The following is a 144179-nucleotide window of genomic DNA, read 5'->3' on the forward strand; positions in this document are numbered from 1 at the left end:
AAGAGTGAGCCTTTGTTGGGCTCAAGGAGAAAATAGCATGCAAATGGGTGGCTGTTGAAGGCTTATGGCAGTGGGCGTGGGTGCATCAAGTGGCAGTTGGAGTGTATCAGGTGATTGGGCCTGGGTCCGTGGGCTTAGAGGAGGGAGGCAGCTGGGTGAGAGGCAGCTGAGGTAATGGGCCAGGCGGGCTGGGCCGAAGGGCCTGGGCTGCTTGAAAGTGGCATTCTTGTTGATGAGGGAAAACTTGATGCTGCTGAATAGAGAGAAACCAGCTGGAACAGGTGGCGTGGGATGAGGCTATTGAAGATGCACGGAAAAGGCTGGCTTTGGAAAATGCTAGGCGTGATGCTTTGTGGTGCAGCTGGAGAGGTGGAGTCAACGTGGGAAGGCAGGGGCTGCTGGAAGAGACGGGCTGGTGCATCAAGAGGCAACTAGGCTGAATGGGCTGGGCTGCTTTGGTGGAGAAGCTGCTGGAGGCTGTGGAGCGGATTGGGCCTTGGCTGAATGGAGGATGGGTGGCATTGGCCATTTGCCACTTTTCTTCCTTTCTTTCTTAAAAATGCCACACTTTTCTTCATTCTTTTTCTTACTTTTCAAAGCCAAAATTGCAATAACTTCCCTACCAAATAAATTATAAACTAAATTAAAATTAAATATTTTCATTAATAAAATATATCATATAACTTTCATGAAAATATTAATTAAAATTTAATTTACATAACATTTATTTTCAATAAAATCATATTTTTAGCATTCAAACTAACAATACTAATTTTAAATAATTAAATTACAACATAACACAATAAAATATCTATAAAAACATATAAAAATCTAGAAAATTACAATAAGACTAATAAATACAAAATTACTTAGAAAAACTTAATAAATCAATTAAAAACTCAAGAATTAAGCAACAATTAGCACATAAAAAGTGGTAAAATAACTCTATTTTGTAGAGTTATCAGCCTTCCTACAGGGGTTTTCTCAACGGGGACGCTGACAACCGTATCTCTGATGTGATCAGGGATTACCCATTCATCCTCATTCCCAACAGGGTAAATAGTATCTTTATAAGTGTCCTTCAATGCCTCGATTCTATAGTAAGGGGAGCACAATGAGTAAATGTTTATACTTCTTTTTCTGGCTGCAGCAAAAGCATGTACACAGGGTATCTCAATGGTTTGGAACATGCCACAAGAGCATGATTTTGTGGCCAAGTTCACCTCGCCATCACCATTACCATCGACCACGAGAAATTCGTGATGACCAAGGACTTGGACATCCAAAAAAATTGCTTTATCACCTATTTGCTTCAAATCCTTTTCCATCTCAGGTGATAACATAGTTGTTGCTGTTGCAGCTCTTTCACGTCTATCTGCAAACCAAGACTGAAGAGAGAATCTTATGAATTCAAGAAAAGTGGCGACTGGAAAGCTCCATGCCTCATTGGTTTTATTGTTAAAGCTTTCTGCGTAGTTACTCGTCATGATATTGTATCAGTTACCAGGAAAATAAGCGCTACTCCACCTTTCAAAGCCAATTCCCTCTAGATATTGAGCAATGGGCGGATCAATTACCTTAATCTTGTCAAAGAACTTGTGAAATTCCGTTCTTCGAAATGCATACGTTGCACACCCCATGATGTCTTACACGTGGTCAATTTTGAATTTTGCCACAACATTCATATAGATATGGTGGTAACATGCACCGTGATACGCATCTGGGAACACAAGCTCCAAAGCATGATTAATGCTTTTATGCCTGTCCGATACAAAAGCAAGGTTCTCAACGTCCCCTATGGCTTCCTTCAATTTTCTCATGAAATAAGTCCAAGAGTTATGGTTCTCACTGTCCACCAATGCAAACGCAATTGGAAACAACTGGTTGTTTGCATCCAACGCAACAGCACAGAGCATGTGGCCACCATACTTATTCTTCAAGAATGTGCTATCCACACAAATTACAGGACGACAGTACTGGAAACCATGCCTAGAAACACCAAGGGAAAAGAAGCAATACAAGAAACGACCATCTTCTGCTACAAATCAGTAATTGTACCTGGGTTCTTATGCTCCAACTGACACAGGTATCTAGGTAACTTGGAGTATGATTCCTCATGTGTCCCTCTGACATACATAAGAGCCTTTTCTCTGCATCTCCACGCCTTTTCATAGCTCATTTCGACCCCAAAATGGTGCTTCATGTCCTACCTTATGTTGTTTGCCATGTACCGAGTACCATCGCTAGCAAATTTCCTCTTGATTAGGTGCCCAACAACCCACGGTGATGCTTGACGGTGGTCCTTATCTAGAATTTCTTGTGAGCAAGTGTGTACTTCGTTGTATACAGTAATCTCGAACATTTCAGATTGCATTTTTTTCTTACACCTCAATCTCCAACCACAATCAGGATCCTTGCAGGTAATGTACCACACATCAGTCCCATATTTCTTCACCATAAACTCAAAATTATTCTTCATCGCAAATATGGATGCTTTGGTTTTCAATTCAAGCTTGTTCTGAAAGAACTTCCCAAGGTGCAATTCTCCTGAAGCTTTGCTGGTTGAGGAATGACGTTGATGTGAGGCCTCTATATCCTCTTTGGTGAACATGGGAGCACTCCATGTTCTACGATCTTCACCTAAGTCCAATGGAGAACTCCATCTAAAACTATCATCGGTTCTACTTGGACCTGGGCGACTACTGCTGGTCCCAGGTGTTTGTCGATCTTCTATTCTGCGATCCTCATCTACCATAACATCTGAACTCTGTGTTGGAAAATCTGCCCTAATATTTGGCCCACCAAGATCTGTTGCATCAGCAACAGGATCGTCATTGACATAAGGATCGTAGCCATAGGGATCGTACTCCGCCGTCTCATGCACATATGGCAGATCTCTAACTGGTATATCACCATAGACTATAATTTATCTCGGGAACACATGTTCCAACGTCCCCTTGAGTTACTTTGAAACCATGACATGGAGGAGAAATGTTCTCTTCAAATCGAACTTCTTTATTAACACTGGCAGAAGCTGATGCATTTCTTATACCTCCCTTCTTAATCAATGTCACACATAGAGGAATGAGCTTCTCTACAGATTTCGATGCTAACCCAATGAATGCATGCACATGCCTATCATTTTTTATAACGGTAGGTTTGACAGATTGTGATATGCATGTGTACGGGACCTCATTTTTCAAGTCATGCACACATTTATCCACTTCAAGCTCATACGTCACACCCTTCTCCACGGGCAGTTGCTCATACGTCAAGCAATTGCTCATGCGTCACACCCTTCTCCACGGGCAGAACTTGATTTTCAGCATCCCTGAAAATCCAATCCCTATTTTCGAGTTCCCAAACACCATTGAATGCAACAAATACGAAAACAGGCGAATCTGCAACAAAAAAACAAAAAAAAAAGGTCAAAAAATTAAACTATAACATAAAACAACAAAATGTCGATTTCTATCGAGGTCAACCCATCGAGGCCCATCGATTCCAATCGAGGCAATACTACATAATTAAGTTTTATGCCTCTATCGAGGCTCATCGAGGCATATCGAGGTAGCCATTTCCCCTTAAGTGAGGATGTTATCGAGACCCGTTGAGTCTCATCAAGGCATATCAAGGTAGCCATTTCCCCTTATGTGAGGATGTTATCGAGACCCATCGAGGCTCATCGAGGGATATCGAGGTATACAAATAATATAATACATGAGGATTTATCGAGGTCCATCGAGGACCATAGAGTCCTATCGAGGCAGACAAAAAACCCAGAAAAAAACCAAGAAATGAACGAAAATTCATTCCGTCAGTGAAAAATTACAATAAAACATGAAGGCATACATAGATCTGTTCGAAATAGAAAAAACAATGTTGATAAACAAGTTTCCTCACTACATATAACAAATATATACTTACCCATACATTTTTTATCCAAAATCTAAAAAAGATTCACAACTTGCCGAAATAAGCTTGAAAATTTGTATAGATTAAGCAGCCTTATTATTTTTTTTTTGTTTACAAGAGCTTCAGAGATTGAGAGGGAAAACGTGAGAGATCGAGAGGGAGAAGACAATGGGAGAAAAATAGAGAAATTTATGATAGGGGCATTATTGGTAATCCAAAGAATACTAAAATAAAAATGTGAGGTTTTTTTTCGGTTGGTATAATTTTATCATGTAGTGTCACTTAATGCATTAAAAGTCAAATTTCCCATCATTATTATAAAATGTCACAATGCATTAAGTACTAGCATTGAATTATTCGCCTAGAAATAAAGCAAACCTTTTTTTTTCTTTAATGGGGCTCACAAATATTGATCATTGTCATCTTGAATTAGTTGAGCTGCCTTAATATTATTATATATATATTATTTCTATTCCAAAAGTGCCATCTCATTAGGTTTGATTAAAAATAAAATGTTTAGTAATTAAATGGTGTTAAACTTAAAGTGGATATAACGAGCGATTAAGACTGTTATTTTCTCCCAGAGGGAAGCCAAAGCCTTAGGCTGTGACATGGTCTTTACTCGGCATCTTTTGCTGGGTTTGATCGCTGAGGACGGTGGAAATGGCTTTCTTGGATCAGGCATCACCATGGACCAGGCCCGTAATTCCGTTCGCACTATCTGGCTTCACCAAATTCTTCTGCCATCAGATCCCAGTTTCAATTCTTCTGTTCAAATCCCCTTTTCCATTAGCACCAAACGCGTTCTTGAGGCTGCCGTTGACTATTCTAGGGCGAGGGGTCACAATTTCATTGCCCCCTGAGCACATCGCCATCGCCCTGTTTACTTCCGATGATGGCAGCGCTGCTCGGATCCTCCAGAGATTTCTTGGTAGACTAGATCTATGGTGATTTCTCATTGGTATTCGAACTATGGGAGATCGCAGATGTGTGAAATTCTGTAAATTGGTAAGGTTTGGTGTCGATTTATCATTTTATTAGATATATTATTTTGTTTTCTTGCTACTTGAGTTCAATGTTATCAATTTTGACTTATCATATCTTTCATAGAATTGATTGTAATCAGTTTTAACATAATTGTTTGTAATTTTTTTCTAATAGTAAATGACATTTATTTTATAACATTTATTACTTTTTTTAATATTAATTCATTTTTTCTACCGAGGAATTTTAATTCAATAGTTGAAATTTTCCATTTATTACAATTAATATGGTTAACTATTTGAGAGATTTTTCCAATTTTAGTTGAAAACCTATAATATGGAAATTAAATGAATTTTATAATTAAAATTTTAATTACTCCTTTATATTAATTAAATGGTAAAATATCATTAAAATTATTTTAACCTATTAATATTTTATTACAATATTTTATTTTTATATTTGGAAGTTAAATTGTATTTTATAATTAACTTAATATTGTTTTATCATTTTTATTTTTAAGAGTGATTATTTTATAATTATGTTTTCTGTAGTTTCTTTATTTCAATTATATAGGTACGATACACAAGAATCATAGTTTTTCTCTTGGATATTGTTAAAGCCAAAAGGTATGTACCTCCTTAAGTCCTAAATTGAGTCTATGCTATCTCTCACATATTTTGTGCCTCTTAGGCTTGTTTTTTGTGTCTGTTTGTAGGCTTTCTTATGTCTATTTGTAGGCTTGTTTTTTGTGCCTGTTTGTAGGCTTGTTGTGCATTGATTGCAGGCTGGATGAATTGGTAGTCAACACACAAGATGGACTATTATAAAACTGTAATGAGGTTGCTAGTGGCTTCCTTCAATTCACTTTGGGTCAAAAGGAATTTTAGCTATCTTAATTGATTATTTTTAATTATTGAATGTGGATGTTTTGTTACTTGATTACTCTCAAACTCACTAGACAAAATTAATGAGGTCTAACCAAAGAGTAGCCTTTGATTAGACCCCTAAACTTAAAAACTAATTTTATTTCTAAAATTTGAATTGAGGGAAAACCAAAGGATGTAATTTTGGCTTGATTTCCTATATTTTAAAAGATTTTCTTTTATTTTACTTTTAAGAAGTTACTTATATTTGTTGGTTTATGTTGCAGGTTTGCGTATCAACTTTTCTATGCTCAAGATTTGATATTCTTCTTGCGGCACTTTCTTTGATTTTTTTTCAATTAATTTTGGTTTAAAACAATAGTTCAACCTAATAAATTATCTGGGTATTAGTCATTTTGATATGAAAATTCTTTTGTCTAATTTCCAAGAGTATCTTTGCATACTCTTTGGCTAAACAATGAGTTTTGTTAGCTAGAGGAAATCCCTCCCCCAAGTTGTACTACCTATATTATGTAATCTAAATAAAATAAATTTATTCCCAAAAAAAAAAAACTTAAAGTGGATATAGAGTCTATCACTTTCCAAATACAAAAAAGAAATGTCAAACTCAACCCTCCACAATGTCAACGATCTTATTGTTTTGCTTTCTTTTTCGAAAGGGACAAGCTACGTAACTTGAAGTAAATAAAAACTATTATCTAATTACTTGACTAAATTATCCACCATACAACTTGATTTTTCATATTTACTTTATTTTATTGTAGTTAAGTATATAGCTAATATAAATTTGTTTTTTTATTGTAATTTGTCGTTTAAACATGCTACAATACAAATGTACAACATATATTTAATTAGTAGTGAAGAAAACATGCCTTGATTAATGACACGTGTGGAGTGATCTTAATAGACTACATAACTTAAGGAAAACTAGCCTTTTATTGAAATGTATAAATGGACCATTAAATAAATAAATAAATAATCACGACCTAGTATAAATATTGCGACATAGACTAGGACTGAGCATAAAATCCAAAAAATAAAAAAAATCGTATACACCGACCTTTCGAACACCGAAAAAATCGAAACCGATTAAATCGAACACCGAAAAAACTGCCAACGGCGCAAACCGCTACTGTTCGGTCGGTTTGAAAATTTTGTCTGGATCGACCGGCGGAACCGAAACCGACCGAACAATATAATATATAATAATATAATATTATATAATTATTAATTATTAAAATTATTAAATAAAAATAAAAAAATATATGAAATTATGTTCTATATATTTATGTTTTAAAAATGCACAAAAATGGATTCTAACAATCCAAAAATTTTAGTTTTTTAACTAAAACTTTTAAATTTAAAAAAAATAAGAAATTCGGTCCAAACCGCGGTCCAAAACGGTCGGTTTTTTCTTTTAACTGGTTTGGTCGGTCGGTTTTTGGATTGCACCAATCTGGACCGAAAATCAAATTCTAGATTTTATGTTATGAAAAAACCGCTAAAACCGACCGATGCTCACCCCTAACATAGAGAGAGTGTGATTTTACAAATTTAAAAATCTTCTCACCACATCTTAAAAATCACATGTCTAAAATCTAAAATTTAGAAAAGTCAAAGAGAAAAGGTTCATATTTGTTGAATACATAATATTCTAATTGATATCTAACCAATTAAACAAACACACCTATTTAATCATAAATATTTATGTGATTTTTTATAAAATTAATTATCAATTCCAACTAAAAACTATAACAAATATGAATTGTTTTTTTTTTTTTGTAGTTACGTGTTAATATAATAATATAACAAATCGCACCATATTTTCTCCAAACAAAATGTTCTAATTTAGAATCAATAGTTAATGAAGAATATGGTTTTGTTATTATCCTAGTTGTAATAGTACTATATGTATTTCACCAAATTCAAGGAATAGATTACAAAAGAAAGGACCAATTTGATGCATTTCATATACAATTTTGAGGGCCTTTTGGTTTGCCTATCTATATCTAGACTCTTTCTTACTTATGTTATTTCATTCTCCTCTTTGAGTTTATTCCAATAGTTTTCATATTATTAAACTTAGGCACCAGTTGGTTGGGTTGTGACTCAGAAAAACTAAGCTCATGTCTGGAGCTTCTTCATCTTCACCAGCTGGAGCTGCTTTTACTGTTTTCACTTTCTTTGTTGCAATTATCTTTGTTCTTGCTCCTTTTGCAAGAGCCCAGAATGGAACTCAACCCACTACTGATCCCTCTGAAGGTATATTTGTTTATATATATATGTATATGAATACTCTCTCTCTCTCTCTCTCTCTCTGTCTCTCATGAAAGAAGTGAAATTTCAGTAAAGTTGAAGCCTTTATTTATTGTTCTATTATTGCAACTTGGTAAGAACAATTTTGCAGAGGCTGAGAATTGATGAATGGTTGTGGTGTATTCACACCATACAAGAACTGGGTTTACAAGTTCTTTGTATTTCCTCTTCCATTTTTACTTGAATTTACACACACACACACATGTGTTAGTTTATTGATGATTTTAGAATGCCTTATATGAAACTACTGGTGATGAAGAAAAAGGCTTCAACCTTTAGCTGTCTTGAACATCAAATGTGAACTTACATAACTTTGGTTGGTTAACTTTTGTTTTTTTTGTTTTTAAAAAAATTATAATTTTCTTTAGTCAGAGATGACATATTCAAGAGATAGCTTTCACCAATAGCAATAGTAATAAATGCATATAAAAAATTCACAAACCGCCAAGGAGCTCACCAAAGAATACGGGTTCTTCCTTTATCCACCTTCTTTTGATTTTGACTTGTATACTTATGTTTTGATTATTTGGTTTACATGCAGTGAGAGCTTTGAATTCTATTTTTAACCAATGGAAGATAAAGGCTAACACCCAACAATGGAATACAACTGGGGACCCGTGCAGTGGTGCCGCCGTAGACGATTCCAGCTTCGACGATGTCACTTTTAACCCCTTTATCAAATGCGACTGCTCTTTCAACAATAGCTCTCTCTGCCACATTACTCAACTGTATGTCGGAATATAGTATAAGACTCTTACATATGTTAAATCACACTTATCATCAAGAACATTATACGAGTCTATATATTTTTTAATATGATACTTGAAACATATAAATATATATATATATATATTTATAATCTAAGCAGCTACACTAGCAATGGCACATATATTGACTTTGGTGATCAAAACTTGTTTACAGGAAAGTTTATGCACTGGATGCTGTTGGTCCAATTCCAGAAGAGCTATGGAGTCTAACCTTCCTCTTCAATCTGTATGAGTTTATTGGACCTTTTTATAGTGCTCAATCATCTCTTTACTACAACATTTTAACATGCAATGTGGTCATGAGTCATGACTTAACTTAGAGTATATATACTTGGTTTATTCCATCTGTTGTAGGAATTTGGCCCAGAATTTCTTGACAGGCTCTCTTTCTCCATCAATTGGAAACCTCACTAAGATGCAATACTTGTAAGCCAACCTAAAATTTGAGCATTGAAAGAACAAGATTAATATGTTATGTTACTTCTTTATTTAACTTTTGTTGTTGTTTTTTAATTTGGCAAATACTAGGAGCTTAGGCATAAATGCACTGTCAGGGGAGCTACCAAAGGAATTGGGACAACTTACTGAGCTATTAAGTGTGTAAGTTGAAGGCATTCTTAAATTTCATATCCTGAGATTTCCTATGTCCAATTTCATCATATTATTGTCTTCTCCTTCATTGTTTAAGATATTGTTGACATTAATCTTTTGAAATAACTTTGTATGTAGATCCCTTGTATCAAACAACTTCTTTGGTCCGCTGCCGCCAGAACTAGGGAATTTAAACAAATTAGAACAACTGTAAGTTTGGTAACATTACGTCTAGTTTCGTTTCTTTAATTTTCAAAGATTTTAAGAAGTTCTCTTCATGGCTGGATTATCTATTCAACTATTGATTGCAGTTGTAAATTGGTCATATTCTGTCTTCTTTGTATTTACTTGTTTATTTGACAGTTACATTGACAGTGCTGGATTTAGTGGAGAGATACCTTCAACATTTGCAAATCTCCAAAGCATGCAAACATTGTAAACTGTTTCTTCTACCTCATGATTAAGTAGAGATGCTATTATATAACATTGCAGGATCTATATCTATATATTAACTTTCTGCAGGTGGGCATCAGACAATGAATTCACAGGAAAGATACCTGACTTCATAGGAAATTGGACAAATCTTAATACATTGTAAGTCAAGCTGAGCGGTTTTTTTTTTTTTTTTTTTTTGTATTCATTTATGTAAGTATGTTGATGGCACTACTTAATTTATCACAATATTAACAATTGTTAGTTCCTTGACTATGTTCCTTCAGGAGGCTTCAAGGAAACTCTTTTGAAGGACCTATACCATCAACATTCGCAAATCTAACTTCTCTAAAAGACTTGTGAGTACCATACTTAATAGTCACTTTCATATTTATATGCAAATTTTTAAAGCTAACAATCTTGAGTGTGAATGATATGTAGGCGGTTAAGTGAAATATCTAATGTAAGTTCTTCTCTTGCATTTATCAAGGATATGAAGTCTCTAATTATCTTGTAAGTAATATGTTTCTCCTCACATAATCATATGCTTCTTATATGATAATACATTTATTTTTCTGTTTTTGCAATATAATGTAACAATTTTTTAATGCAACTCGCAGAATACTGAGGAATAACAACATCGCCGACTCAATTCCTCTAAATATTGGAGACTACCAACAGTTGATACAGCTGTAAGCTACTTTAGGGACTCAAATATACCACCCTGAACTATCCTCCTTACTTTTTTTATTAATTATTCATAGTATTTCCTACATTTCAATGTTGTTTCATGAAGTTGTACTTTTATATTTGCAGTGATTTGAGCTTCAACAATATAAATGGACAAATTCCAGATTCTCTTTTCACCATGAGTTCACTCTCAATTCTGTAGTATTTCATGTCTTTTTTTTTTTTTTGCATCACTACTTCCTAACAGGAGTTATTGATATGTTAGAGCATCAATTTTGTTCCTTTTAATCAGATTTCTTGGAAATAATAGCTTAACTGGTACCCTGCCTCAACAAAAAAAAACCTCTCTTCATGTTATGTAAGTATATATTCTATAAATGTGATTTTTTTGCTGCCTTTGCTTGAACAAAGGCTGTGGTAGATGTTTATTACACAATGGACAACGTAATAGATATGTTGCTATGTTATGCTTCATAGAGATTTGTCATACAACAATTTAGTGGGAAACCTCCCTTCTTGGGTCAATCAAGAAAACTTACAGCTGTAAGCCTTCCTTTTACTTTTCCATTTCATTTGTTCTGTTTATTCCCCTTGTAAGATGCTTGTCTTTTTATCAAAGTTAATACAACACTTGATTCTACATATGAGAAGAAACTAGCAATCTTTCTATCTTGTGTTTGAGTATAATATGCAGGAATTTAGTGGGAGGAGGAAGCAACTTCAATATAAAAAGTTTAAAGAAGAGGTGATTCTATGCACGGTGTCCTTAATTACTTTTCATTCTTTAATTAATTTCCTTAACATGATAGCTTCTCCCATTTTTGACTCTCGGTCTTGTGTTTTGAGGGTTATATAGCTTGCATCATAGGCTTTTATTTCAGCCCTCTAAAGAATTTTAACATACTTCTCTCTTTAATTATTGTTCCGAATTCAAAAATGGCTCAGTTGCTGGTGTTTGACAATAAACCCCTCTTTTAATTTAGGAAAGTAACTAGGTGGTACATATCTTTTTGTTTATTTCAGTGTTCTTCCATCGGGGTTGAATTGCCTTCAGCAGAACTTTCCCTGCAATCGAGGCAAAGGCATCTGTGAGTATGATTTAAATTTCAGTTTATCTTATCACTTAGAGAGGAGAAGACATGACTTTGTATTAAGGAAAAATAAATCTTAACAACTCTTGCCATCATCATTCTTGAAATGTTTAATGATTACTAGTTCTTTGGTACAGATTATAACTTTGGGATTAACTGCGGCGGTCCTGAAATGACTCCTTCTAATGGTATTTTATATGAAAGAGACAATGAAACTCTTGGTCCAGCTACTTATTATGTTAGCAGCACTGAGAGGTGGGCGGTTAGCAATGTTGGAAGCTTTTCCGGGAACAATAATGCGAGTTATACTTTAGAATCAGCACTTTTCCAGACATCAAGGCTTTCTGCTTCATCACTACGATATTATGGTCTTGGCCTTGAGAATGGTGCCTACACCGTAAACCTTGAATTTGCAGAAACAGCTTCACTAACCTCTTCTTCCTGGAAAAGTAATGGGAGGCGTGTATTTGATATTTATATCCAAGTGAGTATTATATATTTGAATTGATTTCAGAAGTTGTTTTCTGAACACTGTCTAAGCTAAAAAGTTTGTCAATTGGGTTCTTTTTGTGGTACTTGATCATAGCTTCTCCCCAGATATCTTTGCAAATTCTTACATATGATTCCAGTTAATTTTCAAAAATCTGAATATTCTGATATTTACTAACATAGTTTTTTTTTTTATGTTCGCTAATTTCTACATACTTCCTTTTTGGCCCTATACAAGTTGTTTGAGAAGAACATTGATTCAAGCCTAATATATGTTAAAACATTTTGTTTACAATAATGCTTCCCTGGGCTATATGCATGATTTCAGTCAGATTTTGGATGCAGATTTTACTCTGTCCAATTCTACTTTCTGCAATGCATGCAGGTCCTTGGTCCTCTTTTCTCTACTAGTCCTGGAGTTATGTGATAGACCTCATATTAGATTCACATATGCTGTGCTTAATAAGAAGGGACAGTGGTAGCCTTTTTGTGTGCTGTGCAGTAGTGTGAAGGAGAGGGGTCTTTTGGAAAGCTTATTTCAATCTGGTTGAAATGGACAAATGATGTCCAGGTGGGAGAAGTTTAGCCTTAGATGATGAAGGTCGATCAGGGTATTAGAGGAGAGAATCCGGAGGTGAGAGAGGTAGGGTCTATAGGTAATTATTGTGAAAGTCTTGTGAGTGGAGCTGGCTCTATTAGGGGAGTTTTCAGCTAGTACTGTAAAGTATTTCTTTCCATTCACTGAATAACACAGTAATTTCAAGTATTATTTTTTTATCTTTTATGGTCTTTCATTAGGAGTCTATAACTATGGGTCAACCATGATTTCTTAGTAGTCTTATTATAAGGTGGCAAAGGTGATCCAGCCTTGGGTTTCCCCTTACTATATTCAGCATATATACTTTTTGTTAGTTTTGAAGGGATAGAAGATAGGAGGGTTTAGTTTGGAGATAGGTCTGGTTTATTCATTTGCAATAAATTGGCATTTGTATGCCTGAAGGAAGGCTCATGATTTTCCACAAGTTGGTCTTTGATTTTATATAATGTCCTCCATCTAAAGTAAAGGTGTTCTTGTGGCTTCTGTTTTGGGATCATGTGAGTGCCAATGAGGTGTTACAGAAAAGAAGGCCTTATCAATCTGTATCTCCTGGTTGGTGTGTACTTTGCAAAAGGAACGATTTATTTGAGCACTGTGATTTCTCTTTTATGCACTGTGGCATTCATGGCTATTTGCTAGGGCTATAAGGTTATATAAATAGAAGATTTTTTTTTTATGACATTGAAATAATATGGGAAATACACTAACCTTACATAGAAAATGATTGCTTTAAGGTCGAGATCCAATCCTTCACTTAAAAAGGCTTTTTCCTACCAATTTGTTACAATTTGTTTGTTGTTGTAATCTTTTCTAGACTGATTTTTATTTTCAGCATTTTTGTACCTTTCTATCATTAATACTAGTGTTTGTTTCTTTTTAAAAAAGCATGTATACCTTTGTATAGCCTTCTCAAGCTCTTGTAGCTGATCCATGTAATCTCATTATCATCAATACTGTGTTTTTTATCCTCATGCCTATGTATGTTGCAGGGGAAGCTTGTTTTGAAGGATTTCGATATGCGAAAGGAAGCTGGTGGAGTTTATCCTCGATTTATTTCAAAAACCTATAAGGTTAGAGTATCAGAGAACTACCTTGAAATCCATCTTTTTTGGGCTGGAAAAGGAACTTGCTGCATACCTGCGCAAGGTACTTATGGTTCCTCTATTTCAGCCATCAGTGCTAGCCCAGGTAATATGTGGTGAAATATTTTGGATGCAATCCTTAAAGTCAGTTTTCTTCCCATAAAAGTTTAATTCTTGAGTTGATTATTGAACTTCCATCATGCAGATTTCATTCCCACAGTCAGTAACATACCTCCAACCAAGACGGATAATGGGACTGATCTGATTTTAGGACCTCCAACTAAGAAGAACAAGAGGACTGATCTGATTGTAGGGGCTTCTGTTGGTATTGGGGTTTCAATATTTTTCTGTGTGTTGGGAATTCTATATTTTCTTCAAAGAAAAAAGAAGTCTCAAAACAACTACAACAACGAAGGTATTCTTATTATTGGTACAAAATTGTATTCCTAAAATCTTAATGCCATCCAGCTGTCCCAAATGTTAAAAAAACTGCAATAATATGGCTTGTAACAGAGAGATCAGTACACTTCAACGTGTTTGAAAATGTATATGATGTGTATTACCTTATGTTTGGTTTGCATGCAGAGCTTTTAGGGATGGATGTTAAACCATTTACTTTCAGTTATGCTGAGCTAAAGATGGCTACTAATGACTTCAGTTCTGCTAACAAGTTGGGAGAGGGAGGATTTGGAATTGTCTACAAGGTAATTCATTTCTCTAATCAAAATTCAATTGCCCAAGTCAAGAATTGTCATGTAATGTTCCATATTGCATTTAGTAGTTGGAACAAATTTTTAGGTAGACTTTCTAACCTCTCTCTCAACATCTGTTCATAATCATTTTGTACTGTTCTGCAGGGAACACTTGAAGATGGAAGAGTAGTAGCCATAAAGCAATTGTCAGTGACATCCCATCATGGAAAAAGTCAGTTTATAGCTGAGATTGCTACCATATCTGCTGTGCAACATCGTCACCTAGTGAAATTGTATGGTTGCTGCCTTGAAGGAGATAAGCGACTTCTTGTTTACGAGTACTTGGAGAACAAAAGTCTTGATCGAGCATTATTTGGTATGAAATATCATTAATACTGTTGTATATATACAAATACATACATGCATGTTTCAAATTAACAGCATACAAATAACAAATTATAAAATCACCAATAAAATCTGATATATTTATGGCTGGCACATGAGGTAGACCACAGTTTGAAGCTGGATTGGGCAACACGTTTCAACATTTGCTTAGGAGTAGCAAGAGGTCTAAGTTATCTTCATGAGGAATCACACATTAGAATTGTCCACAGAGATATAAAAGCCAGCAACATTCTGCTGGACTCTAATCTCAATCCCAAAATATCAGATTTTGGTTTGGCAAAGTTTTATGATGATAAAAAGACTCACATAAGCACCTGCGTTGCTGGGACATTGTAAGATCAATCTTCAAGAAATTTTAGTTGCATTTTGTGTTTCTACTACGTTTGTAATATTTGTGAAGTAATTGAAACAATGCAGTGGTTATCTTGCTCCTGAGTACGCTATGAGTGGGCACCTAACAGAGAAGGCTGATGTGTTTGCCTTTGGTGTTGTGGCGCTTGAGATTGTTTGTGGCCGTCCCCGCTCTGATCTGACCTTGGAACAAGAAAAAGTTTATCTTCTTGAATGGGTAACGAAAGTTATATATTTTATGCTCCTTAAAGATTTTTGTGTTCTTGTCATTCTATTACTAAGTGGTAGATTAAGTAAACAAATATAGGACTCTAGTAACACTTACAAAAATTCATAAAATCTATCCTTGATTGAATATTATATTATATTATATTATTTCCCATAGGCTTGGAACTTGCATGAACGAAAACGTGAAGTTGAATTGGTGGATTTAACACTGTCATCGGAGTTTAAGGAGGAAGAAGTAGTGAGAGTGGTAGAAATAGCTCTTTTATGCACCCAAACATCACCGTTTGCTCGGCCACCAATGTCTCGAGTGGTGGCAATGCTTTTGGGTGATGTTGAAGTAAACCAAAAAATGTCAAGACCTGGCTACTTCTCTGACTGGAGATTCAGTGATGTTAGCAGCATAGTGAGTGATATTGCTGCTAATGTGTCTGGTAATAACCATTATTACTCGTCTTCGAGTTTAAACACCATGGAGGTTGACCTTGATGACAAATCACCTACTAATACTACTCGACCTATGCTATCACAATCAAAAGTACTTTAGATCAACTTAATTACATCATTCTTCTGTTTTCATTCATATTATAATATTAGAGAGATAACATCTATGAAATTCTCATATTATTTGCATATATATGGTTCCCACATTCTTATATTAATATGACATCATTCCCAACTAATGACCGTATTAGCGTTAGTGTTTACTCCTGCAGAGAAAAACTTTTTTTTTTTTTTTGTAATAGTGATTTACAATATAAACTTCATTTTCTTGAACTCCTTATTCCATGAATAAATCTCATCATTGCTTGTCTTCAAGAAATATTTGGAGAAATAAGAAGAATTGGTTTTTAAATGTGAAAGATTCTTTAATCTTTTCTTTCTCCATAAGAAAACTAGTAATATTATACATATATATTATTTTTATAATTAGTTACTAAGTTAAGAGTTCCCACCAATTGTGAAAATATATTTTGACATTTTAAAACAAAATCACGTTAGAGTTCTATTAAAAAAATAGCAGTAGGGTATTTTTCAGTTGTCTCAAATACTTTAAGGGTATTTATGCAACACCAAAAAGTTTTGGGGACAAAACTTGGAGGCGGGGACGGAGCAAGAGGCAAAGTTTGAGGGGGCCAAAATGTACATTTTGAAGACAATTGGGGACAAAAATGTAATTTTTTAAGAAAATTGGTGAAAAATATTGAAAAAAATACTATAATTTTTTTTCTCAAAAATTTGGGAAGGGCCAAGGCCCTCCTTTGCTATGTTGTGCGTCCGTCCCTCCTTGGAGGGGTTAATAGTTTAGGGAATGTAAAAGTTATTTGTTTTTTTTTTTAATTTTAATAATGTTTAAATTGTTTTAGTTTTTTCAATTTCAAAACTTTTTTTATTAATTAAATTTATTTTAAAAATAATTTTTGAAATAAATAATTAAGTATTAAACAAGTGGTCCAATAGATTATGGATATCCGTTTCCTCGTTGGCTGATAACAGTTTGGAACTAACAAGACTGTAGATTTGCTAATAGAACGGTGTTCGGGAGGTTTAGCCACAAAAAATAAATAATGAGAGTAATATAAAGATAATAGAATTTTACAACCAATTCCTCTAAAAAAATATCACTGAATACTTTTTCTAAATTATATGTACCTATATTATGTAGTGCATTCGTTTTGCATTAATGTTTATTTTAATTAATGAAAGATATCTTGGAAACATAACATTAAATATAGTGAGCATGTTAAGGCTCGTATGAATTAAGACCACTCACAACTTGAGTCTTGAGATTTAAGGAGTATTTACATGACTTGATGCACGTTAGGATTAGTTTTTGTATGTTTTGATGGCGTGTTTTAAAATGCAATTTCAGTCTTTTATTTGGTTTTGTGCAATATTATACGGGTGTTTATTGTGTTTTCAGATTTAGGTGTTGCCATTAAGGAAATAACTTGAAATTGAGGAAACACGCTTAATTCTTGAAGAAAATGTGTTAAATGGGCTAAGGGATGGAAACTGGGCGAAACCAGGGGTCAAATTGGTAATTTAGTGAACTCTAAGGTGTAGAGCCGCGACCCTAAGAGTTACAAAGAATGCAAAAAATCAGCCATAGTTAGCGCCTAGGCGCTAGGGAGACAGAGTTGAGGCTCTATTAAAATGGGAATTAGAGCTACGGCGCTACCAGGAAGAGTTGCGACGCTACAAACTCCAGAGACAAAATCTGGAACTCGAAGCAACCTAGAGCTGCAATGCTATTAGATGGAGCCGCAATGCCAGTCTGTACGAAAGCAAAATTTAGGATATTTTTCAAGGGAAATTTTGTCCTTTCGCACAAAATTAATTAGGGACTATACAATCTTTCTTAATGACATTTTTAAAAAGAGGTTAACCCTAGGAGACAGAGATAAGCACATATTGGAGGATTGCAAGTGAAATCAAAGAACTCATCATAGTTTTTCTTCTTTTCTACTTCTAATTTCTGTAATTTGGATGTTTTTTAATTCTTCTATGGTTATTATGAATTTTTTCATTAATTAAACTCTTTTTCTAGGGTATTAATGGATTCTCCTGGAACTTTATTTTGAATTAATGCAAGTTTTATGATTTCTATTCTGTCTTGTGATCTATTCGAATTTATGCTAAATGATTGTGATTGACTGGCCATCTATTACATGATTTTGATTCGAAATCTGAGAAGTAAGAATTGATTATGATGTAATTGAATAGACATAGATTTCATTATAGGACGAGAGTACCTATTTGGTCTGTGTAGCTTTAGGGTTGTCTTATTTAATGCCTATCTTATGTTCATTTATCACAGAAAATGTAGAAAATTTACATAAGGTTGAGACTTATATATCCTAGTACGAATATAAGTTACTTTTGTTGACTTGCTATCACGAGAGTGAATTGAATAGTATAATTTGTGTTACTCAAATATAAAGTGTATGGTAGATGAAGTTAATTTCTCTAGTTCATTTAATTATTGAATTCTATTTCATTTGCTATCTTTTATTCTTGCAATTACGTTCTTATTTCAATAATTTTACTTAATTTTTATAATCAAATTATCGTTAATCAAATAGAATATTATGATTAATGATTGGTACTTGATAACAGTCTTTATGAGTTCGACCTTTTTTACATTATATTACTTGTAAATAAACGTGCATATTTGCATGTAGAAAATCCGTAAAAATAGAGTCTATATTTAATAGAATATAATTATATATTTATATATTGACAATATATTATATTTTTAAATAAAACTTTTATAAAATGTAATTTAAATTAAATTAATTGTGTTAAGTACAAAATATATTTATGTATACAAAATTATGTTTTATATTTAACTGACCTCTTGTTAGGTATACAACCTCGAAAGGTTTGCATATATAAAATTGCGTAGTAGAAATATAAATTATGTATAGAAATAATTATATCAATTATGACTAATAAATTAATATAAAATTTTCACATTAAGAGAATATAAGAATATTATTTTATCCATAACATCATAGACTATATTCTATTTCCTTAAAACAAAAAATTATTTATGCATTTATAAGATGAGTAATTACTTTACTTACTACTAAATAATACATAATTTTTTTTATATGTATTTCAAAGAATGTGGGTCCGGATTCTATCTCATTTTATATATATTTTAGATACTTCTACAGTAGATGCATAGAAAATGTTCCTATAGTAGAGACAATTTCTATTTCAAGTATTTAAAAAAATTATAATTGAATTATTTTTTCATGACAGTGTATATTATAGTTATAGTATTCATCCCATCAAATTTTAATAAATTCCGACTAATTTATAGTGCACAAATAAGAGTTCAAACAACATCTGTTTTTTATGCGTATAAAAAAAAATTAATTACGAGTGTAATTGACTATTTGAACTCTGATTTGAATACTGTAAATTATTCGGAATTTCTCGAAAATTGATGAGATATTTGCTATAATTATAATATACATTGTCATGAAAAAAAATTGAGCTATAATTTTACCAAATGTCAAAAATATAAAATAATAGATGAGACATTTTTTATTTTTTATGTCTTACCAAAGAATTATCCCTTTTATAGTTTAACTTTAATGAGAAAAATTATAATTATAAAGTCAATCAAACTTGTGACGCCCCCCAGCGTGCTTTGTCCTCACTCGCACACTTCCTGAGAAAACTTCCCAGGAGGTCACCCATCCCTAGATTACTCCAGGCCAAGCACGCTTAACCATGGAGTTCTCAAGTGATGGGCTACCGAAAAGAAGATACACCTTCCTGATATAGGTAGTACCCATCAATCCATTTAAGCCATCTTCAACTGTGTAGTCCCATACCTACACAGTCTTAGAATCATTACACTTGACCTTCCCCAGGCGGTGTGGGATTGCACAGCTTACCCGGTCTTTCCCCTTACGGATCACGGGATTCTGACTGTCACAATCACCCCCCCTTACGGGCCCGACGTCCCCGTCGGCCACACTTCCGGCTGGGTCAAGGCTCTGATACCATTATGTGATGCCCCACATCACTATGGCTGCTTTCTGGAATGACGACTGGCCCTACAAACCAAGACAAGTCTTTCCAGCGTGCTTTGTCCTCACTCGCACACTTCCTGGAAAAACTTCCCAGGAGGTCACCCATCCCTAGATTACTCCAGGCCAAGCACGCTTAACCATGGAGTTCTCAAGTGATGGGCTACCGAAAAGAAGATGCACCTTCCTGATATAGGTAGTACCCATCAATCCATTTAAGCCCTCTTCAACTGTGTAGTCCCATACCTACACAGTCTTAGAATCATTACACTTGACCTTCCCCAGGCGGTGTGGGATTGCACAGCTTACCCGGTCTTTCCCCTTACGGATCACGGGATTCTGACTGTCACGGGATTCTGACTGTCACGGGATGCTATATGGTAGGAAGTGCAGATCTCCCATCCATTGGGATGAGACAGGAGAAAGGAGGTACTTAGGTCCTGATGCAGTTCAAAGGACCAGTGAGGCTATAGAGAAGATTAGAGCTAGAATGATTGCTTCTCAGAGTAGACAGAAGAGCTATGCTGATCCCAAGTGCAGGAACGTGGAGTTTCAGGTAGGAGACTGTAACACCCTCATTTATTTTAGTTAAAAACCATATTTGAGGTGTTACATTTTAAAACTATATCATAATTTATTTCTGCGGAAGTCTGGACATATTTTTTTTTTTTTTTTTTTAAAACTTGAAAACTTATTTCACCTTATTTACATTAAACATAAAGTGTGTCTCAAACATATTATACATAAGTATTAAATAACCCAATTTATTTTCAAAACATAACTTCACACTTTATTACAAACATCTCACTGATAACTGAAATAACCCACAAAAAGGTCGATGTGTTCATATGTACAAATCAGGGTCAGGACCATGCTTCAGTTCTCCTCATATCATTCACATATTTCTTTCTCTACCTGCAACACAAGACAACTGTGAGCCTAAAGCTCAGTAAGCAAAGTAATGCATGCAATGCTAATGATTACCCAATATCAATGGACATATACAACTTCTTTTTAAATTTTGGGCCCCTTAATATTGTGCACACTGTTTGAATTGGTCAATGCCTGCAGGGCTTGTTACACATATAATACAAAATCCCATGGGTTCTCCTCCGGCTAGCCTTCACCACAGTAGGGCACATTAAAAACCTTATTCCATCGTTGCCCCGTCAGGCTCAAGAGTTAAGGCGGCCACACACTGTGGTGTCAATACATATAACAATAACTCATATGGAGGAGAATAAAAACGGAAATATGGCAAACAATATAATTGGTTCACTAAACCTAGCCCAAATTATTGGGCAGCCACTATAAGCCTACTATAGGCCTCCGTTTACACTTATTAACACTTTCATTTGCCTTTTCAAAACAGTGGCACTGAACTTAAACTTCTTATTACAACTTTCTTTTATGTTGCACAAAACTTGCAAAGGCATTATATAATTAATCATCATAATATCATGCATGGTCTTATATCATATAATAATTTACCATATCACTATTATGCCATGCATACAAATTTATGATGAAGTGTCACTGTATGTTAATACCACTTACTCACAAAATATTCATATAATGCATGCTTTCACATACCACATAATTCTTGTGTTGCAGTTGAGTACTTTACTTACCTTTTGTCCACAATATATTTCACCGTGTAACAAGTGATGTCTTAGGTATTGATGTGCTTATCCTGACAATAGCATGGATTTCTCATCATAATGATGGCAGTAATACATTGAACTCTCATTTAAAAAATACCCATAAGACTTCATATCAAATTTCATACCCAAAACATGCCTAAAATGCCTTAAACCACCTAGATCGAGCATTAGATTTATCTTAGACATTTGGGGAAATTTTGACAGAGTTTCCCCTTAATTTTAGCTATCCTCAAATATCAAAATACACCAATAATCAACATCAATTAACCTGCCATAACCATATATCCCAAATACCAACATGATTCATCATAAAGTTATCATATACCGATTTTGATAAAATTCTTATCTCCTAGATCATCACCCAAATTAAATGAGTCTCCACATATATTCAAACATTTATAAACATATATACTCTCTTATAAACTCAATCAAATAACCAAAAATCTTCTTGTACTCCAAGAACCCCAAAAACCTCATAAAACACAAAATTTCACTTACCGAGCAACTTTTCGGCGAAAACAATCTCTTCAAGCTTTTCTAAACCTCAAACCACTTGGAAACCCCAAGAAATATCTTAAAAAGGATAAAACACCATATATAAGTTCTCAGAAAAATTCAAAAACATAGTTTAACTTCCAAGTACAAGAACTTACCATAAAAAGGCTAGAACTAAGCTTAATCTACTTCTTTGGCTTTGCTTTCACTTGGATCTCCTTAGAATTTCTTCAAACCAGCCAAGAAATGGTTTTTGGTTTTCTTTTCTCTCTGTTTTTCAGAATAATGGTCGTGCAAAGTGATAAGGTTTGATGAAAATTCCTTATTTTCAATGATTTAGCCTTATTGTCAAAAGTTGACACCTTTCATCTCATCATTTCACCTTTTGACTTATGAAAACCTTATCACTTCAATAATTTCGACTTAATCATCTGCTAGGCCTATTATCCTTATGTGTAAAACACTCACACCAAACCTTAGGTCCATATGACTTCATACCCAATAGTTATGCTTACCCGATCGAGCGTAGCACACTTATGCTAAGCTCGTTTTGACTTTGCATCCATACCACTGATTATGTATACCTCCCATCAAGAATTGATCTAATGGTTCTAAAACCATTTTTACATCATCAATGAGACCTTAATCCTACCTCGATTACATTTGGTAAATCCATAAATACTCAATTTTACACCGAAATACTAGTAATCGACATTGTACTATTTTCCACTACTTAACCTATTTTGCCTTCTATATCTCACTTTCAACACTTAATTCCATGCCTTGTCCATATTTTTCATACTTTCTTATATCTTGAGCACATCAAACACCCATAAAAGACAACTCAAATGCCACAAGGTTAATAATATTGAGCATACATATAGACATCACATACACAACTTTTATACTTATACATGAAAACACTTATAAGAATATGCATATGCTCAAATTATACATATTGTATGATATGTAATGCAATGCAATCATGTGATTATTGGCTATATATATCAAAATAATGTGGGTGCTACAATCCTCTACACCTTATAAAAATTTCGTCCTCGAAATTTCTCTTACCCAAATAGCTCTGGGTATTTAGATCTCATTTCATCTTCCCGTTCCCATGTCATTTCCTCAATGTTTGAACTTCTCCACAAGACCTTAACCAGTGAAATCTTCTTATTTCTCAACTCTTTCTCTTTTCTGTCAAGAATTTTCACTGGTTTTTCTTCATATGTTAGGTCTTGTTCAACTTCTATTGGCTCGTAGTTTAGCACATGTGAAGGATCTGGCACGTATTTTCTCAATAATGAGACATGAAAAACATCGTGGACATTTGACAGTGATGGCGGTAATGCCAGTCTATAGGCTACCTTTCCCACCTTTTCCAATACTTCAAAAGGTCCAATAAATCTTGGGCTTAATTTCCCTTTCTTTCCAAACCTCATTGCTCCTTTCATAGGGGCAATTTTCAGAAATACCTTGTCCCCAATGTTAAACTCCACATCTCTTCGCTTTCGATCAGCGTAACTCTTTTGCCTACTCTGAGCAGTTAACATTCTTTTTCTTATCTTCTCCACTGCTTCAGTTGTCCTTCTGACCAGATCTGGACCAAGATACTTTCTTTCTCCCATTTCATCCCAATGAATTGGTGATCTGCATTTTCTGCCATATAACATTTCATACGGTGCTACACCAATCGTTGCATGAAAGCTATTGTTATAAGAAAACTCTATCAGACACAAATACTTCTCCCATGATCCTTGAAAATCTAGGACACAAGCTCGAAGCATATCTTCAAGAGTTTGAATGGTCCTTTCAGATTGTCCATCAGATTGGGGGTGATATGCCGTAGTAAACTTCAATTTTGTGCCCAATGCTCTCTGCAAACTTTCCCAAAACAATGAAGTAAATCGAGCATCTCGGTCTGAAATTATAGATACTGGCACTCCATGAAGTCTAACAACCTCTTGAACATATAATTCAGCCCACTGATCCATAGTATAAGTCATGCGTACCGGAAGAAAGTGTGCTGATTTGGTATATCGGTCTACTATAACCCAGATAGCATCATGTTGTTTAGAAGTCTTTGGCAATCCAACTACAAAATCCATAGTAATCTCTTCCCATTTCCACTCTGGTATCCGTATTGGTTGTAGTAAACCAGCAGGTTTCTGATGTTCAGCTTTCACTTGTTGACAGGTTAAACACTTGGCTACAAACTCGACCACATCCTTTCTCATGTTGGGCCACCAGTAGTGTCTTTTCAAGTCATTAAACATCTTGGTCGTCCCCGGATGTACTGAATACAAGGTATTGTGAGCTTCGGTAAGGATTTCTCTCTTCAACTCCTCATTATTAGGGACACAAACTCTTTCCTTGAACTTTAGCATCCCATTACATGACACACTAAACTCATTGACCTTCCCACTTTCCAATTCACCTTTTTGTTCCACCAAGTAAGGATCCTCACATTGACCTTGTTTGATTCTCTCTAACAAGGTAGACTGAATAGTCATCACTGATAATCTTCCTGTGATCACCTCAATCTCCGCTCTGCACATGTCCTCCTGAAGTGGTCTTGTCAGTTTCCTCAAAAATGACACATTACCATGAGACTTTCTACTCAGTGCGTCTGCAACTACATTTGCTTTTCCAGGATGATAAAGTATTTGACAGTCATAATCCTTCACTAGCTCCAACCATCTCCTTTGTCTCATATTTAATTCCTTCTGAGTGAAGAAATACTTGAGACTTTTATGATCGGTATATATTTCGCACTTCTCACCATACAGATAATGTCTCCAAATCTTTAGTGCAAAAACAACTGCTGCCAACTCCAGATCATGTGTTGGATACTTCTGTTCATAGTCCTTCAATTGTCTAGAAGCATAAGCTATGACTTTGCCATTCTGCATCAACACACACCCTAAACCTTGCTTTGAAGCGTCACTATAAATCACAAGTCCTCCTGATCCAGATGGAATAGTAAGTACTGGAGCAGAAACCAATCTTTGCTTCAAATCTTGAAAACTTTTCTCACAAGCTTCAGTCCATTCAAACTTATGATTCTTCCTCGTGAGTTGTGTCAATGGCATTGCTATCTTGGAAAATCCTTCAACAAATCTTCGGTAATAGCCTGCTAATCCCAGAAAACTCCTTACTTCTGAAACATTTGTTGGTCTATTCCACTTACTAACAGCTTCAATCTTTGATGGATCCACCGCAATACCATCTTTTGAGACTATATGGCCCAAAAATGCCACCTTCTCTAGCCAAAATTCACATTTCTTAAATTTGGCATAGAGTTGTTTTTCTTTTAATTTCTCCAACGTCAACCTCAAATGTTCCTCATGTTCTTCTTGGGATCGAGAATACACCAAGATATCATCAATAAACACTATTACAAACTTATCAAGGTAGTCCTTAAACACCCTGTTCATCAAGTCCATGAATGCAGCTGGAGCATTAGTTAATCCAAATGGCATCACAAGGAACTCATAATGGCCATACCGAGTTCGAAATGCGGTCTTTGGTACATCCTCTTCTCTAATCTTTAATTGATGATACCCAGATCTCAAATCAATCTTTGAAAACACTCCTCTTCCTTGTAATTGATCAAAAAGATCATCAATTCTAGGAAGTGGATACTTATTCTTGATTGTCAACTTGTTCAATTCTCTATAATCAATACACATTCGCATCGTCCCATCCTTTTTCTTCACAAATAGCACCGGAGCTCCCCATGGTGAAAAACTAGGCCTGATAAACTTTTTATCCAGGAGTTCTTGCAACTGTATCTTTAATTCCTTTAGTTCTGCTGGTGCCATTCTATAAGGTGCCTTGGACACAGGGGCTGTACCAGGAAGTAGCTCAATCACAAATTCAATTTCTCTGTCTGGAGGCAATCCCGGTAAATCTTCTGGAAATACTTCTAAGAAATCTCTAACTACCGGTACATCTTCCGGTTTTAACTTTTGCTCCTTATACGTGTCAACCACACTAGCGAGATAACCCACACATCCACTTTTCAACAGTCGCCTGGCCTTCATAGCAGAAATTAATGGAATGCAACCTTTCGATGTCGCTCCAGTAAACATAAACTCATCTTCCTCCGAAGGCTTAAATATCACTGTTTTCCTTCTACAATCAATAGTGGCATTATACTTTGAAAGCCAATCCATACCCAAAATCACCTCATAATCGACCATCTCTAACATTATTAGATCAGCATATAATTCCCTACCATCAATGCAAATAGGAACCCCCCTCAACCAATGAGTAGAATACAGAATCTCTCCAGATGGTAACATTGTACTAAAAACTTCTGACAATTTTTCACACGATCCACCCAACCTTTTTACATATGTCAATGATGCAAATGAATGCGTGGCACCTGAATCTATTAATGCATGAGTGAGAATACCAGATGCAAAAATATCACCTGACACAACAGAGTTGTTGGTATCAGCATCAGCCTGAGTAATCGTGAACACCCTAGCATTTGTCCTCTGAGGTTCATCCTTCATTTGTTGGTTCTTCATCAATGGACAATCTTTGATAAAATGATCCCCCTTGCCACATTTGAAGCAGCTCTTAGTTAGAAGCCTGCACTCCCCGAAATGATTCTTTCCACAAGTTTGACATCGTGGCATTTGTTGGAATCCAGGTTGCCTGTTTTGCTGACCTCCTTTAAATTTCTTATTCTGTCCTTGTCTAAATTGGAAATTCTGGGCCCCTCTTTTGTTGTCATTGTGAAAGCGGCTTTGTTCTTTGTTGAATGGAGTGTCTCTACGAGGCGTGCTAGTAGCAGCTTTAGCTTTTGTTATTTTTTCTTCTCTATGTTCAGCTCTCAAAGCTTTCTCCACAGCCTGAGCATAAGAAAGAGGCCCTGTACGTCCCATATCTACATCTCTAGCCAATTCTGGTTGTAGACCCTCCAGGAAGCGATTCACTCTACTAGTTTCAGTGTTAACCAAGTCTGGTGCAAACTTGGCTAACCGGTCAAATGTCCTGGCGTACTCAGCCACTGATAGATTCCCCTGTTGCAATCTAGTGAACTCACTTACTTTGGCAGTCAACACAGCTTCATTATAAAACTTCTCATTGAAGACCAGTTCAAATTCTGCCCAAGTCATCTGATTCACTTCTCTAGTCTGCTTAACCACTTCCCACCAGATCTTAGCATCCTTTTTAAGTGTATGTGCAGCACAAGAAACTTTTTCCCTGTCACTTAGTTGCATGAACTCAAAGATGTCTTCTAAAGAACTCTTCCAGTCTTGTGCGTCAAGTGGGTCAGTGCTACCTTCAAATACTGGTGGGCGTTGTTTTCGGAACCGTTCATATAATGGTTCCATGGGGTGCACTGCAGGTGGAGCTTGTGGAGGTGGAGCTTGTGGAGGTGTTGGAGTTTCAATAGGTGGTGTTGGTGCTTGCCTTTGTCGTTGTTCTGCTAACAACTTCTCAATTTGTTCAGCCTGTCTATTCACCACCGCTCGAAGTTGAGCCATTTCTTGTTCATATTTATTGCTGCAAGAGCCTTCAGTAGCCCCCATACCATGTTCATGATCCATCTGTGTTATTATATATCTTTTAAGACAAAATGTCCATAACTTATGTCATTTAGCCAATAAAGCACATGATGCATGCAACCAGCACATAATAAATGCACACATAAAACTTACAGATGAACTGAGCATTATCCTTTCCTCAATGTGTACATATGAACGGTCTACAAGAACATTTTAACCATGGCGCTCTGATACCAACTTGTAACACCCTCACTTATTTTAGTTAAAAACCATATTTGAGGTGTTACATTTTAAAACTATATCATAATTTATTTCTGCGGAAGTCTGGACATATTTTTTTTTTTTTTTTTTTTTTTTTTTAAAACTTGAAAACTTATTTCACCTTATTTACATTAAACATAAAGTGTGTCTCAAACATATTATACATAAGTATTAAATAACCCAATTTATTTTCAAAACATAACTTCACACTTTATTACAAACATCTCACTGATAACTGAAATAACCCACAAAAAGGTCGATGTGTTCATATGTACAAATCAGGGTCAGGACCATGCTTCAGTTCTCCTCATATCATTCACATATTTCTTTCTCTACCTGCAACACAAGACAACTGTGAGCCTAAAGCTCAGTAAGCAAAGTAATGCATGCAATGCTAATGATTACCCAATATCAATGGACATATACAACTTCTTTTTAAATTTTGGGCCCCTTAATATTGTGCACACTGTTTGAATTGGTCAATGCCTGCAGGGCTTGTTACACATATAATACAAAATCCCATGGGTTCTCCTCCGGCTAGCCTTCACCACAGTAGGGCACATTAAAAACCTTATTCCATCGTTGCCCCGTCAGGCTCAAGAGTTAAGGCGGCCACACACTGTGGTGTCAATACATATAACAATAACTCATATGGAGGAGAATAAAAACGGAAATATGGCAAACAATATAATTGGTTCACTAAACCTAGCCCAAATTATTGGGCAGCCACTATAAGCCTACTATAGGCCTCCGTTTACACTTATTAACACTTTCATTTGCCTTTTCAAAACAGTGGCACTGAACTTAAACTTCTTATTACAACTTTCTTTTATGTTGCACAAAACTTGCAAAGGCATTATATAATTAATCATCATAATATCATGCATGGTCTTATATCATATAATAATTTACCATATCACTATTATGCCATGCATACAAATTTATGATGAAGTGTCACTGTATGTTAATACCACTTACTCACAAAATATTCATATAATGCATGCTTTCACATACCACATAATTCTTGTGTTGCAGTTGAGTACTTTACTTACCTTTTGTCCACAATATATTTCACCGTGTAACAAGTGATGTCTTAGGTATTGATGTGCTTATCCTGACAATAGCATGGATTTCTCATCATAATGATGGCAGTAATACATTGAACTCTCATTTAAAAAATACCCATAAGACTTCATATCAAATTTCATACCCAAAACATGCCTAAAATGCCTTAAACCACCTAGATCGAGCATTAGATTTATCTTAGACATTTGGGGAAATTTTGACAGAGTTTCCCCTTAATTTTAGCTATCCTCAAATATCAAAATACACCAATAATCAACATCAATTAACCTGCCATAACCATATATCCCAAATACCAACATGATTCATCATAAAGTTATCATATACCGATTTTGATAAAATTCTTATCTCCTAGATCATCACCCAAATTAAATGAGTCTCCACATATATTCAAACATTTATAAACATATATACTCTCTTATAAACTCAATCAAATAACCAAAAATCTTCTTGTACTCCAAGAACCCCAAAAACCTCATAAAACACAAAATTTCACTTACCGAGCAACTTTTCGGCGAAAACAATCTCTTCAAGCTTTTCTAAACCTCAAACCACTTGGAAACCCCAAGAAATATCTTAAAAAGGATAAAACACCATATATAAGTTCTCAGAAAAATTCAAAAACATAGTTTAACTTCCAAGTACAAGAACTTACCATAAAAAGGCTAGAACTAAGCTTAATCTACTTCTTTGGCTTTGCTTTCACTTGGATCTCCTTAGAATTTCTTCAAACCAGCCAAGAAATGGTTTTTGGTTTTCTTTTCTCTCTGTTTTTCAGAATAATGGTCGTGCAAAGTGATAAGGTTTGATGAAAATTCCTTATTTTCAATGATTTAGCCTTATTGTCAAAAGTTGACACCTTTCATCTCATCATTTCACCTTTTGACTTATGAAAACCTTATCACTTCAATAATTTCGACTTAATCATCTGCTAGGCCTATTATCCTTATGTGTAAAACACTCACACCAAACCTTAGGTCCATATGACTTCATACCCAATAGTTATGCTTACCCGATCGAGCGTAGCACACTTATGCTAAGCTCGTTTTGACTTTGCATCCATACCACTGATTATGTATACCTCCCATCAAGAATTGATCTAATGGTTCTAAAACCATTTTTACATCATCAATGAGACCTTAATCCTACCTCGATTACATTTGGTAAATCCATAAATACTCAATTTTACACCGAAATACTAGTAATCGACATTGTACTATTTTCCACTACTTAACCTATTTTGCCTTCTATATCTCACTTTCAACACTTAATTCCATGCCTTGTCCATATTTTTCATACTTTCTTATATCTTGAGCACATCAAACACCCATAAAAGACAACTCAAATGCCACAAGGTTAATAATATTGAGCATACATATAGACATCACATACACAACTTTTATACTTATACATGAAAACACTTATAAGAATATGCATATGCTCAAATTATACATATTGTATGATATGTAATGCAATGCAATCATGTGATTATTGGCTATATATATCAAAATAATGTGGGTGCTACAATCCTCTACACCTTATAAAAATTTCGTCCTCGAAATTTCTCTTACCCAAATAGCTCTGGGTATTTAGATCTCATTTCATCTTCCCGTTCCCATGTCATTTCCTCAATGTTTGAACTTCTCCACAAGACCTTAACCAGTGAAATCTTCTTATTTCTCAACTCTTTCTCTTTTCTGTCAAGAATTTTCACTGGTTTTTCTTCATATGTTAGGTCTTGTTCAACTTCTATTGGCTCGTAGTTTAGCACATGTGAAGGATCTGGCACGTATTTTCTCAATAATGAGACATGAAAAACATCGTGGACATTTGACAGTGATGGCGGTAATGCCAGTCTATAGGCTACCTTTCCCACCTTTTCCAATACTTCAAAAGGTCCAATAAATCTTGGGCTTAATTTCCCTTTCTTTCCAAACCTCATTGCTCCTTTCATAGGGGCAATTTTCAGAAATACCTTGTCCCCAATGTTAAACTCCACATCTCTTCGCTTTCGATCAGCGTAACTCTTTTGCCTACTCTGAGCAGTTAACATTCTTTTTCTTATCTTCTCCACTGCTTCAGTTGTCCTTCTGACCAGATCTGGACCAAGATACTTTCTTTCTCCCATTTCATCCCAATGAATTGGTGATCTGCATTTTCTGCCATATAACATTTCATACGGTGCTACACCAATCGTTGCATGAAAGCTATTGTTATAAGAAAACTCTATCAGACACAAATACTTCTCCCATGATCCTTGAAAATCTAGGACACAAGCTCGAAGCATATCTTCAAGAGTTTGAATGGTCCTTTCAGATTGTCCATCAGATTGGGGGTGATATGCCGTAGTAAACTTCAATTTTGTGCCCAATGCTCTCTGCAAACTTTCCCAAAACAATGAAGTAAATCGAGCATCTCGGTCTGAAATTATAGATACTGGCACTCCATGAAGTCTAACAACCTCTTGAACATATAATTCAGCCCACTGATCCATAGTATAAGTCATGCGTACCGGAAGAAAGTGTGCTGATTTGGTATATCGGTCTACTATAACCCAGATAGCATCATGTTGTTTAGAAGTCTTTGGCAATCCAACTACAAAATCCATAGTAATCTCTTCCCATTTCCACTCTGGTATCCGTATTGGTTGTAGTAAACCAGCAGGTTTCTGATGTTCAGCTTTCACTTGTTGACAGGTTAAACACTTGGCTACAAACTCGACCACATCCTTTCTCATGTTGGGCCACCAGTAGTGTCTTTTCAAGTCATTAAACATCTTGGTCGTCCCCGGATGTACTGAATACAAGGTATTGTGAGCTTCGGTAAGGATTTCTCTCTTCAACTCCTCATTATTAGGGACACAAACTCTTTCCTTGAACTTTAGCATCCCATTACATGACACACTAAACTCATTGACCTTCCCACTTTCCAATTCACCTTTTTGTTCCACCAAGTAAGGATCCTCACATTGACCTTGTTTGATTCTCTCTAACAAGGTAGACTGAATAGTCATCACTGATAATCTTCCTGTGATCACCTCAATCTCCGCTCTGCACATGTCCTCCTGAAGTGGTCTTGTCAGTTTCCTCAAAAATGACACATTACCATGAGACTTTCTACTCAGTGCGTCTGCAACTACATTTGCTTTTCCAGGATGATAAAGTATTTGACAGTCATAATCCTTCACTAGCTCCAACCATCTCCTTTGTCTCATATTTAATTCCTTCTGAGTGAAGAAATACTTGAGACTTTTATGATCGGTATATATTTCGCACTTCTCACCATACAGATAATGTCTCCAAATCTTTAGTGCAAAAACAACTGCTGCCAACTCCAGATCATGTGTTGGATACTTCTGTTCATAGTCCTTCAATTGTCTAGAAGCATAAGCTATGACTTTGCCATTCTGCATCAACACACACCCTAAACCTTGCTTTGAAGCGTCACTATAAATCACAAGTCCTCCTGATCCAGATGGAATAGTAAGTACTGGAGCAGAAACCAATCTTTGCTTCAAATCTTGAAAACTTTTCTCACAAGCTTCAGTCCATTCAAACTTATGATTCTTCCTCGTGAGTTGTGTCAATGGCATTGCTATCTTGGAAAATCCTTCAACAAATCTTCGGTAATAGCCTGCTAATCCCAGAAAACTCCTTACTTCTGAAACATTTGTTGGTCTATTCCACTTACTAACAGCTTCAATCTTTGATGGATCCACCGCAATACCATCTTTTGAGACTATATGGCCCAAAAATGCCACCTTCTCTAGCCAAAATTCACATTTCTTAAATTTGGCATAGAGTTGTTTTTCTTTTAATTTCTCCAACGTCAACCTCAAATGTTCCTCATGTTCTTCTTGGGATCGAGAATACACCAAGATATCATCAATAAACACTATTACAAACTTATCAAGGTAGTCCTTAAACACCCTGTTCATCAAGTCCATGAATGCAGCTGGAGCATTAGTTAATCCAAATGGCATCACAAGGAACTCATAATGGCCATACCGAGTTCGAAATGCGGTCTTTGGTACATCCTCTTCTCTAATCTTTAATTGATGATACCCAGATCTCAAATCAATCTTTGAAAACACTCCTCTTCCTTGTAATTGATCAAAAAGATCATCAATTCTAGGAAGTGGATACTTATTCTTGATTGTCAACTTGTTCAATTCTCTATAATCAATACACATTCGCATCGTCCCATCCTTTTTCTTCACAAATAGCACCGGAGCTCCCCATGGTGAAAAACTAGGCCTGATAAACTTTTTATCCAGGAGTTCTTGCAACTGTATCTTTAATTCCTTTAGTTCTGCTGGTGCCATTCTATAAGGTGCCTTGGACACAGGGGCTGTACCAGGAAGTAGCTCAATCACAAATTCAATTTCTCTGTCTGGAGGCAATCCCGGTAAATCTTCTGGAAATACTTCTAAGAAATCTCTAACTACCGGTACATCTTCCGGTTTTAACTTTTGCTCCTTATACGTGTCAACCACACTAGCGAGATAACCCACACATCCACTTTTCAACAGTCGCCTGGCCTTCATAGCAGAAATTAATGGAATGCAACCTTTCGATGTCGCTCCAGTAAACATAAACTCATCTTCCTCCGAAGGCTTAAATATCACTGTTTTCCTTCTACAATCAATAGTGGCATTATACTTTGAAAGCCAATCCATACCCAAAATCACCTCATAATCGACCATCTCTAACATTATTAGATCAGCATATAATTCCCTACCATCAATGCAAATAGGAACCCCCCTCAACCAATGAGTAGAATACAGAATCTCTCCAGATGGTAACATTGTACTAAAAACTTCTGACAATTTTTCACACGATCCACCCAACCTTTTTACATATGTCAATGATGCAAATGAATGCGTGGCACCTGAATCTATTAATGCATGAGTGAGAATACCAGATGCAAAAATATCACCTGACACAACAGAGTTGTTGGTATCAGCATCAGCCTGAGTAATCGTGAACACCCTAGCATTTGTCCTCTGAGGTTCATCCTTCATTTGTTGGTTCTTCATCAATGGAAAATCTTTGATAAAATGATCCCCCTTGCCACATTTGAAGCAGCTCTTAGTTAGAAGCCTGCACTCCCCGAAATGATTCTTTCCACAAGTTTGACATCGTGGCATTTGTTGGAATCCAGGTTGCCTGTTTTGCTGACCTCCTTTAAATTTCTTATTCTGTCCTTGTCTAAATTGGAAATTCTGGGCCCCTCTTTTGTTGTCATTGTGAAAGCGGCTTTGTTCTTTGTTGAATGGAGTGTCTCTACGAGGCGTGCTAGTAGCAGCTTTAGCTTTTGTTATTTTTTCTTCTCTATGTTCAGCTCTCAAAGCTTTCTCCACAGCCTGAGCATAAGAAAGAGGCCCTGTACGTCCCATATCTACATCTCTAGCCAATTCTGGTTGTAGACCCTCCAGGAAGCGATTCACTCTACTAGTTTCAGTGTTAACCAAGTCTGGTGCAAACTTGGCTAACCGGTCAAATGTCCTGGCGTACTCAGCCACTGATAGATTCCCCTGTTGCAATCTAGTGAACTCACTTACTTTGGCAGTCAACACAGCTTCATTATAAAACTTCTCATTGAAGACCAGTTCAAATTCTGCCCAAGTCATCTGATTCACTTCTCTAGTCTGCTTAACCACTTCCCACCAGATCTTAGCATCCTTTTTAAGTGTATGTGCAGCACAAGAAACTTTTTCCCTGTCACTTAGTTGCATGAACTCAAAGATGTCTTCTAAAGAACTCTTCCAGTCTTGTGCGTCAAGTGGGTCAGTGCTACCTTCAAATACTGGTGGGCGTTGTTTTCGGAACCGTTCATATAATGGTTCCATGGGGTGCACTGCAGGTGGAGCTTGTGGAGGTGGAGCTTGTGGAGGTGTTGGAGTTTCAATAGGTGGTGTTGGTGCTTGCCTTTGTCGTTGTTCTGCTAACAACTTCTCAATTTGTTCAGCCTGTCTATTCACCACCGCTCGAAGTTGAGCCATTTCTTGTTCATATTTATTGCTGCAAGAGCCTTCAGTAGCCCCCATACCATGTTCATGATCCATCTGTGTTATTATATATCTTTTAAGACAAAATGTCCATAACTTATGTCATTTAGCCAATAAAGCACATGATGCATGCAACCAGCACATAATAAATGCACACATAAAACTTACAGATGAACTGAGCATTATCCTTTCCTCAATGTGTACATATGAACGGTCTACAAGAACATTTTAACCATGGCGCTCTGATACCAACTTGTAACACCCTCACTTATTTTAGTTAAAAACCATATTTGAGGTGTTACATTTTAAAACTATATCATAATTTATTTCTGCGGAAGTCTGGACATATTTTTTTTTTTTTTTTTTTTTTTTTTAAAACTTGAAAACTTATTTCACCTTATTTACATTAAACATAAAGTGTGTCTCAAACATATTATACATAAGTATTAAATAACCCAATTTATTTTCAAAACATAACTTCACACTTTATTACAAACATCTCACTGATAACTGAAATAACCCACAAAAAGGTCGATGTGTTCATATGTACAAATCAGGGTCAGGACCATGCTTCAGTTCTCCTCATATCATTCACATATTTCTTTCTCTACCTGCAACACAAGACAACTGTGAGCCTAAAGCTCAGTAAGCAAAGTAATGCATGCAATGCTAATGATTACCCAATATCAATGGACATATACAACTTCTTTTTAAATTTTGGGCCCCTTAATATTGTGCACACTGTTTGAATTGGTCAATGCCTGCAGGGCTTGTTACACATATAATACAAAATCCCATGGGTTCTCCTCCGGCTAGCCTTCACCACAGTAGGGCACATTAAAAACCTTATTCCATCGTTGCCCCGTCAGGCTCAAGAGTTAAGGCGGCCACACACTGTGGTGTCAATACATATAACAATAACTCATATGGAGGAGAATAAAAACGGAAATATGGCAAACAATATAATTGGTTCACTAAACCTAGCCCAAATTATTGGGCAGCCACTATAAGCCTACTATAGGCCTCCGTTTACACTTATTAACACTTTCATTTGCCTTTTCAAAACAGTGGCACTGAACTTAAACTTCTTATTACAACTTTCTTTTATGTTGCACAAAACTTGCAAAGGCATTATATAATTAATCATCATAATATCATGCATGGTCTTATATCATATAATAATTTACCATATCACTATTATGCCATGCATACAAATTTATGATGAAGTGTCACTGTATGTTAATACCACTTACTCACAAAATATTCATATAATGCATGCTTTCACATACCACATAATTCTTGTGTTGCAGTTGAGTACTTTACTTACCTTTTGTCCACAATATATTTCACCGTGTAACAAGTGATGTCTTAGGTATTGATGTGCTTATCCTGACAATAGCATGGATTTCTCATCATAATGATGGCAGTAATACATTGAACTCTCATTTAAAAAATACCCATAAGACTTCATATCAAATTTCATACCCAAAACATGCCTAAAATGCCTTAAACCACCTAGATCGAGCATTAGATTTATCTTAGACATTTGGGGAAATTTTGACAGAGTTTCCCCTTAATTTTAGCTATCCTCAAATATCAAAATACACCAATAATCAACATCAATTAACCTGCCATAACCATATATCCCAAATACCAACATGATTCATCATAAAGTTATCATATACCGATTTTGATAAAATTCTTATCTCCTAGATCATCACCCAAATTAAATGAGTCTCCACATATATTCAAACATTTATAAACATATATACTCTCTTATAAACTCAATCAAATAACCAAAAATCTTCTTGTACTCCAAGAACCCCAAAAACCTCATAAAACACAAAATTTCACTTACCGAGCAACTTTTCGGCGAAAACAATCTCTTCAAGCTTTTCTAAACCTCAAACCACTTGGAAACCCCAAGAAATATCTTAAAAAGGATAAAACACCATATATAAGTTCTCAGAAAAATTCAAAAACATAGTTTAACTTCCAAGTACAAGAACTTACCATAAAAAGGCTAGAACTAAGCTTAATCTACTTCTTTGGCTTTGCTTTCACTTGGATCTCCTTAGAATTTCTTCAAACCAGCCAAGAAATGGTTTTTGGTTTTCTTTTCTCTCTGTTTTTCAGAATAATGGTCATGCAAAGTGATAAGGTTTGATGAAAATTCCTTATTTTCAATGATTTAGCCTTATTGTCAAAAGTTGACACCTTTCATCTCATCATTTCACCTTTTGACTTATGAAAACCTTATCACTTCAATAATTTCGACTTAATCATCTGCTAGGCCTATTATCCTTATGTGTAAAACACTCACACCAAACCTTAGGTCCATATGACTTCATACCCAATAGTTATGCTTACCCGATCGAGCGTAGCACACTTATGCTAAGCTCGTTTTGACTTTGCATCCATACCACTGATTATGTATACCTCCCATCAAGAATTGATCTAATGGTTCTAAAACCATTTTTACATCATCAATGAGACCTTAATCCTACCTCGATTACATTTGGTAAATCCATAAATACTCAATTTTACACCGAAATACTAGTAATCGACATTGTACTATTTTCCACTACTTAACCTATTTTGCCTTCTATATCTCACTTTCAACACTTAATTCCATGCCTTGTCCATATTTTTCATACTTTCTTATATCTTGAGCACATCAAACACCCATAAAAGACAACTCAAATGCCACAAGGTTAATAATATTGAGCATACATATAGACATCACATACACAACTTTTATACTTATACATGAAAACACTTATAAGAATATGCATATGCTCAAATTATACATATTGTATGATATGTAATGCAATGCAATCATGTGATTATTGGCTATATATATCAAAATAATGTGGGTGCTTTCTGGAATGACGACTGGCCCTACAAACCAAGACAAGTCTTTCCAGCGTGCTTTGTCCTCACTCGCACACTTCCTGGGAAAACTTCCCAGGGGGTCACCCATCCCTAGATTACTCCAGGCCAAGCACGCTTAACCATGGAGTTCTTAAGTGATGGGCTACCGAAAAGAAGATGCACCTTCCTGATATAGGTAGTACACATCAATCCATTTAAGCCTTCTTCAACTGTGTAGTCCCATACCTACACAGTCTTAGAATCATTACACTTGACCTTCCCCAGGCGGTGTGGGATTGCACAGCTTACCCGGTATTTCCCCTTACGGATCACGGGATTCTGACTGTCACAATCACCCCCCCTTACGGGCCCGACGTCCCTGTCGGCCACACTTCCGGCTGGGTCAAGGCTCTGATACCATTATGTAACGTCCCTAAGGTAGGGTACGTCTGCCACATACTCGTAATTCTAGGGTTTACGAGTATGTAAGGCACTTGACCAAAAGAATTAAATAAAATGATACGAAGAAATACAGAAAAATTTAAAACTTTTATATAAACTTATTAGAAGAAATTATTACACGTATGAATACTTTAAATTTAAGGCAGCCATATGAAAACTCTAAAACCATTATTGCATTGCTACTGAGTCCGTGCTCCACAAGTTGCTCAACAGCTAAAGCCACACCTGGAAAAATGTTGGAAAATAACATAATGAGCTAACGCTCAGTAAGCAAATCTCATGCATACACATACACATGAATGTCGTGAGTTTGTAGTGCACATATACTAATATGCTGACTTATATACTTATGCATTTCATTTATTGCTCATGCACTTTCAAACTTTACTTTTATGTTCTTTCTTTTAGTTTCACATTTTTATGGGCCCAATATCACTTGTGCACACTGTTTGATTCAGCCAATGCCTGCAGGGCTTGTTACACATATCATATAGAATCCCATGGGTTCTCCTCCGGCTAGCCATCATCTCAGCTAGGCTCATCATAACACTCATTTCATCGTTGCCATAGCTGCCATACTTATTACACATATGGAGGAGAAAGACGAAAACATGGCAAACATATCTGAATGGTCAACTCTGACCTAGCCCACACTAGTGGGCAGCCACTATAAGTCTTATAGACTTCCGTCTTCTTTACTGAACTTACTTGATTGCTTCATCAAAACAGTGGCACCCTTTTTAAACATCTTATTATCACTTTGCTTAAGCCTTGTGTCATTAAAATGTTTAACTTTACATAAGACTTTTCAAGACATTTCATAACTTTTCTCATATTCATATGCATGGTCTTATATCACATAATAATGTATCACATAACTGTACATGCCATGCATACATGCTGATGCTGAAATGCCAATGTTCGTGTTCATGACTCATGTTGATGGTATTCAATCAAGGCATTGTATCACATCTCATATAACTCAAAACATCTTTAGTCATAATACATGAAGCTTTGGGTTGGTGGCGTTGTTATACCTTAACGTAGAGCTATGGCTCAGGTCTAAGGTTTCCAGCCTAAAAACTTAAACGCTTCATATATCATAACATATAACAAATCATGAACATAGAGTAATCCACATATCCATCAACATAAGAACACATACTTGCACATAATTCATATCATTCTTAACCAAGTAAGACATCTTTCACATATCACAGAATTCATCAATTACATATCACACAACACCCTTATGGTGTTCATATAACCATTTTTCACATACTTATCATATGCATCATCATCATACCATACTTAACTCATCAGATGTACACAATCAATGTAGTCATGCATCTTACACTTAAGCACAAAATGTGAGATTTACTTACCTTAGGTCCTTAGCTTATTTTAAAATTCCTCACCAAGAGTCAATCAATCAAATCCATACAAATCCTATTCAAGGCACATCATTTATTAAATTCTATCAAAATCATAAATATACACTATTGATAGTGTATATTAATAATACCAGAAACTATATAAATGATAATAATAAATTATTATCAACGTAATGCAAATAACTCTTCATATAAAACCATGCTTTAAACCTTGCTCATAAGATAATGTACCCTTATGATAATAATAATAATAATCCCAACAAAAATAATAATTATCGTCTATAATTAAACTTATTTCGATATTAATAACAAAATACTTCAATAGCAATACGTATATGGATGTATATATTCAAATAGTCATTTTATAAAAGAAATCATATTTTTAACATAAAGTTGTAATAATCAATATAATGATAATAATATAAATATAAATATTTATATTATTATTAATTAGTCATAATATCAATTCCAGTGATATAATAAATATACTTTCTCCAAACTTCACTGGTCTTACAAATATCAATAACTGTAAGAAACTAATATTTGATATTATTTTAATATTCAAATATTAATATACAATAATAATGGTTAGATAATAGGTTTACTATAAATCATACTTTTCATATATATATATATATATATATGAATCTGTATTCTTGATTTACTTAACAAAATAATAACAATAATAATTAAAATTACTTAATCATAATAATTTCCATATTAATATAAAATCAATTAAATATGTATTTTTATACTTTATTTAATATCTAATATTTTCTAGAAAATTAGACAGCACAACGGCTATAAAGTGGACAATTCCAAAATCAAAACCTGTATAAAAAATATATATAATCCCAGACAGCCAGTAAATTACAGAAAATATTCCACATATCAATAATATATAATTATATACTATAAATACACATAATAACAATTACTCTAATCAATCACAATTAAATCACAATATATAGGTTAAAGAAATTATACCAAAATGATCGGGTTCCACAATAAGTCAAACGATGATTTTCTGAGACTCAAAACGTACTTCGGAACCTCGAACACTAAGTTTCGACCCCATCCATTGGGATGAGACAGGAGAAAGGAGGTACTTAGGTCCTGATGCAGTTCAAAGGACCAGTGAGGCTATAGAGAAGATTAGAGCTAGAATGATTGCTTCTCAGAGTAGACAGAAGAGCTATGCTGATCCCAAGTGCAGGAACGTGGAGTTTCAGGTAGGAGACTATGTTTTCCTCAGAGTCTCACCATGGAAAGGGGTGAGAAGGTTTGGGAAGAAAGGCAAGCTGAGTCCTAGATTTGTAGGTCCATTCAAGATCCTGGAGAGGATTGGTCAGGTGGCTTACAGATTGGCTTTGCCTCTGGCGTTGTCTGCCGTGCATAATGTGTTTCATGTATCAGCTCTTCGGAGATATGTATCTGATGTGGGCCATATTCTGAGTTATGAAGATCTGGAGCTTGAGCCAGATCTCTCCTTTGAGGAGCAGCCAGTTCAGATACTTGATAGAAAGGACAAGGTCCTCAGGAATAAGACAATACCTTTGGTTAAGGTGTTGTGGAGGAACAGCAAGGTCGAGGAGGCGACCTGGGAGCTGGAGTCAGATATGCGGAGTCAGTATCCCGAGCTGTTCAGGTAAATTTCGGGGACGAAATTTCAGTAAGGAGGGGATAGTTGTAATGCCCCAAATTCTCCGATGTATTAACGGCGTGAACAGTAGGCCGGGAGAGCCGTACTTGCTTAATTATGTTATTAATTGATTAAATGCATGTATATGTTGATTATATTATGATATGATGTGAAATGCATGCATATGTGTCCATATTTTTTTATACAGGGGTGTGATGGTAATTTGACCCGTTGAGGGTAAATTGATTATTTATTCACATGTTGGTGATATAATTTGAGACCATATTATAATGTGGGTTTGTTCGAGCTATTTGGCATGAGACGATCAAGGAATGTTAAATATCGGTTTGGTCATAACGGGCTTAAGCTCGGGGCTCGGGGTGAGTCTCGAGGTGCTTTTAGTGATTAGAGTGTTACCGGGTATTAAAGGGTAACGGGATGTGAAATATTGGTGTTTGAGGATATTGAGATTAGCGGGAATTGGGAAGCGTTAATTATGATTGACGGTGTAGGTGGAAAATGTCAAAATTGCCCTTGAGTTGACTTTAGAGACTTTTAAAGACCTAGGGGTACAATGGTCTTTTGGTATATGGATATATATGATGTATGGATGGCTGTAAAACAGAACCCAAAACAGAGTTTGCTTCATCCTTCCCGTACCTTCCCTTCTCTTCATTTTCTTTGCTTCTCCTTTGGAGATTTTGAGCTCAAGGGGTGAAACTATGCTAGGAAATCAAGGGGCTTAAGCTATAGACTTGGTTCAGCCATTGGAGAGGGTTCTATTCCAGGTTTGAGGTGAGTTTTATCCATTGTTTTACTGGTTTTGCTCTGTTTTCGTTCATGGATTTCAGCTCTTAATTTAGGTGTGGAAAGTTGGAATTAAGGGGAGTTCTTGGGGTGTTTTACTTGGGTTATGATGAGGGATAGCTATGGGTGATATTTGGTGGTTAGATGGGTGTTTGGAAGAGGTTTGGGTGGTGTTTAAGTTGGGTTTGAAGGGTTGGTTCCAAGAGAAATCGTAGAGGAAGAAAAACAGGGTTTTTGGCTGAACTGGGTGTTGCGCCGCGGCATGGCAGGGGTGAGCCGCGGCCCTTGGGGGCTGCTGGGTTTAGGCGCCTCTGTCTGAGGGGCGGGCCACGGCATGGCCAAGGAAGGCCGCGACCCTTAAGGCATTTTTGGGCAAAGTGAGCTTTTAGGCATGGGGATTCAAGTCTAAGGCCTCGGGATTGAACCTACTACCCGGTTGAGTAGTGTTTGAGGTCCCGGAGGTTAGGTTTTGGTTTGGGAACCTTTTATTATTCATTTTATTGATGGAATCCCATAATTTGGTTATGACCAGGTAATCGCTAAAGGACCAAAAAGTCGATCGTTCTTAGGGTCACTCTATTATTTGTTATTGCTCGAACCGGAGGTAAGAAAACTGCACCCAAAGTGTGACATGCATGGATATTTGTGAGGCATGTTGATTGTATAAATATGGACATGGATTGAATACAGAATCGACAAAAGTGTTAGTATCAGCTGTGAGGCTGTGACTTATTTGTCAGGCTCGGCAGTGTTACTGGACACAGGTCAGGAAGCGCTGACTTACTTGTCAGAATGGCCTTAGCGTGAATCACGCAAGCCAACAGAGATTAGATCTAATCGACCATTAGCATTGAATTACTCAAGGAGCATTAATGCCTGACCGACCCTGAGGGTCGATGAACAAACAGAGCCTGGAGGCTAGTGGCTTACCTATCAGCCACTCTCCCGCTACAAAACAGAGCTTGAAGGCTAGTGGCTTACCCATCAGCCACTCTCCTGCTAGAATAGAGAGCTTGGAGGCTAGTGGCTTACTTAACAGCTACTCTCCCGCTAAAATCATGTGATGATCATTTTCTTGTTTATGTGACGCCCCACATCACTATGGCTGCTTTCTGGAATGACGACTGGCCCTACAAACCAAGACAAGTCTTTCCAGTGTGTTTTGTCCTCACTCGCACATTTCCTGGGAAAACTTCCCAGGAGGTCACCCATCCCTAGATTACTCCAGGCCAAGCACGCTTAACCATGGAGTTTTCAAGTGATGGGCTACCGAAAAGAAGATGCACCTTCCTGATATAGGTAGTACCCACCAATCCATTTAAGCCTTCTTCAACTGTGTAGTCCCATACCTACATAATCTTAGAATCATTACACTTGACCTTCCCCAGGCGGTGTGGGATTGCACAGCTTACCCGGTCTTTCCTCTTACGGATCAAAGGATTCTGATTGTCACAAAACTCAAAGAAAGTTATTCATTATTCAAAAATGTCACAATGCATTAAGTACTAGCATTGAATTATTCGCCTAGAAATAAAGCAAAACTTTTATTTTTCTTTAATGGGGCTCACAAATATTGATCATTGTCATCTTGAATTAGTTGAGCTGCATTAATATTATTATTATATATATTCTTTCTATTCCAAAAGTGCCATCTCATTAGGTTTGATTAAAAATAAAATGTTTAGTAATTGATTGGTGTTAAACTTAAAGTGGATATATAGAAGAAGTGTCAAACTCAACCCTCCACAATGTCAACAATCTTATTTTTTTTTTTTCTTTTTCGAAAGAGACAAGCTTCGTAACTTGAAGTAAATAAAAACTATTATCTAATTACTTGACTAAATTATCCACCATACAACTTGTTTTTCATATTTACTTTATTTTATTGTAGTTAAGTATAAAGTTAATATAAATTTGTTTTCTTATTGTAATTTGTCGTTTAAACATGCTACAATACAAATGTACAATATATATTTAATTAGTAGTGAAGAAAACATGCCTTGATTAATGACACGTGTGGAGTGGTCTTAATAAACTACATAACTTGAAGGAAAATTAGCCTTTTATTGAAATGTAAAAATGGACCATTAAATAAATAAATAAATAATCACGACCTAGTATAAATATTGCAACATAGACCGTGTGCTTTTACAAATTTAAAAATCTTCTCACCACATCTTAAAAATCATGTGTCTAAAATCTAAAATTTAGAAAAGTCAAGAAAGAGAAAAGGTTCATATTTGTTGAATAAAAAATATTCTAATTGATATCTAGCCAATTAAACAAACACAACTATTTAATCATAAATATTTATGTGATTTTTTTAAAAATAAATTATCAACTCCAACTAAACTTTAACTATAACGAATATGAATTGTTTTTTTTTTTGGTAGTTACGTGTTAATATAATAATATAACAAATCGCAACATATTTTCTCCATGCAAAATGTTCTAATTTGGATAAAATAGTTAATGAAGAATATGGTTTTGTTATTATCCTAGTTGTAATAGTACTATATGTATTTCACCAATTTCAAGGAATTGATTACAAAAGAAAGGACCAATTTGATGTACTTTTTTCCATGGATGAATCTTCTTCACTTTATATATATATATATATATATTTACTTCAATCATTACTTTGTCGTAGTTGTATTTAATCATAATAAGAATTTCTTATCCTCGAGTTGACCAATAGAAATGCGCATCAACTTTGACCAAGACTTTTGCACTTGTTTTCTTTACGAAAAGGAGACGCCTATAAATGCAATGCAGTTGCTATTCGTGGAAAGCTTTCATATAAAAGCTTTATTCAATAATTTTCAACCCTCAAAACGCAAGTATGTATGAAAACTATAAATAATATATAAAAGTTTAGATACGCGTTTGGTAACTTGTGATTTTGTAAAGTAATATTTTAGTATTTTACGTTTATAAATAATATTTATTTAATAATTTGTATTTTAAAATTATACATTACATTTTAAATAGTACATGATACATATGTTTTAAAATTGTATATATTTAGTACTCAAATTTAATTAATAAAATTTTACTAATTTAATTAAATTACTCTAAATTATACTAACTATAAATTATATATATCTGCGGAAAATTTAGTAATATTTAAATTTTTTTTATAAATTAGATGCCAAATATCTAGTCTCATATAAATATTATTGAAAACATAATATACAATAATTATATTTTGCAAAAACAAATGTTACAAAATGAATAAATTCCCAATATAAAAAACCACAAAAATATTAAGCTTTGTCAAGTTTGCTGGCCACCTTTTGAAAGTGGTCCAAAATTAATATATTTGAAAAGTTGGATGGTACACATTTCATATACAATTTTGAGGGCCTTTTGGTTTGCCTATATATATCTAGACTCTCTCCTACTTATGTTATTTCATTCTCCTCTTTGAGTTTATTCCAATAGTTTTCATATTATTAAACTTAGGCACCACTTGGTTGGGTTGTGACTCAGAAAAACTAAGCTCATGTCTGGAGCTTCTTCATCTTCACCAGCTGGAGCTGCTTTTACTGTTTTCACTTTCTTTGTTGCAATTATCTTTGTTCTTGCTCCTTTTGCAAGAGCCCAGAATGGAACTCAACCCACTACTGATCCCTCTGAAGGTATATTTGTTTATATATATATATGTATATGAATACTCTCTCTCTCTCTCTCATGAAAGAAGTGAAATTTCAGTAAAGTTGAAGCCTTTATTTATTGTTCTATTATTGCAACTTGGTAAGAACACTTTTGCAGAGGCTGAGAATTGATGAATGGTTGTGGTGTATTCACACCATACAGGAACTGGGTTTACAAGTTCTTTGTATTTTCTCTTCCATTTTTACTTGAATTTTCACACACACACACGTGTTAGCTTATAGATGATTTTAGAATGCCTTATATGAAACTACTGGTGATGAAGAAAAAGGCTTTAACCTTTAGCTGTCTTGAACATCAAATGTGAACTTACATAACTTTGGTTGGTTAACTTTTGTTTTTTTTTTTAAAAAAAAAATGATAATTTTCTTTAGTCAGAGATGACATATTCAAGAGATAGCTTTCACCAATAGCAATAGTAATAAATGCATATAAAAAATTCACAAACCGGCAAGGATCACACCCAAGAATATGGGTTCTTCCTTTATCCACCTACTTTTGATTTTGACTTGTATACTTATGTTTTGATTATTTGGTTTACATGCAGTGAGAGCTTTGAATTCTATTTTTAACCAATGGAAGATAAAGGCCAACACCCAACAATGGAATACAACTGGGGACCCGTGCAGTGGTGCCGCCGTAGACGACTCCAGCTTCGGCGATGGCACTTTTAACCCCTTTATCAAATGCGACTGCTCTTTCAACAATAGCTCTCTTTGCCACATTACTCAACTGTATGTCGGAATATAGTATAAGACTCTTACAATATGTTAAATCACACTTATCATCAAGAACATTATACGAGTCTATATATTTTAATATGATACTTGAAACATATAAACATATTTTTAAAAATATATATATTTATAATCTAAGCAGCTACACTAGCAATGGCACATATATTGACTTTGGTGATCAAAACTTGTTTACAGGAAAGTTTTTGCACTGGATGTTGTTGGTCCAATTCCAGAAGAGCTATGGAGTCTGACCTTCCTCTTCAATCTGTATGAGTTTATTGGACCTTTTATAGTTCTCATCAATTCTTTACTACAACATTTTCGCATGCAATGTTGTCATGACTTAACTTGGAGCATATTAACTTGGTTTACTACATGATCTTTTGTAGGAATTTGGGCCAGAATTTCTTGACAGGCTCTCTTTCTCCATCAATTGTAAACCTCACTAAGATGCAATACTTGTAAGCCAACCTAAAATTTGAGCATTGAAAGAACAAGATTAATATGTTATGTTACTTCTTTATTTAACTTTTGTTATTGTTTTTTAATTTGGCAAATACTAGAAGCATAGGCACAAATGCATTATCAGGGGAGGTACCAAAGGAATTGGGACAACTTACTGAGCTATTAAGTTTGTAAGTTGAAAGCATTCTTAAATTTCAATGGAAACCTTTTTTATTTTTTCTGTGTGTGTATTATGAAGTTTCCTATGTCCAATTCAATCATATTCATGTCTTCTCTTTCATTGTTTATGATATTATTGACATTAATGCTTTGAACTTTTTATATAGGTCCTTTTCATCGAACAACTTCTCTGGTCCTCTGCCACGTGAATTAGGGAATTTAAAAAAATTAACACAACTGTAAGTTGGTGATATTGTTTCTCTTTCCCTTTATTTTTCTTTTTCTGCTAAACATTTTTCTTGGCTGCATTTAGTTAGTCCATAAAGCCAGCATATTTTCTATTCAGCTTAATAATATCGCAGTTGTACATTGGCCCCATTCTGATTATTCCTTTGTTATTCCTTGTTTATTTGATAGTTACATTGATAGTGCTGGAGTTAGTGGCGAGATACCTTCAACATTTGCAAATCTTCAAAGCTTAGAAATATTGTAAACTGTTTCTTCTATCTCATGATTCAATAGACAGACTATTATATAATAAGAAAAAAAAGTTAATAAGTTTCTTTTTTAATGAAATCTTTAACTTTCTGCAGGTGGGCATCAGACAATGAATTCACAGGAAAGATACCTGACTTCATAGGAAATTGGACAAATCTTAATACATTGTAAGTCAAGCTGAGCGGTTTATTTTTTTTTGTATTCATTTATGTAAGTATGTTGATGGCACTACTTAATTTATCACAATATTAACAATTGTTAGTTCCTTGACTATGTTCCTTCAGGAGGCTTCAAGGAAACTCTTTTGAAGGACCTATACCATCAACGATCGCGAATCTGACTTCTCTATCAGAATTGTGAGTGCTATATTTAATAATCATTTTCATATTTAAATGCAAGTTTTTAATGCTAACAATCTTTAGTGTGAATTATCTGTAGGCGGTTAAGTGAAATATCTAATGCAAGTTCTTCTCTTGCATTTATCAAGGATATGAAGTCTCTAAGTACCTTGTAAGTAACATGGTTTCAACACATTATTACACCCTTTCTAATAAATCATTGAAATTCAAACATATCTTTTTTCTTCTGTGCTGTTCTGTTTTGAGATATAATCTAACAACTATTAAATACAACCTGCAGAGTACTTAGGAACAACAATATCACTGGTACAATTCCATTGAATATCGGAGAGCTCCAACAGTTACAACAACTGTAAGTTAATTAAGAAACTCAAAACTACCCTACTTGCACTATTAACTTTTCATGTTCACTCACGAAGTTGCACTTTTTGTTTACAGAGATTTGAGCTTTAACAAGTTAAATGGACAGATTCCAGACTCTCTTTTCAACATTAGCTCGCTCTCTCATCTGTAAGACTTCTTCTATCTTCTTTGTAACATAATGCCTCAAGAAATACTTTTTCTCTGTAAATTATCAGCAGCTCTTTTAATTTTATGCTTCTTGATAGCTACTATGAAAGTATTAAACCAAGTAATTTTGGTTCCTTAATCAGGTTTCTTGGAAATAATAGCCTAAACGGAACCCTGCCTCAACAAAGAAGTACATCTCTTCTCAATATGTAAGTAAATATATCTGATATTTTAGTAGTTGGGTAAATGTTTAGCAACATTCATAGTAATGACTCTGAAATTGACTTTCATGTACAATGCTATTCTTTCAGTGATCTGTCATACAATAATCTAATGGGGAGCATTCCGTCTTGGGTCAACAATCAACAAAATCTACACATGTATGTTTTAACTCTTAACATTAAGAGAATTTTTTTTTAGTTTAACTTTAGTTTTCTCTCTTGGGTTAACATGCTTGTACCATTTGGTTAACTCTTTCTGTCTAAAAAAAACTCTCATTTTTTTTTTGGCAGTAACTTGGTTGGCAACAACTTTACAATGAATAGCTCAAACAACAGGTAATTTTCCTCAGTATTTTAGAATAGCTTCCTTCATTTTTGCTCTTATTTGTACTGCACTTAATAAATATGTTTCAAGTGTCTACTGCTTAAAACTGTTTTCTTGGATTTGTTGTTCAATATTATATAACCTCCTTTTGTCTAAATTTATTCTTTGTTCCTTTCAGTCCTCTTCTTGTAGGTTTGAACTGTCTTCAAAAGAATTTCCCCTGCGGTCTAGGCCGTCCCATATGTAAGTACATTTTAATTGATTACTACACCTTTCATGCAGTTGATTCAAATAGTTTGATAACTTGTCCTTTTTGGAGTGTACTAGTATGAAAACCTTTACTGAGCATTCTTAGCAATATGCCTTTGTTTTTAAAAAGAAAAAATTACATTGCGTGCAGATTCTAGCTTCAGAATTAACTCTGGTGGTTTTGAAATTACATCTTCTGATAAAATTTTGTATGAAAAGGATGTTGAGGCTTTGGGTGCAGCTACACATTTTGTCACCAGCAGCAACAGATGGGCAGTGAGCAATGTTGGAGCTTTTGCAGGAAACAATAATGCTACCTATAGAGGTTTTTCATCATCTCAATTCACAAATACTCTAGATCCAGAACTATTCCAGACAACAAGGCTATCTGCTTCATCATTGAGATACTATGGTCTGGGGCTTGAGAATGGTAACTACACTGTCAAACTCCAGTTTGCAGAAATTGCTTTCGAAAATTCTCGCACCTGGAAAAGTGTTGGCAGGCGTGTATTTGATATTTATATCCAGGTATTGTTCACTTACATGTTCTATTCATATTTTTTTCTAAGCATTTTCATTTGTTAAGTGAAATTTAATTTCATTGTTTTTTGCAAACATAAAAATATACCCTTTTTCTAAATATTTGTGTATATTTTTAGGGAATTCGAGTTTTAAAAGATTTTGACATAAAAAAGGAGGCTGGTGGACTCTCTTTTAGAGCAGTAGAGAGAGAATTTACGGCTAATGTTTCACAGAACTTCCTTGAAGTCCACCTCTTTTGGGCTGGAAAAGGAACTTGTTGTATACCTGCTCAAGGTACTTATGGGCCTTCCATTGCAGCAATCAGTGCCACCCCAAGTAAGAATAATATGGTGTGGATATTTTTAAGCTCTATTTTTAAAGGAATTACAAGTCTCATTTGGTTGACCATGGTTGTTTTAATACAGATTTTACACCCACTGTCAGTAACAAATCCCCAAGCACTAAGAAGAACCATACAGGTCTGATCGTGGGAATTGTTGTCGGATTTGCTGTTTTAAGCGTTTTGTGTGTGTTAGTGGCAATCTACATTGCTCAACGAAGAAAGAGAGCACAAATGAATGAAGGTAATCTATTGCATACTCGTTTTTCTTTTACTATAACTTTGAACTTGAATCTCTGACAGTGATCTGTATGTTAAGAAAACTACTTCATTATTGGCATTTCAGCACACCAATTTATTGACTGTAAATTGCATTGCAGAGTTCTTGGGAATGGATGTTAAACCATTCACTTTCAGCTATAGCGAACTAAAGACGGCTACCAATGATTTCAATTCTACTAATAAGTTGGGAGAGGGGGGATTTGGACCTGTCTACAAGGTATGTAGTGCCATTAATAAGTTCATAACAACTTTGCAGGCTAACAGTTATCATTTGTTGATGATACAAAAGCTCATAATACAATTTTCCTTATTACTCTACAGGGAACGCTTGAAGATGGAAGAGTTGTCGCGGTGAAGCAACTGTCTGTGACTTCTCATCAAGGAAAGAGCCAGTTTGTTGCTGAAATCGCCACAATATCTGCTGTGCAACATCGTAACCTGGTCAAATTGTACGGATGTTGTATTGAGGGAGATAAAAGACTTCTTGTTTACGAGTACCTAGAAAACAAGAGTCTTGATCAAGCATTATTTGGTATGTGGATAACAATATTGTTTGTTTGTTTGTTTGTATAAATCCAAGCAAATAATACCAAATAAATTTAAAAATGTCTGTGGCTGTCATGTATCAGGGAAGCATAGTTTGAAGCTGGATTGGTCAACACGTTTCGACATTTGCATGGGCGTAGCAAGAGGTCTAACTTATCTTCATGAGGAGTCGCGGCTTAGAATTGTACACAGAGATGTCAAGGCGAGCAACATTCTGCTTGACTATAATCTCATCCCCAAAATATCAGATTTTGGTTTGGCTAAACTTTATGATGATAAACAGACTCATATAAGTACACGAGTTGCTGGAACAATGTAAGTTAAATCTTGATGAAAAACATAGTCTTTGGCTTGTTTTTTTTTTACTGATAGTTTTTAGCTCAATCTTTTTGATGGAATTGCAGTGGTTATCTTGCACCAGAATACGCCATGCGCGGCCACCTTACAGAGAAAACCGATATCTTTGCATTTGGAGTTGTGGCTCTAGAGCTTGTTAGTGGCAGGCCAAATTCTGACTCTACTTTAGATGAAGAAAGAATGTACCTTCTTGAATGGGTACTGAAAATCAAATTATTATGAGCTATGCTTTTTATGTTTAGTTTTCTTAGTAGAGTTTGATCTTGACACATGTTTATGATTGTTTCATGCTCTCTAGGCTTGGGATTTGCTTGAACAAGGCCGTGAACTCGAACTGGTGGATTCAGAACTATCAGATTTCGAGGAGGAAGAAGTGAAGAGAATCATTGGAGTGGCTCTACTATGCACTCAAACCTCACCAACAGTGCGTCCACCTATGTCCAGAGTGGTGGCAATGATTTCAGGAGACAGTGATGTGAGCGCTGAAATTTCAAGGCCTGGTTACTTGGCTGACTGGAAATTCAATGATGTCAGCAGTCTAATGAGTCAGATTACAAAAGGGACCGATTCTAGCTTTTATGAATCGTCTGCGAGCACAAGCATGGTGGCAGACGCAAAGCTACCGCCAGAAGCTATGGGCAAGGCTCAACCAAATGTTCACAACCCTGTTAGATAGGGATGGTGATGAAAAATTGGTTTGAGTTTGGTTTGTGAGATGTTCTATATTTCTTAGTTGTACAATGTAAGATCCCAATGAGAATTTCTGTTTTTTTTCCACCCCAATTTGTAGTTATTTAATTCTTTTTCCTGTACAAAAGATTATAATAAGAGCAAAGACCAATCAATGGTACTATTTACTAATTACTGTGCTTCATTATACGTTCTGCAATATGAGAGTTATTTGAGATTGGAATACTGAATTTAATGGCGTGTCATGTATATCACAGCAAAAAGTTGATAATTACAAATGTTTTTTCTAAAAAAAAATAAACTATAAAAGATAAGCAAAGCTAATATGTAATATTAATTGATTAAATTAAGATTATATATATATGGAAGACTTCTCAATGGTTATTACTCATAGATGAGTACTAACAATTATGATGATGTGACAAATTTTTTATCATGTAACCGTTCCAAAAATTTGAAAAAATCAAAATTTATTTTTAGAAATATTAATTAACAACTATAAATATGAATATTAATCCAAATGTTAATATTAAAGTAACCATTCATGGGTAGTAACCATTAAGAGTGCACCCATATATATATATATATATCTTCTATATAAAAAATGGTGGAGATAATGGATATTGTTGGTTTTAATGGTTTGTTTTGTTATTTTTAAGGGAATGTTTTAAATATTTAATGAAATATATCTTTAAAACTAATTAAAAATATATTTATTAATTATATTAATATAAATTGAAATATTATAATATAAACATTTTATAATAATATATAATATAAGAATAGATATTTAATAATTCTATTAATATAAATTTAAATGTTATAAAATATTATTATGATAATAATATATAATCCTAATTTTTTACTACTTACATTAATATGAATTTAAATATTATAAAATATTATTATGATAATAATATTTAATACAAGATTAAATATTTAATACTTATATTAATATAAATTCAAATATTATAAAATATATAACATGTAATCTTAATTTTCATTAAAAATATTATCATTTATGTTGAAAAGTTTATCATAATATATATTTTTTAAAATCATAAATAATATTTTGGTTTAATTTTTCTTTTAATATGTTTGTACGCCCTGATTTTCCCTCGGGCTATTAGCGAGCTGAGGTATGGCTTAATCATATCTGTCACGTGGACGTCCCCAGAACCGGAGCTGTCGTTGTCAAGTCCTACTTCTTTAGCTCGAGGTAACCAAAGGGTTCGCCGAGATTGTCTAAGGGCCCAGACAGAGATATGAAGACTGCGGGTCAAGAAGGCCTCCAGCTCGAGGCACGGGCTGGAGTTGGAAGCCATGACCTTTTATGAAGTCAACCACGCAATGTAAACGTGCATATATCAGACATCACGTGCCTGATATATCTCTGACTTCTCGGACACGCAGCATGAACGTGCGTATTCAGACACCCACGACTGGGTTGGGCCGTGCGGCCCATTATCCCCCTTACTTATTGATTAGACCACACCTTATTTGTCAGGTTTTAGGAATTAATCATGAATGTCTCAGAAATGACATGACGGGTAAGGAGGTCACGGGATGACCCCCCTTACCAAAACCCAGGTGCCCTGTAACGCCCTGGATAACCAAGACCGTTACACTATGTGTTTGAAGTAGTGCAAGACTTGCTAATCAAGTCATTTAGTTCTAAATGTGTTCCTAGTGACACAAGCAGATTAGGTTTCAAAGGATCTTGGTTATAAACGATTAAATTTTATTAAAAGCAGATGTTTAATACATGGGATCCCAAGTCAAGGTTTAAATAACGTGAATACAAAGCTCTTAATTACAAGTAAGTAACCGAGCCACTCTAATGGCAAAATACATGTTTTAGGTTCCTGTTCCTGAACAAACCCTCGACCGTGGTGGTCGAGCAGCTGACAATGTACACCATGCCCCCAGAGCTCTCCAACCCATGGTCGACTTGTCTTACCTGCACCATGTAGCACCCGTTAGCCGAAGCCCAGCAAGCAAACATAATATCACGACATAACAGTATTAACAGCTAGCAATTCACAGAGCATAGTCCAATAACCACAAAATACTATTCAGTACCATCAGGCCATAAAATGCATTCAAGCAACACACTGACCAATAACCATTAATCCAGCTCCAGACACTCATTAAGTCACAGACATTAATCCACAATAAACACATATCAAGCAATAACTAGGGTTAACGCCCGCAGGCCGCACCCTCTGTTTAACTCACCGCCTTTGGCTCGCTTAGGCCAACTACAGTGACATGCCCACTGACTCTGGCCAGCTTAACCGAGCTCAGTGCATAATAAGCTGTCCTTGGATACCAGTGTCCGAGCCGCGCCCTACGCGCAAGTGTGGATTTCGGCACCCTTAGGCTGTTACCACATGTCCCCGTGGCATAATAGCACCTTATGACATTTATACAATTATAGGGAACTCTTAGTCCCAACACATTCACATGGTTTATTATGATCACATAACAATACATTCAAATATAGGGAACACTTAGTCCCATCCTATCCACGTACACAAATGCAGTTTTCTTACCTTTAATCTGTGCGGTTATAGAATTACGAGCAACGCCCCTCAAGCACGATTCGTTCCCGAGCCTAAGCCTTTATTACCTAGTCACAACCAAAGCATAGGGTTTCATAAATACTTTAATATAGGTTCTAGTTATAAAACTAACTCACGGGATATCAAATTCCACCAAGCACGGTGGTGAAACCAAACCTGAGCACACTAGGTCACTCCTCCATGCTTAAAACCCTCAAAATCCCAAGTGTGCAACCAAGGGTTGCGGCCCCCAAATCCTAGCCGCGGCCCTTCCCCAAAACAGAACCTCCTCCCTCACTGAACCACACACGTGCCGCGGCCCTTGCCTTGGGCGCTGCGGCGCGCCCCCTTGGCCGAGCCCCCTTGGCTTCCTTGCATGCTAGGGCCGCAGCGCTCTAGAACAGAGCCACGACCCTCCTCTTTGAACCCATATATTACACCATTTCCAAGTCTGAAACCTCACCTTAAACCATCCCAAAACTCCCCAACTCTTAACCAATTAATTCCCAACTTCTTTAGCATGATCTAAACCACCTAACTCCCAAGAAAACATAGCCTAACACACTCCAATCTCCTCCTTTCAATTTCTGAAACCCAAGTGCTAAAACACACACAAACCAGCCATCAAGCTCAATGAAAAACCTCTAAACCAGGAGTAGGGACTCACCTTTGCTGTAGTATCACTTTGCCAAGCTGTGACCAAGCTAAGCTCCCAAGTTTCCCCTCTTAATTCTGCCTTAGAACATCACAATTAAACTTGTTTCAGCACTTAACTAACACCCAGCTAAACTCATAATTCAACCACAGAAAAAAGAGTTAGATGCTTACCTTAATCCCTGTTCTAGTGCTTGATAAATCCCTGAGCTAGACCTCCGAATTCTCACCACCAAACTCAGAAATCCCAGCTAATTTCCCTTGGTTTCCTTTGTGTTTTTCTTTGTATTTCCTTGAGCGTGAGAGAGAGAGAGAGCCTAAGTACTTAGTCGGTTTATTTTTTCTTCTAAAGGCTTCCTTAAGTCTAACTTATCTATTAGGTTAATCCCAAGGCTCGGGGTGCCGGAACTGTCCCCGAGGCCAGAATGGTAAAATCCCCAAATATTCCCGCCTAGACAGTCTAATCTCAAATATATCTCCATATATTTATTTCCGTGTCCCGATAACCCAAATTACTATCCGCTATCTAAAAGTATCCCCGACTTCTCCAAAGTCTTATCTTAAACCCTCATTGTGACTTTTCCCACTATCTGGCCCTAGAATCGTCTTGAGTCGTGCTCAACGAACCTGTCCACATAATAATGTGGTTCTCACGCATATATCACATGTCATATTACCACATAATATAACCAATTATCATATAAACATTATTAGACATATATATTTATCAATCTACCCACATAATAATGTGGTCTCAACAATTTATCACACACATTCACATTTATGCCCTTACCGGCCAAACAGGGCCCGCACACTTATCCAATACCCATTTCACGCTTTCTTACCATTAATTCCCTTAACTTCCAATTATGCCTTCTCGGCACACTAATCAAGGCTCTTAAGCCTTATTAGTAATTTTGGGTCATTACATGCCCTCTCCTATAAATATGGAGACTTTGGGAGTTGAAAAAGGTTGGATTCTATGGTGTAAAAAATACCTTGTAAAGAATACCAGAAATATAGCAATAATATTGACTGGTGGAGTAGAAGGATTTTAACCTTTGAACCACCTAAAAACATAAGTGTGTCATCAGTCCATTGAAAAGAACGTTCATCATCTTCGGTTCATTATTAAGCACTAATCCTTTCCTCTTCTTCTCTTAATTACCTGTTGGCGAAGAACCGCGTCAACAGTTTGGTGCTTTCATTGAGAGGCTAGTTAGATTGGTGCTATCGCAAACATCCAGCCATGGTGACCACTCGATCAAGGCACGGTAACGAGGCGGAACAACATGATGGGCAGGAGGCTCATCATGCCGCCATCTTCGATGAGCAAAATCCTGAAGCCCAGCAACGACCGGGTAAGCAGCCGGTTGGCCAGGATGACACTGGAAGTTCGGCACCTTGGCCGCCTAATCCGAACCCGAATTTTTACACGGCAGTAGAGATGGAGAATGCTCAGCTGAGGAGCCAGTTGGCGAGAGCTAACCAGTAGATCCAGGAGGTGTTGGCCCAACTACCCCCTCTTACAATCGACGCTAACATCGGAAAGAGGCAAGGCGAGACTCGAAAGTCCCGTCGGGGTAATCGGTCCAGGCCTAGCCGCTCAGACAGACCTCCAACTTCCAACTCTATTCCCTCATCGCACCGTCGAGAGGCAAACTTCGAAGAAACACCTAGAGCCGAACAACAGTATAGTCGCTCGGTCCGAACTTCAACTCCCAGCTCACTGCCAGTTTCGAGCGCGCGCAGGAGAGCTCGGGGGAACTCTGGAAGGAGATCTGGGGAGGGCTTACATCACCAGCCCATCCCTGCCAGCCGTCCTGCACCTCGTCCAGATCGCCAGGATTAGGGTCCGCAGGTTGGCAGGGCCGAGAGGCCCCCACCTAATTTGATCCGCCCTGACGGAACCAGGATAGCGTTCCCGGTCAGGCATCCTCCGTCGCCAATAATAAGGTATCCATCTCCTCCTCGGACTGTCCGAGATGTTCTAGCCTATGGAAGTAGTAGGAGAAGCCCACCATCCGCAGGGCCTTCCCGTCGTAGCAGGGCGCCGAGAGGGAGCCCGAATCCTCTCCCCCAGAGGCGGACTCCGAGCTTCTCTAACGGGAGCTACTGGACCGATAGTCGCTGGAGTGACGTTTCTGGTGGAGACCTGCGTCAGCGCTTAAGCTCAGCGCAAAGTCCTCAAGCCACTCCTAGGGGCGACCTACGAGATCGCCTTAACTCTCATAGGGGGGACCCGGTGGGGGGTTGCAGGCATGCTCGCTCAGGGGGGACCTATCCGAAGTACGTAACGGTGGGAATGCCCCAAATAACCTATCTCAAGATAGGAGGGGAAATAACCCACCAAATGTGTACAATGGATCCAGAGCTGTTGAACAGCCCCGGAGTAACCAAGGAAATCAGGAAAAAACCCTTGAGCGCTTGGCTCAGATGGAGGAGCTAATGAGGAATCTCCTGTTGGAGAAGGAGAAAGATGAGTATGATTCGGGGGACGAGCTCGAGCTCTTCGCCCCCAGCATAGCAGCAACGGCATACCCACTCGGTTTCCGTATGCAGCACCTGTCAAAATTCAACTTAGACGGAGATCCGTCGAATCATCTGGGCATGTTCAATACCCTGATGATGGCCCAAAATATTGGCCCTGAAGGTGTCTGATATTTCCCTCCACACTGACTGGGCCGGCCAGACAGTGGTTCAAACAAAGCAAGAAGCAATCTATCAGCTCCTGGAAAAACTTTCTCTGCTGATTTCAAAAGGGCATTTCGAGCCTCCCAGGCTTCCCGCATCAAGGCCGATTCCCTGGCTAACGTGAGGCAACAACCCGACGAGCCTCTGAAGGCTTACCTGAGCAGGTTCACGAACGTCGCTGCTCGGGCCAGGGACGCGGATGACAGTTCCAAGCTCATGGCTTTGAGAACTGGAATCCTCGTCGGAGGGGGACTCTGGAATGAAATACAAAGGAAGGGAGTCAGCTCAGTAAATGAATTCCTGAATAGGGCCCAAGAATGGATCAACTTGGAGGAGCCCCAAGCCTCGGCTGCAGGAACCAGCCAGGTCCCTGATCAGCCCGCTGGAGTGGGAACGGAGGTCGTGACAGCGACCCAGAACGTTACACAGAATAACTAGTTCGGAGGAGGCAAAAGAAAGGGGAATGGCGAGGGCAGCCAGCACGGCCCAAAGAAGAATAAGTCCGTAGAAAAGTTTAAGCCCGTCTACACGACTTATACAGAGCTCACCCACTTTAGGGAGAACATCTTCCTAGCTAACTCTACTCGCCTCCCCTGGAAGAGGCCGGAGCCATTAAAACACCAGAAGGGGAAGAGAGACACCTCCAAGTTTTGCCGTGTCCACAACGACGTTGGCCACAATACTGATGAATGTAGGCATTTGAAAGATGAGATCGAAACTCTCATCAGAGCCGACCCCTTGGCCCAGTACGCGCGGAACAGGGTTCCAACAAGCCGACCTGCTCCGAAAGCCCCGGTCAATCAGCCCGGATCTCGGATAGATCAAGACGTCCTTCCTCCAGTGATAGGAGGAGAGATATCCACAATCTCGGGAGGTCCGCATGTGCCTGGCACGAGTAGGGGTGCCCAGAAAAGGTACGTAAACGAACTCAAGGCACATAATGGAGCAGATTTCGTCCCCGAGCAGCGTCTACCAAAGCAGCAGCGATTGGAGAAGCAAACAATCATTTTTACGGAGGAAGATGCTGGCCATGTTCAGTTCCCTCATAACGACCCTCTGGTTGTAGCAGTGCAGCTCGCTAATCAGAGGGTCAGGAGAGTTCTGATCGATAATGGGAGCTCAGTAAACCTTCTATTCCGGTCCACCCTGGAGAAGATGGGTTTGACTGTCGCCGAGCTGAAAGCGACCTCCATGATGCTGTATGGTTTTTCGAGAGAAGGATCAGCGACTATAGGGACGATTGAGCTGGTGATTACCCTGGGAGAGGGACCTCGGACAGTCTCAAAACTCCTCGAGTTCGTGGTCATCGACCGCCCCGCTGCGTACAACGCTATTTTGGGCCGACCCACACTTATAGCTTTTGAAGCCATTACCTCCGTTCACCACCTCGCAGTGAATTTCCCTTCTTCCACGGGAATATGCACGGTCCGTGGCGATGGCCATCCAAGGCGGAAGAGAGGAATCTCAGGAACCTTTAGCTGATCCTGAGATTGAAAAACCTCAGAGCACCGAAGGGGAAAATATCGTCTTAAGTGAGGATATTGACCCCCAAATAGGCGAGGACAGATCCGAGCTCCAGGTTATTGAGGAGCTCGAGGAAGTAAACATCGATCCACAAAATCCTTCACGGACGGTCAAGCTCGGGAAAAACCTCTGTAGCAAGAGGAAAGCGGAGTTGATTAAATTTCTGCAGGACAACCTGGATGTGTTTGCATGGTCCCACGAGGACATGGTGGGAATCAGACCGAGTATCATCATGCACACCCTTCATCTAGATAAGAGCGTTCCTGCAAAGTCCCAGAAGCAAAGGCGCCTAGGAACAACTCGGGCTGAGGCCTTGGAAGAAGAAGTAGCTCGGCTAAAGAAATGCGGCTTTATCCATGAAGCCAAGTTTCCGGTTTGGGTCACCAACCCCGTGCTGGTCCCGAAGCCCAACAAGAAATGGAGAACCTGCATCGATTTCTCCGACCTGAATAAAGCTTGCCCCAAGGATTGTTTTCCATTACAAAGGATTGGCCAACTGGTAGATGCCATGGCGGGGCACGAGCTCATGTCCTTTATCGACGCGTACTCAGGCTATAATCAAATCGCCATGAATCCGGCGGACCAGGAGCACACCAGCTTCATGACCCCGACTAATGTCTATTGTTACAAGGTCATGCCATTCGGACTGAAGAACGCCGGTGCTACGTACCAGAGGTTAGTAAATAGAATGTTTGCCAACCAGATGGGAAAAACATGGAAGTGTACGTTGATGACATGCTGGTCAAGTCAAAAACTTCCAATAACCATGTTTCCGACCTAGAGGAATGCTTCAAGATACTACGGGAGTACGGCATGAGGCTTAACCCTCAGAAGTGCACTTTCGGGGTAGCATTTGGAAAATTCCCAGGGTTCATTGTCAACACTATAGGAATCAAGGCTAACCCCAACAAGATCCGGTCATTGCTCGAGCTTCCCTCACCCAGGTCGCGTAAAGACGTCCAAGGCCTGACAGGAAGGGTGGCAGCCCTAAATCGATTTATTTCAAAATCCACTAACAAGTGCCTGCCATTCTACAACCTGCTCTGAGGAAATAAGAAATTCGAGTGGACAGAAGAGTGCAAAAGTGCTTTCCTCGAGCTGAAGGCACATCTGGCCGAGCCGCCCGTACTGTCCAAACCGAAGGCAGGAGAATCCCTTTTTCTCTACCTAGTTGTCACAGAGGATGCAGTTAGTGCCGTATTGGTCCGAGAAGAAGACTGGGTTCAGAAACCGGTCTATTACATCAGCAAGAGACTTCTCGGAGCTGAATCCCGGTACCCGTTGATGGAGAAATTGGCATTCTGTCTTATCATGGCCTCCAGAAAGCTCAGGCCGTATTTCCAGTCATACTCGATACACATCATGACCGATCAGCCTTTACGACAGGTTTTGCAAAAACCTGAAGCATCGGGACGTCTGTTAAAATGGGCTATCGAACTCAGTCAGTTCGAGATTCTGTACACCCCACGAACTGCTATAAAAAGTCAGGCCCTGGCCGATTTTGTGGCAGAGTGCGCAGGATTCCGGGAGGATCCTGCAGAAGACTCACCCCAAGTCACCTCGACCCGGGAATCATGGAAGATCTTCGTGGATGGCTCATCCAATGAGAACGGCTCTAGGGCCGGAATCATTTTGATATCCCCCGAGGGACATAGATTCCACTCGGCGCTGAGATTCAGATTCAAGGCCTCCAACAACGAGGCCGAATATGAAGCTTTGCTGGCTGGGCTAAGAATAGCTCAGGATTTGAAGGCGAGCTCCGTTCAGTGCTTTAGTGACTCCTAGCTCGTGGTAAACCAGGTGCTAGGCGAATATCAAGCACGAGGAAACAAGATGGCTGCATACCTGGCCAAGGTAAAAGTTGAGCTATCTGAATTCAAAAGGGGTTCAATCGAGCAGATACCGCAAGAGCAGAACGCTAACGTAGACGCTCTTGCCAAGCTCGCCACCTTCGGGGAGACGGAGGCTTTGGGGTTAGTACCGGTAGAGTTTTTGGAGAAACCAAGTCTAGAAGAGTTCGGGGCGAAGGTCGAGATGATCGACGCCAGGCCGACCTGGATGACCCCCATCCTCGAGTATCTCACTGAAGGGAAGCTACCTGAAGGGCGTAATGACGCCCGGCGGATACTGTATCAGGCTCCCAGGTATACGATAGTAGACTGGGTACTGTAGCGACGTGGGCACTCGCTACCTCTCCTACAATGTGTTTTTCCAGGCGAAGCAAAGGCCATCCTATAGGAAGTGCATGAGGATTTTTGCGGGGATCACACTGGGGGGCAAAGCTTGGCCCTAAAAATCCTAAGGCAAGGGTATTACTGGCCCACTCTGTCCAAGGACTCGATCTCATACGTCAAGAAATGTGACAAGTGCCAGCAATTCGCCGTAGTTGCCCGAGCTCCCCCAGTCAAGCTGAAGATGATCTCGTCCCCATGGCCATTCGCGGTCTGGGGAATTGACTTTGTTGGCGCCCTCCCTACTGGAAAGGGCGGGGTCCACTACGCTGTGGTGGCCATCGACTACTTCACGAAGTGGGCTGAGGCAGAACCCTTGGCAACGATAACTTCCAAGAAAGTCCTCGACTTCATGGTAAAGAGCATTGTCTACCGATTTGGGCTGCCCAAGAAAATCGTATCCGATAACGGGACTCAGTTCGACAGCGACCTCTTCACCGAATTTTGTGAAAGGTACGAAATTGTGAAAATTTTCTCCTCCGTGGCCTATCCTCAGGCGAACGGCCAGGTCGAGGCTGCCAACAAGACGCTAAAGGAGAGCCTTAAAAAGAGATTAGACGAAGCCAAGGGGGTCTGGCCAGAACAGCTCCTTCAGGTTATGTGGGCATACCGGACCTCGCATTGGACTCCTACGGGTCATAATCATTTCTCCCTGACTTTTGGGAGTGAGGCAGTCCTCCCTGTGGAGATTAAGGTACCTTCGCATAGGGTCCAGGCATATGACCAGGATCGCAACCACGAACTACTTTGCGCCTCCCTTGACCTGGTTGACGAAAGACGAGAAGATTCACAGCTTCAGCTCGCGCACTGCCAGCAAAAAATCACTCGCTATTTCAACTCAAAGGTCAAAAAATGCGCCTTTAGCGTTGGCGACCTGGTCCTCAGGAGAGTTTTCTTAGCCGGTACGGATCCCAAAGATGGAGTATTGGGACTGAACTGGGAAGGGCCATATCAAATCACCGAGGTCGTTAAGGAAGGAACCTACAAATTAGCTCGGCTCAATGGAGGGGCAGTCCCACGAGGTTGGAATGCCATCCATTTGAAGAAATATTATCAGTAATACACTTGTAAGGCTTGAAGCCCATTTCCTTTTTGTAAGCAATGAGAATTAAATCCTTGTTTATTATTGTGTGTATTCGGGAGTACCGTCTTAAGTAACCACGAAAGACCCTTTCCTAGTTACTTGGGGGGCATATGGTGCCTGGATTTAACCAGGTCTCCTTAAACCAGGTCGCCTTAAAGACTTCGAAGTTGATTCAAATTGGTTGATCGATGTTTTTCTTAAAAAACACGAGATATTGATAAAGGATTAACACGAACTAAGTCCCTATCCTGGATTTAACCAGATCAAAAAACTTAGAAGTTGATTCAAATTGATTGATCGATGTTTTTCTTAAAAAACACGAGATATTGATAAAGGATTAACACGAACTAAGTCCCTATCCTGGATTTAACCAGGTCAAAAAACTTAGAAGTTGATTCAAATTGATTGATCGTTGTTTTTCTTAAAAAGCACGAGATATTGATAAAAATTAACGCGAACTAAGTTTTCAAACTAAGTTCCTGGACATAACCAGGTCAAAAAACTTAGAAGTTAATTTAAATTGATTAATCGTTGTTTTTCTTAAAAAGCACGAGATATTGATAAAAATTAACGCGAACTAAGTTTTCAAACTAAGTTCCTGGACATAACCAGGTCAAAAAATTAGAAGTTAATTCAAATTGATTGATCGTTGTTTTTCTTAAAAGGCACGAAGTATTAGTCAAGAATTAACACGAACTAAGTTTTTCAAAACAATAACCAAAATGCATAGAGGCAAAAGGAAATAAACCAATTAAAAGTAAAAATGGATAAAACTAATTGTCTCGAGGTGGAAAAACCTCATACAAAAGTTACAAAAAAAAAAAATGAATGATAATAAAAGAGTGGGTGCAAAATAGAAAGGCCCTAGGCTCCACCAGTCGGCCCCGTGGAGGTCGCCGTCTCGCCCTCCTGCTCGACCAGTACGGAGGCTTCCCCGGTCTCAGAAGGTGCCTCCTTCTGGAGGTGAGCTTTAAACCCCTCCAGCAAGGGCTCCCAGACGTCCGCTCCCAAGAAGGAGAAATCACTGTCCAAGTTATAGACCCAGCAGTGGTAGAGCATGTCCTCCATGGCGGAGCTGGAGGCTGCCTTCTCCGTTTCCAGGGTGGTCTGGCCTCCTCGGCCCCAGCCTTCGCAGTGTCTAGCTCTACCAGTGTAGCGGCAAGGGCGTCTTTGGTGGCCTCGGCCTCTTGAATCTTAGGACGGGTTTCAGCCAGCTCGGCCTGCGCAGCCGCCAAGGCATCCTTTGTAATGCCCCGGATTCCCTATTATGGTTAACGGCTGGATTAGTAGGCCGGGAAGGCCATAATTGTTTAATTATGACGTTGAATGTGTTTGTGCATGTTTATGAGAATTATATTATTTTATAATGTTAATTGTAAGCATGTCGATGGTATGTGTTGAGACCACATTATGATGTGGGTTTGTTCGAGATATTCGACTTGAGACGATCGTAGAATACTGATTAGCGGTTTAGTCACAACAGGTTTAAGTGTCGGGACTTGGGTTGAGTCTCGGGGTGATTTTGATGATTAGAGCGTTACCGGGGGGTATAGGGTAACAGGATGTGAATTATTGGTATTTGAGAACATTGAGAATAACGGGAATTGGAGAGCGTTAATTACGATTAATGAGATAGGAGGGAAGTACCAAATATGCCCTTGGAAGCCTTTAGAAAGTATTAAATGACCTAGGGGTAAAATGGACATTTCACCCCTAGGATAGATATAACTCTTGATGGCTGAAGGAAGTAGTGAAAAAAAAATAGAGTATGCAAAGAGTTCTCCCGTACCTTCTTCTCCTCACTGTTCTTTGTGGTTTTTGAATCAATTTTGAGGATTCAAGCTTAGGAAGCAAGCCTTGGGAGTTTAGGAGTGTGTTCCACCATTGAAGGCCATCATAAGCCAAGTTTTGGGTAAGTTTCTAACCATGTTTTGCTCTTGTTTGCCCTAGTCTGGTTTTATTTTGCAGCTGAGATTTCTAGAATGAATTCATGGTTTTGTTGGGAGTTTTGGCTAGGGTTCCCATGCTTGTGATGTTTGGGGTGTGTTAGGATGGTTTTTGGGTTCATTTGGCATCAAGAATAGGATTTGGAAGCTTGGAAATTGAGTTAGAATCGAAGGAGTTGAAGAAGGTCGGTTCGGGGGTGTTTGGGCCTGGCGCTACAGCGCCCACCCTAGGGCGCTATAGCGCTCCTCAGGAGGCTTTCTGGCACTTGGGAGGTTCTATGTAGAGCGCTGTCGCGGTAGGGGTTGAGCACTGTAGCGCTACCCTGCTCCTTCCAAACCCCATTTTGAGTGTTTTTAGGAGTTTTTGACTTGGGGTTTCAATCCTTAAGGCCCGGGATCGAATCTACTCACTGTGTGGGCATGTTTCGGGGTCCCGAGGGTGGTGCTTAGGTTAAGACCCTATTATTGTGGATTCTCATTAATGGTGGTTATAATTGGTTGTGATTAGGTAACCGCTAAGGAACTAAAAGATCGATCGTTCTCAGGGGTCGTCCTTATCATATTTCTCACTCGAACCTAAGGTAAGAAAACAATGTATGGATACAGTTGCACCCTGTACAGGTATATGACATGCATGGTTTGATATTGAAGCATGTTGGTTGGTATATGTGGACGTGGATTGCATATTAAATGCTAATGAACGCTGATTACCTGTTTATGACACTGACTAGTCAGGGACCGACTCTAAAGTCGATGATCACGCATTGAATGGCTCTATGGCATTAATGCGGGACCGGCCCTAAGGTCGAAGAACTTATAAGCGCTTGCCTGTTCTACGACCAGATGTCCATAGCCAAGGTATACGACCCCGGTGACCGTTAGTCACGTGGCTAAGGGACGTTGTCCATAGCTTCGACTCTAGAGTCGTGAGGAAGGTTATGTTGGTGACTAATCACCATGCACCTGTTCTGATCAAACATATGAAAGAATCTTTTATCTGTTAAGCCCTGGTGACCCTATCGTCACATGGCTAGAGGGAGTGTTGCTCATTATCGTGGCTTTTGGCTATTGTCACCTATTTTCTTGGACTGAGAGTCCTGAAGGGTTATTATGATCGTTGTTGATATTATATCATGTTTTATTGTGTTTTCTTGTTGGGCCTTGGCTCATGGGTGCTATGTGGTGCAGGTAAAGGAAAGGAAAAGCTTAAGCAGCCCTTAGTGGAGAGCTTGGGCAGTGTTGTGTACATACAGGGCCGCTTGACCGCCACGGTCAAGGAGTTCTCAAAGGGACTAGGGGTTTACCCTATTTTTGCCGCTTAGGCCGGCGGGGATTGTAAATTTGGAACTGTAGCGACTCTTTTGTATTACAAACTACTTGTAAACATTTTGAATTGCTCATGAGCAGTTTATTTACTTAATGAAATGTACCCTTTCCTTTTTGCTGGATTTCTACCTTAACCTGATATTAACACTTAGATCACGCTTTTAACCAAAGGACTCGAGTAGCGGGTCAAATTTCCGGTTCACCGTTCACCGTAACTATTCTGGGGTAACCAGGGCGTTACATCCTTGGCTTCTTTCTCCTTCTGTTGGGCCGCCTGCAGGGTGCCCAAGGCGGTTTGATGGGCGGCCACAGCCGTTTGTTGCTTGCCCTTCATCTCCTTGAGCCGAGCTCGGGACCTGGATATGCTCCGGTGAAGGGCCAAGACACTCTGCAAAAACAAAGAAGCAATTGCCTTAGGAAAAAGAAAGAGGAGAAACAGGGCAAGGCATAGTAATCAAAAATCATAAAAGGAAGAAGTCAGCTTACCGTTAGGGCCATTCCCAAGGAAGAGTCCATTACACTCTCTGGGCTCCTTGATTCGATGGCCCGCAGGTCCCTCTCCGTGGCGTGGTAGAAATGGTCGACGACATAGCTCTCCATCTCATACACCGTCCCCCGGAAGACATCAGGAATCTTCTCCAAAGCTCGGGGATCAACGGGAATGCGCACCTCCGGGACTACGGCCATCAGGGCCCCGGCCTCCACCTCCATGTCCCGAGCAGGGGACGGAGCTCGGGGAGGAGGAGGGGGCGGGGGCATGTGCTCCACTGGCGGAGGAGGAGGTACCTTGGCCGAAGCAGGCGGGCCTTGGTCTTTCCCCTTTGAAGGGGATTTGGTTGAGGTCCCAGCAGCTTTCTTCGCCACCCGGAGCTTCTTCATTTTGGGCCCAGAGGCCCCAGCAGAGGAGTTCCCTCCGACGAACACAGCCCGCAGATCTCTGCTCCCAGGCTGAGACATTTCCTCTGGCGAAACAAAGGCAACATTAATACACAAGTTAGCGTTCATGCAAAAACAAAAATAAGGGGGAAAAGGCGAAACTCAAGTATACATATATTAAAAGAAATCCTACCCCCCGAGCTAAAAGAGGAATCTATGGTCACGACCATCGACCTCGGAGCTTCTGCGGGGGAATCTAAGACAATTACTTCTCGAGCTGGAGCGGATTCTGGGTTTGAAACTGGTTCAGGACTAGACTCCTCTACATATTGCCTAAGACCCGGAGCAACGGTGCCCTCCCGGAGCGAGGGCTATGACCGAAGGTTGGTCCCATACTCCTCAATAGGGGTGTTCATGGTTTGGTTTGGTGCGGTTTAGAAATTTTTTGAAACCAAACCGCTCATGCGGTTTTTTCAAAATGAAAAACCAAACCATTAAAATTAAAAAACCAAACCAAACCAAACCATAAATAAACGGTTTGGTGCAGTTTGGTTTGGTTTTAACCATATAACTAAATTATTAAAATTTAAAACTTTTTTTATTATAAAATAATTAACTAAATAATTATATTTAAATAATAATAGTTTTAGCTTTACTTTTAAGACCATAAAAGTCTACAAGAAGCTTATTGTCTTTGTTGTTGTAAGTTTAAGTATTTTGAATCATTTTATAGAAGTGAGAAAAAAAAATGTTTACTTTCTAAACAATGTGGGACTTTACATTTCTTTTTTTTTTTAGTTTTGGAAACTTGTGCGTGTATTAAATACCACTAAAAACATATCCTAAACAATTAAATTGTTTGGCTTGGATGGTTTGGTAGACTTTATATTAACTTAAGTGTAGGGGTTCATTCCTTTGAACCATCATTTCTAAAAATTATTTTTTTAGAAAAAATCACGGTCCGGTCCGGTTTAATTGGTTTTAAAAAATTAGAAACCGTGACCAAACCATTAAATTTGAGCGGTCCGGTTAAACCAAACCATCGAAAAACGGTTTCATTGGTTACGGTTTTTGGCGGTTTGGTGCGGTGCGGTTTGGTTCCAAACCGCGGTTTGCGGTTTATATGAACACCCCTACTCCTCAAATAAGGCCGACCTAAAGGCTAGGGTGTTGTCTACGACTATGGTACCCTTAGGGCGGCTATTTTCGTAATCCAGCACAAGTCAGTCGACATAGTGGAGCAGGGTTGTATCAAGGTTTGGGTCACTTCGGTGGCGTTGGACGAGCTGTTTGGGATTGAACCTAGCTAGCCGGGGGTCTGCAGTGGCCCTATCTATGTTCCTAAATAGATATGGGTTACCTTGGCCGGAGGGACCTGCAGCAGCTCCGGACCGGATCCTCTCCTCGTCCATTATTTGGGCAACCTCCAGCGCCCGCTTCCTCCTCGTCCTCAGAAGGGGCACCCCGTCCTCCTCGTCCTCATCCCCCGCGGCCTCCTCCTCGGGGATGGGCCTCATCTCGCGAGCCGAGGGAGGCGCCTGGGGTCTCCTCAGGTTCAAAGTCTAACCCGGGGAGATCAGCTTGCAGGTCAGCATATTCTCGTCTGTCACGAGCTGGCGGTAGTCCTTTTCACTGGGGGGCAAGCCCGCCAATGTCTCGTACTGGCTCCTGAGGACCACGGACTTCTCTGTCCTTGCAAAAATGGCTTCAGAATTGTTCCAAGTCAGAAGCTAATAAACAAAAAGGGAGCTAATCGATACTTAACTTATGATCTAGGGATAACAGGCACTTACGAGGACGGTTGAAGTAGTGCAGCTCGCAGTTGCGAAACCCCGTGGACATGAAGAACTGGTCTTTGAAGTCATTGGGGTGACTGGGCAGCTCGATGACCGCAGCCGTATTTGGGAACCGGGTCAAGTAGTAGAACCCGTCGCCTCGCCCCCGCTGCTCCGGGCTGGCCTTGAGGCAGAAAAAGTACAAAATGTTTGCCAGAGTGGGGACCTCCCACTCCTGTTTCAGAAAAAGGTATCTCAACCCCGCCAACAAACGATAAGAGTTGGGGGGGAGCTGGAAAGGAGCCAACCTCACATAGTTGAGGAAGTCGGCGAAGTACTGATCCAGCGGGAGGACAGCCCCCGCCTTGAAATGCTCATCGCTCCACGCTGAGAACACCTCGTCGAGTGGCGCGCAGCTCCTCTCACCTTCCATGAGAGGTCGAGCAATCAGGGTGCCTCTCCCCAGCTCGATGTTGTGGGAGATGAATATTTCATTCACCCTCCCTTGGTCGGTGATCTTCGAGACGATCTTCTCCGCCTCGAAGAAGGCATCGGGCGCCACCTCGAGCTCCCGCTCCACTGCTGGCCCGAATGCGGGGATCGGGGAGTCAGCCATCACCTCCTTTCCCTTGTGCTGTTGGGAGGACGAGCTGCCTACATTCTTCTTGGGAGCGTTCTTCTTGGGTCCCATCTGGTCGCCTAGCGAACAAAAGAAGAAATTTTAGAAAAGGCGACCTAAAAATGGGGGAGAATCTGAAGGTGTTTTCCTTTGCACGGGCTGAGGTAAGCTTAGTCCGTGGAGAGTGAGACCACGCGGTTCTATGAACACGCGCCTGTGCTCCCAACAGATCCCCAATTACTCGGGATTCGTGTGACAGGAGGGTCAGGATGAAAAGATTTTCTTGGAGGGAAAGTTTCAGTAGGCAAGAGGTACAAAACTGCCTATGAAGCGTGCCTCCTAAGCTATCTGGTTTTGCACCCAAAGCACCCTATGTTTACCAAAATTCCTACCCAGAAAATTCCCCCAGAAGATGCACCCTATGAGCCATACTCCTAAATGGTTCTCTTATATAGGCGATACCCTAACCTAAAAGTTTTCTCCCTTCATACCCACAAAAAACCAACAAAATCTTGCATGCGGCTACAGGAATTATTCACCTAGGCTACTGTAAAAGAAAAAGAAATGTAAACATGCACAGTCAGGAGACTTACGGAGTATTCTGGTTGGAAAGGGGATGAAGGAGTCGTCTGGATTGAGGGCCTTGTCGGAGTAGATGATCCCAAAGCCTCAAGGGAGCCCTTGCACCTGAACTTCTGGAACGCCGAAGGTGGTAACCGGAAGAAGAAAAGGGGGATTTTTGAAAGCAAGAAGAGAGAAGAAGAAGAGAAAATTCAGAAAGATTTCAAGTGAACGGGTGGCCCATGCGTAAGGTGGCCACCCCTTTTATTTGCGTGAAAGGTCACGTGAAGAGGATCGTTGGATTGCCCTAATGTGGGATCCGAGACTCTTCACTCGAAAGGCGAAACGACGGCTGAATAGTAGGCTAGGCCATTTAATGCGGCCCTCGGAAGACGTACCGTCACCAACCACGATGTTCCATGTATCTGATGTCTGCGTAAATGTTAGAATATGGAGAGTCCCTGGGGAAGCTTAAAATCCCCTACTGTGTCCATACACGACGTCGTGTACCACGAACAGAGGCTTGGGGGACAAATCTACGCCCTGATTTTCCCTCGGGCTATTAGCGAGCTGAGGTACGACTTAATCATATCTGTCACGTGGACGTCCCCAGAACCGAAGTTGTCGTTGTCAGGTCCTACTTCTTTAGCTCGAGGTAACCAAAGGGTTCGCTGAGATTGTCTAAGGGCCCAGATAGAGATATGAAGACTGCGGGTCAAGAAGGCCTCCAGCTCGAGGCGCGGGCTGGAGTTGGAAGCCATGACCTTTTATGAAGTCAACCACGCAATGTAAACGTGCATATATCAGACATCACGTGTCTGATATATCCCTGACTTCTCGGACACGCAGCATGAACGTGCGTATTCAGACACCCACGACTGGGTTGGGCCGTGCGGCCCATTATCCCCCTTGCCTATTGATTAGACCACACCTTATTTGTCAGGTTTTAGGAATTAATCATGAATGTCTCAGAAATGACATGATTGGTAAGGAGGTCACGGGATGACCCCCCTTACCAACTCCCAGGTGCCCTCTCCTATAAATATGGAGACTCTGGGAGTTGAAAAGGGTTAGATTCTACGGTGTAAAAAATACCTTGTAAAGAATACCAGAAATATAGCAATAATATTGATTGGTGGAGTAGAAGGATTTTAACCTTTGAACCACCTAAAAACATAAGTGTGGCATCAGTCCATTGAAAAGATCGTTCATCATCTTCGGTTCATTATTAAGCACTAATCCTTTCCTCTTCTTCTCTTAATTACCTGTTTGCGAAGAACCGCGTCAACAATGTTTATGTCATTCTTTTATACATATAATATTGTTTATTTATTTGAAATTTATATAACTATAATACAAATTTAATAATAATAATTTATAAATTCTACAAATAAAACTAAGCAAACATGTATTGCACATTGCTTGAATTTAATATATATGTATATATATATATAAGAGGAGCACTATAGTTGATGACCACCTTTTTTGCTTACATTAGATTGTGAAGTAGTAAATACCAAAAGGGAAATTTCACTATTGATACTTAATTGTAGTGTCCCAAATTTGCTAATAAGACTTAGTGCTTTGATTAGCATGCCGGAGGGATAATTGATTTAATTATGTTATTATGTAGATTAAATGATTATGTGATTAGAAATGCATATTTAGGTGAATTAAATATGCATGTGAGCCCAATTTGGTTAATAGGGGCATATTTGTAATTTTAGCCCGTTGAGGGCATAAATGTAAATTATATGTGTGTTATGCTTGAGACCACGAGATTGTGGTGATATATTTGTGATGTGTGATCCGAGACGATTCTAGGGAGCGGATTAGTGAAATAGTCACAACAGGGTTGGATACCCAGATCAGGGTGAGCCTATGGGTATTTTGGAAATATAGCAAGTGTTTGGAGTTACCGGGTAACAGGTAGTAATTTAGCGATTATTTGGGCATGTCGGGATTAAATGGGGGGTTTATAGGATTATTCGAGGATTAGCGGGAATGTGACAAAATGCGATTTTTCCCTTGGTGGTGTTATAAATGTTAAGGATAAGATAGGGGTATTTTTGTCTTTTGTACTATAGGATAGACCTAGGAATTTTGTGGAATAAACCAAAACTCATAAACACACCCACAACCTTGTCTCTCTCTCTCACTCCCTTTGGTGAGGTTTTGGAAATTCTTAAGGAAGTCACTGAGATTTTGAAATCAAGGGAGGATTTGTTGAGGATTTGAAGCTAGAAGTGCTAGGAAATCGGCTCAGGGTCAAGATCATTACAAAGGTAAGGTTTAGAGCAAGTTTTGTTTTTAAATATCTCAGTTTTTTTTAGAGTTTTTGGGTTGGAACTCAAGTAGTTGAATTTAGGTGGTAATGAGGTTTTTGTTCAGATTTTTGAGTTTATGTACTGCTCTAAGTATAGTGAAAGTGTTTTGGGGCTCAATTATGGCTTTGGAGCAATTTTTTGGAACAATTTTTTGGAGTTTAGAAATCCGAAATGTTGGGGAAATTTTAGGTTCGCGAGGTCGCGCCGCGACGCTGTTCCTGAGCGCTGCGGCCCGCATGAACTCAGGAGGTTTTGGGGGTTTGCTGAATTGCCTTAGTGTCGTGAACCTGGGTAGGGTGCGCCACGACATGTGTCCAGGAAAATTCAGGCTAGCCTCTTTGACTTGGAGAGGGCCGCGACCCTAATTTTTTGGGGGCCACGGCTCTAATTGGGGGCGTCGTGGCGCAAATAGAGGATGGATATTTTAGGGTTTTAAGCTCGGGAACTCAAATCTTAAGGTTCGAGAAGGATTCTATTACCCGTTTTAGTAGAATTCGAGGTCTCGAAGGGTGGTACTTTCATTCGAAGTTCTTAATTGGCTAATGAATTGGTGGATGTTTATTTATTAATGTGTTGTGACTAGGTATTTACGTTAAGGCTCGGTTTAGGGGATCGTGCTCGGGATCACATCGATTAGTTAGTGTTTACCGAGGTTTTCGGAAACTATACTAATGAATATTATATAAGACTAATGATATGGAATTTAGAAGATAAAAACAGGATTTTTGCGTGGTTGGGGCGTTAATGAGCCTTAGTCCACGAGTCAGTTGTATTAGAGCTTGGAAAGTCTTTTACAATTGAGTTTCTCTCTATGTTTTGACAGAGTAACTGTATATCAGTCAAAAAGAGATCCCTTCCCCAGTGCTCTATCACTGGTATTTATAGGCTCATAGGAACACTGGGTCTGGGCCGGGCATGACCCGAGTCCATCAAAGATGTGGATACTCTTGGCTTCTCTGGCGGAAGCCCAATACAAAAGATAAAAGTACATAAGTCCAAGAATAATTAAGGCCCAATGAGGCGGCCCAAGAACCATATTTCATGAATAAATCTCATCATTGCTTGTCTTCAAGAAATATTTGGAGAAATAAGAAGAATTGGTTTTTAAATGTGAAGAGTTCTTCTTTTATTTTTTTTCTTTCTCCATAAGAAAACTAGTAATATTATACATATATATTATTTTTATAATTAGTTACTAAGTTAAGAGTTCCCACCAATTGTGAAAATATATTTTGACATTTTAAAACAAAGTCACGTTAGAGTTCTATTAAAAAAATAGCAGAAGGGCATTTTTCACTTGTCTCAAATATTTTAGGGGTATTTATGCAACACCAAAAAGTTTGGGGGGCAAAACTTGGAGGTAGGGACAGAGCAAGAGATAAAATTTGAGGGGGGCCAAAATGTACTTTTTGAAGACAATTGGGGACAAAAATGTATTTTTTTAAGAAAATTGGTGAAAAATATTGAAAAAATACTATAATTTATTTTTCTCAAAAATTTGGGAAGGGCCAAGGCTCCCCTTTGCTATGTTGTGCGTTCGTCCTTGCTTTGAGGGGTCAATAGTTTAGGGAATGTAAAAGTTATTTGTCTTTTTTTTTTTTAAATTAATAATGTTTAAATTGTTTTAGTTTTTTCAATTTCAAATTTTTTTTTTATTAATTATGAAATTCCGTTTTTTATGATTACCAACTTAATTATTTAAATTAAATAATTAATTGTTGAACTGTTACAGAAATGTTTAAACAGATACAAAGACTGTTTGAACAGAAACCAGATATGTTTAAACAGTTTGTGACCAGAAGATAAAAACGAACATAAAGTAAAGAACACACGAATTTTTTACGTGGTATCAGCAATCTTTGCAGATTGCTACTAGTCCACGAGGTCACGTCCAGATAATGAAATTTATTAGAAGAATATCTAAATGATTACAAAACCAAATTGCCTTATACAAATAAAGACTCCCTCTTGAATTTGTCGCAACTATTGTAATCTAAACTCCTAATCAAATTTCTGAAGTGCTAAGATCTTGAACTCCCTTCAAATCATAACACTTGCACTTTTCCTCCCGAAAAGTGACTCACGAACAAGACTTCTCCCGAAGCTTGATGACCAATGTCCAAGTGTGTTCAACCTGCACAGTTAACACAAAGAAAACAATACAGAAGTACACTGTAATAAACCACTAAGAGCTTGCTGGACTCAAGTTCTTCACATAATAAAAAGTCTCTCTAAAACTTGAAAAATATTTGGAAAATAATACACCAAGAGAGATAATCAGAAACCAGCGACCTAAGGATGATTATATACATTTTAGAATCCCTTTAGGTCGTGGAAAACAAGTCAGAAATCAAACAGCTAATAAATGGAAAATCTTCCAAAACAGGATAGTCAAAATCTGTTCAAACAGATTGGTAATCCGTTCAAACAGATTCATTGAACCTAGACAGTGTTTCAACCCAGTTTCCTTAAATAAATAAGGAAATAATATATCCTTTATGACTGTAAGTTGTGCACGATTTCTGGGCAACCAAATCAGATAAATGAAAATAAATACTAATAATTTCCATATAAATCAATTTCAAGAAAAGATATTTTTTTATAGGAAATTATATATTTATTTTATAATCATATATAGAATAATCTGATTTATATCACACAAAACAGGAAACTAACTTTTTTCGAAATGTACCAAAATATTACAAAACAGGAAGCTACTAAATTCGAAAATACCCTTTTAATTAATTTTGTCATTATTGTCAAAAATGCCAATAAATGATTTTACAAATTAAATTTATTTTAAAAGTAATTTTTGAAATAAATAATAAAGTATTAAACAAGTGGTCCAATAAATTATGGATATTTGTATCTTGGTTGGTTGATAACAGTTTGGAATCAACAAGATTGTAGATTTGCTAATGGAATGATGTTCGGAATGTTTAGCCACCAAAAATAAAGAATGAGAGTTAAGTGTAATCAAATATAAAGATAATAGAGTTTTACAACCAATTGCTCAAAAAAAAAAAAATATCACTCAATAATTTTTCTAAATTATATGTACATATATTAAGTAGTGCATTCGTTTTGCATTAATGTTTATTTTAATTAATGAAAGTTATGTCTTGGAAACATAACATTAAATATAGTGAGCATGTTCAGGCTCGTATGAATTAAGATCACTCACAACTTGAGTCTTGAGATTGAAAGAGTATTTATATGACTTGAATGAATGTTAGGATTAGTTTTGGTATGTTTTGATTAATTTCAGTCTTTTATTTTATTTTGTGTGATATTATGCGGGTGTTTATTATGTTTTCAGGATTAAGTGTTGCTATTAAGGAAATAACTTGAAATTGAGGAAAAACACTTAATTCTTGAAGAAACGGTGTTAAACGGGATAAGGGATGGAAACTGGGCGACCTAAGAGTTACAGAGGAGGAAAAAAATCAGCCAGAGTTAGCGCCTAGGCGCTAGGGAGACAGAGTTAAGGCTCTATTAAAATGGGAATTAGAGCTGTGACACTACCAGATAGAGTTGCGATGCTACAAACTCCAGAGACGAAATCTGGAACTCGAAGCAACCTAGAGCTGCAATGCTATCAGATGGAGCCGCAATGTCGGTCTGTATGGAAGCAAAATTTAGGGTATTTTTCAAGGGAAATTTTGTCCTTTTGCACAAAATTAATTAGGGATTATACAATCTTTCTTCATGACATTTTTAAAAAGTGGTTAACCCTAGGAGACGGAGATAAGCACATATTGGAGGATTGCAAGTGGAATCAAATAACTCATCATAGTTTTTATTCTTTTCTACTTTTAATTTCTGTAATTTTGATGTTTTTTAATTTTTCTGTGGTTATTATGAATTTTGTCATGAACTAAACTCTTTTCTAGGGTATTAATGGATTCTCCTCAAACTTTATTTTGAATTAATGCAAGTTTTATGATTTCTATTCTATCTTGTGATATATTCGAATTTATGCTAAATGATTGTGATTGACTGGCCATCTATTACATGATTTATATGATTTTGATTCGAAATCTGAGAAGTAAGAATTGATTATGATGTAATTGAATAGACATAGGTTTCATTATAGGACGAGAGTACTTATTTGGTCTGTGTAGCTTTAGGGTTATCTTACTTAATGTCTGTCTTATGTTCATTTATCACAAAGATGTAGAAAATTTACATAAGGTTGAGACTTGTATATCCTAGTACGAATATAAGTTACTTTTGTTGACTTGCTATCACGAGAGAGAATTGAATAATATAATTTGTGTTACTGAAATATAAAGTGTATGGTAGATGAAGTTAATTTTCCTAGTTCATTTAATTATTGAATTCTATTTCTTTTACTATCTTTTATTCTTGCAATTACGTTCTTATTTCAATAATTTTACTTAATTTTTATAATCAAATTATCGTTAACCAAATAGACTATTAGGATTAATGATTGGTACTTGGTAACAGTCTTTGTGAGTTCGACATTTCTTACATTATATTATTTGTTAAACGAACGTGTATACTTGCATGTAGAAAATCCGTAAAAATTGAGTCCATTTAATAGAATATAATTATATATTTATGCATTGACAATACATTATATTTTTAAATAAAATTTTCATAAAATGTAATTTAAATTAAATTAATTGTGTTAAGTACAAAATTATATTTTATATTTTACATAGACCTTGTTAGGTATACAACCTCGAAAGGTTTGCATATATGAAATTGCGTAATAGAAATATAAATTATGTATAGAAAAAATTATATCAATTATGACTAATAAATTAATATAAAAATTTCACATTAAGAGAATATAAGAATATTATTTTATCCATAACATCATAGACTATATTCTATTTCCTTAAAACAAAAAATTATCCTATGTATTATAAGATGAATAATTACTTTACTTACTACTAAATAATACATATATAAAATTATTATTTTATATATATTTCAAAGAGTGTGAGTCCGTATTCTATCTTATTTTATATATATTTTGGATAATTCTACCGTAGAAAATGTCCCTGTAGTAAGGACATTTTTTTTTTTGTTGATGAAATTAAAAATATATTGAACCACAAGTCAATTATAAAAACAAGCTCAAAAAGAGCCCCTCTAGCCGATGATTACATGAGATTAATTTTCTTAAGGAAATTTTCTATTTTTGGTATTTAAAAAAATTATAATTCAATTATTTTTCCGTGACAATGTATTTATAGTTATAACATACATCCCAACAAATTTTAATAAATTTGGACTAATTTATAGTGCTAAAATAAGAGTTCAAACAGTCTCTTTTCCATGCGTATAAAAAAAATTAGTCATGCATACAATTGATTATTTGAACTCTAATTTGGACACTGTAAACTATTCGAAATTTCTCAAAAATTGATTAGATATTTGCTATAACTATAATATATATTGTCATAAAGAAAAAATTGAGTTATAATTTTTCTAAATGTCAAAAATATAAAATAATAGAGAGGCAATTTTTTTTATGTCCATACCAAAGAATTATCCCTTTTATAGTTTAACTTGAACGAGGAAAATTATAACTATAAAGTCAACCAAACTCAAAGAAAGTTATTCATTATTCAAAAATGTCACAATGCATTAAGTACTAGCATTGAATTATTCGCCTAGAAAGAAAGCAAACCTTTTTTTTTCTTTAATGGGGCTAACAAATATTGATCATTGTCATCTTGAATTAGCTGAGCTGCCTTAATATTATTATTATATATATTCTTTCTATTCCAAAAGTGCGATCTCATTAGGTTTGATTAAAAATAAAATGTTTAGTAATTAATTGGTGTTAAACTTAAAGTGGATATATAGTCTATCACTTTCCATCATTGTGAGTTATTGCGAATGGGTTATTATCAGCGAAAGTTTGTGGAGAAGCAGGATTGGTGGAAGGTGTTCCGGTAGGAGTGGTAGATGAATTGGAAGAAGTGTCACTAGAAGTTTCGTGATGATTCATCCACTCTTGGAAATCAGAATTAGATTTATTTTATGTCTTTTTTTTTATTGATTTTTTTTTGTTAAACTTGTTCCCAGGTAGAATTGGAGGTTTTCAGGTGATCTCCAACGCTTTACTAGAACTCCCCGAAGTTACTGAGTAAGTATGGTGGATCACAAGTCAACATTTTCGACCAAACATCCTTTAAGCAGAGTGAGATTGCTTATTTTGACAGAACAAACTTGGTTTTCTTATAGTAATAAGTTCAACAATGTAATAATGCAAATGTAGATGCTCGAAATGTTCCCAGGCCGATTGGGAAGGTTGCCAATGTACCACTTTAGAGCCACACTTGTCTAAACAGAACTCCCCGAGGTTCCCAGGTAAGTGTGGAGGGTAACGCTATCACAAACCTTATTTAACAACCAATCTTTCTAGACAGAACAATATCGATTTCTACCATTTGTAATATTACACAATTGTTTCCAATACTAAGTGTTTTATGATTGAAATTTTATGAACAATTTTATGTTTTTTTTTTTAAAACCTAAATTCTAAGGAAAGCTAAGGCAAAGGAAAAGAAAAACCTAAACTAAGCAACAAAAAAAAAACACACAAAAATAAAATAAAGAAAAGAAAATTAAAGTGAAGATAAAATAACAAGTTTAATCTTTTTTTTTTTTAAATATGTATTAAACTAAAAAAATATAATAGAAATTAAGAAAGAAAAATGGAGTAAGAATTAGCTAAAAAAAAAGAAAAATAATTATATAAATATATATGGTTTATATATATATATATATGAATATTTATAATATAAATATGTTTTTTTTTTTTTTACCGAAAAAAAAGAATAAAAAAAGAAAAAGAAAAGATATATATATAATTTTTCTTTTTTAGTTTCTTTTTTTTTTTTATAATAATAGTCTAATTAACTAAAAGTTAGTAAATAAAAAAAAAAAAACTATACAAATAAGGTTACTAACATTTTTGGTAGGAATTTCACTAAACCTTTGAAAACTACCTCCCCGGCAACGGCGCCAAAATTTGTTTAACGCCCAAAATGTGACTACCACTAAGCGGTAGTTGTAGTAAGATCGGGCGGTCGATCCATTAGGAGGTAACCTAAAATCAAAATATTAGTAGAAAATAACACAAAAAGTTAGTAACAAGAAATAAATAAAATTGTAAATGGAAAGAGGTTTGAGATTTTGGTATTGTATTTTTTTGATGAAATGATAAAGTGAGATATGTGAGATAAATGTAACATGTAATCAAGAGTTTGAGAAATAGAAAGGTTTCAAGAATCATCCATATGCTTGCTTAGTTACATAGTTACTTGATTTACAAAAATATACAAGTAAATAGTTCACATCTCAACATTTACTTGGAAAACCTAACATTAAAGTCCATATTCTTTTCTAACAAAAGTCCATTTGAGTTATAAAGTTCTTTACTTTAAAAGCACAAAGTTAATCTTATGAAAAATCTAAAAATGACAAAATACCCAAGGGCAATAATGTAATAGAAGATTAAACATAAAATTATGTATCAATATTACTTTTACTAATTAGAAGCATATAGAAAGAGCATGACTAATCTTATATACTATTCGCATAAGTAAATAAAGATAACAAAATAAAGATAGAGATGAAAGAACATAAATAACTCAAATATATTACATTAAGAACATAGTAAATCAAAGTAGCAAAATAACCACTTGCATATGGAATCATCCCTGTAACACCCCAACTCCAGGGATCGCTACAGTGCACATTGCAAACAGTGCTAAACTCGCTAATCGAGTCATTTGGCCATAAACGTGTAACTAGGTGTGATTAGCGGTTTAGGGGTTAAAAACTTTGGTTAAGATGTAACGTTTCACTAGAACGTTTAGTGTATACATTGGGATACCAAAAATATAATTTCAGAGTTTATTACAAAAGATTATTTACAACAAGCCGTACTAAGCGGCAAAACAGGGTTCAGCCCTAGTTCCACTTTCAAACCTCGCCCAAGTATTGGTCGAGCAGCTGCATATGTACACATCATCACCTAAGCTCTCCAACTCAAGGATGGTCCAGCTTCCTTTTGCCTTTACCTGCACCACAAAGCACCCGTGAGCCGAAGCCTAGCAAGAAAACTCATATGCTCATAAACAGTCATATCATGATATCAAATCATATCTGGCATGCCTAGCATTCATAGCTCTACTCAGCATGCAAATAAATTCAAACAGATGCTGGGGTATCCAGGATAAGAAATCCTGGCCTTCTGATTGGAGGACTATCAAGTCAATCCTAATCAGATGAGTGTTGTAACACTAAAGGTTCCGATAAACCATGCTGAGTGACCAACAAGCAAGCCACTAGGGGCCTCAGTGCCCAAGCCATGCATATGATGATCGAAATGATCATGCAGAGCCCATAGCTCTGTTCAGATGAGTGAATATCACTTGAGGTTCTGGTAAACCATACTGAGTGACTGACAACCAGGTCACTAGGGGCCCAGTGCCCATTTCCCGCAATGGCTCTACATGGCTAGCCCTTGGCTAGATAAATGCTTGTTTATATTCATCAAACTTGAGTTCGGTCCTGCATTAATGCTCTTTGAGTCATTCAATGCAGAGGGTCGATTAGATCCAATCGACAAAGCTTGCACTACACACTAGGGTTGTCATGACTAGTGAGTTAGCGCAATGTGACCAGTGCCCAGTACCACTGTCGAACCTGACTAATGAGTCACAGCTTCACAGTTGATACTAACACCTTTGCCAATTCTGACTAATGAGTCAGCCCTGTGTGACCAGTGCCCAATACCACTGCCGAACCTGACTAATGAGTCACAGCTTCACAGCTGATACCAGCACCTTTGCCAAATCTGACTAATTAATCAGTACCATGCACAAGTAAGCAATGCTATCAATGTGTATCATATGCCATTTATCCAAAGATGAGGCATTCAACATGCTTACTTAACAGTTGCGAGCATAATAATGATCATGCACAAACACAGAGACTCAAGCTCTGACCAATCTCATATTCATCATTCATGGCATGCCCTAATCACATGTTTCTCGTGCATCACATGCATCACACTTAACCATCCAGCATGCCTCAACAATAATCATATGCAAATGGGCAAGATTGCCAAGCATTCATTATGCTATCAATGTTTACATTTAAACATTCAACATGCATCAATCATAACCATGCATGTCACATATGGGGTGCAGTTTTCTTACCTTTGGTCCAAGCACAGGTTACCAACAAATGAGCCACAAGCACGATACTGATCCAAGCCTCTAGTGATAACCTAGTCACAACCACAAATGGTGATCCAATGAGTTCAAGTTCTAAAACCAACCCTTGAACTAAAACTTAGCCTCCAAGACATCAATCCTCACTAATCCGGGTAGTAGGAATGATCCCGAGGCCCAAAACCATGTTTCCGGGGTCAAAACGAGCAACCGGGGTCAAAACAGGGCAAGGGCTGCGGCCCTAGCACCTTGGGCCGTGGCCCCCAGGGTTCTCTGAGGCAAGGGCCGCGGCTCCCACCATCAAGGGCCGCGGTGCCCAGCAAGGCCAAATCCTGGCACCTGCTTCTTCGAGCAAGGGCCGCGGCGCCCAAGAACAGGGCCGCGGCCTAACTTCGGGGCAGCCATTTTTCCTTCGTTTCAACCTTTTAAAACCTCCCAAAAACATATCTAAACATTCCCAAATCATTAAATCAAAGTTCCCAAACTCCCCAATGGTCCAAAACCACCAAAACCCGAGGTTCAAACAACCTAAAAACTCAACGATTCACAAAGTCCAATTCTAGCTTAAAAACTTAAAACTTAAACTTGAATTACCTCCGATTGAGTTGTTTCCAACTAAATCCTCCGGCTAATAAGCTCCTAATTCTCCTTAGGATTGCTATGCCTCGATCCTCGCTTGATTCCGAGTCCTAGAACTCAAGATACCTTCGAAAATGCGATCGGGAACGAAAAGGGAACTTTAGGGAGAGAGAACGTACAGAACGTTCTTTTCTTTTTCTTAAAAGGTTACTTCAAGCTTAAGTAGCTTCCAATAAAACCTAATGCTCGGGGTCCCGAAAACACCCCCGGGGACATTATAGTCAAAACTTCCAGAATTTCCCCCTGGTCTTACTAACTCCCAATTTATCACCAAATGTTAATTCCCATTACCCAATAACCCGATAATGCTATAAATACCCCTTGACTTACTCCAAGTCAAGCTTAAATCCCGTTGTGACTTTCCCACTAGCTTACCTCCTAGGATCGTCTTGTGCTGGGTAACCCTGGCATAACCAGATAATAACAAAGCACCACGCCCATTTCACATATATGCCAAAAATGCCCGAAATGGCCAAAATATGAAAATCACCCAATCAATCACAAATGGGTTCACATGCATATTTAATACACCTAAACATGCATATTATCATTAAATAGCATAATAAAGCAATTATGGCCCTCCCGGCCTCCTAATCAAGGTCCTAAACCTTATTAGGAAATTTGGGGCATTACAATCCCTAACCTTCCTAGGAAGATTAGGCCATTATGCTCATGATTCTCACAAAATTCTAAGAAGAAAATATGAGAAGAAAGTGAGAGGAAATTTTACTATAGTTTCTCTACTCTAAAAATTACATATCAAATGTGAAGAAAGTGTCCCTATTTATAGATGGAGAAAATGACTTAAAAGAAATTAAATAAAAATTTGGGGTTTACAAAATAAATCTGAAATATTAATAATAAAATATGATTTTGAAAAATCAAATTTTATTATAAATATTAACCTAGCTATTTTGGTGTATGGTCAAAATACTCTTTTTCAAAAATACAAAAAAAAAAAGAGCTTAAAATCTCAAAATAGAAGGTTCATGGCCCAAAGTGCATCAAAAGTTGGGCTAGAAAGTGGCTGGTGCAGCTGGTCCATTGACCCTCCCCCAGCCAATGGGAGTGCGCCACGTAGGCACTGACTGGGAGGAGCTTCAGATATGCTTCTGCTAAATTGGGCCCTTGCTTGGTCTGTTGGGGCGTTGAAAGGAGCAAGGTTGTTGAGGAGGTCTGGCTTGGAGTTGGGGAAGCTTTAGTTGGGCGTGAGAGTGTGAAGGGATGCTGTTGGACAGGTGTCGGCTAGGAGGCATGGCAGATGGCAGGCTCGCTCGGCTCGGCTCGGCGGCTCAGCAGCTCGACTCAGGCTGGGAAGGGCCTTCAGATTTGGGCCTTTGTTTGAAGAGAAATGCCATTTTTCTCTTTCCTTTATTAGATTTAATTGTTTCTTTCTTCTTCATTTCAAAGTGCCAAAATACACTTTAATTTATACAAAATAACAATAAATTAAATCATAATCAAATATTTTCATTTATAAAATAAATCATATTAATTCTATGAAAATACTAATTAAAACTTAATTTATTTTAACTATTAAAATCAATAAATGTGTATTTTTCATCACTAATTAGGGCACTGTAAACTATTCGAAATTTATCAAAAATTAATTGGATATTTGCTATAATTATAATATATATTGTCATGAAGAAAAAATTGAGTTATAATTTTTCTAAATGTCAAAAATATAAAATAATAGAGAAGCAATTTTTTTATGTCCAGACCAAAGAATTATACCTTTTATAGTTTAACCTGAAGGAGGAAAATTATAATTATAAAGTTAACCAAACTCAAAGAAAGTTATTCATTATTCAAAAATTTTACAATGCATTAAGTACTAGTATTGAATTATTCGCCTAGAAATATAGCAAGCCTTTTATTTTTCTTTATTGGGGCTCATAAATATTGATCATTATCATCTTGATTTAGTTGAGCTGCCTTAATATTATTATGGGTTTATACTTTTTTGCACTCTGTGTTTTTTCTCATTATCTATTTGGACCTTATGTTTTGTAAAATGGTTAAAATAGAACCCTAAACCTGATTTTGGTCAATGTTTTCTCAACTAAAATCACAAATAATTATTTACCAAACTAACAATTTAGAACAAAAATAAAATAATTCTGCTTAAAAACTGTGTTGTCATATTCAATTTTTTCTTTATCAAAATTGAGTTTATGGTTCTATTTTAATAATTTTACAAAACATAGGGTCCAAAAAATAATTTGTCAAAACACAGAGTCCAAACATGGAATGAGAAAAAACACAAGATCCAAAAAAATATAAACCCTATTATTATATATATTCTTTCTATTCCAAAAGTGCCATCTCATTAGGTTGATTAAAAATAAAATGTTTAGTAATTAATTGGTGTTAAACTTAAAGTGGATATATAGTCAGATAGTCTATCACTTTCCAAATACAAAAAAGAAATGTCAAGCTCCACCCTCTACAATGTCAACGATCTTATTGTTTTTTTTCTTTTTCGAAAGGGACAAGCTTCGTAACTTAAAGTAAATAAAAACTATTATCTAATTACTTGACTAAATTATCCACCATACAACTTGATTTTTCATATTTACTTTATTTTATTGTAGTTAAGTATAAAGTTAATATAAATTTGTTTTCTTATTGTAATTTGTCGTTTAAACATGCTACAATACAAATGTACAATATATATTTAATTAGTAGTGAAGAAAACATGCCTTGATTAATGACACGTGTGGAGTGGTCTTAATAAACTACATAACTTAAGGAAAATTAGCCTTTTATTGAACTGTATAAATGGACCATTAAATAAATAAATAAATAATCACAACCTAGTATAAATATTTCAACATAAACCGTGTGATTTTACAAATTTAAAAATCTTCTCACCACATCTTAAAAATCATGTGTCTAAAATCTAAAATTTAGAAAAGTCAAGAAAGAGAAAAGGTTCATGTTTGTTGAATAAAAAATATTCTAATTGATATCTAACCAATTAAACAAACACACCAATTTAATCATAAATATTTATGTGATTTTTTAAAAATAAATTATCAATTCCAACTAAAAACTATAACAGATATAAATTGTTTTTTTTTTGGTAGTTACGTGTTAATATAAGGGAAATTTCACTTTTTATCTCTAATAATACCTAATATTACCAAAAAATCCCAACATTAATAATATTTTCAAATTAATGCTAAACTTTCCTCCCATACCCAAAATACCCCTCCCATTCAATCTCAGCCTTCTCTCTCTCAGTCTCGGTTTCTCTCTCTTTCAGTCTCACAAAAATCCCCCAAAAACCATCGAACCTCCACCTCCGTCGAGCCGTCGAGCCGCCATCTCCGTCGAGCCGTCGAGCCCGCATCTCCGTCGAGCTCCCACCTTCTCCGTCGAGCCCCCACCTTCTCCCATTTCTCCGGCGATCTCGAGCCCACTGCAAACTCCCATTTTTCTGTCAAACCCGAGACCCACGGAGCATATTTCCTTCAAAGTTTAAAAAACTAAGGTAAAATCTTGAACCCAAGTCCATATTTGCTTTATATCGTTGTTGAATCTGTGATTTGTGGAATGGGTTGTCCGATTTTGTGGGAAATTTTTTATGGGTTTGAACCAGTGGCTCGATAGGTTCGATTATGGTTCGATAGTAGGCTCGATAAGGTAGTTTGAACAGTTCGATGATGGATCGATTATGGCTCGATATGAGCTCGACATGAGCTCGATAGGAGCTCGATAAGAGCTCAGTAGGATATGTTGTATTATATTACAAGAGCTCGATAGGTTCGATAATGGTTCGATATGAGACTAGACTGTAGCTCGATGGTTATTTATCTAGACAGACAGATTTTTCATAGCTCGATAGGTTCGATAATGGTTCGATATGAGACTAGACTGTAGCTCGATGGTTATTTATCTAGACAGACAGATTTTTCTTAGCTCGATAGGCTCGATGCTGGCTCGATAGGCTCGATAAATTTAGGTTGTTGATATTTCTCGATGGAACTCGATAGTTTTTCGATAGTGCTCGATAGGGTATGTTGCAGCTCGATGATAGCTCGATAGAGATCGATAGAGCTCGATGAAAACTTATTTCAGTGTTTTTTTGAAATTTTCTTTATTCTGTTTTCTTACAAATTTTTTTTCATGTGTTGTTACAGATGCCTAAGTTGCTTGTTCCGTTCAGTGATCACTTTCCTGGTCGAGTGACATATCGGGGTAGTAGTACTTTAAATCACATCAAGACCAGGTTTTTGGAGCTCGGGCTGCTTGAAAGGGCTAAGGAATCCCCTTTTAAACAATTCTTTTTGGCTTCGGAGTTTAATTTCTCCGGAGTCTTGGTGCATCAACTGTTGCTGAGGAAAATCGCCAGCAACAACGAAGATGAGGTGCATTTTTTCTTGGGGTCGAAGTCTTGTAGATTCGGCATGGGAGAGTTTGCCCTGGTGACGGGGTTGGATTTCAGTGCCTTCCCGTCACCAGAAGAGTTGGAAGGGCGTAATCTCAGCGATCGGTTGATAAAGGAGTATTTCAACGATGCTGAGAAAGTAAAGCTGTCACAGGTGGACCATGCTTTCAAGACTTGTACGGTTGTGGAAGATGTGTACAAGCTTGGTCTATGTCTGTTTGTTGAGGGGGTTCTGAATGCCATTGAGGGAAAACTGCACATTTGGCGAGATATTCTAAAAATTGTTGAGAATGTAGAGTACTTCTTCAGCTATCCATGGGGGAAGTACTCTTATAGGAGGCTATTGCATTCTTGTAAGAAGGACATGGTGAAGCAAAAGGCCAACTATGATGCCAAGAAGGATGCCAAGGTGCAGCAAGAGTCCAAATACAGTATGTATGGTTATGCCCCCGCCTTACAGTACTGGGCATATGAGGCTATCCAACAGCTTGCGGTGGAGCTTGTTGTGAGCTCGGGAAACATGTTCCCGAGGATGCTTAGCTGGTCGCATCGGAAGAACAAGGATTTCACCAAGTCCGTCATCGCACCGATATTATTGAAGAAGAATGTAAGTTATGTTGTTTTTTTTTTATCTATATGCTTATCTTTTATCATTATTTGAGTTAACCAAATGTTTTATGTTGTTTGCAGTTAATTGTTCTTCCGATGTTGAAGCCTCGGCCAGCAGAAAAAGACTATTACTTGTCTTTGACTGAGGGAGATCTTCCCCTTTATCCTGGGCTTGGCCAGGATCCCTCGGAAACTGATGAGGAGGAGGATGCGACTTTTGAGAAAATGGCAGAGAAAGTTTCTCAGGCTGCCGAGGCAGCCAAGATATTTGTTGATGCTGCCCCGGGGGAGGAGGTTGCAGGTCCCACCCCTCCTATTCCCCCAGCCTCAGCCCCAGCCTCAACCTGTGCCCCAACATCAGCCCCAGCCTCAGCCCCAGCCTCAACCTGTGCCCCAACATCAGCCCCAGCATCAGCCCCAGCATCAACCTGTGCCCCAACATCAGCCCCAGCCTCAGTGTCAGCCCCAACACCAACCCCACCACCAGCCTCAGCCTCAGCCCCTGAGCTGGCCGACTTGATTGAGCGGTTGGACAGAGTCGAGGGTCGACAGGAGACCCTCTTGAAGAACCAGTCAGTGATCTTGGACGTACTCAGTCAGATCCTGACATTTGTTAAGGAGAAACCGAGGGGGTCCAATGAAGATTCAGAGTCAGAGTCATTGGATCTTCCGCTAGACTATGTTGATGATCCAACGACGCCCCCTACCATCATTGTGACACCAGATGCTGAGACTCCGGGAGTCGTTATTGTCAACCCTGAGGATGTTGCTGGGGTTCAGTTTCGGAGGGCTAGACGCCAAAGACGCAAGCCAGATTGGTTTGAGGACTATACGGATCCCACGAGGAAAAGACCTCGCACTGCTGCAGCTGCACCAGCAGACGAGGCTACACAAGAGGCTACACATGTGCTGGACCCTCTCAAGAAGCCAGATCCCAAACAGTATAGGACAATGTGCAAGTGGCTTCTTGGAGACATGCCCAACAAGACCCCGCGGGATGTAAAGACTGGGAGTCACGGTCCAGCATGGTTTCTGACGTTGAAGACACCCCAGTCGTGGCTCAATGATGGGGTAAGCAATTTATACCTAATTATGGACTATTTTCAATTTTACATGTTTTATTTTTACTGACTCGATGTGAGCTCGATAGGAGTTCGATAGTAGTTCGACATGGATGTTAAAATAGGGGTTGTTCTTTACTATTTCAGAGTGGCTCGATGTGAGCTCGATGGAGCTCGATAGGTAGTTCGATAGGGATGTTAAAATAGATTGTTTTTTTACTGTTTTAGAGTGGCTCGATGTGAGCTCGATATTAGTTCGATAGGGATGTTAAAAGCTCGATGTGAGTTCGATATGTGTTCGATAGTGAAAATTCCCTTAACAAAGTGGCTCGATGTGAGCTCGATGGAGCTCGATAGGGAGTTCGATAGGGATGTTAAAATAGGTTGTCTTTACTATTTCATGATGGCTCGATGTGCGCTCGATAGGTAGTTCGATAGGGATGTTAAAGTAGGTTATTTTTACTGTTTCATACTGGCTCGATGTGAGCTCGATAGGAGTTCGATAGTAGTTCGACATGGATGTTAAAATAGGGGTTGTTCTTTACTGTTTCAGAGTGGCTCGATGTGAGCTCGATGGAGCTCGATAGGTAGTTTGATAGGGATGTTAAAATAGATTGTTTTTTTTACTGTTTTAGAGTGGCTCGATGTGAGCTCGATATTAGTTCGATAGTAGTTCGATAGGGATGTTAAAAGCTCGATGTGAGTTCGATATGAGCTCGATTGAGCTCGATAGGGAGTTCGATAGGGATGTTAAAATAGGTTGTCTTTACTATTTCATGATGGCTCGATAGGTAGTTCGATAGGGATGTTAAAGTAGGTTATTTTTACTGTTTCAGACTGGCTCGATGTGAGCTCGATAGTAGTTCGATGGTAGCTCGATTGGGATGTTAAAGTAGTTTGTTTTTTTACTGTTTCATACTGGCTCGATATGAGCTCGATATGAGTTCGATGTGAGCTCGATGGAGCTCGACATCAGCATTTTATGATGGTTTTTGCTAATTTTTTTATCGTACTCTCTTTTGCAGCATATTGATGCGGCAGAACACATGCTTCGTATGCGTCGCAAGTATTTTCCCAATATATATCGACAGAATGCAGTTGTGATGAACAGTTATTTCTCACAAGTGATACCTGCCCGATATGATCAGTTCAAGAAAACAGCCGACAAAACAAAGTATTATTGGGATGCTGACATTATGTCCATGTTGACCGGCATCGAGCAGCAGTTTCTGGCATCTTGGGGAGGAGTTGAGGATGTATATTGGTGCCAGAACTATGGACAACAACATTGGTTTGCCATTGAGGCTTCCATTTCTAGTTGGACTCTGACTGTTTACGATTCAGACAACTCGGTGATTAGTGACGCAAAGCTTGAGGATATTATGAGTCCATGGTGCTTTATGCTACCTTCTCTGTTAATGCAGAGTAAACTGTTTACTGATAGCTTGATGTTGAAGATTCCATCAGCAGGAAATAGGCCGCATCAGTTCACATTGCGTCGCAAACAGAAACACGAGCTCCCTCAGTCAAAGAGAAGGTAACAAACATCATCTTCATACTAATTTTGTTTCTAACTAAATTTATAGTAATGTGCACTTAATATATTTTTTTTTTTTACAGTGGGGATTGTGGTGTGTATGCTATCAAGTATATTGAGCATCTAATGGTCGGTCTTCCATTGGAAGCTATCTGCGATGAAAATATGGAGGTGTTCAGGAACAAGTGGACCACAGACTTGTGGTATCAAAATTTGTTACCTTGATGATTGTATATATACAGGGTCTTTACATGTACAGTTTGTTGTTCACATTTTTTTATAATTTTCATGGGCTGTTATCGAGCTAATATCAAGCTATATCGAACTGTTATTGAATTATCAAAATTTGTTACCTTCATAAAAAGAGTTTATTAATACAACAAGTTCAAATGGGAAAAAAGAGTTTAAAGCCTAGCTTTGCCATAAACATAACTTTTCAGAAAAATCAAATAAAAAGAGTTTATTAATACAACAAGTTCAAATGGGAAAAAAAAGTTTAAAGCCTAGCTTTGCATGTAGCCCTGTTGTGGCCAAGACCACCACACATGCTACACTTGCGATGACTGGGAATGATTTCTCCATTCGATGGAGTGCGGTTTGTCTTCCTTCTTCCCACCTTATTCTTCTTCGGTCGACCAACTGGTTGTTTTTCAACGGGAACCCCAACTTGCATTTTCTCTATGTTCTCGGGAACTTCCCAATCATCCTCATTGCCAGTTGGGTAAATTGTTTCTTTGTAAGACTCCCTCCACATCTCAGTAGTGTAATATGGTGAACACAGTGAGTAAATGTTGACATTGCGCAACATGGCCGCAGCCACACCATGAACACAAGGGTAACCCATTATTTGAAACTGACCACAAGAGCATGATTTGGTCATCAAATTCACCTCACCATCACCTTCTGGGTCTACCACATGAAATTCAAACTGTCCAAGAGGATGGACTTTCAAGTACCTTGCATCATCCGCAATGCCTGAGACATCTTTCTCATATGTTGTTGCTAATTTCGATGTGCACTTCTCTACCTCCTCACGACGCGCGGCAAACCATGACTGAATTGTGAAACGAATGAATTCCACAAAAGTAGTGACTGGGAAGGTTCTTGCGTCTCTGGTTTTGTTGTTGAAACTTTCAGCGTAGTTGCTTGTCATTACATTGTATCGATTCCCAGGAAAGTATACACGAGTCCACTTATCGAAGCCAATACCCTCGAGATATTGAGCTATGGCAGGATCCATTTGCTTTATATTATTGAAGAACCTGTGAAATTTTGACTTCCGAAATGCATATGCCGCATTATACATCTCCTTGTGACAGTGATCGGTCTTGAACTTAGCGATTACATTCATACTTATGTGATGGTAGCATGCGCCGTGGTAGGCATCGGGGAAGACCAACTCAAGAGCATGAATAATGCTAGCATGCCTGTCTGAAACAAAAGACAGATTATCAACAACTCCAATGGCTTCCTTCAATTTCATCATGAAATACTTCCAAGAAGCATGATTCTCACTGTCAACAATCGCGAATGCAATTGGATAAATGTGGTTATTCGCATCCAATGCGACAGCACACAACATGTGGCCACCGTACCTTGACTTTAAGAAAGTGCCGTCCACACATATAACAGGACGACATGATGTAAATCCCCTTCTACAAACTCCGAGTGAGAAGAAACAGTAAAGAAAGCGACCGTCATCTGTGACAAAATCAGTAATTGTACCTGGATTCTTTTGCTGCAGCATGTACAGGTAAGAAGGTAACTTGGAGTACGATTCTTCAGGTGTCCCCCTAACATAACCGAGTGCCTTCTCTCTGCATCTCCAAGCCTTAATATAACTCATATCGATCCCAAAATTATTCTTCATATCCTCCTTTATGCTGTTTGGTGGATAGCTAGTGCCATCAGTAGCATATTTGTTCTTGATAAGGTGCCCAATGACAGAAGGTGCTGCTTGACGGTGGTCTTTTTGTCGCAATTCTAGTGAGCAAGTATGTACACTATTATAAACAGTGATCTCAAACATCTCTGATCGCGCTACTTTTTTCCCTCTTATTCTCCAACCACAATCAGGATCCTTGCAGGTGATATACAACACATCAGTACCAGACTTCTTAACCATAAACTCAAAATTATTCTTCATTGCAAAGAGAGCCGCTTTGGTTTTCAATTCCATCTTGTTCTCAAATGTCTTCCCAAGATGTAATTCCCCCAACGCTATACCGGATGAGGGTGATTCAGAACGACTACAAGCTATGATATCTTCTTTTGTAAACATGGGAGCACTCCATTTTCTGTGATCTTCTGTTGAACATATTGAAATGTTCCCTGTATAGTTATATTCTGTTCCACCATGACGACTAGAGCTGGTGCCAGGTGTTCGGCGTCCTTGACTTGGTGGGTTCGTCCGTGCAATATGACGTATTGGTTGTTCTTGTGCTTCTTCTACTTGCAAATGTTCAGCTAATAGATCATCATCCACCGAATTGTCTCCTAATTCCTCATTGTGTTCGGCTACCGGATCGTCATTCACATAGGGGTTGTACTCATACTGGTTGTCCCTCAGGTCACCAATAGGAAATCCTAAAGTACTGGCTGCTCCCTCAGGTCCGGGAGTGGAATATGGGTCTGCAATGACAATCTTTTTAACAGGAGTGACACACAAGGCCAACCTTTCTTTAGATGTTACTCCTATGAATGCACGGACACCAAGATCACTTTCAACATGAACGGGTGTAAACGGTTGGTCGCCACAAGTGTAAGGAACCTCCAATTTCAACTCATACATCTGTTTATCAACTTTAAGTTCCTTGTGCAATATGTCAAGAAGTTGCAAGTACGTTACAGTATCCTCCATCGGTATCACCGTGCATTGAGGGTCCTTGAAAATCCACTTATTCCCTTGTAATTCCCAAACACCATTGTAGGATACAAAAACGTAGACAATAGAGCCTGTGTTGGAAAAAAAAACATTAACATTGTCAGGAAAACTGTCATTTTTCCAGAAATGCAATAAAAAATAACATTATCGAGCTTTATCGAGCTATTATCGAGTTGGAATCGAGCTACCATTTCTCAAAACAGAACACAAACCTAACCAAACCCTCCATCGAACCCCTATCGAGCTATTATCGAGTTATCATCGAGCTACCATTTTTCAAAACAGAACATATACCTAACCAACCCTCCATCGAACCCATATCGAGCTATTATCGAGTTAGCATCGAGCTATCATTTCTCAAAACCGACCATAAAACACAACCAAACCCTCAATCGAACCCTATCGAGCTCATATCGAGCTACTATCGAGCTCACATATTATAGATCCATTCGACCCCTTATCGAACCCTTATCGAGTTTCCATCGAGCACTAAACCGAACCTATCGAGCTATTATCGAGCTATTATCGAGCTAACATCGAGCTCTTACAAAGACCTTCTTCTACATACCATCGAACCGTTATCGAACCGTTATCGAGCTTCTATCGAGCAAAAAAATTGCAGAAAACCCAGAAAAACACAGATCGCGGAATCTCTAAAAAAATCCCGAAAAATACACCAATATAGGCTCAGATCTGTTCAAAATAGCCAAAAAAAATGTAAACAAATAATACCCAACACAAAATGTAAAATCTCATTACCCATGGTTTTTCTCCTCCAAAAACTCTCAAAATAGATGTTGCCTTTGATATTAACGAATTCACAGAAACAATGGAGATAACTAACAATGATTTTGACAAGAAAATTATACAAAATTGTAGGTTTTATGGAGATTTCGTGAGAATTAGAGAGAGAGAGGGAGGAGAGTGGAAGAGAAGGTTTTGTGAATTTTTGATATAATGGGAGGGGTATTTTGGGTATGGGAGGAAAGTTTAGCATTAATTTGAAAATATTATTAATGTTGGGATTTTTTGGTAATATTAGGTATTATTAGAGATAAAAAGTGAAATTTCCCTAATATAATAATATAACAAATCGCACCATATTTTGTCCATACAAAATGTTCTAATTTAGAAAAAGTAGTTAATGAAGAATATGGTTTTGTTATTATCCTAGTTGTAAATTTCACCAAATTCAAGGAATAAATTATAAAAGAAAGGACCAATTTGATGTACTTTTTTCCATGGATGAATCTTCATCACTTTATATTGTAAGAATTTCTTATCCTTGAGTTGACCAATAGAAATGCGCATAAACTTTGACCAAGACTTTTGCACTTGTTTTCTTTACCGTGGAAAGCTTTATTCAATAATTTTCAATCCTCAGAACGCAAGTATGTATGAAAACTATAAATAATATATAAAAGTTTAGGAAGACTTTGTGTTTTTGTAGAGTAATATTTTAGTACTTTGTATTTATAAATAATATTTATTTGTTATTTTATATTTTAAAATTATATATATTTAGTACCCTAAATTTAAATTTAATTAATAGAATTTTACTAATTTAATCAAATTATTCTAAATCATACTAACTATAAATTATATATAACTGCTGAGACTCTGGTGATATTGCATTTTTTTAATAAATTAGGTACCAAATTTCTGTATTTTTAAAATCCAGAATCCCATATAAATATTATTTGAAAACAGAAGTTACAATAATTATATTTTGCAAAAACAAATGTTACAAAATAAATAGATTCCCTATATAAAAAACCAAAAAAATATTAAGCTTTGTCAACTTGGCTGGCCACCTTTTGAAAGCTGGTCCAAAATTAATATATTTGAAAACTTGGATGGTACAAACACATTTCATATACAGTTTTGAGGGCCTTTTGGTTTGCCTATCTATATCTAGACTCTCTCCTACTTATGTTATTTCATTCTCCTCTTTGAGTTTATTCCAATAGTTTTCATATTATTAAACCTAGGCACCAGTTGGTTGGGTTGTGACTCAGAAAAACTAAGCTCATGTCTGGAGCTTCTTCATCTTCACCAGCTGGAGCTGCTTTTACTGTTTTCACTTTCTTTGTTGCAATTATCTTTGTTCTTGTTCCTTTTGCAAGAGCCCAGAATGGAACTCAACCCACTACTGATCCCTCTGAAGGTATATTTGTTTATATATATATATATGTATATGAATACTCTCTCTCTCTCTCTCATGAAAGAAGTGAAATTTCAGTAAAGTTGAAGCCTTTATTTATTGTTCTATTATTGCAACTTGGTAAGAACAATTTTGCAGAGGCTGAGAATTGATGAATGGTTGTGGTGTATTCACACTGTAAAGCTTTTCTGAAGTAAGAACTTCTTGAGCAATCTTGAGAGAGAACAGAGAAAAAGCAGAGTAATCTTTATGGAGTAAAAACTTGATTTCTGTAAGAGATCAAGATATGTATTTATAGAGAGTAGCTATTACAAGAGTGAGTTTACAACAGAAATGCTTAACAGAAAATTAAAGCTTAACTAACTCTTGTTTTTGTGACAAGTAATAAAACAGCTACTTAATACAACATTATCTAACTAAGACAACAGTAACTAAGTATGGTTATCACACACCATACAGGAACTGGGTTTACAAGTTCTTTGTATTTTCTCTTCCATTTTTACTTGAATTTACACACACACACACACGTGTTAGCTTATAGATGATTTTAGAATGCCTATGAAACTACTGGTGATGAAGAAAAAGGCTTTAACCTTTAGCTGTCTTGAACATCAAATGTGAACTTACATAACTTTGGTTGGTTAACTTTTGTTTTTTTTTTTTTTAAAAAAAAATTATAATTTTCTTTAGTCAGAGATGACATATTAAAGAGATAGCTTTCACCAATAGCAATAGTAAAAAATGCATATAAAAAATTCACAAACCGCCAAGGAGAACACCCAAGAATATGGGTTCTTCCTTATCCACCTACTTTTCATTTTGACTTGTATAACTACGTTCTGATTATTTGGTTTAAATGCAGTGAGAATTTTGAATTCTATCTTCAACCAATGGAACATACAGGCTAACACCGAACGATGGAACATAAGTGGGGAACTATGCAGTGGGGCAGCCATAGACGACGCTGCTGATTTCAATGATCATCAAACTTTCAACCCCTTTATCAAATGCGTCTGCTCTTTCAACAGTAGCTCTCTCTGCCACATTACTCAACTGTATGTCTCCATATAAATATATATGTGATAGTATATTTTAAAATGATACTTGGAACATATATTCTAAGCAACTAAACTAACAATGGCACATATATTTATTTTGTTGCTGGTCCAATTTGTTACAGGAAAGTTTATGCATTGAATGTTGCTGGTCCAATTCCAGAAGAGCTATGGAGTCTGACCTTCCTCTTCGATCTGTATGAGTTTATTGGACTTTTTATAGTTCTCATCAATTCTTTACTACAACATTTTCGCATGCAATGTTGTCATGACTTAACTTAGAGCATATTAACTTGGTTTACTACATGATCTTTTGTAGGAATTTGGGCCAGAATTTCTTGACAGGCTCTCTTTCTCCATCAATTGGAAACCTCACTAAGATGCAATACTTGTAAGCCAACCTAAAATTTGAGCATTGAAAGAACAAGATTTAATATGTTATGTTACTTCTTTATTTAACTTTTGTTGTTGTTTTTCAATTTGGCAAATACTAGGAGCTTAGGCATAAATGCATTATCAGGGGAGGTACCAAAGGAATTGGGACAACTTACTGAGCTATTAAGTTTGTAAGTTGAAGGCATTCTTAAATTTCAATGGAAACCTTTTTTATTTTTTCTTTGTGTGTATTATGAAGTTTCCTATGTCCAATTCAATCATATCATGTCTTCTCTTTCATTGTTTATGATATTATTGACATTAATGCTTTGAACTTTTTGTTGTAATTCTTTCTTACAACACAGAACTCAGCAATGCACAAACACTCCAATACGATAACTAATAAAACTGTTAAAAATAATGCAAGAAATAATCGAACAATAAAATTGCTAAAGTAATGCTAAAGCAATTAAAGTCAGCAAAACATAACAATGAACAATAATGCAGTAAAGTAATCAAAGACACAAGAATTATACAGGTTCGGCCAAACCAAGGACCTACTTCCTGTTTACTCCCCTGAGTAGTCTCTTTTTATTGATTTAAGAGATGAAATTACAAAGCTAACAATGTTAGGTGCATCACTAGTCTCAAACTTCTCCAAGAACTCAATTCGAGTTCTTTCTTGATCTTCTTGAAGTCAATCGACTGAACCCCTTCTTCACAGCTTCACAATCTCTCTATCTAGGCTCTCAACTCACTAATTCAATATGAATTACAGTATATTACAATGTGTATCCCGAGCCCCTTTTATAACTAAGACATAGAGAACGAAATGACTAAAATAACCTTGATGCACACTAACTAATTTTAACAACTAACTGTATAAACTAACAGTATGTTAGTTTATCCTTTTTACTGTGGATTACAATTCCACAAATTCCACCTTAATCCATAGTAAAAAGATCAATAGCTTCAAACTCAGGGAAGTGATCCAGCTTTCTTAAAGAGAGGTTATATTCAGTAGTTCCAAGCAATGTTGGAACTTACTGACTGAGAGAACTTTAGTACCTGCATCTGCAGGATTTTCTTCACTAGGTACCTTTCCAAGTTCTACTTCTCCTTCCTCTATCTTATCTCTGATCCAAAACAATCTGATGTCAATGTGTTTTGACCTCTCATGATAAACTGGATTTCTACAAAGATGAATAGCTGATTGGCTGTCCGAGAACACATTCACCTTGCCTGTTAACAATTGAATCTCATTCAATAATCCTTTGATCCAAATAGCCTCCTTGAAAGCCTCAGTGGTGGCCATGAATTCTGCTTCAGTTGTTGAGAGTGCCACCACTTGTTGCAACTGAACTTTCCAACTGACACAACATCCATTCAGTAAGAAACAGTAGCTAGTTATGGATTTCCTAGTATCTCTATTTGATGCATAATCTGCATCAACATATCCTTCAAGATATACCTTTGTTTCTGACTTGACAAACTGTAAACCAACTTTGGTTGTAGCCTTCAAGTATCTCAGCAGCCATTTCAACCCTTTCCAATGTTCTACTCCTGGATTGGACATGTATCTACTCAACACACTCACTGCATAGGCAATATCTGGCCTGGTGCTAATCATGGAGTACATTACACTCCCAATGGCTTCTGCATAGGGTACTTCCTTCATATCCTTTATTTCTTGATCAGTTTTAGGTGACTAATCTGTTGACAAATTAAAGTGCCCTGCTAGAGGTACATTTACCTCTTTTGAATCTAACATTTTGAACTTCTGAATCACCTTCTTCAGATAACCTTCTTGTGTTAGCATAATCCTCTTTGCATTTCTGTCTCTAATGATATCAATTCCCAGAATTTTCCTTGCAGCCCCAAGATCCTTCATTTCAAATTCACTCTTCAACACATTCTTTAGTCGAGTTATTTGTTGCATATCCTTGCTCATTATGAGCATGTCATCCACATAGATCAACAAGACAACAACTGAGCTTGAATCCAAATCTGAGAAGTATAGGCAGGTGTCATACTTGGATCTTGTGTACCCCACTTTAGTCACTACTGTATTGAACTTCTTGTACCACTGCCTCGGGGACTGTTTCAGCCCATATAAAGACTTCTTGAGCAAACACACTAGTTCACCCCTCTTTGATTCCACCTTGAAGCCTTCTGGTTGAGACATAAATATGGTCTCTTCTAATTGACCATTTAGAAATGCTGTTTTTACATCCATTTGCTCAATACTCCATTCAAACTGAATAGCCAAAGCCAGCATTATTCTGATTGTCTTCATCTTGACAACTGGTGAGAATATCTCAGAGTAGTCCACTCCCTCGACCTGTGTGAACCCTTTTGCTACAAGCCTTGCCTTGTAAACCTTTGGCTCCTTCTCAGTTATCCCTTCTTTTACTTTAAATACCCATTTGCAGTCAATAATCTTCTGTCTTTCAGGTTTGAATACCAACTTCCAGGTGTTGTTTTCTTTAAGTGAGTTCAGTTCTTCCATCATGGCCTGTTTCCATTTCTGAGAATCTCTGCTGTTTATTGCCTCTGAGTAGCTTCTTGGTTCTGGTTCTGTTGACTGGTTTGCAATAGAAAGAGCATATGCTATGATGTCTGCCTCTATGTATCTTTCAGGTGCCTTGACATCTCTTCTAATCCTGTCTCGAGCTAGCTGGTAATTACTTAAGTCTTCTTCTTGAGTTTCAGTCTCAATCTCAGGTTCAAAACTCTCCTGTTCATTCAGTTCTATGTTGGGAGGTTCCACCTCAATCTGAACACCAGCTTTGCTTGGTAACTTGTTACCTGAAACATCAGAAACAGAACCTTTCTCATTTCTTTTAAAGGGAAAATCTAACTCATTAAAAATCACATCTCTACTTATTAAAATCTTGTTAGTTTCAGTAGAAAGTAACCTGTAACCTTTGACCCCAACTTGGTATCCCATTAAAACACATTTAATCGATCTCTTACCAAGTTTGTCTTCAACACTATGTGCATATGCTGCACAACCAAAGGTTCTGAGATGTGCAAGAGATGGTGGTCTTTTACTCCACAGTTCCTCAGGAGTCTTCAGATTAATTGCTCTACTTGGACTCCTGTTTATTAGATAACAAGCAGTATACAAAGCCTCTCCCCAATATTTCTTGGGTAAACCAGATTCAAGTAAAAGACATCTCACTTTATTTAAAATTGTTCTATTCATTCTCTCAACAATGCCATTTTGCTGAGGAGTTTTGATTACTGTCCTATGTCTTTGCATACCATTTTTAACACATAAATCAGAGAATTCCTCATTTATAAACTCTAGTCCATTATCGGTCCTAAGTGTTTTTATTTTTAACTCAGTTTGAGTTTCAACATAAACTTTCCAGTTTTTAAACTTGTTTAAACACTCACTCTTATGTTTCAATAGTAGTACCCACACCTTTCTACTATAGTCATCAATAATGGACAAGAAATACTGGTTACCTCCTGGAGTTTTAATCCTGCTTGCACCCCATAAATCTGCATGTATGTATTCTAGCACCTTGTTTGCTCTATAATTGCTGTGAGAGAACTTTAGTCTATGTTGTTTACCCTGCACACAAATCTCACAGAAAGGTAGGTTAGCATGATTATAATTCTGTAACAAACCTTGTTTAGACAACTCAACTAAACCTTGTTCACTTATGTGCCCCAATCGAGCATGCCATAATTTTGAATCTGTTTTGCATTTGCTAACAGCAGCTGCCTGTGCAGGAGGTATGGTCTTTCCATCTAGGAAATATAATCCAAGCCTCTTAATGCCTTTCATGACCAATAATGACCCTTTTGTAATCCTCATAGTCCCTTTACCAGTTCTATACTCATATCCTTCATCATCCAAGGTGCCTAAAGAAATCAAGTTTCTTTTCAAATCTGGAATATGCCTGACTTTGTTTAAAACCTTTATTGTGCCATCTGCATTTCGAATAGCAATATTTCCAATGCCAACAACTTGACATTTATGATCATTGCCCATCATAACACTCCCACCATCTATCTCTGAGTAGTCCATAAACCAGCTTCTATTTGGACTCATGTGGTAAGTACAACCACTATCTAGAATCCACTCTTCATGGTCTCTAAGACCTGAACCTGTGCATGCATCTCCATTGCTCAATTCTGTATTCTTTCTTTGTATGTTGATTACAGCAAATACATCTCCATCTGAGCTGTAAATATCATTAACTACTGCATTCGAATCATTGCTCTTGTTTTCTTCTTCCTTGTCCCTTTTCTTTTTGTTTCTTAATTCCCAGCAGCTTTTGATCAGGTGTCCTACTTTGCCACAATGGTGACATCTTCTGGTCTCTTTTGATCTTGATTTTGATCTTGAATTCCTTCTGTTTCTTGAGTTGTTTCTCCATGGTTGTCTGCCTCGAGTGATCAAAGCCTCATCTATCTTTGACTCCTGTTTTGCAGCCTTCTGCCAGTTTAATTCAGCATCTCTCGATCTGAGAGTGCTCATCACATCTTCAAGGGTCAAGGTATCCCTGCTATACATTATAACAGTCTTCATCTCCTTGAATTGTTCGGGTAAACCATTCAGAACAATCACTGCTTGATCTTCCTCTTTTATGACCTCTCCCATGTTAGTCAATGATAGAACAATCTTGTTCAAATCATCTAAATTCTGTTCAAGTGAAACAGTAGCATTCATCTTGAAACCATAAAATTTACCTTTCAAGAAGATCTTTGTTGCAGTGGACTTTGCCATGTACAATTGATTCAATTTGTTCCAGATTCCTAGAGCCGTTTTCTCTCCAATAACTTGCCTCAGTACATTGTCTGCCAAATTCATGATGATTGCTGATCGAGCTTGTTTCATCACAGTGTCAGTCTCCTTCTTCTTTACTGCATCAGTTTCTTTCTCAGATTTCTCAGTGACCTCTTCCAATGCTGAATCGAGTTTTTGGTAGATCAATATGGCCATCATCTTTTCTTTCCACAGACTAAAGTCCCCTGATCCATCAAATTTCTCTAGATCGAATCTTGTTGAAGATGAAGCCATCTTTATGCAATTCTTGAATCTTCACAGCTGAGTTCTTGTTCTTTTCTTTGAATCTTCAACCTGGCTCTGATACCACTGTTGTAATTCTTTCTTACAACACAGAACTCAGCAATGCACAAACACTCCAATACGATAACTAATAAAACTGTTAAAAATAATGCAAGAAATAATCGAACAATAAAATTGCTAAAGTAATGCTAAAGCAATTAAAGTCAGCAAAACATAATAATGAACAATAATGCAGTAAAGTAATCAAAGACACAAGAATTATACAGGTTCGGCCAAACCAAGGACCTACTTCCTGTTTACTCCCCTGAGTAGTCTCTTTTTATTGATTTAAGAGATGAAATTACAAAGCTAACAATGTTAGGTGCATCACTAGTCTCAAACTTCTCCAAGAACTCAATTCGAGTTCTTTCTTGATCTTCTTGAAGTCAATCGACTGAACCCCTTCTTCACAGCTTCACAATCTCTCTATCTAGGCTCTCAACTCACTAATTCAATATGAATTACAGTATATTACAATGTGTATCCCGAGCCCCTTTTATAACTAAGACATAGAGAACGAAATGACTAAAATAACCTTGATGCACACTAACTAATTTTAACAACTAACTGTATAAACTAACACTATGTTAGTTTACCCTTTTTACTGTGGATTACAATTCCACACTTTTTATATAGGTCCTTTGCATCGAACAACTTCTCTGGTCCTCTGCCACGTGAATTAGGGAATTTAAAAAAATTAATACAACTGTAAGTTGGTGATATTGTTTCTCTTTCCCTTTATTTTTCTTTTTCTGCCAAACATTTTTCTTGGCTGCATTTAGTTAGTCCATAAAGCCAGCATATTTTCTATTCAGCTTAATGATATCGCAGTTGTACATTGGCCCCATTCTGATTATTCCTTGTTTATTTGATAGTCACATTAATAGTGCTGGAGTTAGTGGCGAGACACCTTTAACATTTGCAAATCTTCAAAGCTTGGAGACATTGTAAACAATTTCTTCTACCTCGTGATTCAATAGATAGACTATTATATAAGAAGGAAAAAAAAAAGTTATAAGTTTATTTTTTAATGAAATCTTCAACTTTCTGCAGGGGGGCATCAGACAATGAATTCACAGGAAAGATACCTGACTTCATAGGAAATTGGACAAATCTTAATACATTGTAAGTCAAGCTGAGCGGTTTTTTTTTTTTTTGTATTCATTTATGTAAGTATGTTGATGGCACTACTTAATTTATCACAATATTAACAATTGTTAGTTCCTTGACTATGTTCCTTCAGGAGGCTTCAAGGAAACTCTTTTGAAGGACCTATACCATCAACATTCGCAAATCTAACTTCTCTAAAAGACTTGTGAGTACCATACTTAATAGTCACTTTCATATTTATATGCAAATTTTTAAAGCTAACAATCTTGAGTGTGAATGATATGTAGGCGGTTAAGTGAAATATCTAATGTAAGTTCTTCTCTTGCATTTATCAAGGATATGAAGTCTCTAAGTATCTTGTAAGTAACATGGTTTCAACACATTATTACACCCTTTCTTATAAATTATTCAAATTCAAACATATATTTTTTCTTCTGTTCTGTTCTGTTTTGAGATATAATCTAACAACTATTAAATACAACCTGCAGAGTACTTAGGAACAACAATATCACTGGTACAATTCCATTGAATATCGGAGAGCTCCAACAGTTACAACAACTGTAAGTTAATTAAGAAACTCAAAACTACCCTACTTGCACTATTAACTTTTCATGTTCACTCACGAAGTTGCACTTTTTGTTTACAGAGATTTGAGCTTTAACAAGTTAAATGGACAGATTCCAGACTCTCTTTTCAACATTAGCTCGCTCTCTCATCTGTAAGACTTCTTCTATCTTCTTTGTAACATAATGCCTCAAGAAATACTTTTTCTCTGTAAATTATCAGCAGCTCTTTTAATTTTATGCTTCTTGATAGCTACTATGAAAGTATTAAACCAAGTAATTTTGGTTCCTTAATCAGGTTTCTTGGAAATAATAGCCTAAACGGAACCCTGCCTCAACAAAGAAGTACATCTCTTCTCAATATGTAAGTAAATATATCTGATATTTTAGTAGTTGGGTAAATGTTTAGCAACATTCATAGTAATGACTCTGAAATTGACTTTCATGTACAATGCTATTCTTTCAGTGATCTGTCATACAATAATCTAATGGGGAGCATTCCGTCTTGGGTCAACAATCAACAAAATCTACACATGTATGTTTTAACTCTTAACATTAAGAGAATTTTTTTTTAGTTTAACTTTAGTTTTCTGTCTTGGGTTAACATGCTTGTACCATTTGGTTAACTCTTTCTGTCTAAAAAAAACTCTCATTTTTTTTTTGGCAGTAACTTGGTTGGCAACAACTTTACAATGAATAGCTCAAACAACAGGTAATTTTCCTCAGTATTTTAGAATAGCTTCCTTCATTTTTGCTCTTATTTGTACTGCACTTAATTAATATGTTTCAAGTGTCTATTGCTTAAAACTGTTTTCTTGGATTTGTTGTTCAATATTATATAACCTCATTCTTTTGTCTAAATTTATTCTTTGCTCCTTTCAGTCCTCTTCTTGTAGGTTTGAACTGTCTTCAAAAGAATTTCCCCTGCGGTCTAGGCCGTCCCATATGTAAGTACATTTTAATTGATTACTACACCTTTCATGCAGTTGATTCAAATAGTTTGATAACTTGTCCTTTTTGGAGTGTACTAGTATGAAAACCTTTACTGAGCATTCTTAGGAATATGCCTTTGTTTTTAAAAAGAAAATTACATTGTGTGCAGATTCTAGCTTCGGAATTAACTCTGGTGGTTTTGAAATTACATCTTCTGATAAAATTTTGTATGAAAAGGATGTTGAGGCTTTGGGTGCAGCTACACATTTTGTCACCAACAGCAACAGATGGGCAGTGAGCAATGTTGGAGCTTTTGCAGGAAACAATAATGCTACCTATAGAGGTTCTTCATCATCTCAATTCACAAATACTCTAGATCCAGAACTATTCCAGACAACAAGGCTATCTGCTTCATCATTGAGATACTATGGTCTGGGGCTTGAGAATGGTAACTACACTGTCAAACTCCAGTTTGCAGAAATTGCTATACTGAGTTCTCGCAGCTGGAAAAGCGTTGGCAGGCGTGTATTTGATATTTATATCCAGGTATTGTTCACCTACATGTTCTATGCATATGTTCTTATAAGCATTTTCATTTGTTAAGTGAAATTTAATTTCATTGTTTTTTGCAAACATAAAAATATACCCTTTTTCTAAATATTTGTGTATATTTTTAGGGAATTCGAGTTTTAAAAGATTTTGACATAAAAAAGGAGGCTGGTGGACTCTCTTTTAGAGCAGTAGAGAGAGAATTCACGGCTAATGTTTCACAGAACTTCCTTGAAGTCCACCTCTTTTGGGCTGGAAAAGGAACTTGTTGTATACCTGCTCAAGGTACTTATGGGCCTTCCATTGCAGCAATCAGTGCCACCCCAAGTAAGAATAATATGGTGTGGATATTTTTAAGCTCTATTTTTAAAGGAATTACAAGTCTCATTTGGTTGACCATGGTTGTTTTAATACAGATTTTACACCCACTGTCAGTAACAAATCCCCAAGCACTAAGAAGAACCATACAGGTCTGATCGTGGGAATTGTTGTCGGATTTGCTGTTTTAAGCGTTTTGTGTGTGTTAGTGGCAATCTACATTGCTCAACGAAGAAAGAGAGCTCAAATGAATGAAGGTAACATTTCTTGATCTATTGCATACTGGTTTTTCTTTTACTATAACTTTGAACTTGAAACTCTGACAGTGATCTGTATGTTAAGAAAACTACTTCATTATTGGCATTTCAGCACACCAATTTATTGACTGTAAATTGCATTGCAGAGTTCTTGGGAATGGATGTTAAACCATTCACTTTCAGATATAGCGAACTAAAGACGGCTACCAATGATTTCAATTCTACTAATAAGTTGGGAGAGGGGGGATTTGGACCTGTCTACAAGGTACGTAGTGCCATTAATAAGTTCATAACAACTTTGCAGGCTAACAGTTATCAAGCTCATAATACAATTTTCCTTATTACTCTACAGGGAACGCTTGAAGATGGAAGAGTTGTCGCGGTGAAGCAACTGTCTGTGACTTCTCATCAAGGAAAGAGCCAGTTTGTTGCTGAAATCGCCACAATATCTGCTGTGCAACATCGTAACCTGGTCAAATTGTACGGATGTTGTATTGAGGGAGATAAAAGACTTCTTGTTTACGAGTACCTAGAAAACAAGAGTCTTGATCAAGCATTATTTGGTATGTGGATAACAATATTGTTTGTTTGTTTGTTTGTATAAATCCAAGCAAATAATACCAAATAAATTTAAAAATGTCTGTGGCTGTCATGTATCAGGGAAGCATAGTTTGAAGCTGGATTGGTCAACACGTTTCGACATTTGCATGGGCGTGGCAAGAGGTCTAACTTATCTTCATGAGGAGTCGCGGCTTAGAATTGTACACAGAGATGTCAAGGCGAGCAACATTCTGCTTGACTATAATCTCATCCCCAAAATATCAGATTTTGGTTTGGCTAAACTTTATGATGATAAACAGACTCATATAAGTACACGAGTTGCTGGAACAATGTAAGTTAAATCTTGATGAAAAACATTTAGTCTTTGGCTTGTCTTTTTTACTGATAGTTTTTAACTCAATCTTTTTGATGGAATTGCAGTGGTTATCTTGCACCAGAATACGCCATGCGCGGCCACCTTACAGAGAAAACCGATATCTTTGCATTTGGAGTTGTGGCTCTAGAGCTTGTTAGTGGCAGGCCAAATTCTGACTCTACTTTAGATGAAGAAAGAATGTACCTTCTTGAATGGGTACTGAAAATCAAATTATTATGAGCTATGCTTTTGATGTTTAGTTTTCTTAGTAGAGTCTGATCTTGACACATGTTTATGATTGTTTCATGCTCTCTAGGCTTGGGATTTGCATGAACAAGGCCGTGAACTCGAACTGGTGGATTCAGAACTATCAGATTTCGAGGAGGAAGAAGTGAAGAGAATCATTGGAGTGGCTCTACTATGCACTCAAACCTCACCAACAGTGCGTCCACCTATGTCCAGAGTGGTGGCAATGATTTCAGGAGATAGTGATGTGAGCACTGAAATTTCAAGGCCTGGTTACTTGGCTGACTGGAAATTCAATGATGTCAGCAGTCTAATGAGTCAGATTACAAAAGGGACCGATTCTAGCTTTTATTACTCGTCTGCGAGCACAAGTGTTTAACGCCCAAAATGTGACAACCACTAAGCGGTGGTTGTAGTATAATCGGGCAGTCGATCCACAAGGAGGTAACCTAAAATAAAAAGATTAGTAGAAAATAACACAAAAAGTTAGTAACAAGAAATAAATAAAATTGTAAATGGAAAGAGGTTTGAGATTTTAGTATTGTATTTTTTTGATGAAATGATAAAGTGAGATAGGTGAGATAAATGTAAGATGTAATCAAGAGTTTGAGAAATAGAAAAGTTTCAAGAATCATCCATATGCTTGCTTAGTTACTTGGTTACTTGATTTACAAAAATACACAAGTAAATAGTTTACATCCCAACATTTACATTTTCTTTTCTAACAAAAGTCCATTTGAGTTATAAAGTTCTTTACTTTAAAAGCACAATGTTAATCTTATGAAAAATCTAAAAATGACAAAATACCCAAAGACAATAATGCAATAGAAGATTAGACATAAAATTATGTATCAATATTATTAGAAGCACATAGAAAGAGCATGACTAATCCTATATACTATTAGCATAAGTAAATAAAGATAACAAAATAAAGATAGAGATGAAAGAACATAAATAACTCAAATATATTACATTAAGAACATAGTAAATCAAAGTAGCAAAATAACATCACTTGCATATGGAATCATTCCTAACCTTCCTAGGAAGATTAGGTCATTATGCTCATGATTCTCACAAAATTCTAAGAAGAAATTATGAGAAGAAAGTGAGTGAAAATTTTACTATAGTTTCTCTACTCTAAAAATTACCTCCCAAATGTGAAAAAGTGTCCCTATTTATAGATAGAGAAAATGACTAAAAAGAAATTAAACAACAAAATGAGGTTTACAAAATAAATCTGAAATATTAATAATAAAATATGATTTTGAAAAATCAAATCTTATTATTAATATTATCCTATTTTTGTGTATAGTCAAAATGCCATTTTTTAAAATACCACAAAAACATGAGCTTTAAAGCTCAAAATGATAATTTTACAAGCCCAGTACCCACAAAATATGGCTGGTAACACGAGGGTTTTGACCCATTTTCAGCCAATGAGGGAGTGCCACCTGGGCAGCTGATGGGAAGGCTTCAGATTGGGCTCTTTGGACCGTGTGGGGTCTTTGGCTAGGAAGAGGCAGCTTGGTGCTTGGGCCTTTATTGGGCTGGTGGTCATGTTGGAGTGAAGCTACTGGCTGAAGGAGTACATGGTCAAAGGCTGAAATGAGGAGCTGAAGGGAGCTGGACACGTGGCGTGCACTGGGTGGCTGACTGGGTTCTCCTGGGACGCGTGGCCGCTTCTGGCGATGACACCTGGCGGCTGGACATGGAAAGAAAAAAATGGCAGTGGCCATATTTGGACTTGGGCCAAATGGGCTGAACCTCATTTCTTCAAAAATGTCACTTTCTTCATTTTCTTTTTCAGTTTTAACTATTTATCTATTATCCATTTTTATTAGTATCCAAATGCAATTTATTTCCTAAAAATTAAACATAAATTAAATTAAAATTAATATTTTCAATTATAAAATATATTACAATAAATTTATGAAAATATTAATTAAAACTTAATTTATTTTACACTTTAAAACTAATTAATTTGCATTTTTGAGTACTAATCAACAAGCATAGTGGCAGACGCAAAGCTACCGCCAGAAGCTATGGGCAAGGCTCAACCAAATGTTCACAACCCTGTTAGATAGGGATGGTGATGAAAAATTGGTTTGAGTTTGGTTTGTGAGATGTTCTATATTTCTTAGTTGTACAATGTAAGATCCCAATGAGAATTTCTGTTTTTTTTTTCACACCAATTTGTAGTTATGTAATTCTTTTTCCTGTACAAAAGATTATAATAAAAGCAATGACCAATCAATGGTACTGTTTACTAATTACTGTGCTTCATTATACGTTCTGCAATATGAGAGTTATTTGAGATTGGAATACTAGAATTTAATGGCGTGTCATGTATATCACAGCAAAAAGTTGATAATTACAAATGTTTTTTCTAAAAAAAAAAAAAAAACTATAAAAAGTAATATGCAAAGCTAATATGTAATATTAATTGATTAAATTAAGATTATATATATATATATATATCTCTTCTATATAAAAAATGGTATAGATAATGGATATTGTTGGTTTTAATGGTTTGTTTTGTTATTTAAAAGAGAATATATTTTAAATATTTAATGAAATATACCTTTAAAACTAATTAAAAATAGATTTATTAATTATATTAATATAAATTCAAATATTATAAAATTTCATTATTATAATAATATATAATATAAGAATAAATATTTAATAATTCTATTAATATAAATTTAAATGTTATAAAATATTATTATGATAATAATATATAATCTTAATTTTTTACTACTTACATTAATATGAATTTAATTATTATAAAATATTATTATGATAATAATATTTAATACAAGATTAAATATTTAATACTTATATTAATATAAATTTAAATATTATAAAATATATAACACGTAATATTAATTTTTATTAAAAATATTATCATTTATGTTGAAAAGTTTATCATAATATATATTTTTTAAAATCATAAATAATATTTTGGTTTAATTTTTCTTTTAATATGTTTATGTAATTCCTTTATACATATAATATTGTTTATTTATTTGAAATTTATATAACTATAATATAAATTTAATAATAATAATTAATAAATTCTATAAATAAAACTAAGCAAGTATTGCACATTGCTTGAATTTAATTTATATATATATATATATATTTATATAAGAGGAGCACTATAGTTGATGAGCACCTTTTTTTGCTTACATTAGATTGTGAAGAAGTAAATACCAAAAGGGAAATTTCACTATTGATACTTAATTGTAGTGTCTCAAATTTGCTAATAAGGCTTAGTGCTTTGATTAACATGCCGGGAGGGATAATTGATTTAATTATGTTATTATGTAGATTAAATGATTATGTGATTAGAAATGCATATTTAGGTGAATTAAATATGCATGTGAGCCCAATTTGGTTAATAGGGGCATATTTGTAATTTTGGCCCGTTGAGGGCATAAATGTAAATTATATGTGTGTTATGCTTGAGACCACGAGATTGTGGTGATATATTTGTGATGTGTGATCCGAGACGATTCTAGGGAGCGGATTAGCGAAATAGTCATAACAGGGTCGAATACCCAGCTCAGGGTGAGTCTATGTGTATTTTGGAAATTTAGCACGTGTTTGGGGTTACCGGGTAACGGGTAGTAATTTAGCGATTATTTGGGCATGTCGGGATTAAATGGGGGGTTTATAGGACTATTCGAGGATTAGCGGGAATGTGTCAAAATGCGATTTTTCCCTTGGTGGTGTTATAAATGTTAAGGATAAGATAAGGGTATTTTTGTCTTTTGTACTATAGGATAGACTTAGGAATTTTGTGGAATAAACCAAAACTCATAAATACACCCACAACCTTCTCTCTCTCTCTCTCTCTCTCTCACTCCCTTTGGTGAGGTTTTGGAAATTCTTAAGGAAGTCATTGAGATTTTGAAATCAAGGGTAGGATTTGTCAAGGATTTGAAGCTAGAAGTGCTAGGGAATCGGCTCAGGGTCGAGATCATTACAAAGGTAAGGTTTAGAGCAAGTTTTGTTCTTAAATTTCTTAGTTTTTTTTAGAGTTTTGGGGTTGGAACTCAAGTGGTTGAATTTAGGTGGTAATGAGGTTTTTGTTCAGATTTTTGAGTTTATGTACTGCTCTAAGTATAGTGAAAGTGTTTTGGGGCTCAATTCTGGCTTTGGAGCATGTTTGGAATAATTTTTCGGAATTTAGAAATCCGAAATGTTGGGGAAATTCTAGGTTCGTGAGGTCGCGCTGCAGCGCTGTTCTTGAGCGCTGCAACCCGCATGGAACTCAGGAGGTTTTGGGGGTTTGCTGAATTGCCTTAGTGCCGTGAACCTGGGTAGGGTGCGCCACGGCATGTGTCCAGGAAAATTCAGGCTAGGCTCTCTGACTTGGAGAGGGCCGCGACCCTAATTTTTTGGGCGCCACGACTCTAATTGGGGGCGTCGCGACACAAATAAAGGATTATGGATATTTTAGGGTTTTAAGCTCGGGAACCCAAATCTTAAGGCTCGAGAAGGATTTTACTACCCGGTTTAGTAGAATTCAAGGTCCCGAAGGGTGGTACTTTAATTCTATGTTCTAAACTGGCTAAGGAATTGATGGATGTTTATTTATTAATGTGTTGTGACTAGGTGTTTACGTCAAGGCTTGGTTTAGGGGATCGTGCTCGGGATCACATCGATTAGTTAGCTCGGAACGCTGGTAAGAAAACTGTTTACGCCCGTAGAGCAGGGCATGGCCCGATTATCTGTGTTGAATGCTTTATATGAATTTTTATGACTTGTTGTGTAATGTTTGTATGATTGTGAATGAACGGCGAAGGCCGGGAACGGCAAAGGCCGAGAATGGCGATGACCGAGAACGACAAAGGCTGGGGATGGCGAAGGCATGCTGAATGCATGCCGCTAAGGAGAGACCCTCTATCCACCCGATCGGAGAAGACTGTGAACCCAGTGCCTGGTAAAGCACCTAGGTCGGCATAGGCCACTATATGTTTAATTTGTTATCCATTTATGTTGTATATTATTGGATTGAATGGTGATATGTTATGTGTTGGGTTTTCTTGCTGGGCTTGGCCCGATTATCTGTGTTGAATGCTTTATATGAATGTGTTATGATTTGTTGTGTAATGTTTGTATGATTGTGAATGAACGGCGAAGGTCGGGAATAGCAAAGGCCGGGAATGGCGATGATCGAGAATGACGAAGGCCGAGAACGACAAAGGCTGGGGACGGTGAAGGCATGCTGAATGCAGGCCGCTAAGGAGAGACCCTCTAAGGGTGTTGTATCCACCCGATCGGTGAAAACCGTGAACCCAGTGCCTGGTAAAGCACCTAGGTCGGCATAGGCCACTATATGTTTAATTTGTTGTCTGTTTATGTTGTATATTATTGGATTGAGTTGTGATATGTTATGCGTTGGGTTTTCTTACTGGGCTTCGGCTCACGGGTGCTCTATGGTGTAGGTAAGGGCAAGGGAAAGGTCGAGCAACCATGAGTTGGAGAGCGTGCAACGACATGTACATGTTTGGCCTACCTGGCTGCCACGGCTGGGGTTGTTTTGCGAGATATGATGTAAATAGCTGGTTTTGTCGCTTAGGTCGAAAATATCTACACTTTTGAGTTGTAACACATTTTTGAAACAATATTTTGGGACCCCAGATGTATAACTTTTATGAATTTTAATGAATTTCTGAATCTTTTATAATTAATGTTGTCAAATGAGTCTTTATTTCAATTTAATCACACTTTTCAACCTAAAACCTTGATTAGCGAGCTAATGGGACATTTATAAATCAGATGCTAATGACTCTAAGGTAGTAGGGTGTTACAACTTGGTATTAGAGCGTGTCAAGGTTTATGGTTCCTGGAGATCAACCGAACATGTACGCTCGCTACCAGAGACAAGCTCGACTTAGGTTTGGTCGGTATTAAAAGAACTATGTGTTGAACTGCTTGTTTGAGTTGCCCTGTTCGCCTAAATATTATAGATAGAGCATGATGAATGTGTTTATATATGTATGATGCCAGGGCACAACCCCTTGATTGCTATATGCTTATGCAATGTGTGCGATGTGTTCATCTGTTGTTTTGTGACAAATTGATGGGACTGGGAGGTGGTTTTCAGATGTTGTTATCATGCCTAATATGTGCCGTCATTGATTACAGGCATATTGACGCTATGCCTCGGCGATCGATTAGACTCTGCGGCAATGTGGCGAAGATGACAACTAGTGTAACGCCCTACTACCCAGGGACCGTTACACAATGTATTTTAAATAGTGTTAAACTTGCTAAACGAGTCATTTTGGTCATACTCGTGTAACTAAACGTGATTAACGGTTTAGGGTTAAAATTTTTGGTCAAAGATACAAACATTTCACTAAAACGTTTATTGTATACATGGGATTCCAAAATACATTTAAAAGGTTAACTACAATAAACGAGTTACAACTAGCTGACCTAAGCGGCAAAATAGGGTTTGACCCTAGTTCCTCTTAAAACCCTTGGCTGTGGTGGTCGAGCAGCTGCATATGTACACATCGTCACCTAAGCTCTCCAACTCAAGGATGGTCCAACTTTCTTTTACCTTTACCTGCACCACATAGCACTTGTGAGCCGAGACTCAGCAAGAAAACGTAAACATGCTCATAAGCAGTTAACAACATATATCCAAATCATAACAAGCATGCCTATCAGTAATAACCCTACTCATGCATGCATGATAACTCTACAAAATAGAGTTATTGTACCACTTTTTATGTGCTAATTGTTGCTTAATTCTTGAGTTTTTAATTGATTTATTAAGTTTTTAAGTAGTTTTGAATTTATTAGGTTTATTTTAATTTTATATATTTTTGTGTGTTTTTATAGTTATTTTGTTGTAAAATGTTATAGTTTAATTATTTAAAATTAATATTGTTAAGTTAGGAGTAAAAAGATGCAATTTTGAGCTTAAATGTTTAAGTAAATTAAGTTTTAATTAATATTTTCATGGAACTTTTGTTGTATATTTTATTAGTGAAAATATTTAGTTTTAATTTCATTTATGTTTATTTTTGTAGAGAATTGTTGCATGTTTTTGGGGTTGAAAAAGCAAGAAAAATGAAGGAACTATGGCAATTTTGAAGAGGAAAGAAAAAAAATGGCATTTTTCTAAGTGCAAGGCAGGCCCCCGCCCATCTCTTAGCCCAGGCCCAATGTTTGACTCCACCTCTCCAGCTACACCACCTGAAGCACATCATGCCAAAGTGGCCTGCTTCCTACGCCTGCCAGCAATCCACCCAAGGTCATTCTCCTCAGCCTACAACATCATGCGTGCTACAGACCCTAGCTGCCACTCAGCTCTTCACCAGCCAGCCGTATGCCACCTTAGGCCCAATGCCTTCAGCCTCCCACACTGACCCAACAGCCACAAAGCTAATTGTCTTGAGCCCATAAATTGTCCAAAAGTACATTTGTCCCCTATGACAAAAATACCACATTTTTACCTCATTTTCTACACTTTTTACCCCAAAACATAATTATTACACCCTATAATTTACCCATATTTACCATATTATAATCAATTAAATTAATTTAAATTGATTATTTTAATACCTCATTTTTGGCTATAAATAAGGGATTTAGGGTGTCCATTTTAGGAGAGGTTACCATACCAAAAACTCTACACATTTCAAAACCTCTCTATTCTCTTCATCTTCATCTTCTTTTTATTTTTTTCTATGTATTTTTAGAGGAAAAATTTGGGGGTTTCTCCTCCAAATTTTCCTATTTATGTTTGTAATTTTTAGTGTGTATTTGCTATTCTAGTTATGTGTTTCTAATCTTTTTAAGATTATTAAGGTGATGATGAAACATTTTGTAACTAGATAGTATTTATTTTGTATGTTGATTTCCCATTTTGTGCAACAAAGTTTATGGAATTTTCTTCTTCAAATATCTTCTTTCATCGTAAATATCATGTATTTTGGATTGTTAGCACATATTTACACTTTGTTCTTCATTAGTGCTAAAACATAATATTCTTTGTGTAAGGTGTGTCATTAAATTGTACACATCTATGCTTAGAGCAAAAATATTATGTTTTGCCTTATAAATAATGTTCATTGATTTATTTGTTATTTCATTAGATTGATTTACACTAAATGCTTTGAAATTATAATTTAGAAAAGTGAAGAAAAATCTTATCTTTTTAGAAATAATTTGTGCTTAAAATTATAAATCTATTTAGAAAATGATAGTTTAATTTATTTTAATTATCACTAAAACTTGGGAATTAATGTACTTATAAATATTATTGAACTTATATTTTGTGGATTCTAATCCTTAATAATCTTATTTTACCATCTTGTTTAAAATTATTAATTTATGTTTATATATTGACTTTAATTTATTTATTATTATCTTTTATTTTATTTTAATTGTTACAAATTATCATCAATCTTTGGAACTAGGTTAGAATTTATTAATTTTGGTTTAAAATAGTTTTCTTTTCAATTTTAGACAACTCCTTTGGGTTCGACATCCTTTCTTACACAATCACTATTCTATATGAACGATTCGTGCGCTTGCGATTTATAATTTTTTTAAACATACCCGTTTTGGGTTCATCAATGCATACCAATCATATAAATGACTACAGTGTCATATGGACCAATTGCCCTAGATAATTGATCTATGAATCATATCGGGCCCAATGCCCAAAATACATGATTATGGAATCATACTGGCTCAACGCCTTAGGATATGGGACTAATGAGTCACTCTGGGGCCCTTTGCCCTGTCCTCTGCATAACCAGCTTTGGAGTTGATCTAGCGTACTTGGCGTTAAGTTTTCTTCGACTAATCGGTCGGTCAAGAGTATAATGCGCTCCTGGTTAAGCTAAACCATATAGACCAGCGCTCTGTGCTATTTCCATGCTTAACTAATAAGTAAATGCCTTACAACCAGCACTCAGTGTGCTATTGACGTCCTTGACTATTAAGTCAATGCCTTACGACCAGCATTCCTCGTGCAAACGCCGTCCTTGACTAATAAGTCAATGCTTTATGACCGCACTCACTGTGCTAATGCTGTCCTTGAATAATAAGTCAATGTTAGGATATGGGACTAATAAGTCACCCCAGGTTCCTTAGCCCTATCCTTTGTATAAGCGTACCTGGCACTGATCAACACTCCACGTGCTAATGTCGTCCTTGACTACTAAGTCAATGCTTTACGACCAGCACTCATGTGCTAATGTCGTCCTTGACTAATAAGTCAATTCTAGGATATGGGACTAATAAGTCACCCCAGGCCCCATTGTCCTATCCTCTGTTTAACCAGCTTTGGAGGTGATCCAGCGTACCTGGCGCTGAGTTTTTCCCAACTAATAGGTTGGTCAAGCGTATGATGCGCTCCTGGTTAAGCATAACCATAACGACCAGTGCCTAGCGTGCTATTGCCTTCCTTGACTAATAAGTCAAGTCTATCCCAATAAGATAATGCAAACAAACATATATCACATGTCAAATGTCCCGATATAAAGCATTCAGCATGCTTAATCAATAATCATAATCATGCACATACTTAGGCGTTCATGCCCTATTCATGTTCCTATTTAACAAATTAGAATCACAAGCATAATAATTGTAACGACCCAAATTTACTAATAAGGCTTAAGGGCCTTGATTAGTGTGCTGGGAGGGCATGACTGGATTATATGTGATTTAATGATTAAAAGCATGTTATATGATTATTTGAATATCTGTGATGCATGACTATGTGTATTAGTAAGCATGTAGGCCCTGATTAGGTTAGAAGGGCATAATCATAATTTTAGTCTGTTGAGGGCATAAATGTAAATAATTGTAATAAATTGTTGAGACCACATTATTATGTGGATATATTTGTAATCTGTGACTCGAGGCGATCCTAGTGAGCGGTTCAGCGAAAAAGTCACAGCGGGGATTTATACCCGGCTCGGGTCGAGCCTGGGGTATTTATGGGAATTTAGAGAATATATTGGAGTCTATTTTGATATTGAGGAATATAATTGGTGATTAGTGAGGCATCGGTAAGTAAGTGGAAAATATTAGAGACATTCGAGGAGTTAGCGGGGATTGGGAGCAAAAGACCGAAATGCCCCTAGGTTGATTTAAAGGCTTAGGAATTATGGGAGGGTATCATGGTCATTTGGCTTATAAGGGATAAGAGTTAAGTCTGCTTTATGCCTTAGTGGAATGTCTAGAATTTGAAGGAAGTCTGAAGAAAGAAAAGAAAAGTAGAAGGAAAAAGGAAAGAAGGAAAAGTGGGAGACTCTTTTCTCTCTCTTGGTTTAGGCTTCTCATCACCAATTCTTGAGGTCTCTTGGAGCTAAAACTCAGAGAGAGTTTGGGCAGGAGCTTGAGGCTAGGATCCTTGATTTGTCTTGAGGAATTGGCAGAGGTTACTCATCATTTGAGGTATGGTCTTGAGGTTGTAACTCAGTTTCTGGTTCTTAGTATTAATATGGATTTTGAGCTGAGTTTTAGTGGGAATTCTAGGGAATTGAGGCTGAAGCTTTGAGGAGGTGAAGGCTAAGCAAGTTTGGAAGATAGCCTAGGTTGAGCTCATCCATCAAAGGTAAGAAACTCTGGTTTAAGTTTTGTGATTTCAGTTGATTTCTGTTGAGGTTTGAGCTCTAGGTTCAGCCTTGGTGAATTTTGTGTTTTGGGGTGCATGTGATTGAATTTCTTGTGGTTGGGACTTATGGGATGAGTTGAGGATTTTGGGAGGCTTGTTTTGAAGTTTGGTTGAGTTTTGGAAAGGTTTGGCTCGGGAAAATTTGAAGGAGAAAAATCTGTGCTGGGCTGTGCTGTGACTAGCGCTATAGCGCTAGTCACTGGGCACTACAGCGCTAGGCCCTGAAGTTCCAGAGCTTTTTAGCTATGCTTTTAGCACTATAGCGCTCTCCTTTGGGCGTTGTAGCGCTACCCTGTTCCCAGAAAAGGGTTTTTGGGTTATTTCTTAGGGTTTTTGCCCGGGGGCTTGGGGTTTGGTTCCACCACCCTGTTTGGTGGAATTAGGGCTTCCCGAGGGCTCGAGATTGGTCCCAAGGCTAAGTTTTGGAATTGAGATTTGGAGTTGGTTTTAACTTGTGACCGTGTCTAGGTGGACGCTAGGGCTCAGATGGGACCGTGCTTAAGGATCGAATTGAACAAAGCTAGCGAAATCTAAAGGTAAGACAAGTGCACCCGGTTATGTGTTTATGATGGGACTAAGAGCTCCCTATATCTTTATGATGTCATAGATGGTATTATGCCATGGGACATGTGATAAACGGCCTAAGGGTGCCATAAATAACACTTGCGCACAGGGCGCGGCTCGGCCACTAGTAGCTGAGGACAGCTTAATATTCACTAAGCTCGGTTTAAGCGGGCCGGAGTCAGTGGGATAAATAGAGGGTACGGCCTAAGGGCGTTAACCCTGGTTATCATGTGTGAATTGATTATTGATATGAAATGATGTACTTGGTATGCTGAATACTTGAATAACATGAATATTTGGACTGTTGAGTACATGTTTACACTGTATTAGTTATCTGATTGTTTGCTTAGTGATTATGCTCTGTTATTGTGTTTTCTTGCTGGGCCTTGACTCATGGGTGCTACGTGGTACAGGTAAAGGCAAGGGCAAGTTGGATCAGTCCTGAGATGGAGAGCTTCGGGGCTGAATGTACATAGTCAGCTGATCGACCGCCACGGCCGAGGAGTGATACAGGACGAGAAAAGCTTAATTGTCTGTTTTGCCTTAGAGTGGCTAATAACTGTATTCTAATCCTAAAATTTTGTAGACTGTCTTTTAACTTTACTACTTTTGGGATCCCATGTAAAGAGAATGTTTGTTTATAAGAAATGAAGCTTTTGAGACCAAAATATTTTAACCCTCGTTCAACTGTAGTTTCAGTACCACATTTCTAATTAAATGACTTAATTAGCAAGTCTTTCATCTTTATAGACACACAGTGTAACAGTCTTGGCTATCCAGGGCGTTACAACTTGGTATCAGAGCGTCCTAGGTTTAAGGGTTCCTGAAGACTGGCTGGACATGTACAATCGCCGCGATAGACAAGCTCGTCTCAGGGTTTGGTAATTGTGTATACATGACTATATGTTTAAATGATTTGAATAGGATATGACTATTGATATCTGCTTGATTAATAGGGAGCATAAGATACCGATAGGGCCTGACCCTTGACTATTGCATGATGATATTGAGGCATGCTTATTAGCATTGATATGCATGTGAATGAATATATGGATAAATATTTGGATAAATTGTTATATCTTGATTGTTTGTGAATGTTTGAGTCCCAGTGGTGGATCATGAAAGGATTATTACCCTATCATCATAGTCTGACTGCCGAGTTGTTGATTGCAGATTGACTTAGAAAAATATGCGTCCACGAAAATCTACGTGACTAGCCGGCATCAGGTTTGAGACTAGAGATGATGACCAGGGCCAGACCCCTCCGCTAGTCCTTGAGAACTGGCAGCAGCTTATGGCTGATATGCAAGCATGGTTACAGAGCCAGGATGAACATATTCGAATCCTACGATAGCAGACTCCATCGAGGAGTGCTTCCCCTATTGTGCCACCTGCAGTGGTACCAGTTGTACAGTCAATAGAGGTTGGGAACAGATGGGAGCCGTTGTACGAGCGGTTCAGGAAAAAACAGCCCCCGATCTTTGAGGGAGGACCTGATCCACTAAAGGCTGAACAATGGATGACCATGATTACTACCATCCTGGACTTTATGAGGGTAGAGGGACATGATAGAGTGGTCTGTGCCACATATATGCTGAGAGAGGATGCCCGAATCTGGTGGGAAGTGACATCATAGACTAGAGATGTTACTGCTTTGACTTGGGAAGGATTCAAGGACCTATTCAGTCAGAAGTACTACAATGTTGCCATCATGGCAACGAAAGTAAATGAGAAATATTTCTAAGACTTAGACCATTAAAACTACTAGACATAACTACTATTTTGAAGAGAACATACATGAGAAATATTCATAACTTTATTGAAAAACTTCAAAATAATATTTGTAATACATAAATGAGCTCATTGTTTTAAAATAAAACATAACTTTAAATGAAATTGTTTACAAAGCTAAATGCGGAAAATACATAAAAACGTAATTTAAAGAGACTAAAGAAAATAATGTCGTCCTCGAATCGACACGCAGCCCATCCACTCCATTCACCTCAACACACATGCCAAGCTTCCAAGAATCCTTCCGCCTTTGTATCTATTTTTCTGCATCACACTAAGAGTAAAGGAGTGAGCCTAATGCCCAGCATGGAAAAACTACTAACAACATAAAACATATACATAAAATTATATCATAAACATATACTATACTACTACAATGACCATTATACTACTTGAAGCTTGCTAACTAAGCAAGTCATATGCCCAATAGATTTGCGGGGCTTGCTAGCCAAGCAAGTCATATGCCCATAAGTTATTTGGGCATGCTAGCTAGATAAGTCATATGCCCAAGGTCTATAAATATACTATACATAATGTAACATAAGATAACATAAGATAGCATAACATATCATATAAACATATAAAAGTCTATCCTATTTTCCTTACCAAAACCGGGATATTTGAGAACAAATGCGGGACTTGGAACACTCCTAAAACCAACAATAAGAATGGTGAGTATTTCTAAAGAGTAAAGAATAAATGTGGAAACTAAACCTTCAAGAAGAAACTTACCGAGAAAGATCTTTAAGTTTTAAGAACCTAATCAAAACTAATACCAAAAGTTAGGATCTGAATAAAAGGAACTAAAGAAAACTAAAGAGTTTTAGAGAACTGGACTTAAAGAATAAGAGTACCTTAGTTGACCTTAAGGGTTGGTCTAACTTCAATACCCAAATACACTAAACCTCACTTCCCAAGTATTTTATAAAGCTTAAGAATGACAAAGCTTTTTCCCAACCAAAGTGTTTATCACTCTATGGTATCACTAGCATCTTGGAGTCTCTGATCACAGCTTGAAGAATGAGTGGAAGGGCTGGGTACTAGATCCTATTTATAGAGTTCTAGGAATAAAATATCTTCTTTTTGGCTTGAATAAAACAATGAATATAATTAAAAAATAAATGATGATTCGGTCAACAGAGGCTTAAGACTCGGTCAAAATATTCAGAGGCAGGTCTAAGGAGTCAAAGCTTATTTTAAAATTAAAAAAAAAATCTACTAAGGGCGATATATCGCCCCTATGTGGCGTCGGCTCTGCCCTAATCCCGAGCCTCCGTTCGTACGTTTGTACAACGTCAACGTGTTTTCTGTATCCTTCGTCAGGCGATATATCGGCTCCAAGCTGCGATATATCGGCTTACATGAATATTTTAAACACGTAATTGCACTTTTTCAGCATAATTAAGGTTGGATAACTGCTTTGAATGAGTCAAAATACAACTCTAACAATTTTTGGTGAATACTAAAGCTGCTATTTCTTTATTTTATCAATAAAATACTTAATTCCTTAATAATCATGCTTATGACAAGTGTCATATTCCTATTGGCTCTATCTAAACCTTAGGTTATAATAAATATCATATTTAAGACCAGCAATATTAATCAAACCTTATGTTATAATTAATATTCTTAAACTATAGGTTAAACTTATAAAATCCATAACTGTTGCTATGAGTTTCCAACTAAGTCCCGGTTTGAACCAAAATCCATGAAATCTAAAATACTACAACTACTACTAACTATCTAGCTAACTAAGTAAACATTCTGGGACTCTACAATCGCCAATCCAGTGTTGGTCCCAAAACCCAATGGTAAATGGCGAACCTGTATCGACTACTCAGATCTTAACAAGGCGTGCCCTAAAGACTGTTTCCCCTTACCTCGGATAGATCAGCTCATAGATGCCACTGTAGGTCATAGAATTATGTCATTCATGGACGCATATTTTGGATATAACCAGATTTCCATGCATGCGTCGGACCAAGAACATACAAGCTTCGTAACCGATAAATGGTTGTACTGCTACAACGTCATGCCTTTGGGGCTCAAAAACATTGGAGCCACATACCAAAGGCTGGTGAATAGGATGTTTTCCGAGCAGAGAGGAAATAACATTGAAGTTTATGTGGATGATATGTTAGTCAAATCTAAACATAACGATAACCGTGTGGATGATCTCGCAGAATGTTTTACTGTACTTCGGAAATACAACATGAAACTTAACCCACAAAAGTGCTCATTTGGAGTGTCTTCAGGAAAGTTTCTTGGATTTATAGTAAATGCACGGGGAATAGAGGTTAATCCAGACAAGATTAAGGCATTAATCGATATTCCCTCACCTTGAAAATATAAGGATGTCCAGAGCATAACTAAACGAATGGCGGCTTTAAGTAGGTTTATCTTGAAATCTATGGATCGGTGCCTTCCATTCTTTAATCTTTTCAGAGGGGCAAAAAATTCGAGTGGACAGAGGAGTGCGAGCTCGCATTTCAGAATCTTAAGAAACACCTCGCCAAACCACCAATCTTGTCCAAACCGATCACAGGAGAGATTTTGTATATATACCTTGCTACAACCAAGCACACCATTAGTGCGGTACTAGTACGAGAAGAGGAAAAAATACAAAAACTTGTGTACTACGTCAGCAAAAGATTACTGGGGGCAGGATCGAGATATCCATTAATGGAAAAATTGGTTCTGAGCCTGATACATGCATCTCGAAAGCTTCAACCTTATTTCCAGGCACACCCTATTCACGTGTTGACCGACCAACCATTGCGACAAGTTTTCTCCAAGCCAGAAGCGTCTGGAAGATTGTTAAAGTGGGCTGTCAAGCTCGGGCAATTCGAGATCACATACCACCGAAGAACAACTATCAAAGGACAGGCCCTGGCAGATTTCATTGTTGAATATACTGGGATCTCAGATGATGAAATTGTAACCCCAGCCCACGAGCTGTGGAAACTTTATGTCGACGGATCCTCTAATGAAAACGGATTAGGGGAAGGTATCATATTAATTACCCCAGCAAGAAACCGATTTCACTCGACCTTAAGGTTCAACTTCGAAGCGTCAAACAACGAGGCATTACTAGCAGGACTTCGAATTGCCAGAGAACTCAAAGCAAAGGTTATTCATTGCTATAGTGACTCGCAGCTAGTGGTTAACCAAGTCTTGGGCGAATATCGGGCTCAAGGCATAAAAATGGCTGCGTACCTAGAAAAGGCAAAAACTGCCCTCGGACAGTTTGAATTCTACGCTATAGAACAAGTCCCCCGAGAACAGAATTCAAATGCAGACGCATTGGCCAGACTCACCACAACTAATGAGGCCGACACACTGAATGTGGTCCCAGTAGATTTTCTACCAACCCCGAGTATTAGCGATCCTGACAATGAAGACATATGTATGATTGATTCACAACCAACCTGGATGACCCCAATAGTTGACTACCTCAAAACCAGAAGTCTCCCAGCAGACCGGAACGAGGCTTGAAAGCTGATGTATCAGATCCCAATATACACTATTGTGGAAGGAAGGTTGTATAGAAGAGGGTACTCTATGCCATTACTCTGATGTGTCACTCCTCCCGAGGAAATTTTTATTTTTTTTGGAAGAAATCCATGAAGGATTTTGTGGAGACCACACTTGGCGCATAGTGTATCCAAAAAGGTGATAAGACAAGGGTATTTCTAGCCCACAGTTAAGGTAGACGCGTTCGAATATGTCAAACGATGTGATAAATGCCAACGGTTTGCCACGGTTCCACGAGCCCCACCTACCGAACTCACCAAGATGAGCTCCCCATGGCCATTCGCAGTATGGGGAATTGACCTCATAGGATCATTGCCAACTGGAAAGGGCGGAGTAAGATACGTTGTGGTCGCGGTTGACTACTTCACAAAATGGACCGAAGCTGAACCATTGGACACTATTACCTCGAAAAAAGTCTTAGACTTTGTTGTAAAAAATATCATTTGTCGATATGGGATGCCCAGAAAGATAGTATTAGATAATGGAACCCAGTTCGACAATAGCCTTTTTACCCATTTCTGTGAGAAAAATGGGATAATAAAAATTTTCTCCTCTGTGGCCCATCCCCAGTCAAACGGCCAGGTCGAAGCGGTGAATAAAACCTTAAATAGCTCCATAAAGAAAAGGTTGGAGGAGGCAAAAGGGAGGTGGCCCGAAGAATTGCCTCAAGTCTTGTCGGCTTATAGAACCACAACACGAACTTCAACAGGGCATACTCCCTTCTCCCTAGCTTATGGATGTGAGGCCATGTTGCCTATTGAGGTCAAAATCCCTACAATACGGAGCCATGCATACAATCAGGCCTAGAACCAATCTCAGCTCGAAGAAAGTCTAGACCTCATTGAAGAAAGACGAAATGAAGCCCAATTGAAAAATGTTGCATACCAGCAGCGAGCTACTAGATACTTCAACAAGAGGGTTCGAGATAGGAAATTCGGATTGGGAGACCTGATACTAAGGCATGTATTTTTAGCTACATGAGACCCGTCTCCTGGGGTACTTGGACCTAACTGGGAAGGACCTTACCAAATCGAGTCCGTCATTCGACCTGGGGTGTACAAACTGGCAAGGCTAAACAGAGAGTTGGTGTCGCGAGCTTAGAATGGCGAACATTTGCGACCTTATTATCCACAATATAGAAATGATGTTTCCATTGCAACCAAGCATGTTTGTTTTTTCTGCTTTTCATCAATAAATTCTAAGTTTTGTTCAAAAAGTTGTATTCTCTTTTAATGCTGTATTTTTTGCAAATCGTCTTAATTTAATAACCTATGATCACACTCACAGGATATTAATGGGGGCATAAGTGGTATATGATCATAACATATGTTTGAAAAAATAAATAACATAAAATAAAAATAAAATTGTAACGCCCTGGTTACCCCAGAACAGTTACGGTGAACAGTGAACCGGAAATTTGACTCGCTACCCGAGTCCTTTGGTTAAAAACATGATCTAAGTGTTATTATTAGGTTAAGATGGAAAACCAGTAAAAAAGGAAAGGATACATTTCATTAAGTAAATAAACTGCTCATGAGCCTTTCAAAATATTTACAAGCTATTCATAATACAAAAGGGTCGCTACTGTTTCAAATATACAATCCCCGCCGGCGTAAGCGGCAAAAATAGGGTAAACCCCTAGTTCCTCTAAGAACTCGTTGACCGTGGCGGTCAAGCGGCCCAATATGTACACCACATCGCCCAAGCTCTCCACTCAGGGTTGGTTAAGCTTCTCCTTTCCTTTACCTGCACCATACAACACCCATGAGCCAAGGCCCAGCAAGAAAACACAATAAAGCATGACATAATATCAACAATGATCATAATAACCATTCAAGACCAACAGTCCAATACAGATGGGTAGACAATAGCAAAAGTCACAAAGATGGGTACAGCTCCCTCTAGCCATGTGACGATAGGGTCACCAGGGCTTAACTGATAAGTAGTTCTTTCATAAGTTTGATCAGGACAGGTGCATGGTGATTGGTCACCAGCATAACCTTCCTCCCGACTCTAGAGTCGTAACTGTGGACAACGTCCCCTAGCCATGTGACAAACAGTCACCGGGGTCATATACCTTGGCTAAGTACATCTGGTCTTAGACCAGGCAAGCGCTTATAAGTTCTTCGACCTTAGGGTCGGTTCCGCATTAATGCCATGTAGCTATTCAATGCGTGATCATTGACTTTAGAGTCGGTCCCTGACTAATCAGTGTCATAGACAGGTAATCGGCGTTCACTAGCATTTAATATGCAATCCATGTCCACAAATATCAACCAACATGCCTCAATAGCAAACCATGCATGTCATATACCCATACAGGGTGCAACTGTGTTCATACACTGTTTTCTTACCTCTGGTTTAAGTGAGAATTATTATATGAACGACCCCTGAGAACGATCAACCTTTAAATTCCTTGACGGTCACCTGGTCATAACCAAAATATAGGATTCATCAATAAAAATGATAACTGAGGGTTCCCAAACCAAAATCTAGCCTCCGGGACACCAAACACTACCCAACCGGGTACTAGGCTCAACCCCGAGGCCTAAGGTTTGAATCCCCAAGCTAAAAACCACATTATGGCAAAAATGACCTTAAGGGCTGCGACCCTCCCCTGCTGCGCCGCGGCGCGCCCCCAAACAGAAAGGGGCCTTCCCTGCCAGACGTCAAGGGCCGCGGCGCACCACAACTGCGCTGCGGCGCCCAGCCCAGAACAGGCAAAAATGCAGCACGCGCACCAGAATTCTCCCCTGTGTTTTTCCTCTCAAACCAGCCATTCAAACCAACTCCAAACCTCCTCCAAACACACGATTAAACCCCCAAACATCACCCATAACTCACCCTCATCAAATCCCAACCAAACCTACACAAAAACTCCCTTTGATTCCCATTTTCTACATCAAAAACCATGAGCTGAAAACTAAAAGGAAAACAGAGCATAACCTGAGTTCAATGACCAAAACTCACCTTAAAACCAGCTTTGAGCCTCCCTCACCAGCTGAACCAAGTCCACCAACCCAGCCTTTGAATTCCCTAGCTTGAATCCCCACCTAGAACTCAAAAACCTCAAAGGAGAGATGAAGAAGAGTGATGTACGGGGAAGAGGAAGAGAAACCCTGTTTTTTTTTTTTTTAGTCTATAACCTTCTACAGCCAACTAAAGGGTAATATAAATCCCTTCAAATGACCAAAATACCCTTAAGCCACCTAAAGCCTCTAAAACTATTTCAAGGGTAAAATTGGTACTTTCCGCTTACACCGTTAATCATAATTAACGCTTCCCAATTCCCACTAATCTCAATATCCTTAACACCAATAATTCATATCCCGTTACCCTAAAATCCCCGGTAACGCTATAATCATTAAAAACACCCCGAGACTCACCCCGAGCCCCGAGCTCAAACCTATTATGACCAAACCGATAAATCATGTTTAAAGATCTTCTCATGCCGAAATACTCAAACCACTCCACATTATAATGTGGTCTCACAATATATCATTGACATACAAACAAGTATACAATTATACCCTCAATGGGCCAAATTACCAAAACACCCCTGTAAACAAATGTGGACTCACATGCATGCATTTAACATCATATTATAATATAATTCTCATAAACATGCATAAACACATTTAATGGCATAATTAAACAGTTATGGCCTCCCCGGCCTACTAATCCAGCCATTAAACCATAATAGGGAATCCGGGGCATTACAAAAATGCCTGGATCATTAACCCGACATAAAAGTTTATAATTGTACACATGAGCTAAATGTTTGGACCTTTAACCCGACATGAAAGTTTATAAGTATACACACGAGCTAAAACTGTCTTAGCCCGACAATAAATTTTTTAAGTGTATGGATCACTAACAAAACACGAGCTAAATTATTTTGGAACAAACCGACCTAAGCGATAGTAAAAAGAAGTTGGAATTTAAAACCAACTGTGAATTAAAGTCGATCCCAAGGTTGGAAAGTTTTGCAAAATAAGTCTCGACCTCGTAACCTAAAGGATATACTCGAGGGTGAGAAAAAGGGACTAAAAAAGCAAGATATAACTAAACTATTAAAATTACATGCCAATTAAGTACTTTCGAGTGCATGGTAAAAGTACGGTTCGACCTTGACATTAACGAAGTCGAACATGGATACTCTGAATAAAATTGTGCATGAGTGCATTGAAATTCGAGCTTAAATCCAATAGATGTATGTATTTGTACAAATAAACAAATATAAAATCAAGCCTTTAATATAATATGCTCGAAATATTTTGACCCAGAAATGTAAAGCATAATATTAAGGCAAAAAGCTTATAATAAAATCAAATGCATAAAAGACTTTCGAGCTAGAAAATTGTATGCATAAAGATTAAAGTTAATGTTTAATAAAAATATCTCTAAATCGAGCTATGTATTGTCTTCCCCCCAAGGGCACATATAAAATAAATAATAGATTAAGTTACAAAAAGTTTAATGGGACGCAGCCCATGATCTCGTCTTCACGAGGTAAACGCCTCCCCACCAGCAGCACCGGGTGCCTCCGCCATCTTTTCGGCCTCGAGCTTGTCCTCATCTTCCTCAAGCCAAGCTTGCTACTTGTCAACAAACTCAGCCTCTAAGTTGTCTAAGAAGCTGGTATCGAGGTCAGGGTTGTTGACCCAGATTCGATACATCGCCATGTCTACGGCGTGATCTTTCTTGGTCTTAAACTCCTCAAGAAAGTGGGCCTTCTCACCTTCGATTATCTCAAAGGTTGCCTTCTTTTCCTCCTCCAATTTGGCGTTTAGCTCCTGGAGTTCCTTAATTTTGGAGTCTTTCTCCTTGATCTCAGAATTCTTGACCTCGACTTATTTCAAGGTCACTGCCATCGTTGACTCGAGGTTAGATATTCTCTGGGCAGTCTCCAGGGCAGCCTCCAGCTTCAGTTCAAGTTCGGACACCTTGAGAATGACTGCCTCCCCTACTGCCACCTCCAACTTCGCCGCTCCGAGCTCGTCTGTGAGCTTCAGTTGGAGGTCCTTGGCTTCTTGAACATGTACCCTGCTCGTAGCCACCTCGTTGTTCAACTTAAAGTTGTGTTGAACAAATGCAGTGAATGCCTGTACACAAAAACAAATATAAGTTATTAAACATGCAATGTAAGTCAATATGACAAAGTCACGATACAAATGACTTACCGAAGATAGAAGCTCGCCACCCTTGTCGAAGATGGTGTTGGCATCATGGTAGGAGGTGAGGAACTCCCATTGAGGGGCGCCAAGGTTGCTGAGACTTTGGCCAACGTGGGATAGGACATCCAAGCCTAGATTGACTCCGTGTGACCCAGCTGCATTATCAAGCACGTACTCTGGGATGTGAGTTGAGATCGGCCAAAGAAGTTCCCGTGTGGGAACTTGCCTCTTTGGGGCGGCAGCAGGTTGTTGGGAGACCCGGACCGAAAGAGGAGGCAGGGGGTTTGCGGGCACCATTGGCTCAATCTCAGTAGTTACCCTTATCTCGGGATTAGGGTCATCAACCTAGCTCGGGCCCTGAATAGCCGAGACTGGGGGGGGACCTCAGATTTCTTGGATACTTTGGAGGGATGCCCCCCCCCCCCCTGTTGAGATGTCCTTGGGCGTTTGCTTCCCTTGGCCACCGAGGGATGGTTGATCACGTTATCGATATTAGAATCCATGTCATCTGCAAAAAAATAAACACAAATCACATTAGTGATCGAGCTAAGGTTACTAAAAGAAGCAAGACTAAGGATAAAGGAAACCTAACTAGTACTCTCACTCGAGCTTGAGCTCGACGACCAAGAGATCCCCCTATCTTCTGAGGACGCTGGGGGAGTCCCATCTCTATAAGTAGGAGAGAGCCTCAAGAGGTCTATATAAATGTTGGTTCCATACTGAACGAATACCCCATCCTAGACCTCGTTTAGACTATACATAGTTTGGTATTGGCCTAACCAGCTATCAAACCTACGCACTCTATAATCTACCCAAGACCAAACATAAAAGTTATCCCTAGGATTTGGAAAAATGATCAGTACGTCGGGTTTGTGCTTAATCAAAGAGGGAGACCACATGGAGGATCTGTGTAACGCCCTGGCTACCCCAGAACAGTTACGGTGAACGGTGGACCGGAAATTTGACTCACTACCTGAGTCCTTTGGTCAAAAACGTGCTCTAAGTGTAATTAACAGGTTAAGGCATAAAACCAATAAAAAGGAAATGGAGATTTTTATTACAAACTGCTCTGCAGAGCTAAACAAAACGTTTACAAGCTGCTCTCAGTACAAAAAGGTCACTACTGTTGTAAAGTTACAATCCCGCCGACCTAAGCGGCAAAAATAGGGTAAACCCCCTAGTTCCTCTGAGAACACCTTGACCGTGGTGGTCAAGCGGCTGCATATGTACACACCACCACATCAGCTCTCCACTCAAGGCTAGGTGAGCTTCTCTTTCCCTTTACCTGCACCACATAGCACCCATGAGCCAAGGCCCAGCAAGAAAACATAACACTTTATATAACATTATCAAATGATTATCATTATAATCACACTGAGCGTAAAGCTTTCAAACAAATGGGTAAACACCACATGAGGTTCTGATAAACCACACTGAGTGACTGCCATGCAAGTCACTAATTCAGATGGAAGAGTGGCTGATGGGTAAGCCACTAGCCTTCAACAGGTTCTGGTAACCACACTGAGTGACTGCCATGCAAGTCACTAATTCAGATGGGAGAGTGGCTGCTGAGTAAGCCACTAGCCTCCAAGCGCTTATTTCATTCATCGACCCTCGGGGTCGGTCTAGCATTAATGCTCTCTGAGCCATTCAATGCTGGTGATATATCAGATCAACACTTGTTGGCTTGCGTGACACACGCTAAGGCCGTCCTGACTAATAAGCCAGCTCAAAGTGATCAGTGCCCAGTACCACCCCTGAACCTGACTAATAAGTCACAGCTTCACAGTTGATACTAGCACCCTTGCCAAACTTGACTAATAAGTCAGTGCCATGCACAAATGAGAAACATATGCTAAGCATTCTATATTCAATCCATGTCCATATTCTCACAATCACATGCCTCATGTATATCCATGCATGTCATATTTGGGGTGCAGTTTTCTTACCTCTGGTTCGAGCAAGAACGAATAAAAGAACAACCCTGAGAACGATCGACTTTTTGGTCCTTTAGCGGTTACCTGGTCATAACCAAATCATGGGATTCCATCAATAAAATGAATAATAAAAGGTTCCCAAACCAAAACCTAACCTCCGGGACCTCAAACACTACTCAACCGGGTAGTAGGTTCAATCCCGAGGCCTTAGGCTTGCATCCCCGAGCCAAAAAGCTCTCTTTGGCCAAAAATGCCTTAAGGGCCGCGGCCCTCCTTGGCCATGCCGCGGCCCGCCCCTCAAACAGAGGCGCCTAAACCCAGCAGCTCCCAAGGGCCGCGGCACACCCTGGCCATGCCGCGGCGCAACGCCCATTTCAGCCAAAACCCCTGTTTTTCTTCCCTTGCGTTTTCCCTTGAAACCAACCCTTCAAACCCAATTTAAACACCACCCAAACCTCTCTCAAACACCCATTTAAACCTCCAAACATCACTCATAACTATCCCTCATCATAACCCAAGTAAAACATCCCAAGAACTCCTCCTGATTCCAACTTTCCATACCAAAATCTAAAGCTGAAAGCTATGAACGAAAACAGAGCATACATGGAAACTAATGGCTTAAATCTTACCTCAAGTTCAGGTTATGATGCTCTTCCACTGTGGAACACTCTCCCAAAGTATCAAGGCTTAGCTCCCAAGCTCAAACCTTCAACAAGTTCACAAAACTCACAAGGAAGAAGAAGCAAGAAGAAGGTACGGGAAAGATAAGAAGGGAACTCTGTTTTGGGTTCTGTTTTACAGCCTTCCATACATCATATATATCCATATACCAAAAGACCATAATACCCCTAGGTCTTTGAAAGTCTCTAAAACCACTCAAGGGCAATTTTGACATTTTCCACCTACACCGTCAATGATAATTAACGCTTCCCAATTCCCGCTAATCTCAATATTCTCAAACACCAATATTTCACATTCTGTTACCCTTTAATACCCGGTAACACTCTAAACATTAAAAGCACCCCGAGACTCACCCCGAGCCCCGAGCTTAAGCCCGTTATGACCAAACCGATATTTAACATTCCTTGATCGTCTCATGCCAAATAGCTCGAACAAACCCACATTATAATGTGGTCTCAAATTATATCACCAACATGTGAATAAATAATCAATTTACCCTCAACGGGTCAAATTACCATCACACCCCTGTATAAAGAAATATGGACACATATGCATGCATTTCACATCATATCATAATATAATCAACATATACATGCATTTAATCAATTAATAACATAATTAAGCAAGTACGGCCCTCCCGGCCTACTGTTCACGCCGTTAAATACATCGGAGAATTCGGGGCATTACAATCTGAGCACTACTTTACCTCCATCACCTAAGCTTGGTGAGGCTTCATCTTGGGCTTCGTTGCCCGAGGCATGCCGATTGTGATGGTAGACCACAGGGGCATGAGCCCTCGAGCTCGAAGACCTCTGCCTTGGGGGGGGGGGGGGTTTGTCACCAGGAAGCGGCACATGGTGCCACCTTAGTTACTTGCGGTAAGCCGAGTCATCTGTAGACTGGCCCTCCTCTAAGAGGTCGTAGGCTCGAAGTCGGTATTTGTGTAGAAGGTAGGACATGGACCTTCGACCATAGGGCAGTTGGAGCAAGGCTAGCGTATGCTCCACCATCATTTCTGAGGGGGTGGGGCGATGGTAATTGGCTGCAGGAACAATTAAGTATAAATATCCCGAGCCTATTATTATTATTATTTAAAAAAAAAAGGGATAAGTGTGGTAAGATACTTACGAATACATTGAAAGGAGTAGAATCTAGAAGGGGCGAGGCCGTCCGTCCAGAAGAACCCCTTCCAGAAGAAGGCGAGCTTGAAATTTGTGGGATGGTTCGGCATATCCTAGAAAACCCTTTTTTCCTTCAGGTAGCTCAATAAGTAATAAAATTCATCCCCTCCGCGAGCCCGATATGGGTTGCTTTTAAGGCAGAAGAGATATAATATCTTTTGAGGTGAAGGCCCTTCCCACTTCAGCTCGTGGTAGAGCGAACTAAGGGCTGATAACACCCTGAAAGAGTTTGTCTGGAGCTGGAATAGGGCGAGCCCCACAAAGTCCAGGAAGTCCTTGAAGTACGATTTTAGGGGTAGCAGAGCCCCTGCCCTCATATGCTCACGACTCCACGCGACAAGCTTGATTTTGTCGTCGGGATTTCCGTCTCCTGAGGTGAAACAACTTCGTTCGTTTGAAGTCGCAGGTTGACACATTAGGGTGTCAGAAAGCTTAAGTCCATGGTAGGCTAGAAACTTGGATATCTGGCTAGTAGAAGACTGAGCTTCAATAATGCTCAACCTTGAAGAATTCGTCTTTCGAGGTAAGAATTGAAGCGGCTTAGGAAGTGGAAGGACGTTGTGAAAGATCTTCTGTAACGCCCTGGTTACCCCAAAACAGTTACGGTGATCGGTGAACCGGAAATTTGGCCTGCTACCCGAGTCCTTTGGTTAAAAACGTCCTATAAGTGTTATTAACAGCCTAGGTGGAAAACCAACAAAAAGGAAAGGATATATTTTATTTAATACATAAAACTGTTCATGGGCCCATAAAATCTTTTACAAGTTATTTACAACACAGAATGGTCATTACTGTTTCAAATTTACAAAACCGCTGACCTAAGCGGAAAAAATAGGAAAAACCCCTAGTTCCTCTGAGAACTCCTTGGCCGTGGTGGTCAAGCGGCCGCATATGTACACATCACCACCTAAGCTCTCCACTCAAGGCTGGGTGAGCTTTTCTTTTCCTTTACCTGCACCACATAGCACCCATGAGCCAAGGCCCATCAAGAAAACACAATATAGCATGATATAATATCAACAATGATCATAATTATCATTCAGGACTTTCAGTCCAAAACAGATAAGTGACAGTCGTAAAAGTCACTAAGATGGGTACTGCTCCCTTAAGCCATGTGACGATAGGGTCACCGGAGCTTAACAGATAAGTGAACCTTTCACTAGCTTAAACATGATAGGTGCATGGTGACTAATCACCAACATAACCTTCCTCATGACCATAGAGTCATAACCCTGGAACATCGTTCCCTAGCCATGTGACAAACGGTCACCTGGGCCTTAGGCCCTGGCTCTGAGTAACTAGCTTAGACTAGTCAAGCGCTTATAAGTTTCATCGACCTTAGGGTCGGTCCAGCATTAATGCCTTAGAGTCATTCAATGCTGATATCGATTAGATCTAATCTTCATTTGGCTCTGCGTACAGGACACTTATGCTGTTTCTGACTCTTAGGTCATTAATACGCGACCAGTACCGTCCCTGACTAATCAGTGACATACACAAGTAAACAACATCTGCTAGCATTTAATATGCAATCAATGTCCAAATTCATCAGCTAACATGCCTCAACAACAATCATGCATGTCATATACACAGGGTGCAATTTTCTTACCTCAGGTTTGAGCGAGAAATATAATAAGAATGACTCCTGAGAACAATCAACCTTTTGGTTCCTTAGCGGTTACCTAATCACAACCAATTATAACCTTCATTAATGAAAATCAACATGTAAAGGGTCTTAACCTAAACACCACTCTCGGGACCTCGAAACATGCCCACACGGTGAGTAGATTCGATCCCGGGCCTTAAGGATTGAAACCCCGAGCCAAAAACCCTTAAAAACACTCAAAACGGGATTATGAAGGAACAGAGTAGCGCTACAGCGCTGCTCCCTAGCACCCCAGCGCTATTCTCAGAACCCTAAAACACCCAAAAGAACCTTGTGTAGCGCTATAGCGCCCTAGGGTGGGCGCTGTAGCGCTACCCCTAGATCAGCACTCCCTTGAAACCTTTTTCTTCGAATCCTTCGATTCTAACCTGATTCCAATGCTTCCAAATCCAATTTTTGGTGCCAAATGAACCCAAAAACCATCCTCACATATCCCAAACATCACAACCATAAGAACCCTAGCCAAACTCCCAACAAAACCAAGTATTCAACCTAGAAATCACAACAGAAAACTAGAACTAAAATAGGGCAAAACAGAGAATTCAATGGCTTGAAACTTACCCAAAGCTCCGCTTGTGATGCTCTTCAATGGTGGAACACTCTCCCAAACTCCCAAGGCTTACTTCTCAAGCTTGAATCCTCAAGAATGGTTCAAAAATCACAAAGAACACTAAAGGAAGGATAGGTTTGGGAAGGCTCTTGAACTTACTCTATTTTTCCTCTTCTTTCACAGCCTAAAATGGTTTATATCAATCCTAGGGGTGAAAAGGCCAAAATACCCCTAGGTCAATTAAAGGTGCCCAAAGGCTCCCAAGGGAAAAATTGGTTTTTTCCCACCTATCTCGTTAATCATAATTAACGCTCTCCAGATCCCGCTATTCTCGATAGTCTCAAACACCAATAATTTATATTCTGTTACCCCTTAATTCCCGGTAATGCTCTAAATACTAAAATCACCCCGAGACTCATTCCGAGTCCCGAACTTAAACCTGTTATGAGTAGACCGCTAATCAATATTCCAAGATCGTCTCATGTCGAATAGCTCGAACAAACCCACATTATAATGTGGTCTCAACAATATATCACTGACATGCATACAAATATACAATTATGCCCTCAACGGACCAAATTACTAAAATATCATAATAATCAAATTTGGACCCACATGCATGCATATAACATCATATTATAATACAATTCTCATAAATATGCATATTATCATTTAATGGCATAATTAAACAAATATTTTGTAATTTATAATTTTTGGTAATAAGCCCAACATAGTATGAGTTATATCTATTTTTAATTTAGTTTGTTGAACATAGTTTTTATTTCAAATAAGATGATGAATATAATCTATTAATGTTGTTATATACTAAAAAATGTTGTCCTAATTTATTAACCCTCGACGTTATGAGGAATCTCTTTCAAGCCAATGGATATAAGAGCGATGGGTGCTTCTGTGCAGACTACACCGACTTCGGTGCTTCCCCATATGCATCTGAGGAGGCACAACCATCGTCGCCGCCATTGATGGTGATGGATCCACAACTCTTCCAACACTATACCATGAGCAAACTCGATGACATCGAAATCAGGAAAATGGAGTGCAATAAGAAAATAGATCGCCTGTCTTCTCAGATGGCTGCCTACTTCAATGCTGCTGGTCCCAAACCTACTCCACCCACAACAGGTCCATCTACTGGAATCAACAACGGTAATGATAAATAGATATGTATTATCGTTGGGAGGTTTCTGCAGTTTTAAGGATTAAGTACTATATTTTCGTCGACTTTGAACTTGTTTGGGGTTACGGAACAGACTCAATATTTTGTATGGTTTGTGTTAATATTTTGTATGGTTTGTGTTAGTAAACACGACTTTTTCCTGGAACTATTTCACAATCTGTTTTGGACATGCTCCTTGTAGTACTAATTATGCGTTGGAAGCAAAGACCTGATTTTGCTATAGATAATGGCTTAAGTTTTTATTTTAGTATTGTGGTTCCTGTTTATTAAGGTTAATGTGCCTCTACATCAATTCTGAGTATGTTTGTGTTAGGGCTGTTTACACATGTGTATAAATAATAACAACTTTGTTTGAAATTTTATACCCACAACATATTAATTAATTATTATTATATATAACATATTTTATTTAATTTAATAAATAATTAAGGGTGTGATTGGTATAGAATTCCAATCAGATTTTATGTTTTTAAAATTTAAAAGTTGTGGACCTACACAAAAATCTTGTTTGGTTTATCATTTTTTAAAATAATTTTTAAAAACAAACTCTAATTTATCAAAGGATTTAGGAAATGATGTTTTCACGTTTTCTTACTTTTTTTTTTTTTCTGACCACTTGCTACTTGTTTCTTATGTTATGTTATGTTATGTACAATAATTTCTCTTTACTGACAAATTTTTTTTTTCTTTCTACACTTCTGGTGTTAAATTATTTACTCTATTTTTTTTTAATAAAAAGGGTATTTTTTTCAATTTAAAATTCTTATTCACCTTTATAACTATATTTGTTAAAATATTTAATTGTAAAATTATACAAAGGGATGCAATTGATTCTAATTTATAATATATTTTTTTAAATAAAATTAAGGTAATGATAAAATATTTTATAAAATAAAGATTACAAAAAAAATTACTATTAATAAATAAATATAAATTTATCATTTCAATTCTATACTAAAAATTAAATATTATAAAATAAAAATAGCTAACAAAGTAAAATATTTTTCTAACTCCACAAATTGTAAATTGAGTTTTTTTTAAAAAACAAAATTTCTTCCTAATTTTCTTTAATTTTTCTTACAGTCTTGATTTTTTTTTCTTTCTGTCCTTTTTACAAGTCAATCTACTTTGTAAAATTTTTATCTATATAAATTTAGTAAAATAGTTAATTATAAAATCATATAACAATATAATTTAATTCTAATTTACAATTTATTTTCTAAAAAAATTCATTGATCAAATAAAAATTACAACAAATAAATAAAAAAAAAAATTTCACTTCAATTATTATTATACGAAAAATAAAAAATATATGTTACATATTCAATTTTTAGATTTTCTACCAAAAAATTATTCATTTGTATAGAATTCAAAAATAGTCTTCAGACACTAAATCTAGAACATATTCAGACACTAAATCTATAATCTTTTTCAGAATTATACTTTTTCAAAATACAATTTTTAAATCACTAATCAATCAATGATGCTCTAAAAAAATATAACTTTAATTTATAAAAAAAATAAAGTTAATGCCCTAAAAAAATATAACTTTAATTTATAAAAAAAATCAAAGTTAATGACAATGCAATATAAATTGTTATGAATTTAATTAATGTAATATTATAAAATTTTAATTTATCAATATAATTAAATTTTATCCTCTCACACCATTTCAAAATAAACCTCTCTTAAAAAAAATTAATATTATGTATAGTCAATCACGATAAACAATGGTATTTCATCTTTTATCTGTACTTCTCATGCTTCAGTAATATTCTCCATAAACAATGTATGAGGGTAGTTATGTCAATTTACACATGGTTATCAGTGTAAATGGTTAGTTAAAAACCAGAGTTATAATTGAATGGTTTTGGCCTATTTTAGACCGTTACACCTATTTTAACAAAGGCCACGTGTACCTGTTAGGGTTGGGTAGGTTGTTAATTAATTTGTGGGATAAAATATATAGATTTCTCTTCATTCACGATGTTAACATTTTTTGACACTGTACTCAACTATTGTGAATCTGATCTCAAAACACCATTCCCAACCTTCACAAAGTCTGTGTAGAATACTTGTACTATCGAAGAGATTGGACAGCGGTGCTGGGTGGGTACAAAAATATTCTGTGGACAGTGGTGGTCGCCGAATACAAAATCGCAGCCGCCGACAAGCTTCGAATCCAATCGTCGCCAAGCATAAATTCGAGATCCGTTAAAAGTTATATGTTCTTTAAATAAATCACTTTCCATTTTAACTTCTGCCATTTATTATTTACTTAATATCCATTCAACTTAGAGACGAAAAAATTATGTTTAAAAATGTAGCTGGAGGAAAATTAGGGACCTGAGAAACCGACCAAAACCATCTGCTGTGATATATATATATATATATCTATATATATATAAAGCATATATCTTCTCCAAACTAATGCAACAAAGTTTAGGAAAACATAGTGATGGACACAAGAATGGCATCCTCAAGTAAAAGTCATATCTCAAAAGTGACAACTTTACTGCACTCCTGAGGTGGGGGTTAGAAAATAAGTTTAATTCGTCTTACATTGGGGAATACATATTTGGCCATGTACGAATCACAAATTTATTTGCACTCTTTGTTGTACTATTATCTTAATTTGTCTTATCGCATTTTTGATTAAAATTTTAACTGTCACTTCAATCTAGCTTAAATTTGGTAATCAAATTTATCAAAACACGGAACATGAAAAGAGGAATGACCATGTCCGATGAGGTGAAGATGAAACTGGCCTCCAAGCGTGTATGTAAGTCGGACACCCCCATCTCTTCCTCCTCCAGCTCTGACACCAAGGAATTCATGGTGGGGAAATCCAACCACAACTCAGACATCATTGTACACCAAGGACAACATGGCATTCGTAGACCGAACAAATTAAGGACAAGGAATTCAGTGGACACTATCAGATTAAATTCAATGGACCACCTTTCATTTGAGGTACTCAATTTAAGTATATATAGCTCCAATTTCATATAGGCATTTAGCTGTACAAACACTTATTCCAACACTTATTCCAACGTATTATTAAAAGTCATTCCTAGTCCTTACACCTCTCGTTTGGTTTTACTTGTTTCTATTTTTATGCATACAACATAAAATTTGGCCATTTGTATTGGGAAGGTCGGTGTGGGTTATTTAAATTATCTTAAAATTGAAAATTTGTATTATTATGAGTACAAAATTAATTAATATACCACGTCAGGAGAAAGAGATTGATATTGACGGGGCTGGAGATTGTGAACTAATCATCGAATGGTATGCTAAGCTCCCAAATTCAGTAAAAGATAGAGATAGAGTGACATGATTACAACCTTTAGTGGACGGCATAAACCAATCAGAAATGGATGTTGCACTATTACAAGTACTTGGGGAGAAGTAGTGGGACACAACACATACGTTCATATTCGAGAAATTAGGAGAGATGACATTGACCCCCAAGGATTTTAGTTCAATTTCTGGAATACCAGTGCATGGTAACCCATTGAAAATGGATAGACGCATCCACAAAAATATAGAACAACTAACAAAGTTAGTAGGACAACCATTAGCAACCATTGGCAGAAGAAGGGTGAAATTGAGTTGGCTATACACAGCTTATCGCAATATGCAACTAAGAAATATTGAAGACCATGATATTTTAACTAGGGTCTTCATACTTGCACTACTTGGGTGCACTTTGTTTGCACGTTCTAATAAGATGGTGCACTTGTACTACTTACCGTGTTTGGCTAGTATAGGAGATATAGGATCTTTCAATTGGGGGGGAGTTGCATTGGCTTTTATGTACCAGCAAATGGATGACTTATGTAGACACAACACACACTGCATGGGAGGCCTTTGGAAAGCATGGGAGGTAATACAAAATCTCTGTATGAGGCATGTTTGTGTTGCCATTTTTCTAGTCATCATAGAATGTTGTATAAAACATTAATTTTTAATATATTATTGAAACTTAACAAAAAAATTTCTTCTTATAACAGGTTTGGGCAAGGGAATACCTACCATGTGTACGTGTTACACCACAATCGATATCATCAAAAGTCTTTCCACGAAGCCTTCTGTGGAGTAATTGCCCTCCACCAACAATGGGGATTGCAGCCCTGTTGAAGTACTATAGGGAAAAACTAACAAATCTAACATTGGACGAGGTAAAATAAAATGTACGCTATGCTAGCGTATAGACTGTAATTATGAAACCAAATTCACTAAATTTCTAATTTAACCAGGTTGACCTCTGTCCATGGGGAGATGAAGAAATTCAACCTTACTATGTTGCCCTAAGTGAGGTAGCCAACTCCAGTCGAATCTTACTGGTTGGCCCGAACGGAGCAGAGTGGTATTTGGGGGAGCGAGTTTCAATGCAAAGTTGTGGAATTGTTCCCAACCGAATACCACAACTACCACCCAAGTCAATGCTTGTTCGAGAAAAACTGGTCATAATTACAAAGCCGTGGTGTTTGTCTGGTAAATCGGCATCAGAATTCTGGGAAGAACAAACAAAGGAGAACTGTGAAAAGTACAAAAGAGAAGTTTTGTGTACAATAACACACCACAAGGTATGTTATTCAATTTGATGATGAAAGTTAACTTGAATATTATAACTCACTTGGTATGTGCACTGTGTATTTTTGTATTAAAAAAATTTAATCTCACTTTATCTCGCTATGCCACGTACTCCAAACATTATTTATTTTAATTATAGTACAAAAAGACACATCTATGTCTCAGCTGCATCCTTCATTCTAGCATTCCATAAACTTTTTCTGAATACTTAGAGCAATCTTATATATTTTTTTCAAATTCAATATTAGGTAACACAGTCAACACCAAAAACACTTATACGAAAAATAGATGCGATTCAAAGAGAGTTAATGCAGCAAATGATTACAACAACGACTGCCTTGAATAATTACAAGTCCATACTTGAAAATGTCCACGAGGAAATGGTACCTTAAATCAAATAACAATCCACAAGAGTAGGAATTATATTTAAATCAAAACTAATTTAAATTAATCAAATTGCAGGTTCAATGGACAGGTGAAGACAGCGAAAGTGATTTCAAAAGGGACAACTAAGGAGATTAAAAGGATTCCATCAACAGTTCATATACTGGGCCCGTGGGGCAGCAACAACAATAAAATTAAATTAATACTTGTTCTTCCTTCACTTTTAGAACATAATTACAATAATCAGGTTGTTGTTTATTAATGGACATTTATATGTCTACTTTAAAAACAACTATTGTTGCCCAAATTTTCCAGTTCTGTATTATTAATTAATATGACCACTTGTGCTGAAGTTTTGTATAATAACCAGTTTTTTAATCCAAGTAACATCCAAAATTAGTGACTGCTTCCTATAGTTGTTTAACAGTTTCATGGTTGAAATATCAGCCACGCGTGTGGCTCATTGGTTAAGTTCAAACATCTTTATTTTTCAACAATTTACAGCCTCAACAACACCAAGCTTTTCCCTAATTTTGTCAATTGAAATCACTATTATTTCTAAAAAAAATAGCTACTCCAAAGATTGTAGACTGGACAAAGAAATCCAAAATAAGGTATATTAACTATAAAATCATTGATAAATTGCAATATATTACAAAAGTTAAATCAACACATTCATTGATTCCAATACACTTCAATATCTTCTTTTTCTTCTTCCTTAGCGTAGCTTTCTAACTAATGCAATCATTGCATTTCATAATTGTGTGCCTATTCACATTACTCACAAAATTACAAAACAAAGTTAACAAACACAGGACGCTTTCTCTATTATAAAATCTCTTCTTTTGTTCAGTGAAGATGTCAAAATTAGTGCCCCTATAACCTTCCAATCAAACTCCCGCGGTACCTAATACAATTGAAACATTAATTATTAGTAAAAGTGTATTTTCACACAATTTCTTTTAAACATTCAGATACACTAACATATAATGGTCCTATTCGAATAGGTACTCCAGGAACATAGTCATCAACCACATCATCTGCTTCATCACCTACCACTCCCTTCACATATTCTTGTAGAAGCATTCTTGTGACATACACACTGCAATCATAATCAACGCATTTGTATCGATGGGAAATAGGTTCACTTATACTAAATTGTGTAAAAGAAAAATCGGATCCGTAAACTTTTTTGAATTGTTCACTGAATGCATTATCCATGGAGCATAGCTGTTCACAAAAGAGACAAAAAATATTCAAAATGTGTAAAAAAAATGATAGTTCATAAATTTTGAAACATTTCTAAAAAATAAAATTATAATGTGAATAAAAAAACTACACAATATATACAAACCATCGACATAATTATGCCACCACATAATAAATACGAAGGAATGCTGAAGTTATCGAACACATTAACTTTCTTCTCAAACATATTGATTACGGCTAGAAACCAATGTCTTTTAGCAAGCACAGGCACGTAAACCTGCCAGATACTCATCAATAAGAATTACTAAAATCTCATAACAATAAAATACGAAACCATAAATTATATTCATAAAAGTAATCAATTTAACCTTTTCCAACTGATCAACCTCTTCACACCATTCAAACCATGTCTTTTTATTACTTATAGTACTGTAACATAAACTGTCTGGCCGCTACAAAAAGAAAATTAAAAAAACCAAACAATATTGTCATCAACATGGCATACAAAAAGAACAACAAAATTCTTTTAACTAATACAAACCGATAAAGCTGTCGGGATCCACCAGAATCTCATCTTTTTCCCATTCTTTTCCACTTCAACCGCTGATAAAATATCAATCATACAGTTGACAACCTTCAACATTAAAAAACTTGTCACATATTAGTTAATGTGAGTATAAGTCTTCATTGACCAACCTCAAAATTACAAATTTATTTAACATCCTCACTCTTGCGCTGCATAGTTCTTTATCTCCCAAACTCAAAAAATCAGACCTCCGCCCAACTACTTTGTCTCCCAAGAAAACTATCTCCCTTGTAAATGAAAAAATTAGTTCAAATAATTATATCATCTGTTTAAATATAACATGGCCAAATATTTAAATACAAAGAATTCAAAAGCTTACTCCGGAGGTAATTTCGAGTCCATCACATAGTTCAACAACTTTTCCTCGGAATCGTTCAACAACTCCAAATTTGACCACTTTATTCGGCTTAAGAGGTCTCCACTAATGCAACAACGATCCAAAGTATACTAAATTCAAACACCACAAGTTAAGTAGATTCTAAGATCATTCCAACTACATGTATTTGTATTGGATTTAGTACACCAAAATAAAAAAATATATAATCAACAATACCTTCCCAACAATTTTATCAACTTCGCTATCTTCAATGTCATACATATCACAATCAAAACCACTACCTCCAAATTTCAAAACCAATTTCCTTTCATCCTCAAAGTGCCATTTTATTTTTTCTTCAGTCGTCGACAATGAAATCCTATCACAATGTTTGCTCTCACTAACAATATCTGTAAATTTTTCCAGTTGCATACATAAATCATTCCCTTCTACACAACTAGACCACACTTTCTCACTATGATTAGATACATCACTCTTCTTCTCCCTACCCACTTATCATTCAAACTATTACCATCAACACCATCAACCTCTAAATCATTCATTTCTACAGTAAAAGTACCAATATTGGAAGGCCCCTCTCCAATTTCTACACCCAACTCATCGCAACCAAGCACACTAGGCAACTTATCAACTTCGCTTATCTCATTTAAGTCAACCAAACGAACCTCCTCCAACTCAAGTTGAACATTTTTAACCCCCCCATCAACGGGATCAAGTTTTTGCAACTCCAATTCCACTTGTAATGTTTTTGATTTAGATAACTCAACCTTTCCCAAATTCATCGACGGTGTTCCTACACTAAATTCATCTTCCAAACGACCCACCTCCACCATATCTACATTTGCACCATCCAATTTACTCAATTTCTCACTCACAATGTTACATTCACTCATTACCAAAGATGCCTTCTCCAAAAAAACTTCAAAAGAATTGCCCTCTTCTCCTTCTCTAACCTCAGACAAACGAAGCTGGGAAACACCATGTCTAAGAGATGCAATTTCCTGCTTCAATTCCTTCACTTCACTCTCATGTGAATTCAATGCCAACAAGATGTCCCCTAACTTTTCCCTATCCATAGTTGCCTACAGTAACAAAGAATTTCTTTCCATAATTATAATTATTATATAATAATTTAAATTGGTTATCGACATTTACACATCATCAATGGTGTCACATTAAAATAATAATTGCTTCACCAAAATATCAGCTTCGCCTAACATATTGGAGAAGCCCCCAAAATTGGGTAATATATTAACAACAGTAAAAACACTAATTTTAAACGACTTTAATTCCCAATCAAAACGAATTGCAGTCTATTGTTAAACTTTAGTGACATATCATAACCCAGTAGTATTGGAATATGTTGTCCCTAGTTTTATATATAACAATATTATACATAGCTATAACCACCACAACCTTTTCCAATTCATGGGAATATATTTCAAATAAGATTTCACAGACTACTTCAGAAACAACCAACAAACCGAAGGGAAGTCATGAAATCATGTATATATATATAAAATAATAGAAATGCTTTAATACTTAACAAATCCTTAGCAAAAGTTCAATCTACTCAACTACATAAACGGTACCTCTTCATCAACCTAATACCATAAATGACACCTTCGATGCATAAACATCATTCTTCTTTAATTTAGCATTTTTTTCCTGCAAACCCCTCGCATTGAAACATAACAAGCAAACAGAATGCCAAACTAAAATCACTAAACACACTAGGTCATGGCTAAGTTAAGTTGTAAATCAACTATTATTACTAGTCTTAATTGTACAAACCTGCTACAAAT

At 37.4% G+C, this 144179-nt stretch overlaps 4 protein-coding genes and 1 long non-coding RNA gene across 8 annotated transcripts; 4 read left to right on the forward strand and 1 right to left on the reverse strand.

Moving 5' to 3' along the window:
• Window positions 1–7750: 7750 nt before the first annotated feature.
• LOC133829939 (probable LRR receptor-like serine/threonine-protein kinase At1g56140) lies at window positions 7751–16176 on the forward strand. Of its 2 annotated transcripts, XM_062259782.1 has the most exons (24): window positions 7751–8045; window positions 8641–8827; window positions 9021–9092; window positions 9221–9292; window positions 9395–9466; window positions 9596–9667; window positions 9821–9892; window positions 9980–10051; window positions 10177–10248; window positions 10331–10402; window positions 10510–10581; window positions 10706–10777; window positions 10872–10937; window positions 11057–11122; window positions 11274–11324; window positions 11603–11667; window positions 11808–12154; window positions 13747–13945; window positions 14045–14254; window positions 14425–14543; window positions 14697–14907; window positions 15040–15268; window positions 15354–15504; window positions 15673–16176. In XM_062259782.1, the coding sequence occupies exons 1-24, from the start codon at window positions 7910–7912 to the stop codon at window positions 16057–16059; spliced, it is 3144 nt and encodes a 1047-aa protein (XP_062115766.1). In that variant the 5' UTR covers window positions 7751–7909; the 3' UTR covers window positions 16060–16176. The 2 variants fall into 2 exon arrangements, with proteins under 2 accessions (XP_062115766.1, XP_062115767.1); XM_062259783.1 differs by lacking the exons at window positions 13747–13945; window positions 14045–14254; window positions 14425–14543 and having other exon boundaries at window positions 7752–8045.
• A 21970-nt stretch (window positions 16177–38146) lies between these two features.
• On the reverse strand, window positions 38147–40906 carry LOC133829941 (uncharacterized). The gene is made up of 3 exons (XR_009891903.1): window positions 40821–40906; window positions 39825–39888; window positions 38147–38664 (listed from the first exon to the last, which is right to left on the reverse strand). It is a non-coding gene; the product is annotated as an uncharacterized LOC133829941 (long non-coding RNA).
• A 4674-nt stretch (window positions 40907–45580) lies between these two features.
• Window positions 45581–52388, forward strand: LOC133829940 (probable LRR receptor-like serine/threonine-protein kinase At1g56140). The gene is made up of 24 exons (XM_062259784.1): window positions 45581–45923; window positions 46505–46691; window positions 46890–46961; window positions 47084–47155; window positions 47258–47329; window positions 47486–47557; window positions 47736–47807; window positions 47912–47983; window positions 48101–48172; window positions 48255–48326; window positions 48456–48527; window positions 48614–48685; window positions 48829–48894; window positions 48997–49065; window positions 49198–49242; window positions 49410–49474; window positions 49632–50008; window positions 50140–50338; window positions 50428–50586; window positions 50723–50841; window positions 50946–51156; window positions 51254–51485; window positions 51575–51725; window positions 51826–52388. Exons 1-24 carry the CDS (start codon window positions 45788–45790, stop codon window positions 52201–52203), a joined length of 3114 nt encoding a protein of 1037 aa, XP_062115768.1. The 5' UTR covers window positions 45581–45787; the 3' UTR covers window positions 52204–52388.
• A 42275-nt stretch (window positions 52389–94663) lies between these two features.
• On the forward strand, window positions 94664–106960 carry LOC133829943 (probable LRR receptor-like serine/threonine-protein kinase At1g56140). Of its 3 annotated transcripts, XM_062259787.1 has the most exons (24): window positions 94664–94918; window positions 95778–95970; window positions 96096–96167; window positions 96290–96361; window positions 96465–96536; window positions 102068–102139; window positions 102307–102378; window positions 102485–102556; window positions 102675–102746; window positions 102829–102900; window positions 103030–103101; window positions 103188–103259; window positions 103403–103468; window positions 103571–103639; window positions 103772–103816; window positions 103987–104051; window positions 104207–104583; window positions 104715–104913; window positions 105003–105161; window positions 105308–105426; window positions 105514–105724; window positions 105822–106053; window positions 106143–106293; window positions 106394–106960. In XM_062259787.1, the coding sequence occupies exons 1-24, from the start codon at window positions 94783–94785 to the stop codon at window positions 106700–106702; spliced, it is 3051 nt and encodes a 1016-aa protein (XP_062115771.1). In that variant the 5' UTR covers window positions 94664–94782; the 3' UTR covers window positions 106703–106960. The 3 variants fall into 3 exon arrangements, with proteins under 3 accessions (XP_062115771.1, XP_062115773.1, XP_062115772.1); XM_062259789.1 differs by lacking the exon at window positions 102307–102378; XM_062259788.1 differs by lacking the exon at window positions 102068–102139.
• Window positions 106961–138716: 31756 nt separating this feature from the next.
• On the forward strand, window positions 138717–140371 carry LOC133831879 (protein MAINTENANCE OF MERISTEMS-like). The gene is made up of 5 exons (XM_062262284.1): window positions 138717–139148; window positions 139276–139443; window positions 139522–139851; window positions 140107–140241; window positions 140321–140371. The coding sequence occupies exons 1-5, from the start codon at window positions 138717–138719 to the stop codon at window positions 140369–140371; spliced, it is 1116 nt and encodes a 371-aa protein (XP_062118268.1).
• Window positions 140372–144179: the final 3808 nt, after the last annotated feature.

The sequence above is a fragment of the Humulus lupulus genome, chromosome 4 (genome assembly GCF_963169125.1).
Source record: "Humulus lupulus chromosome 4, drHumLupu1.1, whole genome shotgun sequence".
NCBI classification, from domain to species: Eukaryota; Viridiplantae; Streptophyta; class Magnoliopsida; order Rosales; family Cannabaceae; genus Humulus; species Humulus lupulus.

What these genes read in the sequence shown, in the direction of transcription:
- LOC133829940 (XM_062259784.1), top strand. Translation starts at nt 45,788, where the DNA reads ATGTCTGGAGCTTCTTCATCTTCACCAGCTGGAGCTGCTTTTACTGTT. An exon ending in CTGACCTTCCTCTTCAATCT is followed by an intron (nt 46,962 to 47,083) that starts GTATGAGTTTAT and finishes GATCTTTTGTAG; the next exon opens with GAATTTGGGCCAGAATTTCT. An exon ending in CTTACTGAGCTATTAAGTTT is followed by an intron (nt 47,330 to 47,485) that starts GTAAGTTGAAAG and finishes CTTTTTATATAG; the next exon opens with GTCCTTTTCATCGAACAACT.
- LOC133831879 (XM_062262284.1), top strand. Translation starts at nt 138,717, where the DNA reads ATGACATTGACCCCCAAGGATTTTAGTTCAATTTCTGGAATACCAGTG. An exon ending in CAAATCTAACATTGGACGAG is followed by an intron (nt 139,444 to 139,521) that starts GTAAAATAAAAT and finishes TAATTTAACCAG; the next exon opens with GTTGACCTCTGTCCATGGGG. An exon ending in AAAATGTCCACGAGGAAATG is followed by an intron (nt 140,242 to 140,320) that starts GTACCTTAAATC and finishes ATCAAATTGCAG; the next exon opens with GTTCAATGGACAGGTGAAGA.
- LOC133829939 (XM_062259782.1), top strand. Translation starts at nt 7,910, where the DNA reads ATGTCTGGAGCTTCTTCATCTTCACCAGCTGGAGCTGCTTTTACTGTT. An exon ending in CTAACTTCTCTAAAAGACTT is followed by an intron (nt 10,249 to 10,330) that starts GTGAGTACCATA and finishes AATGATATGTAG; the next exon opens with GCGGTTAAGTGAAATATCTA. An exon ending in GATTTGGAATTGTCTACAAG is followed by an intron (nt 14,544 to 14,696) that starts GTAATTCATTTC and finishes ACTGTTCTGCAG; the next exon opens with GGAACACTTGAAGATGGAAG.
- LOC133829943 (XM_062259787.1), top strand. Translation starts at nt 94,783, where the DNA reads ATGTCTGGAGCTTCTTCATCTTCACCAGCTGGAGCTGCTTTTACTGTT. An exon ending in CTCTGCCACATTACTCAACT is followed by an intron (nt 95,971 to 96,095) that starts GTATGTCTCCAT and finishes AATTTGTTACAG; the next exon opens with GAAAGTTTATGCATTGAATG. An exon ending in AGCAATCAGTGCCACCCCAA is followed by an intron (nt 104,914 to 105,002) that starts GTAAGAATAATA and finishes GTTTTAATACAG; the next exon opens with ATTTTACACCCACTGTCAGT.